A 144179-nucleotide genomic window follows, 5' to 3' on the forward strand; every position below is an offset into this window, starting at 1 on the left:
AATTTAGAATTAATGACTTTTTTTTAATAATGAGAAATCATTAAATCTGTTCATGCTAACTTATGTTTCTAGAAAATAATACTTTGATTTCCCTTTATAAACTTATATACACGTTCAGATTCAGCCAAGTCTGAGAGCTGGAGGCAGATCACATGGAACCTGAGGATTTAAAAGAGACAGGAATATATTTATCCTAACGCTTTGATTCAAACCCTGGTGTTAAGACTTTAAATATAAAGTAAACTGCTGCTAATCATCAATTACCATGAGTTATTATGGGGTGTTTACAAACGCTTCACTTGTTAAAGCAGCTACCTGTATCCTAATGAATGGCGGAGGATGAACCTGCTTGTAAACACACCAGCAGAGAGGGCGCGGCCGACAGAGCAGACAACCCGATGACAATAATAAGTCATCCACCTTTTCAGATCCATAAACAACTTCCCATTAATGACTGCCGTGATTCATCGTGGCTGTGGTCTGCAGCTCATCAAAGCCAAGTGCTCTACGCATGAGTTCTGCTGACATGTTGGTGTGTGGCAGAGTTTCCAGGGCACCAGGCCAAACATCTGTCAATTCTTCTGACACTTCCTAATGAGGCCTTGTCTGTTGCAGTATCAGGTGGTGGTGCCTCGAACACGCTGGTTCAATACCGGGCGAGGATCCTTCTGTCAGGACAGAACTCTGCTTTACATGATCCCTTCTTTACAGTCAATCATATCTGGATTCATCATTTACTCTAACATGTTTGGACTTTATAAGATAGCTACTAACCTTAACTTAAAAGGTCCAGTTGCTTTAAGCCGCTGTAGACGAGATATAGGATTGTAAAATCTTTCTTTCAGCTCTTCTGTTGATGCACGTTTTTGGTTCTAAGAAAGTTTGGGGCACTGGTCGCCGCCCCCTCCAACATCCTGAGTTCAACATCATTTATTAGATAATAATAATTTACTCGTACAATGCACCTGTGTACAGTAAGCTCCTGTGAGCATTCAGTAGAAATTGTTTTTTAAATTGTATTCGGTTCATTTCTGTCAAAACACATATACTTTCTGGTGTGGGTGTGGGTGTGTGTGTGAGGCGGGGGGGGGGGGGGTTACAGATGCAGCAGCCAGAAAGCTTACACTCTGCTTCTCCCACTCTCCTTATGAGAGAGTGGACTCACTGGATTTGGGGTCAGTAATGCATTCTATTGCTTCTCCTGTAGTTTCAAAGTGTCGGCACGGGGGTACTGTGGACAACGACGTGGGTTCGAGACCCAAAACATCTGGGCAACGGCTTGAAAGCTGCCGCAGTCACTTAGACACAGTGAGGCTACTTCTTTCAGGAAAGCTAAGCATTGCATGAAGGCGACTGGATTGGCACATTGTGTGTTGTGTTGTTTTTGGTGAGTCTGGTTTCAGTTTGTTTGTTATTCTATCTGTGATAATGAAAATCCTCTCACAAGGAAATAGTAACTTTAACCCAAACATCTTCCAAAGGCCAAGCAAACCATGACCTTTGGCCATCCCTACCAACCACGATGGAAAACATCAAGTACATTTACTCTATGCCCCAGTGGGTTTTATACAAGTGCAGCTACTATAGGAACATGTGGTTGTGAAGACTTTTTGTAGGTAACCCGTCATAGTCGGTCATTGCTTTGTGTGTGTGTGTGTATGTGTGTGTTGGTAGAGACGGTGGTTGGTGATGCTATTTGGTTGATTAATTAATTGATTGATTGATTGATTGGTTGAGTGACCACAAGAGTCGTTGAGCTTTCAAACAGTGCGTGAACCCGCCCTTTGTCTGGGCCACACTCAGACCGACAAGTGAGTGGTGCTTTTTGTCTCATTCTGCCTCGGAGGGGAAGTGATGCAACGTCGAGCCAAGAGATTTAAAATCAACACGGGGCTGAAAATCAAAGAGGCTGGGCCTTTGTTCAGGAGAGCTGTGCTGCCTCGCTGACAGACGAGGATGCTTCAGCGGTGGAGCCCTGAAAAAGTGTTTCTCAGGTTTTTGTCTCCTCTCTGCCGACGGTTACACACTTTCAGATAAACTGCAAGAAGTCTACCTAGTTGAGCCCGCTCCTGGCAAAGCGTGAACAAGCTTCCAGCTGCTTGCCTACGTTGGGCTGTGGTTCGTTTCCATTTTATCACTCAAACATAAATTATAGATCGTGATTACAAAACATCTCATCACTCAAGGTTCCCTGAGTAAAACAGAGCTGAGAACACGTGTTACCACAAGTTAACCCAACAACATTAAGTGCTAGAACAAGATTATATGAATATCTTCTCTCTCTGGAGGTCTGTTGTTGTTGCCCAGCTGGGACAAGACAGCTGGGCCCCGTGACATGCCATTACATCGGATCCCCTTATTACAGAGAATCCCTGCAGTAATGGAAATAACCTGTCGTCCCCGGCCAGGTAGCTCGACAGGCCCATAAATCACACCGGTGTTTGGGGGGGGGGGGCATGGGGAGAGTGGGTAGAAGAGAAAAGGTCGGATGAAGGGAGGGAGGAGTTTCCTGTGCTTGTTGACAGGCTCGAACAGGACTTGAGCAAACAGGCTCATGGAGGTGTGAGGACCTCAGACAGACAGAGAGGTAGACAGGTGAGTTGACAGACGGGTTAGAACCTGGGACACTGACGCAGAAAAGTAGTTTATTTGCAGCTTATGATAATTTAAACAAAATACTGTAGCAACAGCATGAAATCAATGAAGATGATTTTTTAATAAGATCAATAAGCAATGAAAACTTATTATTAAACTAACTACTTTCCTGAAGGAACACTCAAACTGTGATTAGAACTACCTAAAAACAACAGACACAATGTATTTGACATGTACTAACATTTAGTTTGGTCTTTTAGCATGGAGGAAGCGTGGTTTATGACCTGTCCTGCAGCCAGCCACCAGGAGGCAATAGAGACGCTTTGGCTTCACTGTTAATGAAGTCATGTCGTCCATCTTTATAAACAATATATGGTCATAGTCTAATATCCTTAGTAAGTTAAATATTTCTCAATGAAAACTAAAAATTAGCCACTGGTTGCTGATGCTAACTGTCTGCTAGCATCCGATTAGCATTCACACATTGCATATCATTTTGTCAAAGAGTCTGGTGACATCGTAGTAATCACAAGTCGTTCTCAGATTCGTTTTTACTCAGTTGGGATTCTGATGGTTTGTCTACATGAATGGTTTTAATACCTTGAGCTGCTGAACATACCTGCGTCTGCTTCTCACCCTGTCTGATTGGGTGTCTAATTATGACCTTGCAAAGTAACGTGGATGATTCCCTGTGATCTCTATGGTTCACGTTAAATAGTTTTTATCAGATCTCAATCGGAAAAGAAAAAGAAACCTGTCGTGAAATTAGCAACATCTTCTGAATATGGTGTTTTAATCATATATTTCATGGTCGAATTAAGAGCTACAAAGAATGAACACACAGTTATGATTCCTCCACTCCTGTAAGATTGTACAATCGTTCTGATTCTTATTCTTATTAAAATAAGAATAATATAAAATCACTTCAATTTCAGAACGATTGTTTTAGCCCAAAAAGTAGAGGACAAATTTTTTTTCCAGTCACCTAAGTTGCCCTGTGCTTTCACTTCCACTGCAGCAAAGAGGAAAACTATGAACAAGACTCCAACGCAAAACACAACATCAGGTGTGAAGAGTTCCTCAGACCTCGGTCGAGACCAAACGGACCCAAATTCATTTCGACCACAAAAGGAAGTCTGACTTTCAAACTGATTGTTAGAAGTAGAGAGAAGAAGAAAGAGAAGAGGAAGCAGCTTCAGTCTTCACCTCCGACGATACAACGTTTGAGCCACGAGGACGCTCATATGGTGCATTTGAACATGTGGGTATACTGTGGAGTACTGTAGAGTACTGAAGTACTGTGGAGTACGGTGGAGTACTGTGGAGTACGGTGGAGTACTGTGGTGTACTGTTGAGTACTGAAGCACTGTGGAGTACGGTGGAGTACTGTAGTACTGTGGAGTACGGTGGATTACTGTAGTACTGTGGAGTACTGCGCCTTAAGGTGCTCATGCTGCTAGTGTGAACTAGTGTGGAGTACTGTGGAGTACTGTGGAGTACTGTGGACTACTGTAGTTCTGTGGAGTACGGTAGAGTACTGTGGAGTACTGTAGCACTGTGGAGTACATTGGAGTACTGTAGTACTGTAGTACTATGGAGTACGGTGGAGTACTGTGGAGTACTGTGGAGTACTGTAGCACTGTGGAGTACGATGGAGTACTGTAGTACTGTGGAGTACTGCGCCTTAAGGTGCTCATGCTGATAGTGTGTACTAGTGTGGAGTACTGTGGAGTAGTGTGGAATACTGTGGAGTACTGTAGTACTGTGGATACTGTAGTACTGTGGAGTACTGTGGAGTACTGTGGAGTACTGTAGCACTGTGGAGTTAAGGTGGAGTACTGTAGTACTGTGGAGTACTGCGCCTTAAGGTGCTCATGCTGCTAGTATGTACTAGTATGTACTAGTGTGGAGTACTGTGGAGTACTGTGTAGTACTGTGGATTACTGTGGAGTACTGTGGAGTACTGTGGAGTACTTTGGAGTACTGTAGCACTGTGGAGTACGGTGGAGTACTGTAGTACTGTGGAGTACTGTAGCACTGTGGAGTACGGTGGAGTACTGTAGTACTGTGGAGTACTGCGCCTTAAGGTGCTCATGCTGCTAGTGTGAACTAGTGTGGAGTACTGTGGAGTACTGTGGAGTACTGTGGAGTACTGTAGTACTGTGGAGTACGGTAGAGTACTGTAGTACTGTGGAGTACTGCACCTTAAGGTGCTCATGCTGCTAGTGTGAACTAGTGTGGAGTACTGTGGAGTACTGTGGAGTACTGTAGCACTGTGGAGTACGTTGGAGTACTGTATTAGTGAAAATGCACTAAAACTACATTGTTTAGGTCAGTGAGAGTCGTGGTTCAAATAAATCCTATATTTCCCTTAACATTAACAGTAACTAGCATTAAAGCATCGCAGATATATTAACAGTGTGATCATGCACAGATTAATTTGATGGTGTTTTGTCTGAGAGGAATCTCGAGCCACTTTCAGGGCTGCATTTATCCCTAAGCCCTCTCTGAGGGAAACAGGCAGGTAGCGAGCACAATGGCACGATTGTTTTTCTGGGGGAGGATCCTATTAAGTGCTTTTGATATATTCACACACGTCTGTTACCAGTTTGTGTTTCAGGCTGCTCCCTCTTTCCAGCAGCGCTTGTTCACTGTGCGCCCTGCGGGGAACAGGTGGATTCTAGGTGCACCAGCCCACACACACCAGGAGGCCACACCACAGAATGGACGGCATAGTTCAAATGTTTGGAATCAGCCCGTGATTGCACCTTTGTGTCCTTGATCTGCATCATTTGCATACCTCATGATGAGCTGGAAGGGCGATTATGTTCCATCATGCAACCCAGTCGTGTTGTTCTGGGCATGCAGTGCTATGTGCGCTTGGCAGGGGAGCCAGTCTCGGCATTTCAACACAAAGCGTTTTGTTTTAGTGGTAATTACACGGCAGGCGAAGGCAGATGGGACCAGTTTCCTCCTCCTCTCTGTGGGTGACAGTTATTGACAATTGGCCCGTCTAGCCATAATATGCCAGAGGCAGAGGAACCAGCCAGTTCCAACACAAACACTGGAGGGAGAGGTGCTTCAGATCAGGCAGCTTTCACCTGGACTGTAACTATGTTCAACAAATTAGTCCCAGAATCCCCGGCTGTTTGCGCACGTTAGATTAAAAGAGTTTCTTCTGACTGACGGGCGGGATTCCTTCAGATTTGGCGTTTTTTGTTTTCTTTGCCGTGGTTGTGAACGTGCATGACGGATGACACCCACTCCAAGACGCCAGTTTGATGCCTGGAGGATTCAGATCGTATCTGAAAGGAATCCTTGTTTATATCACGCTCCAAATTTATAATGAAACAAATCAGAAAAAAAAATATTGACTGTTGTCAGTTTGGTTCTTGATTACAGAAAAACAGGCTTTAGTTTATTTAGTGAAACCTTTAATCTTCAGCCGTGCAAGATTCCCATTCTGCTTTAAAGTGTGTGTGTGTTTGTGTGTGTGTGTGTGTGTGTGTGTGTGTGTGTGTGTGTGTGTGTGTGTGTGTGTGTGTGTGTGTGTGTTACTTCTTTGGGACCTTTTTCAGCATTAACACCGACCTTGTCAGGACCAATTGACTGCACGGGGACCAAAGCCTGGTCCTAACGAGGCAAAACTTAATTACTGAGGTCTCTGGTTAGAGTTAGTTAAGATGTGACTTGTGGTTGGATAAGGGTTAAGGTTAGGGCTAAGGTTAAGGTTAAGGTTAAAGTTAAGGTTGAGCATGAATTGGTCACGGTCAAGGTTAGAGAGAGGGTTAGGGTTACAACTGGGATAAGGGTTAGGCTTTCGTGTCCTAACATGATCAATGTGCAAACTAATATCCAGTCAATGTAAGGTGTTCGTGTGTTTGTGCGTGTGTGTGTGTATGTGTGTGTGTGTGTGTGTGTGTGTGTGTGTTAATGCGTGTGTGTGAGATTTAGTCGGTGTCTCCGCCTGTTGAGTGACTCTCAATCTTGTGTGAAAACGGTTGGAAGGGTCAGCGCCTGTGAGCGACCCTCAGCCCCCCCGACACTTAGCCACACCAGCATCAAAGGGGACGGCTGCACATCAAAGACACTCTGTCACTCACACGTGAAGCACAAGCGGCAAGACGTCACCATCGATGCTCCATCCTGGTGGTGGGAAAGTGTAATGTTTGTTTTTCTTTACTATTGATCTGTATTTTAATACTGACAAGACTATGACTATGATTATTATTTCAAAATACTGGTAACGCATATTCTCAGCTAATGTCAGCTGCGTTGGCTCCAGTCGTCCATGACCCTCAAAGGATAGATAACATATGGACGAATATATATATGTGAGTGTGTGTGTGTGTGTGTGTGTCTTTTGTTTCGACATGGTGAAAATGTAACAATTGTCTCCATATTGTGTTAAAACTAAGTCGTTGTGTAACAGAGGCCATGTCAAGTCGTTCCAGGATATGAGAGGGTCCACAGAAGATTCACTATCAAGGTGAGATCCTCTGGTTTCTGTCGAGCTCGAGACTGTTTCCGGGTATAAGTGAGATGGAAACACGGAGTCGGAGGCTCGGTCTGCAGCTGCCTCACTGAGAGATCTGAATATAGATGCTTCAAACCTCCTAAATACCTCCTGGCTGACACACACACACACACACACACACACACACAGGCCGGAGGTGTCAGACTGTCAGAGCAGCACCGCGAGCTGCCATTGGCTCCCAGATCTCACACTTGAGTAAAACAACCGGTTTTCTGTCTTCACTCCGGTGAGTTTGGAAGTTGCAGGTGGTCCCGCGTCCTGCCAAAGTGATCTGATTCTGAATCTGCGTAAATTACAGCGTCTGAAAACCTCACTTTGACGACGTGTCGGGACGAGGCCTGTGGTCGCAGATCGTGCTCTCCCTCTCTCTCTCTCTCTCTCTCTCTCTCTCTCTCTCTCTCTCTCTCTCTCTCTCTCTGCTCGCTCATGTTTTCTTTGTTTGCTCCTTTTCTTTCTCTCTCGGTCTGTTTTTGTCCTTTTCCAGTTTCTCTCTCTCTCTCTCTCTCTCTCTCTCTCTCTCTCTCTCTCTCTTCTCTCTCTCTCTCTCCCCGTCTTCATATCCAACCCTTTACTTGTGGTTGTTCGTCATTATCTGTATTTTCCTTTTCTTTTTTCTTTGTCTTTGTCAAAGTAAAGTGCGACGGAACCGCTGAGCTGCTGCAGAACTCAGAGTTCAGCTTCAGATAAAATCATGTAACGTCCTTTATTCTTAATTCCCCACAACACTGGCACAAATAAAAACTTGTTGGTGGCTCCTTCACACAGACAAGTCACATATTTTCATTCTGAGCTGCAACTAAAATTATGAAACCAGTAAAATCCCTGTCAAACTTTCCCTAAAGACCCGGGGGACATATTTAAGTTGATTTTTTTCCAGAAAATAAGTTTATTAAGTTTTAATATCACCCAAGAAACTAGAGAAGCCTTCAGAGAGCTGCCCAACAGTCAACTTATGAAAACACATTTAAATTCACTGGATCCAAATCTTCATTTTTCTCCGATCCACATAACATCCTTCAACCAAGTTTCATGGTAAAGACAGACTAATAAAGTCCCATCAGACAAATCAATCTGCAACAAAGAGTAATTTTCATAATTGATTAATCTGCTGATCATTTCCTTCAATAATCAATTAACAGGAGAGTTTATTAAGAGTTAATTAAGAGTTTGTTATCATGTGAGAAATAAGGTGGAACAAATCCAACACTTGAGAAGTACAACTTGAAATGGCCTCATAATAAAAAACATTACAATCAATGCAATGATTTCATGTTTGACTTGAAAAACTCCCCTTTCGTCAGAACTGTTACCTTTAAACTTTTTTATTAGCTAAGTCTAAATCCTAGTTAAAGCACTTTCATTGCAGCGCTCACTATATTTTATATTTTCCCAGGTTGTGAGTCTCCTTTGGACCTTGAGACATTTCTCTCTGTTCCTGTTTGTTCAGGGATTATTCATTTCTCCCTGGAGGTAATTACGGATTCATCCTTTCTTGTTTTCTTTACATGTTTTCTGTCTTTGTGGGAACGCGAGCAGTCGGTTTTGAGGCTTGTGGGACTGTCGCACGTTCTCACCGCGCTCTCTGGATGTACAAACAAACCTGTGAGCACTGTGCACAGGCTGGGACAAAAGGCAGGCTTATGGGCGAGGCCAGGAGGAGTCAGGTGGATCAAGGAGCGATGTGGGAAAGGTGGAATCTCCCGAGGATCGTCCTGGGACCACCACCAGGAAGAGAGATGTCAGACTTACAGGATTCAAGCGTTCTCCTGGGAAACATGGAGGCCTCTGACGCACTGGAACAGCGGCACACACACTCTCATACGCACAGTTACAGGAGGAGATTGAACGTGTGATGCTCACTGTTTCATGATTTCCTGAGAACACGAGCTGATGGGTTTCACACACTCTCACAGGCAAATTCAAACTTGCAGAGTGGCACATGTTCTCAAAGAGGAGCTGACGTGCTGTTGGCGAACAACTGAAACACACATTAGCAGCACAGTAACACAAATGAATACACAATGTCAGATTACAGGATTCATATGTACATACACACAAACATGCACACGGCCCCCGGTGACATTTTGTTAAGTGCCCAGAATGTACTTTTAGAAAATCCCCTTGAAAACTGATGCATTCACAGATTCACATGTTGAATGTTTGAGTTAAGTTTTTAATAAAGTCCCAAACTAGCAGTTATAGAGATTTCAGTTTTAATGACTCACTCCCAGGTTTTTTTATCCTGAAGTTCAGATATGTTCACATCTATCATAAAATCACAAGGATATATATATATTTTCAGATTACACGCTTTAAATCATGAATCCATTTACTTTAAGAGAGATTATTTCTACTGCGATCTACTGTACGTGTGTATTGTTAATACACCAAGTTGTATTCTTTCAAAGAGAATACTTAGTACACAACTTTCATATGTAGTACTATGATATTAACATTATAACAAACAAAATACAACCATCTCTAATAAACTGATGAAAAGAAAGCCAAACGTAAGGAATAATAAAAAAGACTGAATGAACGATTCGCATCAGTTTTAAAATGTTTAATGTCTCTTGAACCTGAGACATTTGTTTTTGTTTATTGTTTATTGTTTATTTCTAGCTCCCATGAACCAATTAGTACTTCCAATGTGTACTTTTTAACTATATTTGTGCTTTTTCACATTTAAATATTAAATATTGTCAGGTTATGGAAAAAACTACAATCCCAGTCTCCGTTGTCTTTTATAAAATAATATAATATCTACTCATAATACTTAATGCAATATATTTTGTTTTAATATGTATAGACGTATATATTTGTATTTAAATAAAGCTTCATCGTTTTCTCCTGAAGTATTTGATATTTACCACATACATTAAAAGTGCCAAAATTACTTTCTTTGTATTCCTATTATGTCATAATACCAAATACATAAGCGAAATGTTAAAATACATACGGTAGAAACCATACCACATATATCATTAGAATAAAATTCAGAACATCCACAGCCCTGAGACTGTTTCCAAAGTGCCTCTGTTTTCCAAAGTGAGCATGTTTGTCCCATGTGAGCCTCAGAGGACGGCAGGTCTGTGGGACCCCGGCCGGCAGTAAGAGGAGAGATTAGAGAGATTACAGTTAAAGAGCATCTCGTCCTGTGGAGCCCCTTCTAAACACCAGCTCCCATCAGATGCTCCTGGCCTGCAGGAGGAAACAGCAGAGATTAGACCTGTTTAACTCTAATCCCCCCCTCATCTGGAGCAGAAGACCACCGCTCCACTGCTCGAGACAAAGAGACACACAGAGGGGACGGGTCTTTTACTCCCTCGGCTCTCAGACTGTCTTCCGTATCGATCGATAGAAACATTTGGACACATTATTTATTATTCATTAGTTATTTTGAAAGGTTTATAGAACAGAGACGGGATCAGGGAGCTTTGGACGTCAGCTCCTCCAGTTGTTTACTCATGTTCGATTTGTGGAACATGTTTGAATATCTGAATAAAGGACGTAAAGATAATAAAATGTTAGATAAAAACAGATGAAAGAGACTGTAAGGAGCCTGGTATTCTTTTTTTTAAATTGATTCCTAGCCTTGTTCATCAACTTGACACGAGCAGAGAAACTCAGAATTTCCCTCTGGCCAGTGTGAGCTCGTTAATTCTTTAACGTGTTCAGTTAGTCGGGTGAGAGGCTCGTCTCTGATGAATTGAAAACTTCAAACCTTGATGTATTTTTTTACATTTCATCATTAAAACTTACACTCGTGACAAAAACAGCTTCTGCAAAGTTTGAAACATCCTGGTGTCGCCGCCTCGATTCAAAGTCGACTTCTGTCATAGTTTTTAAATCCACTCAAATCGCTTTACAACACATTCATACACATACTTCACTAATACACACAGGGCCCCAGACAAAAGGGGCCCTTGGGGGGGGGGGGGGGGGGGGGGCGGGCCTTAGAAGGAAGCACATGATACAAAACCACATCATTCGAATCTTTAACCAATTCTTACAGGATCAACTAAACAAACTATATAGAATTCTTGCAGCTTGGAGAAATCTGGTATTGTGTGGTATTCATGTTGTTGCATCTCAAAGTGACGTCGTCACAATCATCCTTAGTGATGAGGAGGCTCCACTGTTTACTGTGCTGTAGCTGTAGCTGCGTCGCTATCAGCTCTCAGCATCTTTTCAAACTTTCCCCCCCAGCGCATCACACTGCACTTTGTGTACCTGCCGCACCAGTTGCTCAGTAACGTCGATAAATCACAGCCACACGTCAGGTTCCGTGAATGAGTCATAAAAAAAGCTCATTCTGTGTATTTCGTAAGGTTCCCAGATAAAATCAGTTCTTCAGTAAAACAGAGCAACACACTGATTTGTTTATCATCTCCAAACCATTTCCTTTCCTGCTCTAAAAGAGTTTAGAACTAATTAAAAAACACTTTCAATCAGGTTAATGCTGCAGCACAGGGGCACGTAACTGAGCTGCTCGTTAACAGGCTCCTCGTTAACAGGCTCCAGAGGTCGGGCCGGGAACTGTTCCAGAGTCCAGGTCAAACACTGATGACCACAACAACACAAAATTGACTGGAGAAAGTTCCAAGTTCCAAACTTTACTTGCAGAATGAGAAACAAAACCCCACAAAGAGTCAGAAGTCAGAGGAAAAGTCAACAAGCAGGAGCTAAAACTGTTGTCACACATGAGTTGGACTCCAGGGGCCCGTTTCACAAAGCAGGTTCAACAAACTCTGAGTTAAAACCTTAACTCTGGGTTGAGCAACTCTGAGCTGTCAAACTCTAAGTTTTCGGTTTCAGAACAGGTGATAACACTTAGTTCAATCAACTCAGAGTCAAGGTAACCCTGAGTGAAGCTTGTGCATGAGGATATAAAAAGCCTTCATCAATGGAACACAGATAACATGATTCACCATGGCAACAAGTGGTAAACAGCCTCGATCCTCCTACTTCTCCCCAGTGGAGTTGGAAATATTAATGACTGCGTATGCAGAAAGTGAGCATATATTTTTAAAAAGAAGCAATACTGTGGCAGCAGCAAAAGCGCGGGATCTTGCGTGGCAGGAAATTGCTGACCGAGTCAATGCGTCAGTATTAATTTGAGAAAAAAAAGAAATGTTTTGTCTTGAATGTTCCACTTATTCAACAATTATATTCCATATGTGTGTCTGTGAGCACAGGTGCAACCCAACAGGCACCAAACGGACTTGGCAGCAGCTAAAGATGAAATATAAAAATGTAGTTCAAACAGGTAAGGTATAATAAAGTACAAGCAATTGTGATGTTGTTTAGCCTGCCCTCATTAAACAGCATTTAGTGGCTACATTCAACATGTGATGGATATATTTAAGTAATTAGGGAAATCTGCAAAAAAAAGAGAAATCCCAACACTGCCAGTATTTAATATTGTCTCTATGAAAGCAACACCTAAATGCCTTTTATACATACAAGTCTCCAAAGTTGTGTTTTTGTATTTAAATTTGACCTCCATTATAGCCAACAGAAAAAAGGCTGAGGCCCGCAAAACAGGTGGCGGTCCACCACCACCACCTCTCACAGAGGCTGAAAAGATGGCCCTCAGTCAGAACAGTGGACGACCCATTGCTGAGGGCATCTCTGGGGGGAGTTCATCGGACCCACCCACGCCCCAGGTCACAGGGGCCTACATAAGAGGTAAGTTATTCAAATGAATGGCATGTACGTTAATCCTTTTTCTAGTGTTCGCTCAGTAATGGCCACCCATTCATCTTAGACACAACTTAGTTGGCACACTGATTTTTCTTGTAGCAGTAAGCTACAGTTCTTTGCAATTGTCTGCTTTTGCTTTCAGATATCAATCTATTTTAAGGTGACTCAGAGTTTGAAAAATTGTGTTTAAATTAGGTGGGGCACTTTTCTGGGTAATCATCAACTGTCTAATCTTCATTTTCTACCAGTTACTGATGGTGTAATCTGTCTCGTTGAGCCTTCTGCCATAACAGACCTCCATGCTGTTGTAAGTACTCTTAATATTCCACAGATTTTTCATAATTGGTAGAATATAACACACACATTCTGTTTCATTACAGGAGGATGATGAAGAAACCTTATCAGCTGCCACAGAGAGGGAAGATGCAGAGAGGCCTGCTGAAGTATACACCTTTTTTTTTTTAAATAACTTTGGCTCAGTTAATAGTGTTGTTCCACAATACAACTTGCAACTTCTTTCTCTCTAACAGAGCCATGCTGGAAATTACAATGGGGAAGAAGGTCCATCAACCTCCACAGCACAGCTTACCTCAGTAAGATGTTGTTCAGCATTGACCCACAACTTACAATGACACTAAATAGACATGGCACTGAAATTCAATGTCATTTATGTTCCTATAGCTCCCTGTGAAACAACTTTACAAGGTATATTTAGAATCTCAAATAAACAAATCACACCTAGAAATGGAGCACATAAGGCTGCAGATCACCAAAACAGAAAAGGAAATACAACTGCTGGACCATCAGTTAAAGGTGGGTGACGTGCCCACAGGTGGATGTTTTTTAATTGTTTCAACAACAAAGGATTAACAACTGTACAAAATTTGTCCTTCTAGGAAATAAAGAAGACCTCATAAAATGAGATGCATATTGTCGTTCTTGAACATTGGGGAGGTGATGGGTCAGTTAGAAATGATTGACACATATCATGTCTCTAACAGCTCTTCCATCTCGTGTATCAGCAGGGGGGGTATGATTAATACCTGGATCACAGGGGGAAAGAGTAGGACATTGTTCTCCTCTAATAGTGGCAATGTTGTGGAGAACCACACATGCCACTATAATGTCACAAGCTCTCTCTGGGGTGACCCTGAGCCTACGAAGGCACTGGAACCGGGCCTTGAGTATCCCGATGGTCATCTCCACTCTGGCTCGTGTCCTGCAGTGAGCCAAGTTGTAGTGTCGCTGTGGGCCAGGCTCAGGGTCAGGGTAAGGGGTCAGCAGATAGCGCTGGCAGGGGTACCCTCTGTCTCCGAGTAGGTAACCATCGAACTCTACTATGATAATACAAGATACAGTTTGTTTCAGTTGCAATAGGAGGAAACAAAATATTTGATCATAGGATATAACTATATACTGTATATAAATTATATATATAAACTCACCACCGGCAAATCTGGCACTCAGTGTCGACTCACGAAACATTCGTGAGTCATGCACAGACCGAGGCCACTTCGCTTCCACATTGTTAATCATGTGGGCTCCATCACATATGATCTTCACAGTGGAGAACAGTAATTAGCTGTATGGTGTAGTGTATTTAATTTGGAATGTTAAAGGCTACTATTTAGGCCTACCTGCACATTTATGCTGTGGACAGATTTCCTATTCACATAATCTCCTTCATTTATTGAAGGAGCGATGATAGGAATGTGAGTGCCATCTATGCAGCCAATCACACCTGGAAACCCTAAAATATATCAAATTGACTGATTAGTGCTTCAAGTCTCAAAGCTTTATGACATAAATGAATTACTGCTTAGACTGATACCTGCAATTCTGTGGAACTCTTCTTTGAGAAGTCTGGTGGGTCTGTGACTTGGGAACACTACAAACGTGCATAGTAGCCGTTTCAGTGCAAGTGTCACATTTCGGACAGCCCGACAGACAGTTGCCTTGGACACATGCTCTGCATCACCGACGTTATACAAAAAACTGCCGTTGGCAAAAAAACGAAGTGCAATACAAAGAATTTGCTCGGAACTGAGAGCATGTCCACGATGCGTCATGTGAGCGATGTGAGGGCTGAGAATATCGTTTATATAAATTATAGATGATGCAGAGAAACGGAAACGCTCAAACAGATACTCATCAGGGAATGATAAAACATCCAATCGGGGTCTAATAATCCTCTCCCGGTGGAGATGTCTGCGGAGTATCTGCGCCTCGACATCAACTGGCTCTTCAATAAAAGGACACGCCATGTCTGCCACTGCCTTCAGTCTGCAGGCTTCAACTTAAGAGCAGGAGAAACTCGGGGTTAGTTGAAGAAAACCTGCCAGCGAGCAGGTTAGGTTCACGGAGTATGTTGCCAGGGTAACTGACTCAGAGTAAAGCTGAACTGGCTTTGTGAAACTGAAAAACCAGAGTTTCCCTCATCTCAGGGTTAACTAACTCAGAGTTTTCACTAAACCTGCTTTGTGAAACGGGCCCCTGATGAAGAGCTAATGGATAAATAAAGGAGAACAGACGGTTAGATCAGCAACTTTTAAAAATCGTCTTAAAACTTACTTTTACTTCAGTTATCTGTGTTGTTTTCACTTCATGTGATTCCGTGTGTATGTACAAGGATAAACTGTTTGTTCATGTTTGTATTTCATTACTTACACCACGATGTTGTGATTGTTTTATGTGTATTTGCTTGAAAAGCGCTGAACAAATAAAATGATTATTATAAAACTTTAGGTATTTCTATGCAGCGTTTGTACATCATTGTTAAATCATTTCAAACCCTGCTTTCCTGTTGTGTTGGAAATGATATGAATTTTAACAGCACAACAAAACATCCATCGTGGACGTGTCAGCAGGTTCAAAGAAGCCAAATGTAAACTGCATTCTTCTGTGTGTGTCTGTGTGATGGACCTGGTCATCGGCTTTGAAATGAAACACGTTAATAGTTTAAGACCTAGAACAAACTCCAGGAATCTCTGATGAGCCGATGGCAACGAGCAATCAAAGTCGTAAACCTAAAAAGTAATTTAGTGAGTAATAAAAAGACAAATAGACGGAGTGAGTGATTGATTGATTGATGGATAGAAAACTCTGCCAGACAGACTCACATGCAGGCGCTGACGCAGCGTCTGAGAATGAGAGGCGGAGGTGGAGTGAGCGAGGGAGGGAGGGAGGGAGGACATGGAGAGAGAGAGAGAGAGAGAGAGAGAGAGAGAGAGAGAGAGAGAGAGAGAGAGAGTGAGCAAGGGAGGCAGGGAGGGGGGACATGGAGAGAGAGAGAGAGAGAGAGAGAGAGACAGAGAGAGAGAGAGAGAGAGAGAGATTGAGCAAGGGAGGCAGTGAGGGAGGACATGGGGAGAGAGAGAGAGAGAGAGAGAGAGAGAGAGAGAGAGAGAGAGAGAGAGAGAGAGAGAGACAGGGGGAAAGAGAGAGAGAGAGAGTGAACCAGGGGGGGAGGGAGGACATGGAGAGAGAAAGAGAGAGAGAAAGAGAGAGAGAGAGAGAGTAATGAAAAAAATTTAAAACAATAAAGTGGAAAATGACAGTTAACTTACCTGATAATTGGTTCAGTGCCAGACCACACACAGGGATGAGCACTCACACACACACAGACACACACACACACTCACTCACACACACACACACACACACACACACACACACACATTTTGCATACCTGGCTGGGTGGGCTCGGTTGCTCAATATTTAAAGTGTAGAAGAATTTGCTGTAAAAAGTTTTGAATCACTGAGAGATTGTTGATGTCCATATTTCCAGCAAATCTTCATCTTAATCATCATCATCATCATCATCTTCATCTTCATCATCATCATCATCATCGAGGTGGATACATGTGTCTTTACTTGGTTTAACCTATAATTTCTCAGCGTTGTGCTCTTCCTAACTTGTAATTGTGAGAATATGAGTCACGACTTAATTGTCTTATTTCCCCACTTTACACTAACACGACCACATGATCCCCCCCCCCCCTCCCCCCACCAAGACACGAGGCAAGGAGGCTCTGACTCAGCACCTGTGTGACTTCAATTATCATAATTGGTCAATTTTTGTTGGTTGCAGAACGAGCGTAATGACCTGAAAGTGACAAACACTTCAATCGATCGACACTTTGGGAAATTTGCTCATGATTGTAACTGTTTAACATTTGTTCACTTTAATGCGACTGCCTCAGGAGAATGTGTATTTCATAAATAGCCTATTTTTTGTCAAGTGGCGGTTGTTTGCAGCTCGTACCTGCAGGGGGCAGCGCAGGTTTACAAGTGAAGGTACCTGAGCTGGAGTCTGAGGCTGAGTCTCATAAACATCATAAACTTTAACACAGATGTTGCTGATGTTTGTGTTTTCACTTCATCCGTCACTTCTGCTGTTTGTGTGAAGAATTATTGTTGTAGTCAGTTTATGCTTTTGTTATGAAGGCACTGGGCCCCAGTTGATTTGACATGTGAGGGAAACCAGACACCAGAAGGGGTTGATGGTTTTTTACCAGAGAGAGAGAGAGAGAGAGACAGCTTTTGAAAGTTTGGTTGTTTGTTTGTTTGTTTGCAGAAAAGAGAATTAAACCATGTGATGCCTGCCTTGGACGGCTCTTCTGTTTCCACTGTGGGACTCAGACTCGTTTCTCCAGATGTTCCCGTCCAGTCGGCGTTTCCATGTGTCGACCTGCATCTCACACCATCCTCCTCTTCCTCGTCATCCTCATCATCATCATCAGGTTTCTTCTGCCCCATGTATTCACTACAGGTCGTCGCTCGGGGCCGTTTCCTCCTCTTTGTTCTTTCATCCTGGATCCGGGCTCTGACTCCCTCCTTCTGCTTCCTGTGCATCTCATGGGTCTGATGGAGGAGCAGGAACAATCTACGTCCTGGTCATTTACAAAACGCGTTATTGGACAGAGAGGGGGATTATAACTTGAAGCATCTCACACCGATCTCAAAAGCATGTGTAAATCAATCTGTTGGGTGATTTCTCAAACAGTTTAATAAGATGAACAAAGACCTAAATTATGAAAAGAACAAAAACAAGAAGAGGAATCAAAGCACATGAACTACAGCAGGTAAAGTTATATTTCAAATTTTAGTTTGATTATTTAGAACAAGGTTGAAAAAGACAAGGATGCTGCTTCTTCAGACATTTTCGGGCAGAAAATAAATATGAATCTATGTTCATTTATGTTTTTGAATATTCATGTTGTTGTGTTTTTCGTTTTTTTCCTACTACTTGTGATTTGCTGATATCTATTTTTCGATCTTCAAAATTGAAAGATTCTTCTCCTAACTAGTCTCTTAACTGATCATCAAGCTTAACTGTGTTTTGAAAGGTGAGATATGAGTAAAGTTCAGAGTTGTTATTCACATTGTTATGATTAATACATGAACTGGGAATGTGGAGTGAAACGTTATGTGGAGGAGATGAGGTTATTGGCACGGAAATCCAGTTATAATCAAATATACTGCATAGTGTGAATGTTTGTGCATTTTTTATTTATGTGTTTCCTTTAGAGCAAATAAATGCAGAACCTTTATTCAGACGTATTCTATTGAAAACCACAGGTAGAATCTGAACAATGTGGCGGCAGCAGGAAAATAAAATAAATCCAAGTTGACAGGACGTCCAGAGCAAATGAATCAGCAGCTACAGACGTGGAACAGAACAACATTGGTAAATTTCCCTGGATGGAATATTTGACCTGTTGATCTCTTGCCTCTCTTCCCAAAGCTCCTCCAGCTCAGATGTAATCAGCTCGACCGAGGCCCATATCTCTCTCCAGTGGGATTATTCTGTCCAAACAGCCGCCAACAGGAGTTTCAGTTGAACAAACATGTGTCAGAGCTGAACTGGACGCAGACATTAATGCAGGCGTGGAGGTCAGAGACTCGTGGAGACAACAGGGTGAAGGTGGAGGTAACGCTGCCCCAAGCTGCACCGCACCACACACACCGAGAGGTAGCATGTCCCGAAATGTACCCGAGTCTTCTCCTGGGGAAGCTGTCAAAGAAAACAGGTTGAAAATCACTTTGCAACGAAAAGAAAGCTCCTTAACACAGTAGAATCATACATGCTGAGATAGGTGTATGAATAATTCCTGTGTGTGTGTGTGCAGTAGGGATGTTTGTGCAGAACACAGAGTACATCTGACGGGTTGGGATCATATTTTGTGATTTATCGTAGCTGCAAAATTGTTTCACGTGTACTTTCTGCACATTGGCTGCGTTTGGTGTTTTCCTGTCACAGTTACAAGAAGCAGAAGAAGATAACGTCCTCTTCCATGAGGTCAGGTCGGGTTCGTCCAAATCTCAGTGTTGTGTAACTTTAAAATGTCAGATCAGGACATAATAATATAAATGAAACTGTCTTTTCTGCTGGAGTCGTGCTTTTAGTTCTGTTTATGATTTTTATTTATGATCTATACGTAAGATAAGAGATCAGACTTTCTTGTGCCGGCTTGCTCCAACATAACAACAATATATAATATAATAGGATAGAGTAAATAAAACAACGATAAGTGTAATGTAAATTAAATGAAAATATAAAGTGTATAAAGAGTCACACAGAATCAGATCCTGACAGAAATGAGAATAAAATAAGTCAGTTACATGAGACAGTGAAACTAATACTGAATAACAGTTGCAGTAAGTAATAATGATAAAGTAAAGTAAATAAAATATAATATTACACATACAACACTATACTCACACAACTTCACCCCAAATTTAGAGAGATGTGCTTGTTGTGAAAAATGAGAAGCTGAGACTGACCCACTGAAATGATCACAATGAATTCTGGGAAATTTTAAGTTTGGACGCAATGTGTTAAATAGAAATAAATATCTTTGAAAGTGAAAGATGTCAGAGAACAAGATTGATGCTTTCCTGTTTCCCACTCCAGGAAACTGGGACCAGCAGGACGGTCACACTCCCACTCGTGTCGTGCTCTTTATCTGCTTGATGGATGTTTCCTCTCTTTCACCAGGAAAACTTTAAAAACAGAGACTCGCTGTTTCTGCTTCAGTCAAACCAACATCATGGCGTCGGGCGGAGAACTGTTCGTTGCTGCTGCTGTTTTTGTTGCTTCCCTCATTTCACACAGTGAGTTTGAGATATTATTTCCTTATCTAATATTTCATCTATTGACTTGTGGGTAATCTACGTTTGAAATCTCTTTCTTTCTTATTCATTCTTTTTGCTCATCAAGAATTATATTTATATATTTTATATTTACTGACATTACTTCAGAGTCTGGAGCTTCTTTTATATCAAATCTCAAAACATATTTTTATTACACCAAATTGGCTGATTTAGCCTTATCACACTTTTTATTATTTCAAATGAGTGCCTCTTTGCTTTAATTTCTGTCACATGTGTTCAAGTTGTGGCATTTCTATCCTTTCTTCCTATTATGGCAATGTTTTCATTTGTTTTTAAGTATTACTTTGATATATAATATTATTATTGATATATTAAACCTGCTGCCATGGAGGTTGTTGCTAGTTGTTGTGGTTGGTTTCGTTTGTGGGTTTTTATTTGTTTGCAGGATTTTGTGAAAACCTGGTGAAGTGATGGGGCCTCGGTCGGAGGAGACCACTTTAAATGTTAATGCGAACGTAGATTTAAGAGCAGACGCATGAATATTATATGACTCTTTTACTGTGACTTATTACAAAGTAGGGTTTAGGTTTTCAGACAACTTCCTCATATCTTTATATTTTATATTTCTGCTATAAAAACGATAAAACCATGTGTGAGATCATCCTTGGTGGAGGAGTCTGCTGGGAGCCATCACAATGTGACTGAACCTTTCCACATGTGACACTCGTGCGCTGCTTGTTGAGAAAAGATAATTGTTCAGGTGTCTTTGACTTTATCTCCTGTGTTTGTGCGTCTTTGCTCATTTCAGGCGAGGGGATCATTGGGGGCAGAGAGGCACTGCCCCACTCTCGGCCTTACATGGCCTCCATCCAGGTGCCGGAGGGGGAGAACCTGACACATGAGTGTGGGGGGTTTGTGGTGGCAGATCAGTGGGTGATGACGGCAGCTCACTGTCTCTCCACCGGGTGAGGAACCTTCTCCCGAGCATTTGTGTAGTTATGTGAGAATAACTTTGTTTTGAGGATTGTTTTAAGCAGTAACATCACTGTGCCCTCTTCACAGTCCTAACGGGAGGAAGGTCGTGCTGGGTGTCCATTCTCTGAGTGAACCTGAGGAAACAAAGCAAACCTTTGACATTTTGGAGCATTACACCCACCCAGACTACAGCCAGTCAAATTACGATAACGATATCGCTCTAATAAAGGTAAGTTATATATTTTGTGTTGGTTGTGAAGTCGCCACCATGGAGAGTGAGTGGGAGAGGTCGATCTCATGCGTGGTTCCTGCAGCTGGATCGTACGGTCAATGTGACCGAGGCTGTTAAACCAGTGGCGTTCCTGCGAGTGGGGGGGACAAACCCCGGCACCGGTGCAGAGGTGGAAGCAGCAGGCTGGGGTTCCCTGGATGACCTGGGCTCCAGACCCGACAAGCTCAAAGAGGTGTCGGTGGACATGTTCAGCTCGAATCGCTGCAAACGCAGTGACTACTACGGCAGGAAGTTCACCAGCAACATGATGTGTGCGCACAGGGTTTGTCCAGATCCCTGTGATCAGCCGTTCAGGAAAGAAGACACTTGTGATGTAAGCTTTAGCTCCTCTGCACTCTGCCGCCATCTAGTGGTCAGAGTGTAAAATACATACTAGCCCCATGGGACTGTGTAGCAAAGTTATTTTGAGGTATTAAGCTGTATTTGAAATACTGTGATGATGGAAAAGCATTGATTGTACGGAAAACATATCTTGTTAGTCAATTTCAAGCAAAAGCAGCAGCAATATAATAATCTACATGCCAAAATTTGTTAAATTAAGGTTATGCCGCATTATGCCTGATGTCGCTAATTTGCCTCATACCTAAATTGATATCTATTGTTTAAACTATATTGAAATTTACAATCTCCACTTAATTTAGCATCTGTATGACAGGACAAAAACACCAAAATATTTTTTTTATATGATTGGAAATTAATTCAGGCAATAAGGGGTTAACTGATCTCAGTTCAGCTTCAATCTTTAACTGGAGTTGCATGTGACAGTTGAAGCTGAGACTCTCAGTCAGTTCTTCTCACAGGAAATCAAACCCACTCACCAGAAGTACAGAGGACAGCAACCCAGGGAGTGAATGTTCACACTCAGTTTAACAAATCTGCTGTTTAATGGTAAATAAAAGTTGCACTGAGCTGCTTTAAGGAACCTATGGTCACCTTCGTTCTGTCAGTGTAATGTTTGACCCTTAAAACGTCCTGATTGTCTCTGTCTCGTCCTCCAGGGAGACTCGGGGGGTCCTCTGCTCTACAATGGAGTTGTGGTCGGCGTCACTTCCAACGGGGGAAAGAAGTGTGGCCAAATTAGAAAGCCTGGAATTTACACCATCGTCTCCCACTACACTGCCTGGATCAACGACACCATGTCCCTGCAGCCGAGTGCAGCAACGGACCAGAGCAGCTAGACAGAGCACAGCCGAGACCTCATACACATGCTTTATATTGTTGAGCAGGTTTTATACAGGCTCAAGTAATTCAAAGTGTTTTACTATATGAAGCTGAAGTGTTCATATGTCATTTGTAAGTAGAATGTATGACTCCAGAGAAGTCATTCCCAGTATGGCAAACATTCACAAACATATTCACCTGAATAATATCTTGCTTACTAGATTTCACATTAGTATATTTTTTAAAACAAATATGTGTACGAAGGAATCAATAAAATACATACAAGAAAATAAATATCACTTATTTCATACTTTTCTGGTGTTTTATTTGAAGTTTTTTACAAATGTTTACTTTTACATCCCCTCTCTTAACCTTAAATCTGAAGCTCTTGCAAAAACAGGTCGTGTCAGCCAATCAGAAGAGGAGCTCACAGCATTTTCCCCTCCTTAATGAAGCCCCTGTAATAAAAGCACGTCCATGTAGCAGATCGTGATAATAGCACATTTAAAAGAAAAACTATTTTCTATGTAATTCAATACAATTCAAATGGAAAACTCACTTTAAAAGACCAAATCAAAAATGATCTTAGATATCAACCTCTAAAACACTTCACTGATCTTAAATCAGTGATTTAGCTGTTGGAATTAAAACTGAATGTTAGATAATAATGATGGATGTTCATATCAGTGTGTAACTGTATCTCCCCCTAGTGGGAGAAGCTGCAGCCAAATCCCCAAAAATATAATTGTACTCTTGCATCTCAGTACTCTCTTCACTTGTGTACTTCTTAACATGATCCCGTACTGTACGGCTGCTAACTGTGTTCACTTTAAATCAATAATATTATTCTTATAAATCCAGATTCTGTAGAAACTGTCAATGAAATTAAGTTGTTTGAATAAATTAGATGGATTTGCTTCTTATTCCCTGCAGACAAAGTATAATCTGATGGATTCTGAGCTACAATAAGGGATTATTCATATGGAGAAATAATCATTTAGAAATTATCCAGAATATTTGACCAACACTTTTGACCTCAACCCTTGTTATTAATACTTTACATTTATTTCAATGCAGGTACTTTCTTACTTTAGATAACATTGATGTGGTACTTTAACTTGAGAACATTTGTGTGTATTTATTTGTACTAATACTGAAGTACTACCTCCATTACTATGAAGTATTATTACTATTGAGTTATTGCTGAATCTTAGTGCATCACATGCAGAGATAAAATAAATGTGACACAACCTGCAAGTAAACAAAGAGAAAATCATTTCAAAGTGTCAAAAGAATCAGACATAAAAGAAAATGAACATTGATATCAGATGTAAGTAGTTTAGTGGGTCACACACACACATACACACACTCACCTACACACATACACACACTCACTCACATAGACACACACACACACACACATACACGTACACACACATACACACACATTCACCTACACGCACACTCACTCTCATACACGCACACACACACACACACACAGACAGACAGACACACTCACTCTCTCTCTTTCACACACAGACACACACACACAGACACACACACAAACCCACACTCCCACTCCAACAGTATCATACACACACACACACACACACACACAAACACACACACACACACACACACTCACACACACACACACACATACACACATTACAGGGGAATTGCACCATCACCCCCGAGCAGCTGCGCTACTGATGCTGTCAAAACAGGACTGTACCACTCAATATAACAGGGAGGGATGGGGGTGTCGTCCTCTCAGCTCTAGTTGGTAAATCCCCTGAATGACTCAATCGACCTGACACAGAATTAAATAATAAAAGGGATACAAAATAAACTCATAATTAAAGCTTCACAGTGTCGGTGTTTCCTCCGAGCTCATGTCAGTAGAGCCTGCCCCCCCCCCTCCCGGATGTGGATGTGTCCGCTGTGTTGTGTGTTCTCCAGGGTGATGGAGGAGAGGATGTAGCCGCTCGGGCCCGAACTCATCTTCTGATAAACACGCAACGTTCATTCGGTTTATAAAAAGCACCGCGACCTCGCGACACGATGTCCGGTATCAGGTCCGTGAACGGGAGACTGTCCGGGATCAACCCCGCTGTCAGGTGACGTGACGGGGGTCCGTGCGGGGCTGTGATGGGCGAAGCTAACCGGGCTAATGCTAACCGGGGCTGCTAGCCCAGACGGTTTAACGTCCGTTAACCGGGAGCTCGGTTGAGTTACCGTTAAAAATACGATGCTAACGCTTAGACACACGTTCAGTAGTTTTATTTGTATTTGTTTTAATCTGCTGCTGAAGCGACGTTCATGTGTCTGTTTGATTTTAATGGAGCGTCCTGTTTGTCTGAGGCTGTAATAAAAACCCAGCAGTGGTTTGAAATCACATGATATGGAAGATATTCAAATAAATGTGATTTTTTAAAATATATTAATATTCAGAGAGGCATACAAATACAATATAAAGAGGTGTGCAACCTTTATTTAGGTTAACAGTACAGTTCAGCGTTGATTTACAGTCAATGGGACACATGACATTATAATAAGCTGTTATAATAAATATATGAAGACATTTTAATGGTAATAATAGATTCATATGAAATAGAAGCAGCAGTAAAATCTACTAGAAAGAAGTGAGACCTGTTAATATATTGTAATTATACAGTTTGGTGTTTGTTTGGAGTCAATTGGTCACATGACATAAAAATACGATTAAAAAAGTCATCTAATATGAAGAATATGATAAAACTCAATGAAAGGATGTGTGTTTAACTAGTCTAGGGTATTAATATCTGATATTATTTATAGTCAGTGGATCATATTAAAAACAATGGAGGTGTTTTCTCTTATTCAAATGTGAATTTACATATGGTTCCTATGTGGAAGCTCCATGATCTGGAATGAATATCAAACATTCAGCTTAACACTGACATTACATGTTTCTAATACAACATTCCTGCAATAAATCCTCCTGTTGTGGTGATTGATGATGTGGGTTTGTGTTGTCGTTGATTTGTATTGCATTAAACACAGAAGTTTCTCTATAACAGCTTTGGTGATTGTCTTTTGTCTCATAATCTGACAATTGTGTGACTTGAGATCATTGTCGCACCTCATGTGATATACTAAACGTCACCTGAAGTTTGAGAGATCAAATTAAACTACATTTAAGGTCCAATGTGTTGGTAATTTTTTCCCCCAGTAAATTACTGCTGGTTCTAAAGTATTTGTTATATTTTCCAGTTGCTGTCGCATGCGTCAGGTCCAGTCTCTTCTCTGCGAGGGAGGTGCCACCGCTCCTGATGGCGTCCTGTGCTCTCTCGGTACGTTTGTGGTTTTCCTTTCACCTTTTGTGTCTTTACTGGACCTGGTTAATAACTGCACTGGGATCTGTTGTGTCCTGAGGAAACTATTTATAACAGATGGGCGAATACAGGAAGTTATGAGGGGACAAAACAAAAACTGCCGCTTATGAACATCAGTGCAACGTTTCTGTGTGTTTCAGGAATTGACAGCAGATATAATGGGGGGTGCACTGAGCTGGCGAAATACCTTTTCTACGGACTCTATGAAAGAAATCCGCTGAATCTGGATCACGCCCTTGAGGAGTTTCCAGAAGAAATGCTCGATGGTAAGTTCGATTGGATTGTCAATCATTTAATTGTGCTTATTTTTGTGTTTATTCACTCAGACTCACAAAACTGCTCCCCTGACAGATGTGATCCTGCTGATCAAGGCCGAGTGTGTTCATCTGTACTGCAACCCACTGAACTACAGTTACCTGTTGCCCTACGTGTCCCACTGGAGGAACCTGCATCTGTACTGCATGACAGAGGCAGAGGTAATACACCTTCTCCCTTCATCTTGCTGTTAATTATACTCCCTGTGTGCTTAATCTACGAGTAGGAACCTTATTAAGGGTATTCAGGCTTGTTGATACTTCCACTTGGCTGAAGTTTTAACCCTTGCAGATTAATATCCAGCTTTTGCCAGCATTTGTTTACGAGTCAAGTCAGTTTAGGTTGTATTCTAGCAAATAGAATATAGAAATACACCAGATATTTCCTGAGCACATGGCTGGATCTCTGTAGAGTACTCATATCGCTTTGAAAACTCACATAGATCAAGTAGTTTGTAGTTTGGATTGTTATTCCTTTACTGAGTTGCACACCCCTGTACTTTCCCCACCTCTGTTCCCAGTATGAAGATGAGGAAGCTGCAGAGGAATTCAAAATCTCCAGCTTTGTCAGGATGGTACAGGACTGCCATCGCATCGGAGTTCCGTTCAGCTCCCAGGGTACCTTTCATCACCTTTTAATCACCACAGTGTTTCCACAGCTAACACATTTAAGGGATAATTAAAAGTGTTCAAACAGTAATTGCATGACACTACATATGAGTGTCAGTGTCTTAATAGCTTGTACTTACTGTGTAATTACACCAACAGCCCATGTAATTACGCTTTATTTACTGTTTTTAGGACACATCCAGAAGTTTGATATGTTTATGGTGGAACAGTGGCCCCTGATTCAAGCATTTGCCTTGGAAGGCATCGGTGGAGGAAGCTTCTTTACCATCAAATACAAGGTTCGTTTAAACATGTGACAAATATGATTTCTTGGCTCCGAGCTTCTTCTGTGTGCTTGTTTTATTCACATTGTTTATTTCAATTTTTCTTCCAGCTTATAGATATAAGTGAGAAACTTTGGCAGGTGTACACCAGACTGGACCCAGTGTCTCTGGCTAGTCTACTCGCTGAGGTATTGATGACTTAGTTGATTCATCAGCTGTTTTAACCTTCCTAGTATTCTGTTGTATTAATACATGAGACTTAAATCATCTGATAAATAAACATAATTCCATTGTCAATAAATGATTATTCAGTCAGTCAGTTGAAAGAAATTTAACTTATTGCCTTTTAATGATTCATTATTTTTATATTAGTAAAGCATAAACATTTTAAGACATCAGTTGAGACAGAAACAACCACAACCAACGATAGTTTGATTATTTTTGGCCTTGCATGGATCATCCACCACCAGTAATGATACTTACAATGCAAAGTTGAACACAACCATATATGTTATTCATTCTAATGTTGTTGTTATTTTAATCTTAGGACTTGATTAACTTTGAGAAGCAGTGGAGTGGCTTTTTCTCCAGCATGGACCTGGAGAGTCATCTGTCCATCCTGGAACTGTCTGAAGCTCAGGCAGGGGAGGTGAGGTTATACCCCTCGGAATCCTACGTGATAGTTATATACCTTTATTCTAAAATTACTAATAAACATCAGGAGAGAATATAGTACCTAAATTAGATATTAAGTGTTGTAATGTGTTTTCTCATGAATCTACAGTCATTCCGTTCGTATTACTCTCACGGACTGATCTCCAGCAACATCACAGATAAAAGGTATTCAACATATTGAACGAACTACAGTTTTATTGTCTTGTAGTTTGTGTGAAGCTAAATCCTATGGCTCAATCAAATGTTTCTTTGTTTCAGGAAAAGCCAGCAGCCCTTTGTGATGTTTGGGAAGCACTCGTCGTCAGAGGACCTGGAGAACGATTCCTTCAACTTCCCTTCAGAGAGTCATCAGGTCCGCAACACGGGGCCTCAGGGTTCTACAGCCACACACATGGTGAGAAGCACGGAGAGGAGAGCCACTGCAGGCTGGTACTGGGGTGGTGTATGAAACAGGAGTGTGTGAAACACTGAGCAAGCTAACACTGTGAAATCTAGAATGAGGAAAGAAGCTGATTAAATGAACCTGAATACAAACACAACATGTCTCCTTTAAAGACAGACGCAAGCCTGCAGCACCACCTGGTGAAGTGTTTTATTACAACCATCAGACTGTGTTCTGACAAATCCTCTTGAACCCGTCAGGCCTGGAAACATGTGTTTAATGATCATATGTCTCCTGTGAATAGAGTCTTTTAAAGACACATGTTTCTTGTTCATCAGGTTCTGCAGTGTGTGGCGCCTAAAGGACCCTTAGCCTGCTCCAGAACCTACTTCTTTGGGACGACCCACTCTCCATACCTGGGTGAGGTTTTACTGCATTAATTTACTGTGTTTTTCAACTGTGTATTTGTAAAATGGTGATAGTCACTAGAGTACATTTCATTTATATAGGATTGTTAGTAAGAAGTAAGAAGCACGAACTAATGCCATAATTTGCATTGCTCTGTATTTCACCCATAGGAAATCAAACTAAGGAGCCGAAGAAAATGGAAGTCTTGTAAGTGATTTATATTTTTGATAGATAACATTTATAGAGATTAAATGTTTGAGAATATTGGAATGAGAGAGTTTTTCTATTTTTCAGACTTTTATCACAGATTTATTCAGCTGCCGTCCAAGCCGTCCTTTCAGGAATCAAGTGCTACTCCTGCACCTCGAGTGCCACCAAAGTAAGAAACAAACCAAAACACCCATTTTAGCATTTGTCTCACAGCAAGTACAATCCCTCATAGAGACGTGTTTATTATTCCAGGCCAAGGACGTAGCAGAGACCATGTTCCTCGTGGCTTTGGACTCGATGAGTTTAAGCCAGTACCGCAGTGTTCTCAGGTACAGATTGATTTTCGTGGTTTCACTGTTGTTCTCTGTGTGAGACGTTTAGCCAAGCGTGGAATGAGATGTGTTGTTTGAATCGCCTTTGATTGTGTGTTTTCTCTCCTCAGGTCCAAATGTGAATTCAGCATTCAAGCCGTGAACAAGGAAGGGAGGTGTGTGTGTGTGTTGACGTGTCGTGTTAGGTCATCTGTTAAGCCTCTGTGTTGTCTGCACGTCTCCTTCACGTGTTATTTAAAAGAGAATCACAGTCTTTTATCCTTTTTGTTGCAGGATCATTCCTCTGACTGACAAGCAAAGCCGTTATGTATTAAAAACAGTAAGTTAGAAGCATTGAAAATACTTATGTAGAATTTTGTACATCTTCATCCTCACTAATTTAATTATTTTCGAAGGCCTCCATGACCGTCCACGACATCCCCGACCTGCAGAGCAACGGAGGCGACCTGGGCTCTGTCGTCTTCTCCGAATCCTTCTTAGAATCCAGCATCAATATCCAGCAGAAAGGTAAAAATATGGATTCAACTCAGTGCAACTAGAATACTTGACTGTTAACAGGAGGCTTTTTGAAAACAACAGCGGAGTCGTCTAAAAATAGACTTCTTCCTGCCCTGAGGATCATGATTGTGATTCATCTTCCACGTTTGTCCTTCTGTGGCGCGTGTCGTCTGTTTCCTCTCCTGCAGATGGCACTGTGTCCTCAGACAGCTGCTACACCATCCTGACTACCACCGTGCCTCGCTATGCCTGCTGGCCGGTACGTGCACGGCTGAAAATGAGATGTTTATTATAATATTGTCAAGAACACGACCATGTTTTTGATTTGGAATAATTACTTTGTCTACATTACAAATACACAGTGTTAGGGTTTTTCCTCCAACGTTGTTTGTTTCTGTTTTCTTCAGATGGAAGCGGATGTGAAGCAATCTGAGCAAGCGCAGCTTCTTACGAAGGTAGATTCAGAGGCTTTATTTGCTCCCTCCACACATGCCTGTCTGCCCCCGAGTGTTGATGTATGAGTGTGGTGTGTAACGACCCACAATATGTGTTTTAATAGAAGGAGGAAGGCACTTGTTTGGGAACTGCTCTGACTGTGGCAGATGCTGCATATGCTTTCTCCAGCAGCGAGCTCTCCACGCCTGAAGAAGGTAACACTCTCACTTGACTCATTTTTCATACTTCCCACTCATCTTATCGTACAATACGTGACAAAGAGTTGTGATTCCGTGTAATTTGTTTTTTATTGCTTGTCTAAATTTAAATTATAGGAAAGATCATCTTCTTCTCTGAGGGAATCCTGTTTGTCCATTCTCAGTATGGGAGCATTACTCTGTCCAAGGATCACATCAACACCATCAAGTTCTATGACCCGGTATGTGTGTGTTAATAATGTGACTGGATTCGTTTTCACATTATATCTTCAGTTGTTTTTCTTGCACATGAACCCATCTGTTCATTAACTCTTTGTTTTATGGTTCCTCTTATCACCAGGACTCCAGTGCGGTGGCTTCTCTCTTTGTAGAGTACGACAGCAGCTTCCTCCCACACCTCCCATTCCCTCTCCACAGCCCGGACCAGTGTCTGGTCTTTGCCCTTCAGCCGAGGTCAAAGAGCCACAGGGCCTTTTATTCCAAGGTGAGACCTTCAACCAGTGACAGGGGTCGTCTGAGTGGAGCTGATTCAGAACCTCATCACGACCATGTAACATGAATCAAAGGATTTCTTGATAGGAGTGTTGAACACAGTAAATAGTGGAATAGTTATTATAGCATCACTGTGTCTAAAATGATACGTTAACAGCATTAACCCCCGTTTATCAAATATACTTTGTCAAGTACTTCACTCCGACTATGACCGAAAATATTTTATTCTATGTGTGAGTTATTGATACGATAAAATATATATGTTTTGGTTTTCCTACTTGATTCTTTATTCCACATCTCCAGTGGATTGACCCTTGTCTCTATTGTTGTGTGCAGGTTTTTTCCGTTTGGCAAAGCTCTGAATCTGGACTCACTCTGCAGCTGCTGGACCAGGATCGACTGAGCTGGACCCAGAAAAACATGTAAGGCTGCACATTTATATTTCAAGCTGTATACTAAGATCTTCTAAGCTGTCTTATCATCAATCAATCCCTTTAATAATTAAACAATTGCATTTGATCTCTTTTTAATGTCAGGCACGCCCGACTCCAGAAGCTGCACAACAGTCAGGAGCCTCCAGTGGCCAAACGCAGAGGCAGCCTGAAGACTTCCTACTCTCAGCTGCCAGAGCAGGACATGTTAGTACACAGAGCAGTCTCACACTGAAGTCCCTCAGGGTTGCACTGAGAAATAATAAAACCTGATGCTGCCACAGGTATTGCTTATTCATCAGTATGTATTCCCAATATAGTATTTAAGCCTGTGTTTCTTGACGCAGAGTTTTTATCAGTGCTGACCAGCCACTCTTGGAAGGTGTATAGAAGATAATGTAGCCTCATTATCTGGCCGAAAATACGCAGCGCACACACTCTATGACTATGATCAGTAAAGCTGAAACAAGGGAGCATGGGAAGGCTCTTCTTGGCAACTTTTTAGTCCTCCCAAATCGCTCCTAAATCTGTCACCGGGTATAATTAGACCACCAACTGTTTTATGTACTCGTACCCAGAATTAACATACTGTACAGTGCTTATGAATTATAGCTGCTCCCCTTTGCACAGCCTTGCATTTTCCGTGTCACATCTAACGGCTTTCCCTCCATCAGAGATTACAAATTTATTTTTAAATTTTAGTGCTAAAACTCCAGCAAATGCAAGTGAAGAGAAATCAAAACAGTGTTCGTGGAATGAAGGAAGAAGTCTCAGCTGTTATATTGCTGCAAAGTCCATAACACAGGGCCTTAAAGTGCCCTAAATACACCTTAAAGATATTTCATACTTTAGATAGGTCTTTATTTTATTAACGTTCATTTAACACATCACGTGGGGAAGTGCAAGTATTTCTTGGACTCTGATATTCCTTCATATCGGTCCTACACAGACGAGGTTTTAAATCTGTTCTCACTGATCGCTGCCTTCTGTCCTTCATCAGGTTCCTTCAGCACTTTGCTCTGAGCAGCATCGGCCAGGAGCCCATTCTGTACGACCACCTGGGAGTGCTCTTCCCCTCCGCCGAGCTGAAGAACCCAGTCGCTGGGCAGGGAGACAAGGTGAGCAGGGGGAAATAACAACTCTGTATGGTAGAGCTGATGAAGTAAATATCTGAAGTGGACTTTTTAATGTGTGATAGGTGGTCGTTACCATCGTCACTGGACTAACTGGAAGCCACAAGAAAAGACTCTGTGACTTCCTGGTCCAGCTGAACAAGGAACGTGGACGGTAAGAGCAACAACTTCCAACAATATGCTCTTTGTTATGGTTTTGTGATGTGTTCATCTTTTCTGCTCATACTTCTATCCTAATAATAATGAATGCAAGAGAACAGAAAGGATTGAAATTAACTTTTCCTTCCATCTGTAGGTGGGTGGTGTACGAACCTGGTACCGACAGTTTCTCAGCCTCTCACCTCCAGCAGTATCTGTCCAGCTTCCTGGAGAGCCAGCGAGGCCGAGGAGGGAAACCCCGTCTGTTGGTGCTGTCCCCTGGGTAAGTCCACTGCTCAGAATTTAAAAAGACCTGCCCAAAAAATCAGAGCTCAGCAGAATTAAAATGTTACCACATAGAACGTGTTTTGTCTTAACCTTTGTTTGTCAGTGTCTTTAAAATGGACAAATGTTCTTCTTGTGCAGTTACACAGATGTTCTAGATGTGGTCCAGGCTGTGCTTTTCCACCCTGACCCGGTGATACAGGCGTGTTTCTCCATCGGGGCTGTCACTGCCTGTGTGGACCCGTCTGCTTCCTGTTTGGAGCACAGGTGAGATTTCTCTTGACGTAAACACTGAATAAATATGGATTGGATTGATTAAGTTGGCAGGTGAGCCTGATGGATGATGATGATACGAACAAACAAATGTGCCAGTGTACATTTCAAGACATCTCACTTTGTACATGAAGAAGAAATGGTTCCTGAATTATCTTTGTTTGCTGTGAAAGTTCAAATCCAATTGGGTTTAGTTTACATCCAATATCCTGAGCGTCCGTGTAGGATAATATCAATATCAGTGTTTCCCACAGAATTAGATTCAATCTGTGGCGGCTAACAAACTCAGATTTTGTGCAGAGGAGCTCAAGTGACACGTACAGTGCAGAGAGTGCAAGTAATACACAGAGGTCTCCATGCCTGCTGAGAGAGAGACAATAAACAACACTCTGCCACTGTTTAGGTAATTAATGGAAACACTGAATTCATTAATGGATTTAATTATATCCTGCTCTGATCAGAAAACAATCAATATAATGATCAACCTGCACCAAAGAGTTGGATCCTTCGGTTTATGTCATCGTCCAGCTGTTGCTTCACAGTTGATACCCTCAAGAGGAACCTCCTGCTTCATGCCCATGTTTTTTATCAGATTCACAAAACGTGGAAGCAAAAAAATGCATCTGTGTTTTCAGCTGTTAATATTTGTTATTACCGTAAGCTGCATGTTCATCCACACCAGACGCTGACAGACAGCGGCGGATGTTGATACATTTTTGAAGCGATGGACGTTTCCAGGACGAGGTCACATGACACTTTTAGCTATTAAAACTCAAGGCTGGTTCCCTTTTGCAGAGCGGATCAGTCCTACATTTAATCTCACTCTCCTTTTGTTACAGGCTTTAGATGAAGCTTACAGAGCTTCTCACTATCATAGATTGACTGAGCCGCTCCGCACAATATGACATACCACTCAAGTTAATGGGCTGTGTGCAGCCGAGCTGGGCTGCCCAGTGATACTCACAAACAGATGAAGTCACACCGTGGTCCTGGAACCCGGAGAAATGTATCTCAAGATGTGCCAATGAAAAGTATAATAATTCAAACTTGCACTCAAACAACAGGAAGAACTAAATCTGGTTGCAAAACTCCTGCAGTCTCTTAGATGAGATGATTTCCCATCAAGCCTAACTTTAATAATAAATCTGAAGGGTGTTTGGATCCTGTGCTATAAACAAGCTGTGATGTCTCTCCTTGGCTCAGCAGTGGAAAAATGTGTAATGAGAGGTTTAGCAATGTGGTGATCGCTGACTTTTCCATTTGAGGCATCTTCAGCAAGGCCCCTCTCACTGTCTGTTGCTATAGATTGTCTGGAGGTCTGTGGAGCCGTGCTATGGCGCTAATTGGGTGTGGTCAGCTCAGTTTAGGCCTGACCTGCCAATCACCCCCCCCCCCCCTCTGCATAGCCCCCTAATCCCCCAGATCCACATGTGCGACCAACACACCCTCCTCAGTGAAGCTCATCAGTCAGTCATGATCCATTCTTTGAGATGGATGTAGACAGTTCATTACATCAGGACAGGAAAGATAAATGCCTTTCAAATTACTGCCCCCCCCCCCCCCCCCCCTCCCCCTCCTTCAGGCTGACTGAGTGCTGGGGGGGGGTCAGCAGTGGCTGGAGGGGGACCAGCCTCACCACGGCTACTCAGAAAGCACAGTGTCTAACTCTGATCGATTTGAAAACTCTGGATACATTTTGTTAAGATTAAATGAGATTACAGAAAGCTTTCCCATTGGTCAGTTGCCAGTCATAGTCGTGATGTCGTCCTGTGAAAAATGCCTTATGATGGATAACTGGCTTGTTAGCCGAGGGCCATAACATGGAATTAGTCTGTTTATGGCTGCACAGCCTTGGCTAGCGCCCATTAGTCATAAATAGAGCGATTGTTAGTGATGATATTGTGGAACAAGTCGCAGGTTAAAGGTCCAGCGTGGAGGATTTAGGAGGATCTATCTGCAGAAATAGAATTGTAATATTCATAATTATTTTTTCATTAGTGTATAATCACATGAAACTAAAGATTGCTGTGTTTTTGTCACCTTCGAATGAGTCCTGTATATCTAAACTGGGAGCGGGTCATCAAACGTGGAGTCCACTATTCTTTTCCATTATAAATATTAAAGCATGATTGATATTTAGTTAACGACCATTTTAAACACAGATCTTTGTCCGTACCTCAGGATCATAAACCTTAGTTTCAACAGAATCTCTATTATTATTGTAGCAGGGACAAGTTCAGTCCAAATACATGTCCAATTGATGCATGGACAGCAGTTTTAATACACAGTACATTTAGCAGTTTTAATCCACAGTAAACCTTGTATATTTAACAAAAGTTTTACTTGTATCTTTGCTGTTAGGTTTGCTTTTCCCAAGCTGTTGGAGCAGTGCAGCCAAGGTAAGTCGTGTTCTGCTTTACAACAAAACACATAGAATTGAAATCCCCTGTAAGAAGTCGTTTTCACCACAGCCATGTTACCAGGTTGTAATATAAAACTTTTAAAGGTTAGGAAATGTATGAATTTTGTCAAATGAAGTCAGAGGAGAGGTTACAAGATAACAACATCATGATTTCAGCTTCTCACAGTAAAGCAGCAAGTTGGACACCATTGAGGAAGTGATGTGTTAGTGTGACGGGGGTTTGTTGTTAGATGGAACTTACTACACCTACACATATTTTTTAATAGAAAAGTAAATCCTCTCTTATCCCTCTTACAGCTTTCCTCCAACGCCACGATGAAAGCATGATGGACTTTTTTTTGTTCTTAAAGATTTTATACAAAGTTAAATAAGGACACTGTGACGTTAAAATGTTCAGAAAGCGAAAGGTTGTTCAGCAACACATCGCCCAAACAACTAAAGTATACACAATCCATATTCATTTCCTCTGAAGACGCCAGCTTGCAGCCTTGATACAGCAGCAGTCATGCCAGTAAACAGACTGGTAGTGTGAAATAGGGTGTTTCACCAGTGGCTACTGTATTTTCAGTAAAGTGAGTTTCTCCAGGAAATTCATATCCCCTTTTTGTGCCTTGTTGCATGTCAGGTATTGTGAGTACAGTGGTGTTCACGGGGCTGACAGCGGAGCAGAAGCACCCTCTCATGCAGCATGTTCAGCAGCTGGTACGCTCTGCCAACCCCACTGCAGCCTTCATACTCGCAGAGAGAGGAGCTGTCACCAGGTAGAAACCCACAGGATCACCATCAATGCAGCAGGCAGTCATTTAACTGCTTCTCTCTTCTCATCCAAAATATTCATATTCATCTTATTCTACTTTCTGTGTCTTTGTTTAAAACTGTAGGGTCAGTGTTGTGCTCAGGGACGTGTCATGCACATTTCCCTTTGCTTTCCCTGCTTAAAGAATATTTCAGTGTTTGGGTTAAAAGCCTATTATAGATAGAAGACTAATAAAAGACTTCAGCTCAACCGATTTGGACGTTTGTATGATGTCAATACAGATTTTAAGAAGTAAAATTGATCATTGCACCTTTAAGAGTTAAGTATTCACTGTTTGTTGTATTTTCTGTGTTTATTAGGAATGAGGACGTGAATCTGATACTGTCTGAGACCAGCTTCCACGAGCCACAGATGCTCAGAGCACGTTATGTCCTCTACCCTGGATGGTAAGACCCTCGGCCTGTGTTCCCCTCTTCTCCCCCTGACCTCCACGTGTCCTCCCGTGTCAACACTCAAACTTTTGACCGCTGAGCTACAGATTGCCGTTGATTCCTGCCTCAGTGTTCCTCGGCCCTGCCTCCCTGCGGTTTAATTGCCACTCGGCCACAGCGGTGGGGGTATCGGCTGCTGATTGCTGCAAAGCCCCCCAGGACATCTTGTGTTCTATCACCAGATGCCTCTGGGCTGCACAGTAACAAGCTGTTGGCCATGCAGTTGCCATGTACACAGAGGGGGTCTGCTTCCCTTTGGAGCCGCTCCATTCAGCCTTCATGCCTCAGTGGTCAGCCTAATATGAACCTCTGCTAAATCCTCCCCACAGATCATACTCTGGATATCTGACCAGTGTCTGGCACTGTTGATTTACTCATCCTCGAGCTTTAGTTTGTTCTGTATGTGTGTGTGAGCGAGTTCCAGCTGCTTCTTCCCACACGTCCTTAACGCCAAACTTTCTTAAACCTGCTGATAAGAGAGGTTACATTTACAAACTCATCAACCCCTTCCACACTTTGAACAGTTATCACACTCGCTGGCCTCCTTCCTGTGAGCAGCTGGTAGAGTAAACAACTTTACAGCCAAAGGAAAAAACTGCAGCACAGACACTTGGCTCGCTTTAGACTTAACTTTGTCACCATTTGTGTCACGTGTTCGGTCTTTCAGGTGCAAAGGGCGCTTCTGCTCCGGTTCTGGGTCTCTGGTCCTCACCCAGCAGCGCGTGGCTTTTAACCGGCCCCTGGAGAGGCCTCTATTTGTTACCCGGTGTAAAGGTGAGATGGAAAGAAAGCCCCCCCCCCTCCTCCTCTTCCCTCTTCTCCTTTTTTTGACTCCTACACGTGACAGAGGCTCCAGATATGAGCTGGCAGGGTTTGATGATGATTACATAAGCTGCCTCTCCTCCAAATATGGAGATAAGTGAAGTCTCAGAGTAATTGTCAGCCAACGCTGGGAAATAATCTGTATTCCCAAAAGATGCACGTCTTACTGCCAGATTGTCTTTTCAGGGATATTGTTGATTGTATTTTTATCATCCTTATTTGTTTTTATTTTGTTTTAGCTATTTCAATTTTTCACTTATTTACTTTTAATTTGATGTTTTTATATCTATGATATCCTCTGAGTTAATATATATATATATATCTTATAAGTTATGAAAACCTGTATTTGTCTTATTGAAATATGCCATATATATATATATAAACTTAATTATTATTATTTAATCCATATTACTCACTTCTATTACTGCTCATGTTTCTGTAGCACTCAAGTCATCACTGAAGTCCAGCCCCTTCCGTGGAAACGTGTACAACGTTAAGGGAAAAGTCAAATTCTCTGGTAAGGAATTTAATATTTTTTATTCTATTTTTTATTTCCTCTTAAAATAAAAAATATTATGGCTTGTGCTAACTATTAAAATTTTCAGATCAGATTTTCGACTTGCCGGTGTCTTGGTTTTGTTTAGCATCGATAAACAAATGTGATTTCTGTCCTTGGTAAATATTTGACCTGCATTTGCGTTTCCCAACCTTTTGGGAGTGATTAGAGAAAGGCTGCCCTCGGGGGCAGAGAGGAAGCTTCGGACGGTAGGAAATCTGCTCAGTTGTTGCTCTGGTGTCTGGTGTTTAGACTTCAGCTCATAGTCCACTCGTTTGCTTTCCTCCCCATAGTTCTCTCACTCCTATTTTTCATCTGAAAGAGCTGTGTAGAGCTGTTGCATGAGGAGAAAGTGCAGGTGCCTGTGAGGAGATGTGCAGAGAGTGTGCAGAGAGTTTTGTACAGAGTCGAGAAGATGGAGGATGGAGGAGTGAGTGTGGAGACTGTTTGATCCTCTGAGAAATACTCACATTCCCTTTAGTGTGAAGTGTGCATCTCAGTCACTGTGTGTAGGGTAGTGTATCATTTACATCACCGTATATTCAGTTATTTTACTTTGTTGTATTTAGCCGTCCTACATCCAGGACATATTTTTTACGTTGGGTGAGGGCTTACTTGATGTGTTTATTTATCTTGTTTTGTTCTCACGTGACTTGTGTGAGCCATTTTGGGATCAGAGGGGCTGTATGGATGTTTCAGCATTAACACCCCACAAACAGCATGCTGTTGCCACATGAAGCTGCCACAGCAGGTGTTGCTCTAGGTGTGAACTGTGTGTGCGATGTTGGATGTAAGCTGCTTTTGTCTCTGGAACATTCAGACTCGGACCAAGTGATGGAAGTGAGCTATAACACGGTGAGCGGGAGACTGAGCGTTGTCTCCGAGCAGAGCGCTGACCCGCTCCCCCCGGGCCCCAGGGAGACCGGCTCCTCCTGCTTCCTGGTCTTTGATGGCGTCGGCCTGACGGAGGACGGACTGAAGGACTGGATCAGACTGTGCACCAAGCAGGTAGACGTTCACACAGCCCACTGTCTGTGCTGGAAATACACTCTGAGACCTGTGCATAGGTATTTGATCATCAGTAGGATCAAGATGTAAGAGAAGAAACTAACTGTTTCTGTTTTTTACAGAGACAAACAAAGAAGCCGAAGAAAACTAAAAACAGTCTTTCACCACATGAAATCAAGATTATACATGTAAGTGTGATATATTTATAATCGTACATCTTTATATAATATAGCAGTGGCTTGGTTCTGGGTGGGATGAGCTGCATTGACTCCACTTCTTCTCTACTTGGCTACAAGAAGAATACTAGTAGCTCCAGGAAAAGATCCCTTGTCAACTCAAATGTATTTATTTACATGGAAACCGGAACATGGAAGAGGAACAAGTGCAGCAGCTTTAGAAAGTTGGAAAGAAACTAATTAAAATAGCACTGTAGTATTCAGACTGTTTGCTGTGGCGCTGCAGTTCTGTTCCCCTGCTTCCTCTTTGCTTTAAATATCCTTTGGGTTTGTCCCCCGTGTGGCAAATGGAATTGACTGTATATGGCTTGCAAAGGCTCACACCTGCGTATATAAGGTCCAACACTTCACACGGTCAGGACACAACCCAAGTCTCTGTAGACCTCCTCTATAAAACTGTGACGAGGCATAGATCAGGGCGAGGACATAAAACCATTTCTAAAGCTCCAAGTGTTCCCAGGAGCTCAGTGGCCTCAATAGTTGTGAAATAGAAAAAAGTTTGGAACCAGCAGGAATCCAGCGGTCACTCAAAAGTCCTCTAGAGGGACGGGGGGGGGGGGGGGGGTGAACCTGCTGAAAGGACGGCCGCCGCAGCAGCACTTCATCAATCAGGCCTTTTTGAAAGAGAAACTTTGAGTAACAGGCAGGTTGTAGCTGAATGGGAGTTTTTTAAAGGACATTCAAGACACTTTGAGGACATAAAGAAAAAGATTCTCTGGTCTGACGGGTCAAATATTGATCTCTTGTGGTAGAACCCCAAAACCAGCTGTCTAATATCATCCTTATTTTGATTAGGGTATCGAGGGGTCTCAAATAATGCGTACTAGGTCTTAAATATGTAAGGTAGGTCTTATTTTTATTAAAGTATATAATATTATGTTATTAGTTCTTTAAGATAAATGTTTTGTCTGCATGCTAATAGGTGAATTCATCTGTGTCATACTTTTTTATTCATTACGGTTTAAAAAGCTCCTAAAAAATCTTAAATTAAACTTTTTGAAACCTGCAGAAAAACCAAGTATAACCTGCAAACAGCAGCTTTGTATTATGATGGTGCTTCTCACTGCCAGAATCCAGATGTGCACAGCTTGTAGACTCTCATCCGGGAAGACTTGAACCTAAAGGGTCTTTCTCACTCGACTGAATGAAGGGTCTATTAGATGTTAAGACGTTTTACAACTGGAACTGGTGTCTAAATGTTTATCTGTGGAAGATTCTCCTACATTGATGTCGGCCTGTAACTAAACCTGATATGACATGTTTCTATTCAGATGACCAGACACCTGGACCCACTGCCAGCGGGGTACTTCTACAACGGTTATCAATATGTGGACATCTTTGGAGAAAAACGGACCTTCCATCCCAGTATCCTTTTCATCGTGTTCACCTTCGGTTGTTTAACTAAACCTGATCCGTCTCCCAGGCCTGGAAACAGATCCTCATATATTTTAAATGCTAAAAACGAAAACCCAGTCAGTTGGAGTCAGTGTAGGTTTAAAAAGCTCTGTGCTTGCCTCTGTGTTTGCTGTGTGTGTGGTGATTGGTTGTGCCGCTGTTTCCCTACATTGCTAACACCGCAGACATGGAGGAGTTCGAGAAGGAGTACATTGCCGAGGCCAACAAGGAGATCGAGCTGTTCAACCATCAGCTGGAGCTGCTGGGCCAGCCCGACCTGTTTGGTCCATGATGGAGTCTGTGTGTGTACGTCCACTGCCTCCATCGGTCATAACTCCAAGGCAACCACTGTGGGAGGGGTAGGGAGGGTTACTGGGTTTATATACCGAACACATGTATCTGCAGGAAGCGCTGCTGCTACAGGTCCATTCATTATCTGTGTCCCATGTCACACTGTCTCCTAATGTGGTGGCACCAAATGACATCACCACCCGCGGCTGGTTGTGTCACATCGTGGCTGCTCGCCTCTCTGTCGTCTGCAGCACCGCTAACCGAGCAGTCAGGTGCCGCTTATCAAATGAAAAGTGTCAAACGGATGTGGTCACTCGTATTAGTTCAAATCGAGACACGTTTGTCAAGAGAAGAGACTTGTTCACAGCTGCAGGCAAACCTGAAACCAGAGCCAGCACAAGACTCCATCTTTAAACCGATGTGATTGCACCGCTAAGCCCGCCAGCTAAGAGACTTTCACAATTGAAGGGAATTTCCAGCCACTCGCTCCTACAGCTTGTGCCTCTCTGTTTATCACAGTTGGCAAATTAAAACCTCTATTTCTGGACAGGCATGGATAGCCGTGTGATTCTGGTGAGCTCCCTGGTGGGGTTTCTCAAGAATCGCTCCTCCTCTGTTGTCACCCAATCCACGGCCCACCTGTTAGCTTGTCTGGTGCCGTGCTGCGGCAGAGGGAGCGCTTGGCCGTGGAGCTGTAAACATTGGCCAGCCTGTTGGCTGCAGACAGCTGATGGATGATGCCATTAATCACATAGCTCTACGCCACCCAGTGCTTTATTTTAAGACTCCTAAAGTGAATCTAATGAAAGTTCAGAAAAAGCAGACTTCAGTCCCCACAGCAGTCGTATTAAAGAACAGCTGAGGCTCAGACTGCGGTCACATGAGCATCAGAAACCTTAAAGCACTGTTTTCTGTGAGTTCAAATATTCCAGTTAACAGTGAGAATCCAGATAGACACATACAGGTAAACTAAACGTCCCTGCAGCCCGGTGTGGGACACATTTCACTGTGTCCATCAAAATGGTTTATATCTTATTCACGTGTGAACATTCCCATTTTGAATTATATAGATGGGGTTTCTACGTTAGGGTCAGACAAAGGGAAAATTACATAATCTTGGGAAGCGTTGGGTCGGTCTGGGTAAACATGAGTAGAGCCTCTAGTTACAGGTTCTGTATCAGTGATGTGATGTTCCAGAGGATCAGAGTTTAGGATCTGATCAAATCAGTAGTTATGCTCTGCGATGGTGTGTCACGATGATGTTCCGCTCTGCAGGGTTCCTCCACAGGTTTGAAATTCTGCCACTTTGTAGGAAAATATCTGAAGTTTCTGTGTTGTCATTTTGACAGCAGCATGTTTTGGTATAAAACCCAGATTCCTAATCAAATGAGCTTTTCAAGATAAAAGTCTGATGAATAATTAGAGATTTAAAGTTGAAAGACGTGTAGGAACCCTGTTGCAGTGTCCGGAGATTGGCTGTCATTCATTACGGGGGTCAGCAGTGTAACATGAATACTAATTAACAGTTAACAATAACATTAACATTGATGCAGACTGTAAATAAAGATGGACGACACATCTCCACTTCCTCCCATTATACAGAAAAGAAGCCAGAATATCCCGGATATGAACTCGGCCATCTTAGAGTCAGAGTCTGTAGAGGAGTGATTGAGGGTGGATCCATTTTTATAAAATCAAATAACTAATTAAAACATCAGAGTGGTTAGAACTACCTGAAATGACAGAAGACATCTTTCAGGTGGAGGTCAACACGCTTGAGCTTCACTTTTTGAGGAGCTGCCATGTCGTCCATCTTTATTTACAGTCTAAGGTTCTGACAGAAGAACATTTGAATGCACTTAGAAACGTGCAGCTGCTGATTTGATGGTACGATGTTTTACATTGGCCTGAATGCAGCATCAGAACAACGTGAACAGAGAGACAGAAATGTTTGCTAGCACAGATATTATTTAAATCAGTGATGATGTCAGAGTTCACATCGCTGGATCTTTACATGTCTGTGATATCCAGTGAAATTAAAACACTCAATAGTTTTGTTTTCAGCCGGAACACAAACAGACGAATGATAACATCATTAGCAAATTATTCCCCCCCCCCCCCCCCCACCCCCATATGACCTGTGTGCATCTGATCAGAGTCAGATAATCCTGAACTCAGCCTGACACTGCTGCCCCCCCCCCCCCTCCCCTCAGCAGAGTCCCCTGGGACCTGAACAAGCCATACCCCCCCCCGATGCTAGATGTGCCACTGTCTCTTAGAAGAACCGTGCATTGTGTAGAATATAACAAGCGGTGCCGTACGCCTCTTTGCCTCATGTGTTACTTTGGCATGTTCCACAGGAAGTTAACACGGAGCCAAGTCACTTATTCCGTGAACTTCTCTCTCTCCGTCCCCTTCTCCTTCACACTATGAAAGAAGTGCAATTGTACCTTGTGCTTTTTATATATTCTACTTAGAGCGCTCCTCAAATAGCTCTTTAAGGACAAAGCCCAGCAAACAAGTGAGCTGCTGAATCCTCCGTCTCTCTCGCAGCTTGGGTTCCGTGGTCGGCTGCTTGTTCCTCAAATAACAACATTAAGGGTCTTAACAGCAGGTGAAGGGTTCTGCTGCAGATTGAGATGCTGCTGGGTGGGGGGGGGCAGAAAAAATACACATTCCCTCCACTTGTGAATGACTGATGGACCAGAAAGCAAACAGCTTACTGTGCTTGTTCCTGAGAGCAGGATAACATGTAGCATAAATCCTTTGTTGACAAAATGATAACTCTTGTTGAAGCTGGATCCCTGGTTTAGTGATTCCGAGATGCCCTCTGCAAAGCCCCCCCGCTCTGAGCAACAGTTGCTGTCAGTCCGTAGTTATATAATACTACAGGGGCTTAGGCTGAGTGACAGGGAGATGGCTGTGAGGCTGATGTATGGAAGAGTGAAGCTGCCACCACATCAGAACCAGCTGCACATGAATGAGAGCGGAGCAGCGGCAGCGGCAAATATTTCTAATTGGACAAGAGACCAAAAGAATTGTCCTTAAAGAGTCGAGGGTTATGTGAGATGTTTGTAAAGTTTAAATCAAATGACCACTAACACACACACACACACACAAACACTACTACTACTACTACTACAAGTATTTCTATACTACTTTGCATGTGTTGCGATGTCATGTGAACATGATACCACGTATACTCTGAGAGAATTGCCTTTCACCAAACTGGTACAACAAAGAGAAAACTGTCACATTTATTTTACATATCTGCTGCGAAAAATTTGAATTACCTCAAAACGACAAAGAGTATTTTTGTAAGACTGTGAATTGAGCCGCGAGCAAAACGTCTCTTCTCGCTACAGGCTACAAGCTACAGGCTACAAGCTAAAGGCTACAAGCTACAGGCTACAAGCTAAAGCAACAAAAGGCAAAAGCAGATGCAATTTCTTTTTTGTAAGAAGAGAATCTGATCGTTTGTGAGATGTCAGGTTTCTCGGATCCAGCAGTGCCTCGGCTACGGCTAAGAAAAAAGAAAACAGAGATTCAAAGCTGCATTCGGAGCTCCATCCTTCTCCCTGTCCCAGGAGCAGGAGGACGAGTGGTCAGGCATCCGTCCCTCAACAGTGTTGGTGAAAGGAATCCGTGGAGTGGTTCTCTAAAGCAATGTGTGTGTTTTTTAAACTAAGCCAGAGGGTAAAGCAGACGAGGCCACGTGGGGGATCGGCCACTGGAGGGCTCGGGACCATTCAGGTTTCAACAGACCAAACGGAGTGAGGGAGTAACGAACCCAGTGTAGGGCTGGTATTTAACAAGGATTTATGTTTTTGCACTGGTGCATTTCTTAGTGATTTATTTGGACCAAATAGTTTATTTAGTACGACTTAAAGGGAAGTTGCGCTTTTGTCTGTTTGCTTTAAAGTCAATAACAGGAACTTACTTCTAGTTGGGATGAGAATCCTCCGTGTTTATCAGAGTTCAGACGATAGACGGTGAATCAAGATGGACGACTCCTCTTCCTCACGTTCTACAAGAAGGAAGCTCAAATACCCAAAGGCGGCCATCTTGTGCTTTTGATGTCATTTGAGGTATCGAGGTCCCGTCACCCTCAGCTGTCAATCAAGATCAAAACCAACTGTAAAGCTCGGGTTGGTAATCCTGGATAAATGTGTCCAGATGAGCTGTTCTGCATCCAGCCACCAGGGGGCTCGTTCATCTTTATTTAAAAGTCTATGATACAGACAAATACAAAAAAACGGGAGGATTGAGTTTGAGACTAAAGTTGGGTGACCCCCTACTCATTGCACAGCGGGGCCCCGCCGAGCCCTCCACAGGCCCCCCCACTGTGACTGCTGCCCCGCCCTCTGGCCGACCGAGCACCGTGTGTCTTCATCCCGTGTGGAGGCGAACGAGTTTGTAGCTGAAGTTATAGGACAAAAACAAAGTTTGGTGTTAATTGGTTTTTATGTGGAGTTCAGGAGACTTCATGTTCTTGTACTGCGATGTGGGTGTGGGGTGGGGGGTGGGGGGGGGGGGGGGGGTCTTATCCGGGGCCAACAACGTGGAATGTACGAGCTTCTGGAAGACGTTGGTATTCTTATGGTTTTTTGTGTTCTTATTGGCGAAAGGCGGCTTGGAAATGGATTTTTAACTGACCAAATGTTTCTCAGCCTCCAGGCGACTGTTGGTACTAATTGTTCGGGCCGTTACGTCCCAACGAGGTTAAAAGGGAATCACAGGCTCGTCACCCGAGCGTCCTCACAGACAGCGAGAGGAGGCTTATTATTGCCCCTACCTGAAATGACACACTTGCCCCAATTGACCCGAGTGTTGTAGACGGAGATGGGGGTGAAATTGTGTTTAATATCTCGTGTCTGTAGCCACACACCGGCTGTCCGCACTGCCGCGTGTAAAAATAGGACGTTATTCGTGTCAAGGAACACTAACGACTGAAGTTGGGACGTGTTTGATGTCACGATGACAGAATTAGATCTGGGGGGGGGGGGAAGTGCTAATTTCTTCATCTGCAGGCCGTCCAAAGTAAAACGTCAAACTTCTCGTGGTTCATTGTGATGAGAAGCAAAAATAAACTTCTGAAGTGCCAAAATTCCACATGTTCACAGAAAAGGAGCAAAACTGAACTGAATTGCATTTGCACTAAACTACTGTAACTTCTGTTTTTTTCCTGTGACTGATGCTTTTATAATCTCATTGTATTTATTGCACCTCGTAATCCATTAAATATTTATATGGTTGATCTGTATGATGTTTCTGATCTTTAATCGATTAATGGAATGAGTTTAAAGAAACACATTCTGTCTCTGGACTCTGGTTTTGTTTGTGTGTGTGTTGTGTTTGTGAAAGTGTGTGTGTGTGTGTGTGTGTGTGTGTGTTTGTGTGTGTGTGTGTGTGTGTGGTTCAGTCATTCACAAACTTTGTTACATTGAAATGTTGAGATTGTGCTGAGGAATCCTGCTCTGCATACATGTGGCTCAGTTTCAGCATTTCCTCATGCTGAGTGTTTCTCTCCCGCCCTGTGTGTGTGTGTGTGTGTGATTGTCTGTGTGTGTGTGTGTGTGCGTTTGATTCTCTGTTTGTGTGTGTGTGTGTCTGTGTATGTCCTCATATTGTTGCCAGGCAGATCCTGTCCCCCACATGGCTGACCTCTGACATCAGCGTTTCCTTGCCTCTCTCCTGCCATCACCCCTGCGCCGCCAGTTTCTCCCCAGCGACTCAAGACAGGACACCCCCTCCCCACCCCACCCTCCCCCCAGCCCCCCCGCCCAGACACACTCTTACCGTTTCTCCTCCACCGCCCTGTTTCTCCTTTACCGCCAAACGATTGTTGTATTTTTACTGAGGCAGTGAGCCGGAGCTATTTGTGGGCTATTATGACAGCCTCATGTAAACACTCATCACGCTCACCGGCGTGTGCCAAAGCCGGAGTGGACCAGGGTCACGGCAACAATACTCCAGTGTGCGCTGCTGGATTTGTTCACTTTCACTCAGTGGAGCTGAGGCCCGGTTTCATTCTTTCCCCGGCCTTGACCACAACTTAAGCCGTCCTCCGGGTCCGACTGTTTCCAGCTGCGTGAGACAATGACTTGATTCTGTAACCGATGTAAAGAAAGTTGTGTTTTCATCCCAGTCCGATGGTTTGTCCGTCGGTTGGTTTGTTTATAATCGGAGTTACGCAAAAACTACCGAATGGAACGCAACAAAACTTGTTGGACGGATGAGACGGGTCCACAAAAGACGGTTTGGTTGAATAATGTTATTCTTATAGTATTTCTTTAATAGCATGCTGACAAACTGAACATCATGATGCATATTTACTTGCTTATAACGTGAAAAACCACAAATACACTGATCAGTCTGATATTTAGCACCACAGCTGAGCACCTCTGTCAATCTTAATAAATCCTGGATCAGATCACCGCTCTCTAAAGATCCAGAGACAGAAAAGTTTAGTGTCACATTCCTACAAAATTACACACATTCAAAGAATCAGAGATAATATCCATACACCTCAGTGAGTGGCAGTAAAACCTGAGAGATTGTGTCTCAGTGCGATTCATTTTTCCGTCTGATTTGCATTAGTCCATATGAGAGTCTCCATAAGGCAGTGAACAGCTATATTCACAAACGTGTCCATCTGGTTTCCTCCGGCCTTTTCATTCACGCCTCTCTCTCCAGCTGCTTGATGTCAAAGGACATCAGGACGGCCATGTCGCTGGACTCCCCCGTGGACGCCGCCAGCTTCAGTTGCTGGAGACCGTTTCCACTGGAGACTTCCCCCTCCCAGACTCTGCTCTTGTTCAGCTTGAGATCAGTTCTGGTCTCTCCCACCACGCTCACCCTCTGGGCCCCGGGGACCCTCACCCTGAAGCGCACCCAGGAGAGGGGCTCCAGCAGGCCCACGCGGGGCTCAAAGAGCACGCAGCCTTTCCTCCAGGCGGAGTAGACGCAGGGGAACGGAGGCCCCGGCTGATCGCAGCTGTTCCTCAGAACAAAGTCACACATGGGGTTGAAGTCTCCACCGGGGGCGGTCCTGGCGTACAGGCCCAGCCGATACACCCCGGCTTCAGGGAGGCTGGCGCTCACCGTCACCTTGCTGTCTGTGTACGTGCAGAACAGGTGGCGTGAAAGTGGAATAGCTGCTGTTTGCTTCTCTTCTCTGCTGAGCACAGTGTGAAGCTCCAGGTCCCGCTGGTTGTGGAAGGTGACGTTACACTTGCCTTGCTGGGTGCTCACCAGCGCCGTGGTATGGCTGAACTTGGACAGCCCCGCCTCCGTGGTGCGGGTCCCGGGGCCACACGCCGAGCCGAGGTTCGGAGGGAAGAGCTCATCAGGTCCGACCGCCTTCCCTTTGCAGTGTAACAGGATGTTGGCAGCGTTCTGGAACTTGACCTCTGTTTTCTCGTAGTCCCGCACAAACACCGACAGGCGGTAGAAGCCACGTAACGAGCACAGGACGTGGCAGGTCAGGGCATCCGGCTGGATCTGAGTGGCCAGGCAGCGCTTGGCTACAGCAGCTTCCAGCTCCGGATGAACCAGTTCACACAGCAGCATCAGAGGCCTGGATGTCTTCAGCACCAGCTCAAAGACCCCGTCCTCCACCTCAGCCACCTCGCTGCCCTGACTGCTGCCGGTGATGCCCAGGGACCCGGCGACAGGCTGCAGGCCCCAGGACAAGAAGGGATTCTCTGGGATCTCCTCCCTGGCCCGGGGGGTCCGACACTCCACCGTGAAGGAGCACACCCACGTCAGAGCTGTGACGGCTGCTTCAGGTCTGGCAAACACCTTCAGGTCATATGTGCCGCTGGCAGGAGGCAGGAGCTGCAGCTTCATGTTTCGATGGGAGACGGTCAGGAGGCCGAAGGACGAGTTGCCGGAGTCCTTCTGCTCCGACGCTCCACAGTGGAGGAGGTCCCGGTGCTGAGTGATCTCATAGGTGAAGGTAGCAGGTCTGGAGAAGCCGAGGGACACGTTCGCCTCACCTCCGTCTGCAGAGGAAGTCAAAAGGATAAGATGATTCAAATCTTTTCACTGGAAAGACAGAAAAAGAGGATTGGTTTTGGAAACCTCGACAGAACTGAGGCCGACCTGTGACCACGTGGAAGTGATGAGGCTGAATCAGCCTGAGCCCCATGGTGAAGAAGGCCGAGGTCTTGAAGACCCTCCTCTCAAACTCCTCCAGGGGTATGGGCGTCTCCAGGAGCTGCCACTTCTCCTCATCGGGGAAGTGCGACTCGATGAACTCCTCTGGGTCCGTGAGGAAATAGAACTCGTCGAACCTTGGGGGGAACAGATGGAGAGAGAAGCTGGTTTGAGACTCAACTCACTGCAGGTTTCAGGAGCATGAAAATAAACAAAAGGTCGAGCTGACAAACTTTTGCATCGATGTGACGCTTCTAACTTTGCAAGAAGAGGAAGGTACGGTCAGGCTGGGAAATCTCAGTTTAGATTTAATAAGATACAGGAATGTTGTAGTGATGAAGATGGTTTGAATCCCTCTTCCTCTTTCCAAACCTTTTGACGAAGCTCTCATGTTCCATATCCACCCGTCCTGCTCCCCAACAGGCGTCCAGCAGGAACCACTGTCCTCCGAGGAGCACGGCGTTCCACAGGTGATCCGATTTCACATTGTTGAGGCTCTGGCCCTGACGGTACCCGATGCCCTTGCTGTGGCCGGGCACTTCTTGGCACTCGATGCCCACCTCTCTGGAAACACAACCACAACAGAGCAATCACCATCCAGTGAATGTTATTTGTACGGTAGTTTGGGCTGATGAATGGTCCGCAGTGATATGATCTGTGGAAAGTTGATTTATCTAAAGACGTTTTGAGTTCTGCTGTGTTTACCTGCACATCTCTGTGCAGAGGCTGGAGTAGCCGCAGCAGACGCCCCGCCCGGCCGCGATCACCTCCTCCGGGGAGCTCAACTTCTCCGAGCGGCCGAGGTACCCGCTCACGTCGTACTCTGCGAACACACAATGTTCATAAATCTGCTCTGACACAGAAAGGACGACCATTACGGAAGGATGGGATTCATATCCATATTTACGAAGCTCAGTAAACGCACCAATGTTGTGGCACAGCCAGACCCAGATGGCACGGAGCCTCTCCAGCTCAGTTCTGACTCCCTGTGTGATGCTCTGCACGATTGTCTTCACATCAAACACACACTTATCCTTCAGCTGCAACACACACAAAAGATATTCTGTTAGATAACATGTTGTTTTTTTATTCCGCTCATCAACCTATTTCCCAGAGTTCCTCAGTGTCAGTCGCTGCATTGATCGACCCCTCCAAGGATGTGAGCTGTGCTGTTTGTTGTGGTTTTATTTATTTATCCTGCAGAGCTGAGCACAAAGAAGTGAGTCTGTTGTGGTTTTGTGGTTTTGTGTTCGGCTCATGAGGCTTTGTGTCTTGAGGAGTGCTTGGGCCAAACATGAGGAACAAATGAACGGAGGAAGATTTTCTTTTACTTTGGCGTTTAGAGCATTAGGTGAAAATGTTGAGAACTATGTGAGATTAGATTTGTTTCTTAGCTTCTGTGGTTTCTCCCTCACAACAGTCAACACAAGACCCACCACAGATACAACCCTGTTCACTAAAAGAGAAACATTTCATCTATATTCCTTAAAATTTCAAGGTTATTTTGAATTTGTTCTCGACGTTTAAAGTTAAATAAAATAAATATCTTTCTCTATCTTTTGTAGTTTTACTCTGCTCCAGATATTCTCTTATTTAGGTCACCTGGCCCTTTTCTTCACTGTCTTCTTACATTGAAATCTAAAGTGTGGACTAAGAGAGAATTGACCGTAACACATGTTAGTCCTTGTTTGAGTGAAGATGTAGTTTTGATAATAAGCAGTACATAGCAGGTGAATGTTGAGTTGAAGCGTCCTCACCTCTGCTCCTGCTCTGATAACATGAGCATCAACCCTGTGGAAAGCCTCTGTGTTGGTGAAGAGGTCTTTCCGACGCCTCCTCCTCCCCGGCGCTGCAACGTGCGGCGTCGCCTTCTGTCCCAGGTGTGTTTTCAGCTTCAGGTGTCTCTGCTCCTCGGCCTCCTTCCTCACCGCGCTCTTCTTCACCACACTGATGGTCTTGGCCGCGCTCTCACACGACAGTTGTCTCTTGGCCGCAGGACGTTGATCCTCATTCTCCACAGTCAGTTTCTCAAAGACGCTTCGCCCGGAGAGCAAAGCACTCTGGGAAGCTTTGGTGCAGACCAGGACCTGGGCAGCGGCCACGTCTCCTCCAGGAGCAGCCGCTGGACGCTCCTGATGCTTCTTGTGCACCGGAGCTACTATAACTGTACCCGAGCTTGGTTTGCTTAACGCTGGACTCTCCTGGAGGTCATGCAGCTCCAGGGCCTTCACCCGCACACATCCCTTCTGGGTCACCCCATCTTGCTGAGAAAGACGCGCAGCACAGGAGAAGGGGAAGGAGAACTTCTGAATCGCGACTTCCGCCGACATTATGCTGGAAGCATGGCGTCCTATAGCCGGAGGAGAGACAAACTATTCAAAACACAGTATCCACTTTCTCTCTGCTATTTTTAGCTTAATCCTGTGAGCAGGTACGGCTTCGGTGCTTTGTTCAGTAGCTTAACATGAGACACGTGGCTGCTGCGCCAACCCATCACACAAGAACCATGGCCCCGATGCACAGGCTGCACTGAGGGAGGCAGAGAGGATATTCCATACAGTACGTTCAGTGTAAGACAGTGATGAAGAGGCAATTAGATCATTTCTATTCATGACCCTAATGAACGCAAAGGTTGGACTCGTTAGTCACTGTCTCAGCACAAAGAGAGTCAGAGCCTCCACTGCATTCATTTGACCTTATGGCTTCCTGTGTGTGATGAAGTTGTGTATTGATGATCATATTCAACACTTCTCAGAACTAAGCAACACGTGTAAACACATACTCTGAACTGAAACTTAGTAACCTGTTGAAAAATCAGAGCGGAGACACGAACCGTCCTTCCACCACATGACCCATGGCCGCTGACAAGCAGTCACCCAGCTCAAGTGTCCTTCAGCAGACCACTAAGTGCTATCAGCTGACCCTGACCCCTGACCTTCCTAGAGTGCAACTCGAGTGACGGCCACGAAGGCGACTCGAAGGTATGATGGAGCACGTCCAAGACAAACAACAAAGTATCAGAATAATACTTGTTTCCCTTAAAACGTCACTTGTAATTCCTGCCGTTTTGCATCACGAATTCTTCCTCCAGTGTTTGTAATAAGCTAACGCACTTCTAAATGCTGATTTATCAGATTTAAACTGTGAGGAAAAAGACGGGTAAAGCCTGCGGAGGTCGCTTGAGCCGTCTCCACATCCCGGAGAGTCGCTGAGGCTTCACTTACCCTGAGAGGATTGGAAATGCCTGCTGGATGTTTGCTGGAGTGTCGGGCAGTGATGTTTCCACTGTGTGTTCTCAGTGGTCCCCACATGCAGGGGGAGCTTATATACTCTCCTAGTGGCCTGCCAGGACAGGCCCCAGAATATCAGACCTAAAAATACTACAAAGCAGTTAAGACCAGCCAATAGAGTAAGCCCCAACTGAGGAGCGTGACGTCTCTGTGTGTGTGTGTGTGTGTGCGTGTGTGTGTTGCTCACTGATGTATGGTCTGATGTTTATTCTCTACATGCATTTGCTAATCAGTGCCGCGGCATATCGGGGCACAAGAGTGAGTGTGAACGTGTCATGTGGTGTGTGCGGCGCTGCTGGGCGGGCGGAGGGGGGGGGGGGGGGGGGGGGCTGGTTTGTGCACGTGTCGGCTGCGACGGAGGGGACGGATTCAGCGAAGAGTTGTTGGTCATTCGAAGAAAGCGACAGAAGGGTTTATGAAGAGACTGGCAGAGGATAACGTGCACGCTCACGTCCAACACACACTTCACCTTTGGCCCTGTCTCTCACACACACAGACACACGCACACACAAAGATATAATTTACTCTACTTTAGTGGATCAATATTTATTAGATCACAGACACATGAAGGTGAGCACGTGACAATAGTATTTGCACCTTTGAAGTCAAAGTTAAACCAAGTGTGAAGAGGCCAGAATCTCCTGCAGTTATAGATCCCAAACCCTGCCTCCACCATGTTAGTGGACGGGACATGGATGGGACCTGAATACCACGGAGAGAAGTGAGCGTACCAGTCTGTGACGAGCGGCTCCAGATCCTAACCAATACTCAAATAAAGAAAAACACACAATGAATGTTCCATTACTGGCGATGTCATCCACAAGGTTTAGACAAGGTATTTGATCATGTGAAATACAACATGTAACGATATCTGTGCCGAACTGTTATTGATACTTTTTAAGCTGCTAAATGTTGCATTGCAAACCATCTAAACTACCTCTGATTTAAAACTCTAGATCTCATTTTGTTTTAACAAGTAAATATTAATTAGTTCAATTGAGTAAAACCAAGAAAGACGTGAGTAGAGACATTGAACTAGTCATAAATGTGCACTTTAACTTTAAGAATGATCTCCTCTACTCTCCTCTGCCCACATTCACCACAGGTGCTTTGAACTTTAAGCATGAACCTGTTCCGTTGCCTTTCAAGTTATTTCTTGAGGCTGTTTCCATCCAGCGGGAGCCGAGAGCATCAAGGCCTTCTCACTGTTAAGTCGACTCAACACTGGATCTGTCAGCTCCGCTCTGTTCGTACACACACCACATAAATACTGCAGGAAGCAGAGCAGCCTGAACCCAGCGTTTGTCAAAGGGCATCACCATAAAAAGCTGAGGCGAGAGGAGAAGAAGTTGTTGTTGGATGATCACTGCAGCATATCAGCCAACAGATTCCCCATTACATAACACTGTCATCTGCTGGAGTTGATATTGAAGCATGGGCATGGCGAGGGGCAGCCTCCTCCGCTGGTGGTGGGTCCTCAGCCCAGTGCCAGGGAGAGCGTGGAGTAATAATGCCATCTGGAACAGCTGTCGGCAAAGGGAACTGGCCCCGGCTTATTAGGGAGAGCAGAGGGGGGGATTCTCTCCAAAGAGAGGTGAGACACATGGAGGAAGAGAGATGTGCAGCTCTGATGGCTGAGAGTGAAATGGAAATCACTTGAGGCTGAGGGGGGAGGATGTTCATCCGCTGCCAGGAGCCAGTGAGAAGATTGAAAGGGAGAAAATATAGGTTTTTTGATTTTTCTATTATATTTAGAAAACAATATAACTGTAGAGGAAACATCAACACACTACGTAGTTTATTTTCACCACATATTCAGATCCAACAGCTACGTCCCAATTCAGGAGCTGCATCCTTCATCCATCATGTCTCCCTGTACCGAGCTGAGACCGTCTGGTTTACACAAGTGTCAATCAACCGTGATGCCACCCACTGGTTTGCGAGCTGCTGTTTTGAAGCCTTGACTTTGTCGTTTGTTCAGAGCAGTTCAAACTCTTTGTTAAAGCCCTGTTTGCAAGGCCAAATAGGAACCTTCAGTCTGAGCTTACACTGTATTATTAAAGTGTTTCCAATAAAAAATTAATAAAAATGAGGCTTGAAAGTGGCTAAAGTTTGGATGAATCACCAGGTTGTCCTTGGTGTTTGTAGCATTTAAGGTAAATAAACCTTTACGGTGTTTATTTGCGATTGGAGGCATGAGAAACTGTTTCCTCGAGATCTGAGGAACCCACTGGGTTTAGATTCTACAAGCATTTCAAACATGTTTTGGCCTTTGGCTGTTATGCGATTTATAAACCCGGTAGAAGCACTTTAAAAAATCTAATTTTATAACTATACCTCGGAGCTGGTGTGATGTGCTCCGTCTCCTGCTCATTACCGCAGCTTCACAGTTGTCACAGTGCAGTTGTCTTTTGGGGAAGATGAAGAAGAGGAGAGCATTGCACCCTGCTGGAGATGAGACATGAATAAGTTTCCTTTAAATCTCATGTGGACACCACACCTCTGATTCTAGATATTTTTAGACCATGAAAAGCTGGTAGTCTCTCGCTGTGGCAGATACAGTCTGAGAGTCCATTAAAACGAAAACATTTCTAGCCTGAGCCTTATAGCAGAGGTAAGAAGGAATGAGAAAGTTTCAGAGTACAGTTCGACTGATTTGATCAAAGGTTTGACTCCCACTTACAGATACCAAGAAAAACTTTGGGGGTCTCTGACATACAGCCTCTGTAATCGTGTGCTAACAAGGGTGTGCTGTATAAATCTGAGCTACCTGCAGGTTCGCAGCAGGAAATAATGAAAGAACGCCTGAGAACTCCATCTACACCAACTTCCAGCTCTCAGATGAAGGCAGCTTTGTTCTCCTTCTAAAATCTGCTCAATGCAGCTTTAAAAAAATAGCATAATCTGGACAGCTGGAGTCTAAAAATAACTCTAATAAAGGGTTATGCATTTTAATTTGCACAGTTAATAATCCATTCTAAAAAACGCCCTGTGGTGATAATGAGCTACTGGTTATTTCTCATTCTGAAACCTGGAGAATCACAATTCTGTAATAAAGAACTTATTCATGTATGAAAGTTTGGTTACCTCTCCAAAGCTGTAGTTTTAACAGTTGGCAATATAAAATGATTTCTGACATAATAATAATGATAAAGACACTACTACTACTACAACTACTACTATTAATAATAATGATACCACTGCTACTACCATCACTGCTACTACTACTGCTACTACTAATAATAGCCGTAGTATATAATATAATAATTATTCTACTAATACTACTACTACTATTACTTACTGCTACGCTACTACTATTACTACTACTAATAATAAATTGATAGATGTACACATCTTGTAAATAATATCCTTGAACTAAACTAATATCACTAACTTATGTTGGATCCAGTTCCTATTGGTTGTTCACTTCTCAGCAGGTGATTCTTCATCCAATGACAGCGCAGCATCCAGCCGGCTCGTGCTCGACCTGCCGGCTCGTGCTCGTGGCGGTCAGTTGGAGGTTAGAATCGGTTAGAATCAGCGGACTCGTGCTCGCGGCGGGCGCGTGCCCTCATGAACACCTGTGATTTGTTCTAATCGACTCGTCGCTTCCCGCCCTGTGGAACTTTCTGGAAACTGGTGAAGAGATGGAGGAGGTGAATTTAAATCAACTCACTGCAGGTAAGAGTCATTTAACTTTCTTTTTTTTTAAAACATGTCTGTTCACAGTTTCTTCCAAAGCTGGTAACTGTCCTGACTTTTAATCACTAACTACTGAGCTAGCTTGTGCTAAACGGCTAAGTTAGCTAGTTGGCTCGTTAGCTCGAGGGTGGTGCTAGCTAGTTGCTGCTGGTTCAACCTAAACTGGGTGAAAGATGGAGACTGAGGGCGAGTCTGAAACTAAACGAGACACAAGCTGCTCCAGAGCTGAAGTAAAGTGTGGAAACAGATTTCATCTTTGACGAAACAGCCTCACTTATCTAATTTAGCTTAGCATAAATTAGCTCTGTGTTTGTTTAACGGGTTTAAAAACAGTGGCTCTCAAACTTTAGCCCCTCAAGGACCCAGGTACTGACACAAACTAGACCCTGGTCCTCCTTCAGGGAGGATGTTAGGCTTTATATTAACTGTAGGAAATCCAGGACCATAGATGTCACACATGAAATTATAGGATTTCCCATTTTTTGTATTGCTGGGGGCGACCTGGAACCCCTCAAGGATCCTCAGGTTGCGAGAGGTGCAACGCACGGCAAACTAAGAAAACATATGCAAATTGATCAAACACGTGCAAATCAAGAAAACAACTTAAAGTCACAACACATGCAAATACAGAAACATGCTGCAAATTGCGAAAACCACAATGGGAATTTTTCTAGGGGAGCCAGAAAGGGGATGAACCAGCTGTAGTTCAATGCTTTGTGAAATTATGAAAGTCTGCTGCTCATCAGTGGTGATGGAACTTCACAAAGCATCGAACTACAGCCCGGTTCATCACTTGTTTCAAGTCCCCTTGAAATATTTCCTTTGTCGTTTAAAACACATCTCGAGAAACATCATCTTAGCATTCGGAAAAATTTGGTGATTCATTCGTAAAATGACTTTATCAGTCTTTATGACAAATTAACATAATTTAGGCTATATCATTTACAGTTTTAGCATTTACTCTATTTACAAATCGCTATAAATAAAAACAAAAAACAAAACAACCTAATGGTGTACATGTAGAATTTAAAAAAATAGATAATAAACGTAGATTTTCTAAAACTAGTAGCACATCTTAAATAAATCCGTGTGGGTTCTAATTGTTAATTGACATCCTCACATTTTAACTCAAACACATGTCGTGACAGCAGAACTCATGAACACATGGATTGAGGAAATGTCGAACACATAAGCAGAGTAAACAGTGTCATCTCTGCCAAAACACGTGTCAACAAGCAGCTTTAAATCCAACAAACAGTGAAATGTGACGTCCTGAAAACATCCGTCCCTGCCTGCAGCCTCACTTTTACATTCGAGGCAACAAGGGCATGGCACATGCAATTGTAGAATAAGTGTGACCTGCTAGACCATCAATATTTTATAGTGCGCTGACCAAAGCGGAAGGTGGCAAAAAAAATGAATTCCCATAACCCCATTACAATTTATAAGAGAAATACAATGCTGCATAAAAGAGGAAATGGCTGAATTCTGGAAAGACGTTCAACAGCATCACAGGAACAAACAGTGGGTCATCTATCTATACATGTAACCTATACAATAATACGATTTTATAATTACAATACATTAATAATAAGTAAAAAGAATTAGGTCAATAATGCAGCTCTGTTTGTGCAGCATCTTGTATATCATCAAATAGAAAAACTGTTTATTATTTGGTCAGTTGCTCATATACAAAATTGATCGGCAACATATCCAATGTATAATAAAACATTTAAGCCATTTATTGAGTAGAAAGTGTCAATACTTGCTGCCTCCACCCTTTTAAATGTAGCTCAGCTTTAATAAATTACAAGAATTCACACTGTTATTATATAAAAAATAGTATAAAATTAAGTGAAATTATTTTTTAATGTCTTCTTCTACTGCTCAATGTCTTCTTCAGAAAATTAAGGCACTTGTAATTGGAACCGTTCACAGAAAGACACTATTAGCCTTTTGAACCTCCCTTTGCCTTATCTTGTATTTTTAATTGGACCTGGTGGAGCAGAAGCTTTATAGTCCTGAATCCTTGCAAAGTTCAGAGCCTTGGTTTTAAAAGAAGCCTGTATTCCTGTGACCTTGGAATTTCCTCAACAAGCATCCCCCCCCCCCCCCCCCCCCCCCATCATCCAGTATGTATTGTGTAACAATCCGTCTTAACCAGGATTACCTCTTTTTTTAAATATATATATATATGCCATTTGGCTGGCACTTTCATCCCGAGCCCCTGGTGGACTTGAGAGTGCCTACATGTTGTTAGTTACCGGTGGGAGTGGAGCCTCTATATCTGATGCTGTTAACGCCATGCTCTACATGTGGACGTGCCCAGGAGGATACACCCATGACCCTGATAATACTCTACACTTCACTTGAAGAAAAAACATTGCAAGGCTCATACCACATGGGTTTTTAATGGTTGATTTCATTTCGAATGAGACTCACTGTTACCATGATTTTTATTCTGTACATGGTGCACTACACTAACTTAAATATCTGCAACTATAATTGAAATACTGTCTTTAACTGTCTTTCCTCCAGTCAGGAAATTTATAGAAATATTAAGACTATGATTAGCATAACAACCCCTTGGTGACTGCAGGGATGTAATGATAAAGTCTTTTTAATACAGTCCATTTGGATTGAAACCTTCCTTCAGTTCTGAATTCCTCACGAAGCCACTGAATGACCTCTGACAGACCTTTGTCACAGCTCATCCTCACAGGAAATGTGAAAGTGTAATTGATAGTGTTTAAAACTAGAAGGTTGCTCGGATCGTGCATCCCTTCTCCGGGGCTAACGCCATACCTCGCCATTGTTAAAGAGAGTGGGAAAAACAAATACTGGATCTGCCTGTACATTCGGATTCGATCCTAAGTTTAAAGGGTTCTTCTTTCCCACCCCTCGACATAATGAGCATCTTCATGACAAGTCAAAATGTATATCTGTGTCCTTGCAGGTAAGAGATAACAGTGTGTGCAGAACCATGTTAGCCTCGTTAGTCTCTAAATGTGTGTTCTTCCTGATATGGCTGGTGTCGTCCATATAGTGAATGCAAACGAGGAACCAGGTTTTTTAGATCGGTTGTTTGGGAGCCTCACGGTTTTAGTCGTAAGTTACAGCAGCACTGGACAGAGAGAAGGACTGGACATGTCGTGTCTCCGTAACACAATAAAACATGCTAAACCATTCACAACAGTTTTATTGATCACACAACAATGAATTTACGGAAGGCGGATATTTGCCAATTCAGTAAAATAATTGTTGCAGTAATCCTTTCGTGCCATAAAGTTATTCTGCTAATTAATTTAGACCAATTCACCTTTTCCTTCAACAGGTTTTGCAATTTAACATAATTCACTTTCACAAAATGTTGCAACTACATTGAAAAAATGTTTATTAATCAAAAAATCCAATTGACAAGAACATTAGTCAACTCTAACTCAAGGTCTTGAATATATTCAGTATTATAATATTTTCTCTCTCACCGATATAAAGCACATAGATTACGTAAGAATGTTCATCTTTAGTTCACCTGCTCTACCTTCAGTATCAGCCTGAAAGAACAGTATCAGTGGTGTATTCATGGCCGGATGGGAAGTTGGAAAACAGTGTTAATTATTTGAGTGTCTTTAATTGAGTGCTGTCTTGTGGGACTGCAGTGGACTCCAGTCACTACTGGTGAAGCCATTAATCAATCAGCTCAGACACAGCAACTCTGGACAGTTAGAGCTCCCAGCGACCTGAGCCACTTCTGAGAACACTTCATTATACAGGATATTTAAGGCTTTATTCAAATAGGGGGATATTGAATATTTATTGTTTAAATATCCAACCTATAATATCTCAAAAGATTGATCCGTTTAATATTCTGTGGTGACGAAAAGGGAGCCCGTTACTGGGAAGCTAACTATAGTATTATATTGGATATTTGATGTGAGTGGTGTGACCCAACCATACAGTCTACCGTGTGTGTGTCTTTCCAATGTCCATAAATGAAGCCTAAATTTCCAGGATTTGGTGCCGCCATCTTGTTTTGGTGACGTCACCTGGAGCCAGAGTCTGCAGTAGTGATTGTGAAGTGGACACTCGGCCAATCACCTGTCAATCGCTACGTTTAATCAAATAACTAACCGAAACCAAACTTACCAGAAACATGAACACACTCGAGTGTGATAAAATCAAACAAAAATGACAGTAAGCATCTTTTGGAAAATTGATTTGTCATTTTTACTTTGGTCCATGTCCCTTCTGTTAACGCAGTCTTTTTTGGGAGCTGTCATGTCATCCATCTTTACAGTATATATACAGTCTATAGCGTGAATAGAGAACAGTAAAACTGAGCTGCAGAAAATTTGAGACGTTTCTCACTTCCTTTGATTCTAAACTAGACTTTTGACATTATTCTGAATAATTTCTTTATGTGTTAACTTTACGTCATGCAGCTTCAATAACAAATTAATGACTGTTAAGTGCGGGATTCCATGACGGACGTGTTTTTGTTTAATCTCCTTGGCGAGCCAAACTTGGCCAAGATCTGAAACGGACAATATCAGGCAGGAGCCAGTCAGGAGCAGAGGAAACCCCACCCTGTGTTTGTCCACTGTGTCGCTGTGTCTTCCTGCTCGCAGCACAATACAACAAGGTGCCCTTTGCAGTTTTATTGCAGTGTTTTTAATGTGCTCTGTAGGTGCACAGAATTTTAACGCTCTCTGCAGCATGACGTTTTTTTCTCCAGGAGCCGTTCGCTCAAAGCAAAGGGGACGCGCTCCTTTTCAAAACCAGGCAGCTTAATCTATTTCAGTAATAGTGACATGCACTCCATGCACTCTTGGAAAAATATTAATATCACAAAGTAGGAGCCTGCAGTCCTCTCTGATTAAATGAAACACTTCTGCAGGAGGGATCCTGAATGATGAGCATCAGGAAATTGTAAATTTCTCCAAAAGAGATGGGTAGTGATTTCAAAATTAAATCCTTAAACTCACATCAGATAAAGTGAGTAGCACATGCAGTAATATTGGATTCACCATGAGTATTAATCTACAATCACTTTGTTAAGGGTGGAGTGAAATATGACACACACACATACACACACAAACGAACCACTTGATGTCTTTAGTGTCTGTCATAAGCCATCAGTGCAGTATTTGTTGATTATTCTGCTTTATAAAGAGGCGTCAGCTCTACTCTTCTTTTCTTAGAGACACTTTACGAGGAGTTTAAAGTCGTAAACCGGATTTCGCCATCATGAAGTGTTCGTCATGTTTTGTCCAGGTTGTTGTTGTGCGAGTGATTTACAGCGTTTCACTCGGTCACTTGAAAGGCAAAAGTGTCCGTGTCAGCATTGCTTCCCATAAGGGCTTTTGGAAATGTAAAGACAAACAAACATTTCCTGAGCTGTGGGTCTTTGTGTGTTTGTGTGTGTGTGTAGAGCATCACAGGGAAAACATGTAGGGGAAGCTGGGGGTCAAAGGGTACAGCTGCTGTTTTTACTCGCTGCACTATTGTGTATCTGAGCAATTCAAGATCAGACGAGCCTCTCTGAGATACACATCTTGTCTTTCTATGAGGTTTTCTTACTTTACTTTTACTTTGATTGTGTAGAAATGGATAGAGATTTAAATCATCTACTTATTTTAACAAAATTTTTGCTCTCAACAGACCTCCAGTGATTAGAGTCTCTGAGGTTTCCAGCAGAGGGCAGTGTGTATGTGTCTCACTGGACAACATCATTTCTCCTGTTGAATGTGCAAACGATGCTCAGAAATCCTCAGCCACTGGGGCTGACTGGGAGTCCCTCATCATTATTCTTTGATTATTTATGATGCACAGGATTACTATCAGAATTATATAGAGTACAAAAAGACCATATATAAATCTATATGTATTTATCATTGCACTTGCATTAGCGGATCTGCATTTAGAATTACTGATCACATCTGTTGGCTGTATTTTAGTCTGTGGCCTCTAATATTCTGCTGAAGCCAATGTGGAGAAGCCCTCACAATAAATAAACTATAATTGTGTATTATTGTTCCAGTGTAAGGCTTTTCCCCTTGAGGATAAATGAATTCCACCTTTGTCCTGTTTTTATTTAAATATTATTTATCTCGCTTGCCAACTGAAGGCGTTTGCGAAAGTGCTGCTGGTTCAAAACTAATTAGCCTCTGGGAAGAGCAAGGCAGGGAAAGTCAATAGCGTCCTTGAGCAAGTGAGGCCGTTGCCTGTACCAGCTCCAGTGTTGTGGGCGCGGAGGTGCAGAGAAATGAACGTGCTCAGTCGACCTTCCTCATTTAAATGAGCGTTGAAACTTCCACACTGCTCTTGTTGCACTCAACTTCTCTCGTTGTAATTCGGGCACTTTCCTCCTGCTTGTGTCTCCAGGTGAGCTTACTTCAGGCGAGCAGTGGGATTTAGTGCTGCACCTCCCTGGGGCACGTGGTTGTTATTGGACATGTGAGGATTGATTCTGTCAGGCTGCACGCCCGCCTGGTATCCATCCTGGTATTACATTAACAAAGTCAACCACTGCTAGCACGTTTATTAACTGTTCAAATCAGTGGTTGTACTCGTGACTGAGTTGTCGTCGTAGGTCAAGTTAAATAATACTTCAATATATAATTATCCTTTCTGGTTTGTCCTGCTATTAAGTTAATGTTTAATACAGAAAAAGCCCTTTGATACAGTCCTGTTTACCAGTCAGAATTAGTACTGGACACCCAGTGATAATTGAGTGAGCGATTACCAGTAGATCAGTCAAGCTGCAGGCTACTCAGATACATTGTTTTAGTGTGGAGGAGGTGGATCAGTCTGAGCCTGACTGATTGATCGGTTAGACGATAAAAAATTCGCCGATCTAAGACTTTCACATAAGTATTGGTATCTGCATGTGATGCTGATATGTGCCAATGCATCAAGATTGAAATATAAAATATACAAATTTAAATAAACCTTGTAAGATTATAGTTTTCAAAATATATGTCAAGGTCATTGTTTTGTACCACGTTTAATGCACCGTGTAATGTACTATATCAATATAATATGACAGGCACAGCTCGAGGCCGACCTGTGTGAATACAATATGTAAATAATACAGTGCAGCATTGTGTGTAAAGCAGGTTTGTCATGAGATCATATGATCCAGTAGTTCTGGTCACCTTTGTTTGTTCGTCTGTGAGGCGACAGATAAGCCTCACGACCAAAGTGATGAGAGTTAACTGTCTGAGCGAGTGATTTGCTGAGGCAGCCAACTTGTAAAATTATAAAACAGAAATGTTCCTTCAGAGATTCGGACATCCTCTGATATGACTGAGGAGGTTTTCAATATATTCAAATTGAAGAAGATCATATTTACCCATACAACAGGTCTGAGGTTTGAGAAAAACATCAATTTCTTAGCTCCACCCAGATTGTTTGGAAACAAGCTGGTGATTGGACTTTAATCGGATAATTTAATTTAACAGGACAAAGTTAGAGCCTGAATTCTCACTAGTTTTTTGGTGTTTGTTTGTTCTCTACTTCCTCTAACTCAGCTGGTTCACTTCAAATCTGTGGTCCCTGTCAGCTGTCAAAAAAAATCTCCATCACAATATTTTCATTTTTATCATCGTACACACGAGTTGTTTGTGGTTTTTCACAACACACTCGGACTCACTGATGACATAAGCGCTTTTTGCTGATGTAATCCCTCACGTGTGTGAGTGATTGCACTGTGGTCCGTACAAAATAACATTAGTAAACAATACCCATAGTGAGTGGATTTGAACGTCCATTATCTTTCTCTCTCATAGTCATCGGATAATGAAACAGCGTTTGGCAGCTTCCATCCATTTTCTGTTCAGTTGTACAACTGGAGACGGCTCAATGTGGCCACTAGTCACTGCGTCAAGTCAATTCATGTCTCACTCGCTTTCCAACACACAATTATTTTCTCTGACATTTATCATATTTCATGTTTTCTAGAAACTCTCTTTGAGCTCGTCCTTTGTGACAGGAACAGTTCTTGGCTGTTTGACAGCTTGTCTATTTCATTTCTGCAGTAAAGACGTCAGGAGGACTTGTTTATTCACTCGCCGTGAATTTGTTTCCTCTCTGGCAGCAGCACATGTTACACCAGCCCTCAGAGAGGCTGCAGCTTAAACTGGACAAACCCAAAAAACTCTTAGGACTTAATTAACTGATAGACTCATTATAGACACACTTGAAAAACACTTGCTAGCCTACAGCTATATTAAGGCTACAAACAACCCATAATGCATTATGTTATTATGTTTTAATATTTGGACACTGAAATATGAGACAACTCATATTGTTTTAATCCTAAATTTCAGAAAGATTATTTTAAGTCATTACTCCCAATATGATGTTTACATGACTCGCTCACAGAATATATCATTCATATTCCTGTTGACATGTCACCATCTATCCTCTTTGTCATACGTGCAACATTCCTGCCACAATCCTGCTATAGAACCTATTCAAAATCTTCAATATCTATATATATTTTCTTGTTTACACTCGAACCAAGGACATTCATCATCACACAATAAGTGACCGTCGTATGTTGATGTCGCAAAATGCTGCCACGACTCCAAAAGGACTTAAAATAAGGAATATTATAATGAGCATGACGTGAGCATGTGCTTATAATTGGACAGTGACTGTACGACAAAACTAATGTTACCACTGCCTCATTCGGGTGCACAAAATATTCACACAACAAACAAACTACCAGTGCTAAAGTGTCCAACCACCCCTCGTGCACACAGTATGTCTGATTGCATGTGCAGCTCCATGCCTGCACTGACGTGTGTGTTCACCTGTGTCGTCTCTGTTATATTTCCCTGAGCCAATTTTTTTGCTGGAGAGAACATAATCAAGTTGTTCTTCTCCAAATTAAATCTGTAGCTAGTTTGTGACCTGAAATATGCCCTCATCCCCTCGGCAATACTTACAGCTCAGAACTGAATATACACACACACACACACACACACACACATCGGTACCCCTACAGAGGGAATTGCGGGAGGCTGTACTCTGATAGCTCCTGCAGTGATGTGTGCGGGCAGCAGCGTAACAAGAACCAGCTGCTCCCCCCTCATCTTCCTCCTCCTCTTCGTCTTCGTCCCCCTGTTTCCTTAATTTCTCTTCGGTCCTTTATTCCCCAGTATTATTATGATTAACACTGTGCCCCTCTCTCCTCCTGTGCTGGCATAAACAACAACAACAACAAAGATGATGCTGAAGGAAAAATGAAGAGACAATGCTCCCTTATTGCATGCAAACACACGCACGCACACACACACACACACACACAAACAGACACACATAGACTAAAGCTGGCAGCTACACACGCTTATAATCAAAGATGACGCCTACACAAAGTCACCAAGACGCCTACGCGTGCAGACTACGAGGTGTAGTCAATGCCCATGCACACACAGACATACACACACACACACACACTGACACACACAGCAGCTAATGAAGGTTATTCCCAGTCAAAAGGAAAGAGCAGGATTCCCTCAGTGATTGATGACTCATTGAGGCGATGGCTGTGGCTGTTTGTGCATCATTACTTGCTGTGGCGTATCACCATTATTGCTCCGCTACTGCAGACACACCTCAGGAGCCCCACGGATTCTCGACATAGGGTCGACAGGCTTTAAAATCACCACGTGAAAAGTCTAAAGTCTGGTTGCAGAGGCACGTTGGCATCCTGATGAGTTGTTCACCACATCCTGACATCTGGCACAAGGACAAAAGGACGCTACATAGACTGCAGCAACAGGGTCCTGTACAATACCTGACTGCAAATCAGTTAAATCTCATCATTTGTGCAGGTCTCATCATGGCTCTGTTAGAAGAACCACCACAGGGATCAGGTTGGCAAGAAGGACCATGCTCCAACGACTCGTACTGTGTTAAAGATGTGTTGAAGGTGCAGAACAACTAGGGACGGGAATCGTCAGGGACCTCCCGATACGATACTATCACGATACTTAGGTTGGGATACGATATGTATTGCGATTCTGTGGGTATTGCGATTCGATATTACGATTTCTTTTGGTTAACATTAACTTAATGACTGCTGGGCAGCCAATAGAGAATATAATACAAAATGTGCCCTATTATTGTATAATCCCTGTCAACTGCACACAAACTGACAGATTAAGAAATGTATACCACTTAGGCTACTTAAGCTAAAGCGAGCTAACGCGAACTAACGCGCTCCTCCGTCTCCCCGGGTAGAGGCGGTGGAGCCCGGGCTCTCTGCTCGGCTCCCCAGCTAGCGTTAGCTCACCGTTAGCTCCGGCGGGGGGCCCAGCTCCGGGCTAACGCTTGCGCCGGAGTTTCAAGGAACCATATCAACTGTGGTTAAATGGGCATACGATGGGTCCTTAAAAAAATAAATAATTCGATTTGAGAGGCAGCCTGGCAATTTAAAATCGTCATTCACAAGAATCGCGATTCATAACTGAATCGATTTCCCCCCCATCCCTAAGAACAACAGGAAACAACATCAGAATTCAGTGCAAATCGTGCAAATTTATTGAATTAATTGAGTAGAACTATGGATTGATAATGAGAAATCATCTGCAACTGTTTTAATAATGGATTAATCTAGTTTTGCTTTATTTTTCAAGGAACAATTACCAACATCTGGATGGTTCTATAGGCTCTGAAATGTGAAGAGCTTGTTCTTGTCCTGCTTGATGGTACATTGAATATCTTTGTCGGTCAGACCAAACATTAGATCCCGCCTCTTCTAGGTCTTCTAGGATCTAGGTCGTTAGGTTTAGGTTTAGGGTTATGTTTAGGGTTAGGGTTAGGGTTAGGGTCATTGTTCTCAAACTCATTAAATACTAACAAGTAAGTGTTGGCTGCAGCATTGCTTTTTGGTGTCTATTTCATTTAGATAGATATTTATATTACGTAATGACAGTAATAATAATCATGACAACGGAAAAATTGACAGAACAATATGTTGTACAGCACTGATCCTCCAGTTTGCTTTGTTCCTCAAATCATTCACTTCACATTGAACGTTTCCCTCTAGAACACTTCACACACTCAGTATGTTGACTTACTGTGCAGCTTTGTTTGCACTGTGGGACTTGCTTTGAAATAAAGAGACTGTCAGGTCCGGCTTAGTTGTTTAGAAAAGGTGTTACACAGAAGATACCTGGCCCATCTTAGTTTCACTGCAAACTACTTGGTATTCATCAATCCACAGAATAGAATCTTCTCTGAATGTTCCAAGTGAGAATGATTTATATAACTTGACCTCTGTCTGTTTGTTTAACGTGTTAGACGCCGGTTTGTGACAAAGGGTTGATCAGGAAGTTCTCACTCAGCACATTCTCTGTGTGTTTCTTCAAGACCTGCTGAATCTTTCATGTGCAACCACCCCATCAGTGAGTGTTACTCCTATTGAACACAAACCCTCTTATTTTTTTGTATGCTTTGCTTTCTTCTTCTTCTTCTTTTTTTTTTATTGAAACAGCAGGAGGGCGGACAGAGGGACAGTATGGACGGTTCTGGCAGGATTCAATCTCAGGCCAGTAGGGGGGTCTATTTGGTTCCCGAGGTGGGGGTCCCAATTGCTAAACTTTCTCTGTGCACTTTATTGCTTTTTAGTGGTTAAGGCAATTCACTAGTGGTGATTCATCACTCACTAACATACACACAGACACACACACACCCAGCTGTGAGGCTCCCGGAGGCCATTCCCACCTCCAGCCTCATAACACCCGCTGATGACTAGTCACAGAGTAGCTTCAGGGTCATTCCAGATGCCTCCCTGCGCACTCAGTATCATCTCAACCTGAAATTTGATCTCTTGCTTTTACACATACACAGACCCCCCCCCACCCAGACACACACTCCATACGTGTGGTGGAACTACCTTGTTTATGGCAATTGCTCTAAGCAGAAAACTGGGGACAAACTGGGCTAAAGACCTCAGCCGAGGCACAATGGGATTTTTTATTTATGTTCTAGTGCAGGTAAAGCATTCAACCAAACCAAGAATCAGAAACTCAACTCTGAAAAATGTGTTCCTGCCGAAGCACTCACTGTTTTCTGAAGTGACAGGGGACACTTGAACACAACATATGGCTCTGGCACGTTATGTGATGCCACATGTTGTGGCACTCCTCTGGTGCAACTGAACTACAGCACATGAGTCTAGAACTTCTACAGAAGTATATTCCAAGGTCTGAGGGGAAAGTTGGTGTGGAATAAAGGGATAGTTCACCCCCCAAAAAATCGACTCACCACCCTGCCGATGAAGGGTTTGAGTCCAGAAAACACTTTTGGAGGTTCAGGGCTGAACAGTGTTGGAGCCAAACCCAAAACAATTCAAGTAAATAGCAACCACTTCTTCAAACATATCATAAAATGCCTCACATAGGGTTTGACTTGGAAATGGTCATTAATACCAACATCTAGTTTACATTTCTGACTTTCAGAGAGAAAGAGAGAGAGAGAGAGCGAGCCCGCTGCCCATCACCTGAAGTTCATTACGTGAACTTTTAATATATTCGACTCACAACTCAACCGCTCTTTCATTCTCAGTGCTTTCAAATCCTCATTTCTGGCCAAAGCAGACACGCCTCTAAATACCCACAGAACATTACCTATGCACCAATCAGTAGACGGAGCATTTAGTAGCAAAACAGCCCAAATTTCCCCACAGGAGTTGACGGGAAAACAAAAGCAGTGAGTCACATTCATGAGGTGGCTTCAGATAATGATAATGGTGATCTGTAATTTAACTTCCCAGCATCTGTACAAGTGAACTGACGGTGGCTGTGCCTGCCAGCTGCCTCTGGCTCCAGGCTCGTTCCGACAGTTGACGTCAAACAGGACCTGCGTTTGCATTTTCTTTATTTAATAGGCTGATTCCTGCACATTAGTTTTTGTTTAAATGCGATGGGATTGGCTCGTGCAACAGAACCACAATGCAGCGTGTCTGTTGAAGAGTCAAGGTCACTGCCAATTGCAGGCACACAACCGTGAGGCAGTAAATCTAGTTTCTTTACATTACCACACTATGGAGCTTAATTTGACACCAAACTCAAACCACCTCAGCTTCCCCCAGGAGCCACCATGTTAATCATATTTGGATTTTCAGGCTTCGGTGAATGACAGAGATCAAGGCACGTGTTAATCAACCTCAAGGCTTCAACACGTCCCTTCAAATACCCGTAAGACACCAGCGTGCTCTTCAAATTGTCAGCTCACTTGCTTTTGTTGTCAGGACATTAGTTGTAGCGTTGCGATGCCGTTTAGTGTTTAACTAGAGCGCCGCCATCATGACACCTGGGTTTGTGGTGGATGAGAAGAATTATCCTCCAGGGAGAATGCGCCCTGGCTCAGTGAGTGACGCACTTGCTCTCTCAGTGTGCAACAGTTCTTATGCAAAGCAGACCCACTGGCCATACCACACACAGTGATGTTATATATGCAGGCGTATGCAAATGAGTGACCTTTCGCAGAGCATTTTCATCAGGTTGGGAAATTAATTTTGGGGGGATCAAGTCCCTGTCTGGTGGATTCATAAAGTCAGTATCAAGAGAATACAGAATATATTCAGGAGTAAATATGATCGTCATTCAGGGAAATTTGATAGGATCGTAGGAACGTTGGATTTAAAGATGCAAATTTGAAGGAATGTTAAATATTTGTTAATGACAAAGGCAATGATGGGTTGATGGTATTATTTACATTTTTTCCCCATTCATTTAAATTAGTAAATTTAATTGTATCGCTGTTCTCGTTTGCTTTGTGTTTGCCATAATTTATCAAATGGTCCACAAAATGTAAAAATTCATTCATGTGCAGTGCAAAAACTTTATGGTGCAACTATATATAGTGAACAGAACTTCAGCCATTATTGTATGTACAGAAAGGTTATAGAAAAGTGAACTGGCAGACAGGTCTCCTGACAGCAGTGATTTTTATTTGTATGTCGGAAATACACTTTTAGAGCCTGATCGATTTAGCTGTTTGCCAATAATATGAGCGGATATGAGCCTTTCACAGACATATTGCTGTCAGCATTTGCTGATATGAAAACATTCCGTATAAAGTCTAAGTTTAATAAAAGAGGGTTTCTTACCTTGTACAGATTGTTCAGCCCCATGAGGCAAATTGTGATATGGGCTATGCATACAAATTAATTGATTGATTGATCATATTGGATATTGGCATCAGCCTTGAAGATCCATATTATAAAAGCTCTAATGAATATTGTAAAAGGGGATTTAAAAAAGAGGCAGAAACACTGGACTGTTATTTCAGTATTATTTCTGGTTTTAGTTATTATCGGCATGATATTAATCAAGAAAATAAGATGCTTATTCATCACAGCAGCAAATGTTTAGTGAAAACAGCGACGGTATTGTTCGCGAGAGCTGCAGTCAAAGTGTCTGGGATGAGTTGTGCTTTGCTGTGGCACAGTTTGTGGGTTGAGAGTGAACACGCGTTGTTTTCGAAATAACTGGGTCATTCTGTGTCAAGACAGAGAGAATCCAGGAGAGTGGTTACAGCACCGTCTCAAGATGTTCGATTGAAGTTTGTTCTCAAAATGTTCGGATGCCAAATCTGAAGCCTCTATTCTTTTATTACACACTTTAAAACACCACATCTTGAAAAGTAGGATTATATGGCTATATTCCATCCATCCATCTATTGTTGCACTTACCCACGGTATTCCAGACGTCCCATTCCTTAGCTCTGCTTATCAGCTCGTCCTGGATGACCCAAGTCCTCACTCGATATCTAAGGCTGAGTCCAGACATCCAACAATCATAGAGATACTGAGGCTAAAATCCTGAAAGTGAAGTTTTTCTGACCCAAAATATATCTCAAATCGGTCTATTTTTGGAATCAATAGAAGCACATTAGCTCATTTAAACTGTCAATAACTGTACACCAAACAGTTTCTATGTACAGTTTTATGTTGCTCCTCGTACTATTGTGTGACCTCATACGTTGGCATACTTGCAGCAAACAAAGTTTCATGAGGGTAGAAATAAATCATCCAAGATAAAACATGTTGAGGCAATAAAAGCGAAATCAAGTCAAGGGCTGAATGAATAAGAAAACAGTAATTAGTGTTGTGTTGTTTCTGGTGCTATTTCCCTATAGATGCGTTGGTGAGGGTTGGAAGTGGGGCTCGAGTCAGGTTTTCTGGGCAATTGAATTTTAATGCAAGAATAAGATCACATTTGTGTTTTGCAGTTGTTGTTGTAGTACAAACCTCAGGCAGACACTTGCAGCTGCAACTCGCTCCTGTGAAGAGAGCTGCGGTTACTTGTTAACATGCAACACGGGAGATTTTGTCAACTGAACACTGAAGTGCCAACACAGACCTAATCCCAGTCCCTGTCACTTCAGCTTGGCATGATTGACTCGTCTGTGCTCTCGGACATAATTTTCCCTCTTTGGTGTCAGTTGGGGGAATGTAGATTTGTTAGAATTAGCACCAGTGTTGACTGTGCTTTACTTTTCAGTTATTTTGTTATGCTTTGCTTTCTCTTACTGTCTAAAAGTTATATTTTAGCAAAAGAATTATAGATTCATGAAGTCAAATAGATCATAAATAACTATTACTAGCCAATGGGTGCAGGTCTCAGGTGTATGTGGGCGTGCAGTAGGGCTGAACGATTAATTGCATTTGCGATAAAATCGCGATATGATAAAACGAGATTTTCTAATCGCAACGTGCGCGATTAAAACGTGCGAAAGAAGGTAGGGCACTGGGCTGGTGTCCTCACCCGCAGCAAGAATGCCGCGGAACAACAAAACTCCTCTGATCAAGAAGATAGCGAAGCAAGCCTGCATCATCTACACAGGGACCTAAATTCTTCGTCCGACGTGGCGGACTCACAGAGCGAGTTCATCCTGCTGCTGACCGCGTTGCGGGCGGCGGAACTGAAAATCGCTCCCCGGAAAAGCAAGCCGTGCTCCGGGGCGGCGGGGCTCCAGAGCCCCCCGGTCACCTACATGCACATCTGCGAGACGGAGGTGTTCAGCATGGGGTTGTTCCTGCTGAGGCCCGGCGCCTCCATGCCGCTGCACGACCACCCGGACATGAACGGGAATCTACGGAGCTGCTGATCCGCACGCTGCCCTTCCAGCGCATCCAGCTGGCCCGCCGCATCCGCGGAGAGAGAGCTTAAACTGCTGCTGCTCCACTTACTATAACAACGCCGCATTCCAACACTTATAAAATGCAATTCAATGTGGAAGTAATCCAAGTATTCAGAATACGTATATAGAATATAGTATCCTTAACCAACACTGGAAATGTTACTGACTTGGGAGCAGTAAGACTATAATTTAAAAAATGTTTTTCTCAGGACGGTAACTTTTGCACACAGGTTATAAAAAGTGCATGCCTTGTGTTTATACTTACAATGACTTTGATTAAATTACTTAAATGCACACTGATTTGTTGTTCTTGTTTCTGTAATGAGCCGTTAAATTAAAATGTCGGAAAGAATATTGTACAGTAAATGTATCTAATATTGTGTCATATTTAAATCATTCATTATGGTTTTTTTGGGGGGGAAAAGAAGATAAAATAAAAAAATCGCATATTAAATCGCAATCGCAATATTTGGGGAAAAAATCGCAATTAGATTATTTTCCCAAATCGTTCAGCCCTAGCGTGCAGTGTCCATAAGCTCTCAGTCAGAATCCACCGCTGCTCCTCCAGATATAGTCACATACATATGGCTTCAAAACAGCTCATAAACCATTGGGTGATGTCACAGTGGGTTGCCTCTTGCATGCGACAAAGGCCGGCATTGAAGCCAAGTGGTCCTGTACGGTCCAACCTCTCGTCCTCTGGCCACGATCATAAGATCTATCAGAACAGAAACAACGAAATGTCACATTTGAGGAGTTGGAACGAGACCAAGATCAGAGCAAGACTATAGTTTGTTTATAGGTTGTTTGTCTGTTTTCAGACTTGAACTCTGAACATCTCGGAAAGGAGTAGGAGGACACCTGAGTTGGCCCTTATCACCAAAAGCTCTAGAATGTCATTGTCTTCCGTTGCGTGTTAGAAATATCTTCAACATGCCTACTCAGAAAATAGCTGGAGCAACTGACTCAGACTTTTCTCCGAGACAGTCCAATTTTGTAAAAATAGACAAAGCAATACATCCAAGATAATTGAGCATGAATAGATGCATTGTGACACGAGTGCACGACAACAACACGTGACGCCCTCGCCTTCACGCCATTCATCGTTTCCCTGCTTCCTAACACAAGCACGACGAGGGATTCAGCATAGAGATGTTCCTCAGGCCAACATAAGTCACGCTGAGCTTTGAGAAAGTGTAATGGTGACTAGTTGGTTCAGTATGGCTGACAACAACGTAACATGTTGCAGGGCGGCTGGGATGTGCTCAGAGGAGGCTGATAGAGGGGGTGTGTCCTGACGTGAGGTTTCGCCCTGCTGCACGCCGGCCTGCCATAGGCTGCTGTCTGGTAGGCTGGAGCAAAGGAATGGATGGAGAGGCACGAAGGCACTAGGACCCAGCGGCGAGGCAGCGTGCTGGCAGGCAGAGTGGGGCTGAGTCACTGCATGTGTCTGAGCGGCAGTCAGAAACAAGAGAGAGCCAGAGAGCAGAGGTGATCTCACTCTCATCAGCACAGGATAACACAACCATGATGGGTTGACTTGGGGGGGGGGGAAGCGGTCGGAGAGAGGAAGTGTGCATTCGCCCACCACTTGCGCAGCCATGGAGACCAACAAAGTTCTTCATTTCGTGCCCTCGGGTAAGTGAAGCAGCAAAGCTCTCCAGAGCTGCTCCTCAGCTGTGCACGACCCAGCGTTCACTGGGAGAACCTTGGGGTTCCCTGCCCATAGTGAAACCTGAGAACCTCCCCGTGCAAAGCATGTGCAGCCCACCTCCACCTCCACTTGGAGGGAAGGGCAGATGTTTGGGTGTGCATGTGTTCTACTGTATAGATGTTTTTTTTACATTTTTTTTAATGTTTGCTCTTTCTGCATACTTAGGAATGTGACTGCTTGTGACAGAAATCCTGTTTTGGTGTTCCTTCTCAGGGGAGGTGCGTTTGTAGAAGCGATGGTTTGCTCACAGAAATAAAACCTCTCTTTTCTTTTTTTGCATTTTAGACTGAGCACGCTTTTGCCGTTTCTCTTTTCTCTCTCTCTCTCTCTCTCTCTCTCTCTCTCTCTACCTCTCTCTCCCTCTCTCTACCTCTCTCTCTCTCTCTCTCTCTCTCTCTCTCTCTCTCTCTCTCTCTCTCCTCCTCCTTCTTGTTTATGTCTGGTATGCGACACAAGAGGTTCCTGCGTCGTCAGTTTTCACAATCTGAACCTTGAGAAAAGATTGCATTGGAAACCTTTCAGGATAAACAGCCCGTATACCTGTCGAGCAGAGCACAGCTGGAATGCAGAGAACGCCCGGGCTCATAATGCACTTTCTCATGTGTTGCACTGGCGCGGCTCGTGCATGTGCGCCTGCTAGACAGAGCGGGATCGACACAAGAAACACTGTGTGTGTGACTGTGTACAGCAACATGTGCGTGTGTCAGTGTGTGTACAGTTGTGTGTATGTGTGAATGTGTTTCTGTTCATGAGAAATTGAAGGAAAAACCCAACAATCAGCTTTTGTGTTTGTGTGTCTGTGTGCATGAGAGGGAGAAAGACGGACAGATTAGTGTTGGTGACAGCCACAGGGGAGCAGCGAGTTCTCCCCTCACTCAAAGTCCTGAGAGCCTGCAGCCCATTCGGAGGTGTGATGCGGCTGCCTTCTCACTTTCATTTGTCTGGAAAGGCAGAGCAGGATGCTGCGTCTTGGTGTGTGTGTGCATGCATGTGTATGTGTGTGTGTGTGAGGGGACATTATATGGAAAAATGCAAATGACGGAATATTATGTGAGACTGTGTGTATGTGCATGAGGGTGTTTTGTTTGAGAGTAAATCCCCCTGTGTGTGTGTGTGTGTGTATGGCTTAATATGCTCAAATATCCGTGTGTGTATTTGTGCGTATGTGTTTGTCAGAGTTCAGTCGTGCTCTGGTGAGAGATGTGAGAGTGTGTGTGTGTCTGTGTGTGTGTATGCATTTGTGCACCAGCGTCATACACTGTGCACACTAACTACATTTCCGAGTGTGTGTCGGGGCGTAATGGACACTGCTGTGGCTCGTCCTCTGAAGAGTAATTTGCATTCATTTGCTTAGAAGCTGATCAGAGGCGCAGAGAGGGCAGGTTTGATATTCACAGCAGAACAATTGTGTTCTGTGAACAGAAAGGTATTCCAATGGATTTCCATTGAGGAAGGTTGAGATTTGGGTTGTTGGTGACAGCAGGAAATGTCTAATTCCGTTGATTCAGTCATATCTAATCATTTTAATCCCATTCATTCTGTAGATTTCTCCGTCTCGTAACTTAACCTTGGACTTAAATGCACATGTGAAGGTTTAAATGCCCTGTAGAGCAAGATAAAAAAAAAGACAGTCTACCTGCAGGACTATGATTGAGATATTGATCCTCGCCAGCAGGGGTTGGTGATCTGAAGATTATATATAGTGATCGCTTTTTAAGTCGTCCACAATCTTCTTTTCCCAAGTGAAACGTAGAGGTCGTGACATTTTATTACATTTACAGTCGGTCCACCCCGATAACATGAATCTGCGTTACATAACTACGTAGGTGGCTGCGCGGGTTGGTCCAATTATATCATTTGTCTCTTTCATGTGTGACATATGTGAAAAACAATTCAACTTGAGCCAGCAGCATGACTATATGTACAAAGTTGGAAAGATACAATTAACTGTAAACATTCAAGAATAACACAATGTGGGAATTACACCACATCAACCACCCACAAAGGAAGTGTCTGAGGGAATCTGTCAGTGTGTCCTATAGACTGCGCATGAAGGTGGACGACATGAAAGCTCCTCAACAGGGAAGCCGAAACCATCTGGAGCGCCCTCTGGTGGCTTGCTCCTGTATAGGTCATAACCTCTGCCTCCTCCATGTTAGCAGTTGGGACATGGACCAGAATTTCAAAGTACAGGTCAAATGCAATGATTTGGCAGGAGATGACAGCGTTTGTATCGCAGACACTTTGGCTTAATTTCTGGATAGTGGAGTCCATCTTTGTTTTTTACTCCATTGCGTGTCCTGGGTGTTTCACTGGGGTCAGGAACAACCCCACTCATCTGTGTCACAAACGGTTATCACTGATCTGGAGGTTTCTTTAATGTAACATTGTGTTGAGATGGAGCCACTAGATTGTGGGCTGGTGGGAGTCTGGATATTCTCACTGGTACATTTAAAATATGGGGAAAGGGTCACAATACGAATCGTGATTAAATGTGATTCGTTTGTTTTTTCGCAAGAGAGATCCCCCACGTCCCAAATTCTCTTTACTATGGATTTCATATTGTTCTGATCCCACTGTACATAACAGAGCTGAATCTCAATGAACACACACAGGCCAGAGAAACTGTCTCTCACTGGTGTTTACGTCTCTGAGCATGAGCGATGCCTTATTGCAGCATATTGTGAGTAATCCTCCAGATTGTGTCATTATCGGTGGCAAGCTGTCGACAGGTGAAGGAGCAGCCGATGCCGTGGGAGGAGGTCAGGTGATCTGGGATTCGTTTCATGGACTTGTAAATTACAACAGAGCTTCCTCGTATAATTACTCAACGTGATAATCCCCCATTTAGTTTTTTTAATATTCAAACCTGAGGCGTTGATGGTTTTAACGTCCTGGACAACCCAACGCCTGCAGTGTGTTAACCCACTTACAGAACATTGTTCATTAGTGAAAATGGGTAAAGCAAATAATTGGCTTCATAGTTAATTGACGTTTAGTTGATTCATAGTTCGATCACATTTTCCTCTCAACATCTCTGTGATCAGTTTTTATTATTCAGGTGACATTTAAATCCCAGTTACTTAAATTTCTTGTTTAATTGTTTTACACATTTAATTGTTATAAAGTTATAAATAATCAAAGTAACATCAAGTTGTATGCATTTTTGCCATAATATGATAGTATGATAATATATATTCATCTCAGAAGATCAACTCAATTTAACTGCAATTAAATGAATAGATAAAAAAATAAAATTAAAACGCACGATTCACAGATGCAATAACAATTATTTCTTTATCAGAGAATTTTTCTCAATAAATAAATCTCTTCAGTAAAATGTCTGTGAACATAAGCAGTTTATTATCACTTTTTAGTTTATCACCTAACAAAGAGCAAATTCTTAGAATCTGAAACTAGGCAATGTTCTGCAATTTTTCCTTGAAATACAGCTTTAAATTCAATAACCCCATTTATTGTCCATATACTGCCAGTAAATATTTTTAATTTCTTTGTAAGAGCTACTAAGAGAGTACAGAGCCAGTTCTGGAGACAAAATACTAACACTGTGTGTGTGTGGTCGTTGTTTTAAAGTGTCCTGATTAACTAAGGTCATTATGACATGAAGCTGAGATCTCCAGCAGGGCGTCGAACCTCATGTGTGACGGACGGCCTCATAACCAGCGTCACCGCGGTGACCCGCGGAGCCAGAAAAGATCAGCATGGCGGACACATAGTGGCTGTGTGAATTAGTAGTTTGACCGTGTGGAAGTGGAGGTGTGTGTGAAAGATGGATGACGTGTGGCGGTGTGTGTGTGTGTGTGTGCTGTAGATGTGACAGTGATCTCTGATCAGTATTCACCACTGGCAACAGATCTCAGAAGCTCCAGCCTCTGAGCACAGCCATCTGGGTAGAGGAGAAACACACATCGACACATACACATATACAAATTATTATACAGTAACACACTGAGATATCACAAAACCGCGTCTATGCCAGATACGACACGACGGACACACACGTCCATTTTATTCACACAGAGAAATGCACACTCACACCAACTGTCACAGATATTGTCCGTATACTGCACGTAATTACCTACACAACTCACTCTATCTCCATAATTTGTTGGTTCACATGCAAAACAAATTATGTAGATGTGTCAAGACAGACACCTATCATGCACAGTTCAAGGAACACAGAACGATGACCACACATTCATTACAATCAAAACAAAACACACACACACACACACACACACACACACACACAGACACGTTTGTCTTTATGTCTCTGCCTTGCTCCATCTCTTTTTTATCTCAGGTTGTGTTTTCTGTCTTCTCATATTTATTTTTCAAGACGATATTTATCACAAATGCGGAGAAATTTGTGAAAATATTAAAAGTCAGGTCCCGGTCAGATGCAATGTGACCTCGCTGCTGTTAATTTACTGTGTCGGGAGTTTTGGAACAAACACCTCTTCTGTGACCGGTGTTTGTTTTGCGCTGTGATTTGAATCACTTAGTGTGTCAGTGATAAAGGATTTTATCACTCTGACTTCAATGAGGTGCAATTACAAAAACAACAACAACTGCTGCTACAAATAGAAGTACAAGTCAAGCTAAAAGGATTTCAGCAGCAGGGGTACCGTGTGGATTATTTTGAGAATTATCTTCTCAACTGAAGTAGAAAACCACTCGTGTGGAAAACCACATTTATGTTATTAAAGTCCGAATACAAGAAAGCCTTTGAGCTTTAGCTTTATGAGTTCATTTCACAAAACATGAATTCAAAATACATAAATGAAATGTAAAAGTTTGTTGTGGGAGATTTGGTAGAAACCAAATTTCATCGCTAAGCTTAAAAGCTTCGGAGTATTTGGCCCAAGTTTCCATCCTTTCAGGAGACACATCTATGATTCTGCATGTTCTTAATGAGAATTTGAATTTCCCTTTATAAAAATGGACTGTATTTATGAATGGGGTTTATCTAATCCAAAAGCCGGGGATCGAACCCTTTACCTTCTGGTCAATGACCCGCTCTACCTCCTGAGCCACAGTCTGTCCTTCATTTGCACTCTGTCAGTACATTGAAATAATCTCCAATGTTCAGTTTTTTCATTTCTTGTCTCACCAAGTTTCTACATTCGGCAGAAAAAAACCATCCATGTCCCAATAAGCATGAATCTTGTTTTAAATGTGCTTCACACCACACACCTTGATACACAGACATTTTGATTAAGGTTACGAGAGCGTAAAAATAAGCTTTTTACAAAACAAACAGTGTGTTTTTTATCAGAGCAGTTGTTTGATAAATGTATTTGTTCTTCCTCACCGCTGGGTTTCCTCAATTCTGCAGCAATTTTCTGGTTCCTAAGTAGCTATTTCGTTCGATGTGTCTCGCTCGTCTTGTCTCGAGCAAACATTAGATTTTTTATTTAAATCGACGTCCGTGCTCCGCTCTTTCCGTGCACATTTTGTGATCTGAAGTTACAGACACTCGTCTTTGGTTAATTCAGTTTCGGGGGGGCAGTTGGGAGTGCTTGATTAGATGCACTGGATCTCCCTGCAAAACGGAAACTTGGCAGAATCTATTGTCACATTAAGAAATCGCACAGAGGCATAAATCAAGATCTTAATACGATCAATCAAGCCACCCTAGAATTGATCACTTAGGTCAAAACCAGTCCAGCTTAATGTGATGGCTCGATTGATTAAGAACAATGGTCAGATTCCTTTTTTTAGTAATAAATGACAGAAAGCAGTGAAAACGTCTAGAACAAAGTAAAATCCAATAAAAAACAGTTGAGATAAATGCTAATCAAACTCACCAAAAGAGGTTTTGAGACAAGATTTTAAAATAATCTCTTTTAGTGTACAAGAAAGTCTAAACTTACATGTGTCAAAGTAAAAGTACTAAGTGGGTGATTAAGACCAGGCACACGAACGTCAGTAGGTAAAAGCCCGGAGATATAAACGTAGCCACGCGTTTATGCACCAGATGCATCATGAGTGTAATTGTTCACGACACTCGAGGAGGTTAGCCTCCAGTTACTTCTGAAATCACCACAGAAAGAGGGATTGTGGTTTCATCGTAAACGGTATGAGAGGATCTTTAAATCAACAACGGCCCCTACCTTCATGTAGTTATTGTGTTATTGCGTTCATTTCCGAGGACGTGCACAACGGACACACCAAACAGATGCGTGATCCGTTGGCAAGGATTCGTGAACACGTGGTCATAAGTACATTTCTCTCCAGCAGAAGAAGGATGTGAACTCAGCTTAAATCAGAAATGAACTTTGTTGATGTCAAGAAACGAGCCAAACATCAGTTCACTTGGTTGTGTTATTAATAATAGTTTGTATAAGTACTGTATTGTTGTACAGTAGTATTTTCAGCACAATGCTGACTCTATACTGCTCTGTAACATCACAGTATTCTAGTCTTCACAGTCAGCAGAACATACAATGTGAAGAGTTTTAATCACTTCTCTCTCCCTCTCAAAAAAATCTATTCTGAATTCCAGACTAATGTCGATTTTACAAGCTAATTAAACGGCCAATATTTAGCAGAACCAAGTACAAAAAAAGCCTTTTAGTTCCAACATGGTCTTTAGCATGTGACTCTCACAAACCTCTTAATTCCACATGTCAGTGCCTCATACCCTCCAGATGGGGATGTATAAAAAACATCTATTGTTGTAGGGATGAAAGCTTCTTCAATGGTCAGATAAAAGGGGGTTTTGGGGTTTAAAGACCAGCTTGCTGCCTCCTGGAAAAACAACCAGTGTTCACAAATGGAGTTACAACACTGCAGTTATTTTAAACCCCTGATTATAAAGGCAGAAAGTGTCAGAAGCTATTAGAGTTCTGTTTTATTCACAAAATCATATGGAAACACTTGTTTGTCCACAGTATTTAGTTGAGTTTCCTTTGTTTTGAGGAGCAGATGTGTTTGGATCTCAGTAGTTTAGAGTTTCCCCCACTGTGAACGATGAGAGATTGATGTCGCTGCAGATTTGATCCACTTTCATTTGACTTCTCACAGAGTTTGTGTCTTGTCTCATTCAAAATACAAGAGATGCTTTTCACTCGGTAATAAAACACATTGTCTCTTTGAATTTAAATAAGATCGCGAGGCACATAATCACTTCGACAGCACATACACACAAAGAGATGAAGGCGGGGTAAATGAAGCTACTTTTACACACACAAATGCATGTTTCGAAAATAACTGCTGTTGTGTAATCAGGCTGCAGTTAAACAGCTCGTGCACACCCATCCACTGCACATGGAGGCGTCCCCCACAGGTTACAGTACAGGAAGCAGTGCCGTGCACAGGCTAGGTGCTTGTTTCACTTCCTTCTCGATGTCGCTCTGCACAGAGATGTGTGCTGTGCAGTTTACTCTCTCCCCCTTTGCAGTGAATTTAATTTAAAAACCAACAAACAGAACACAACAGAGCGGTAGAGATGGCACTCGGCTGCTCGGCTCCTCAATATATACCCCCACTACACACACACACACACACACACACACACACACACACACACACACACACACACACACACACACACACACACACACACACACACACAACACACACTCACACATTACAAAAGTAATTATTCCAGGATGTCAGAGAATGTCGATGAAATTCCAAATCTTGATTGGAAAGCTGTCTCCTAGTGTGTGAGAAGAAATATCAATGTGCTAAGTAGAGTGTGGCAATATGTATTAGAGGTGTGTGACACTTTCACACACACACACACACACACACAGGCATGCAGACACACACACACACACACACACACACACACACAGGAGCATGCAGAGACGCACTCATGTCCTATCATGTATGACCCACCCAATTCAGGCAAGACGCATTCTGAGCTGCAGAAACAAGTAGCTTCATGTTGGACGAGTCCTGCAGACATTTTCTCATTCGCGCTCACACCATGGTTTTTTCATGCCGTCCTGCTATTTTCAAACAGATGTTGAATGCCGACTTTGCACAGACACACAAAGGCACACTCACAGACACACACAAGCACACACTAACATGTATGGTTTTTATCCACGAGCACTGTTCCGCTCGTGTGTTCTTTCACACTAAGTCGGATGTCCTCTTTGTCCTTGCCACATGTCATACCAGTGTAATTTACATCCTCCATATGCTGCAGTGCCAGAATTGAATTCGTATTCCAGCTCACGTTCTGTAGTTGATGTTACATCTGTAGTTAAGGTCTGTGTGAGTAACTTTGTGTTGTAGAATAAATGTAGAACAACAGTCCAGACTGAGAGAAGTGCGAGGGCGAAAGGATCTCAGCTCCGGTGTAAGAGGAAGACTCACAACGTCAAACAGACAAAAGAAGACACAAACCCCTCCACCCCCAGTGACAGGTGGAGAATTAAACAAAGAGTAGCAGTGAGACATAGATCTGTAATCTGGAGAACAGTAGGAAGCCACGGTTCCTTAATTTAAATTCTGTCAGTGGCGGAGTGGGAAACAACCGAGCCAATCAAAGAGACAGCTCCTGCACAGGGCAGGGCTCTTACACTGCTGAGGTTAGGGGTTTGATTCTCACCAGGGCCACTGCATACTAACAAGGTACAAATACTCAACGTCTATTTGATTACATTTTTACCTCTTTTTAAAATGAGCCGTCCTCTCTCTGCTACCGTGGGTGAAAGTCAATTATTTCCACATGAAACAGGCAGGAACGGGCACATTTTAATCGAGAACCTCACAGATGGTGGAGACTGACAGCACGTCACATTTACATTAGAGTCTTCTCCGCGGCCGCCTCACATCGATCCAGTGAGAACTGTGCCTGTGTAGTTTCAGTGGGGGAACACCACAAAATGAAAAGCAGTGAGACGGGCTGTCGGGTAGCGGGCGGGGGGGAGCGGCGTACAGTAGAGAGCCGTGTGGAGAGAACAGCCGACTTTAAAAAAAAGAGATGGTGGCCTGGCTTTAATCGAGCCGGAGGAAGATGGGAATGTGCAAGTAATTAGCAGGAATCCCCCCGCACCGACTTTCTTATTTCTCTCCCCCCCCCCCCCCCCTCCTATGAAAAACAAGACAGCCAATTGCTGCAGCCAGCGGTTGGCTTGTGTGCGTGCATGTGTGTGTGTGTGTGTGTGTGTGTGTAGTGGAACAACCCTCTCAGTCACTTGCACACTGAACACACACACACACACACACACACACACACACACACACACACACACACACACACACACACACACACACACTGTGAGCGTCCCTGCTGCAGCACCTGAGCAGAATCCTATACCTGTGTGTGACTGTGTGGGAATGAGAGGATGGGAAATGAGAAACACAAGCAAAAGATGTAAACATGTTAAATATCTCCAAAATAAAGCCCAGAAATGGAGACAGGATGGAAAAGGGAAAACAGAGGAGGTGGGGGTTTGAATTGGGGCACGTTCCTCCGCTAACCTCCGTCACGATGCCTCGTCTCGCCACGCCGCAGACGAGCCAGATTTATCTGTGAACTGGCAGCAGCCAGCTCACTATAACTATCAATCCCTCTCAGGTGAAAGGAGCAGAGGATTACTGCAGAGCTGCTCAGTGCACAGACCAGACACCAAAAGACACTTAAATCCACAGAGAGAGAAAACAGACAGGCTGGAAAAACAGACGTGTTGCGGGACCGATTTTGTTCCTTTTGCTCACATGTAGATTTTTGATTAGAAAATAAATGAATTACATCGAGGGCACACTGGAGAGTTGTGTTTTGTTCTGTGGCTGAGGCCTGCTGCCCATCCAGCTGTCAATCACAGTATGAAATATTCTCCTATAGTTCTAGTTCCTGAAAAATAATGAAATCAATCTTCTGTGTTGTTGAACTTGTTTGTTCTGCGCCGCCTGTGGCTCTCTTCCTTTAATAGCTCTGTCGTGGCTCCACCTCGACCTCCAGCTAATTTAGTTTTTTCGGATGGAATCTTTGACACATTTACGAAAACATACATGTACCAGTAGCACATACATGTAAATAAATATGTTTGATTGCACACCCTCCCACTGCCGTCCAGCATCACTCTCGCTCTTGGCCAGCTCTGTGGTCAAGGCTCTGCCGTGACATCATCAGCGTCAGACACCAGCCTCGGGACACAGCTGTCATCATATTAATCAAACCGTGTCCAAGTTTAGTTTTTCCTCTAAAATAATTCTTACTGGTACCTCCGGTGCTAATTTTAAACTCTGGGGCAATTGCCACTGAGTAAACATTTTCTACATCAGTGCTAAAATGACAAAGTGTCAAGTATTAAAGAAAACGGGACGATGCGAGTGTTAGCAGAGTGAATCCTGAAGAAGGAGATTTTTATAATTATTCTTTTTTTGCCAGTCACTTGTCACAACGGGGCATAATATTTCTTTAGATTTCCTTGTTAACAGAGAAGGCGTCCCTCAACGAAAACACAGGGGGGCGGGGGAGAAGATGCGTGGTTCATTATACCCTTGAGTTTGAATAAGGACTTCTAGCAATCTTTTTTCAAGGAGACACAGGGACGGACAAAAGTAGATTTTCCTTTACTGCGAATGCGAGTCATTGTATTTCAAGGCTCTTCGGATAAAAGCCTCCATCAAACAATCCTCCCCCGACTGGAGGACAGTACAATAAAAGCATGTTTACTCTAATGGAAGAAAATTCTCCCTCGGAAAATCAATGAATTGATCATCGAATTAGTTGCTTATTTTGTGTCAATCGACAAAACAATTAATTAGACATCATGGTTGTAAGATGGATTAGTTGATCAACCTTTAAATGTGTTCACTGTGTCCTATTAATACAGATTTTATGTGATAATAATAAAATTCAGTCTCATAATCTCCAGTAAATAAATGTGTCATCACAAGAAAGGCGAGATCTAATTGAAATTGAAGGGTTAAGTCTCAATTTGTGGCTGTTGTTAAAGATTCCACATGAATAAACCTCCAGAAGCTTGTTACCTGCAGAAGGCTTTTCGTTGACAGCTCTGATTAAACCGATCGTGGTTTCCTCCAGACGTGGTGGAAACCACTCACTGGTGTGGTTGTGTTCGGCTCAGTGAGCACAGCATGCTACAGAAACTCTCAGAATGTCAGGGTGGCTCCTCACCTTACATTTGATATTTAATTATAACAGAGCAGCCTCTTCTCCACCAGACTCCCCCAGGTCAGCGTGACTTGGATTTGACTTCAGCAGCTTGTACAGCTTGCAGTTTGGGCTTGTAGGAGCGAACTGAGATATAAGATGATGAGCGAGATGTCGGGAGGAGCACAGTCGTGTAACAACTGCAGCATCTCTGTCACATGTAGAGTTATTGTTTGACATGCTGTAACTGAAACACTTGGTTTTAGCTCCTGTTGGGATTTGTCATCCACTTCCAGTTCATACAGATTCAGCTTTACTTGTCAATTCCAAAATACACAGATCAGGTTGCAGGTCACATTTAACATTAAAACACGTTATCCACATTACATAAAAAAGAGAGCAGCCTTAAAAGCATCATGTATTGGTGATATTTCAGAGAATGCCACCAGATTGGGAAATGCCATGTGAACACATATTGCAAATTTACAACATGTGTGTAATAAGCGTGCTAACTGAAGTTTCTTAAAGATTTAAGAAACGGATGAAGGCCAAATGCCGACGTGCTGTTTAAAAAGTGTACGCGTGCAAAGAGCTCGTCCAGAGCCGAGCATTGGGAGGAATTCCCTTTCTGCCTGGGATCTCTCAACGACCACAGCGCCATAGACGTCGGGTGCCAAGAGAGCCTGTGGGCACAATTAGCCAACAAAAGGCCCAGCCTCCTCCTTGGTGCTGTCCCAGCCCTCGTAGATTCCCCTACAAACACAGCAGGGACGCCTTTTAATCTCTTGCCCACTTCACTTTAGACTTTCAGCCTCACCTCCACTGTAAATTCCACGGTTTGTCCCTCCTGGGGCGTCAGGCATCTGTTTTGCATGTACCTGCAGTGCACTGGGCTGCGATCGAGAAGAAGGTTGGAGCGGTTTCAGCCTGGCTGGTTTACGCACACACCCAGGGTCGTAAGAGTTGACTTCCTGTTGTCTTGGGGTATTTAAATAACATCAAAATGCTTTATTTGTTGCTGTTAAAGCCGAGTCTGCACTGGGTTATAGTAATGAGTGATTTTTACCTTTAAAGTCATTCCCAGCGGTTTATAGAATGTACGAGGTCCCTCCCTGTGCGTTGATTAAATACCTGCAGCCATCAAACAGCAGCGGGGATGTTTAGGTGTATTACATCTGCAGTGTTTCAGCAACACACTAATTAAATGCAGGTCACAGACCGTGGGTGCCTGCGTTTAGAAATGAAAGCTTTCTCAATACCAATACTATAAGCAAGTATTCTCAGGATGGTGAAATGATATGGAATTATTTTATTTCTCAGCTGAATATAGTCCCTAACAAATTCACCATTTGCAAAAAATAAAGACACCCAGTTTATTCAGGTCCTGTTTTGAAAGCTTTACATTTTAATGCCATAGACAGACTGAAAGCATAAAGGGACGGACACTCGTGTTCTTGACAATAACAAATATTACATTTCGCCAGTCTCGTTCTTTATGCCAAGACAACGCATTTCCCGTTGGGTCAGTAATATCTCAGTTTCTGCCTCTGAATCTTCTCACAGTATTTGCCAAAACTATTCTACTTGTGTTAAATATGTCTGGATAAGAACTGAGATTGTTTTAATCTCTCTCACTTAACAGCACAGACTGCAAAGTGTTGTAGCCAAAATAATTTATGTTGAGCTGCTTTCAGGCAGCAGCTGAAGTCCTAAGGTTGTCCTGAAACTTTCCACAGAGCCTGCATGCGTGAGGCAAACTCCGGAAAATGTCCGGAGTGTTTTTATGGATCGCTCTGTACCAGTATTTGGTGAAATTGTATGTTTGTTTCTTGCCACTCTCTAAAGAACTAAATCATCTGCTGTTTTTAAAAGGGGATTAGAGGTGATGGCAGTTATTAAAGCTCCCTCCCAACTCTCTCTCTCTCTCCCCCCGCCCCCCCCCCCCCCCCCCCCCCCCGCTGCAGACTTTCTCTCATATTTCTCATTAAATTTTTCAGTAAATTGGAAACTGGACCTTCAGCCTGCATTTATGATATTTTCTTCTCTCACTGAGAATCCTCTCTCTCGGCTTCACTCGCTGAAACAACCTGCCAGTTTTTCCTTCCTGTATGAATGTGTCGTGTTTTGGGGGGAGAGAGAGAGTCTGGGTTTCCTGCAGTGTTTTGCTGTAATGATGCTGTGGCTTAGTAAGAGAGGTGGTAAATCAGATTAAATGGGAGCACGTACAAACACCTACAGGTCGTCAGCGCAGTTTTTGCCTCTGGCGTCTAAATCATTAACACTATCCCTGGATGTATTTCATCAGGACTGTGGGAAGTCACATTCCCCTGACTTTCTTTTTCTCCTTTGAGTACACAGAGATCAAAAAGGTGAATTCAGAGCAGAAGCCAGGGGTCGGCCGCTCTTTGATTTGTAGCCCACGTGGGTGTTTGTGTTTCTAGATTCAGAAACGTTAGGAAACATCTCAGGTAACATTTTCCTCTCGCTGCCTGTCTCTGTCAAGAAGCTGTTGACTCGCTCGTGTCACATCACGAGTCCTGAAACTGATGCAAAAACCGCAATCGCTGCAACGGCAACAAGCAGTCGCCTGCCATCTCTTCTGCAGATAGCTCGTATCAGACGACAGTTCTGGTTTATCAGGAAGAAAGAGTTTGTCGTGTGGCGTGTTCTGACACCATATCAAGAGAAGAACGGAGCAGCTGCCTTGCTTGTGGGTTTGGGACATGGGAACTCGACTGACTGACACATATTCCCCTCGTGTTTATGATGAAAGGCCTGACTCTAAGTAAGAAGCTCGCACACAAACACAGACACACCCACACAAACACACACACACACACACACAGCGGATCAGTCAACGCAATGACACATGTGTGCGATACTATTCAAACCGACTTCCTGCTTACAAGAAGACAGCTTCCTCTTTCCTGCAGAGTTATCATATATAACATCTTTCTCTCCTACTAGTGTCATACAGTTTCATTCACACAATCCTAAAATCAATAATCACACTAATGCAATTTCTCTTTTTTCTTTCATGTTATTTATTTCCATCCGACATAATTCACAATTGGCTCTAGAAAAATTTGGATGGATGATCTGAAGCATTTCACTCATTTTTTTATAAATCCCTGTTTATGTGTTAGAAAACAATTAAGAAGTCTGTGTTCATCATTTTTACATCTTGCTCCAGGTTTGGGAAGTGAGTGATAAAGGCCATAATAATCACAAATAAATTACAATACAAGTTGCCATTAAAAACGTTTGCCCTCGTTTTATGGAACACCTTTTGCAAATGGTTATAAAACAGCTCACTAATTCATATTTAATTTGACAATGAAATGAGGGATAATTAAAGGACCCTGCAGCATTCACAAACGTGTGTGAAGAACTGGGTGATGTAAAAATGGAAGCGTGTGGAGTGGAGGACAGTAATTGTTTCCAGAAGGAAAACATCTAGAGAACAGTGATGAAACAGGAGCTTGAGCACAGATCTGGATCAGATCTTTCTCAGAATTTGAAACACTGCGGTTGCATCGTCTGCACTGACAGTGATCGGCATACAGTGTTTATCTGGAATGCAACAAAAAATGACACACAAACACAAACACACAACTCTCTCTAGATGCAGCAAACAGTCAGGTTTTCATCCAAATGTATCTGGAATTTAACCAATTTTTTTGAAGATTTGCAAAAGAAAATGAGAAATAATGCATTTTTCACTTATGCTCAACTGCAAATATGTATTAAGTTACTTAATGAGGATAAGCTGCAGGTGACACAACATGTAAGGAACGAATACAAGCAAAGCCCAAGTGTCCTCACACCTCGTTGTTTTCATAGTTCACCTTTTCAGTTTGTTTCAATTCACACAATACAAGTGACTGTTACTTGCACAACAGAATAACCCTGAAGACTGCTAATGAACCTTCTGGAAAAGACCATCGGAGCATGAAGTATGTAACGCATCCTTAATCAGCTCTGTCTTCCAATTATCTGCTTGTGCGATAATAACTCACAACCAAAACAAATTGTGTGGTCACAATGTGCAGCCCGTTTAACTTCTGCAGCACGACCACTTCTACACTGAGGATGAAGCGGCTCCCTGTCATGCAGGAGTAAAGTTTCATTCTCTACATTCTCACTTGTAGAAAGCCGAGCTCTTGATTTGGTGGTGAGTTTAAGCCTAGTGTATTTCCATTGATCTGGTAAAGCTGGTAACATGGATCAGGTGCATTCCCCCCCAATCCCTCTAAATCTGTCTCCTGCGCCTGTCGTTGACAAACAGCTCGGTGTGACGCCGCCGCTGGTCACAGCTCTCGGAGTAACACCCAGTTCAGAGAAACAGCTTTAACAGGAAGCTGCCACATTAATATACGAGCAGGAGCCCATACAGGATGTTTACATAAAAATATTTGTTTACTGGTTTCTTCACATCATTGTGTACTGACAATCTTTTTTTGTCGTACAGTCTCAGACATTACTAGATAATTATGACGGAAAAAACACAGAATTCATTTTATTTGGCATTTAGAAAGAATGTCACCACTGAAACGTAATGCTACCCTATCCCCTCCACTAACATGGAAGAGATGGGGTTTGAGACCTGTACTGCAGCCAGCCACCAGGGGTCGATAAAGATGAGTTCTTCATTATTAACATCTTTAACTCTGGTCTAAGTCAGATGTGATTGTTCCCATGCAAAAAGTTGTGACATGCAAATTTCACATCATCTTTGTATTTTAGCTTGAATGTGCAGTAAAAATATTATTGGCTTTATCATAACATAGATTTGTAAGCAGCTGTGAAAGATACTGTGAGTTCAGTGCAGTAGCTGCAGGTCAGCAGACTGCATAACAGAGACGTGATCGACCTGTGTGTCTGTTTGTGTGTTGTGTAGGAAAGTGAAGGGAAAATTGATGTTTATGTGACTGACATCACAATCAAACACACTTTGTAGCACAGAGACAGCAGAGAAATCTCCCCCCCCCATGTTTGTGTTAACATGGCAGCTCAAATGAGGAAATTGATTTGAGGAACGTGGATGGAGAACACAATACTTCCAGAAATGTGTATTTTTCTAACGTTGTCATCGTTGTAAATCCTCGTGAAAACAAAACGACATCAACTTCCAATGGTTGCATTTCTTTTTTCTTTTGTCTCAACAAATGGCCGCAGTGTAAACCAGCAATCTCAAGGTAACTGGGACTATGCATTCACTCGTGAGAGGCTCAACACTTTGTGAAGGTCTCTCTCTCTGCGAGTCGTCAGTCAGACTGAAGCTGAAGGTCACTCCATCCATCTAATAATTCAATTCATTCAATTTCAACTTAATTAGATTTTTAAAAAGACGTCAAAGGTGTTTTTTTTCTTCTTCTTAGAACGATTCTGTGATGTGGAAAAGCTCCATCATATAACCAATGATATAGCAGCAATAATACAGTACTGTGCAAGTACATCAGGTCTAATAGTCATATTAAATTTAAAGTAATAGTCAATCATTATGGGATGCCTATGTGCTTTTGTGCTGGGAGTCAGATGACAAGGTCAAAACAACTTTTAATGTCTGTTAGCTCAGTATGAAGGTGGAGCCAGAGGACAATTAGCCTAGCTTAGCACTGAGGGTAAAAAAAAAAAACTGTTTAAATCTCGCTGGTTTTATTCTCGCAAAACCAAAGTGTAAAAACTAAGAGGTTTTCGGTTTTGAGAGAGGTTAGATAACTGACTGTTTCTTGGCCGGTGAGGGAATGACTCAGGCAATCAGTGCCAAGAGATATTCAGGCACATGACCCCATTAAAACCACCCCCTGCTTTTACAGTCAGGTGTATGTACATATTAAATAAATAAGATTGAACGTGTTCATTAATGGGCTTTTTAAGAGCAGTTGAACGCAGCCTGGCTCCCTGCCCCCAGGCTTCCTGCCCCCAGTCCCATCTTTGTGCTACGCTAAGCTAACGCCTCAAGGTTGTTTCGTCACATGCTTTTTTACTGTACAGTCATAATAATCTTCTCACCAAAAGAAATATGCACGTTAAACTTTCCCCATGCATTCTTCTGTTTTGGAATTTTGTGTGTGGTTTGGACACGTGACTTATTCCTTGAACACGATTTTAACGAAAAGGTGACAAGCGCTCTATTGTAACAGCCACTGGAGCTGTTCAACGTTAGTGGTGTTGTCGATCGAGAAACAGGCGCATTGTTGGTCACTTTTACAGTTTCAGAGAGAAAAGTGCGATTTATTACTGTATTATTTGTACTTATACTTGGCTTTATCATGAATGTCCTTAAGAGGGGGGACTTCTTCATGCTGACATCTCTCCTCTTTATCAGGGTTCCACAGTTTCAGAGGATAGTCGGCTAAGATTCAACGTATTAAAGAAATGGATTTTTCAATTCTGACATCTAACATAAAGCGCTTGTGTTTCTTTTCCTTATTCTGGACGACTGCGGGAAATACGCACAAGACATGTTGTCGATCTTTTGTTATAGGACGAATATGCAAACATATTGGCTTAATGCTGAAGAAAGAGCCCCCCCCCCCCCCCCCGCCCCCCCATCCTCCATCATCCCTCTTTTCTTCCAGCGTGAGCCCACAATGTCTCAGTAACCTTCAAAGTATCCCCGCTCCATATCTGCCTCGTCTTTGTGTGTCATCCGAATGCCGCGCACATCCACGACAAACACTCTACAAAATATTGTACTGGAGAAGTCTCTGTCTGTGCTCTTTGGAGTAGAACTGCTCACCAGATTAAGTGTAAATCCAAAAGGAGATATCCTCCATTTAGGGGAAAATGCTGTATACCCCACCTTTGGCTGGAAGCAGAACTCACTATGGATTATCGCTGAATGTATTAGCACAGATGAAAACAGTATGCATAGTTTCTAATCATTGCCTGATAGCATTTTTTCCACCTAATGAGCATGTTATTTTTCTGATAACACTTCTCACCGCTCTGAAGGGAATTATTCTGTTTGCCCTCTGGTTAAACTACAGTATTGCACAGTGTATTATAAATTTTTTTGCTACATTTCACAGCTTTGGCCCAATAAGAAGAAAAAGTTTCACTTCCCAAACCTGTATTACACCGTTTAAATAGTCTGTTCACTGTTACCACTCTGTTTTTTTTTTTTCTTTCATTGAGGTTCTCGAGGGCGTCACCGTGTCACGTTGTTTTAATTGTCGGTTCAGTCGCAGCAACGAGTAGAACAATAAACACACATCATTGTTTGGTCAAGAGGATAAAAGCATGAAACAGCAGTGGTTTTAAACCCTTTAAAGACGTGAGCCACCATCACAGTCAGATTGGTGGAACTGAACAACCTGAGGATGCCTCCTGTTGGTCTGAGTCTTGAGCTGAGATATCGCTTCCCCCCCCCTTGCATAGCTAGCAGGTCATGACTCAAACTGGCCATTTCCTGCGAGATGTTTTCAAACACATGACATCAGCCCTCGAGTTACGCTTGAACAGAAGTGTCGCCCCAAATACGTACGACTTCTAACACCTCGGTGTCCCTCCACTGACAATCTGCATCACTGCCGTCTCCGATGTATTTGTATTGACTGAGTGACTCGCACCTGATCAGTATTGTGACGAATGTTTGCCCTGGAGTGATGTCAAGGTCACATTCGTCTTAACCTTCAGTCCAAATTAGAATTGGCAAAGATAAGATTCTTGTGACTTGTGCTGTTCACACTGTCGTGAAGACAAAAAAAGGTTTGGGAACCTTGAGCCTCGCTGGCGAATGAATTCACAAAATACAACTTTTTCCTTTGACTCAACCAAAGTTTAAACCTGAACATCAGCCACATTCATTTGGTGCTGAAAAGATTGATAAGCAACCATTTCAATTCAAGTCAATTTGTCAAAGATTTCCCTGAAATTTGAGGATTTAGGTTTTAGAATTTTGCTCAGACGAAGCAAGAAATCGAAAAAATATCACTTTGGTTTTTTGGGGGGGAAACTTCTACAAGTTCCTTGTTTAGACGACACTTTGTTTAGACTGAAGAAACGCAGTCTAAATAAATGTTGGAAAAATGCTGAAACACTGAAATCCAAATGATATGCTGATTGGATGTTTCATTTCTGATGTGTGAGGAATCCACAGGAAGTTAAAAGACCTTGGGGGAGCTTTGTTTCACTCACTCTCTCCAGCAGACTAGTTTTTTCAGTTTAGCCAAAATTTCCAATGTTTGCATTCTTTAACAAAACTCAGCCATCTGAAGCCGAACTGATATCATTTCCTCTTGTTTTCCATAACAACAGCACTGGAAACCATTCATTAGCAATTGGAAGATATAACCTTGAGCTGTGGGGATAAAACTCTCACGAGCATTTTCTGTATTTTCCTACATTTTCGTTGACAATTAGAAAATAATGAACATATAATTTCCACTGACATGTCCACTGCCCCCGGTAACACGTCTACGTCTCCTCTGCATCACATCGTTCTCTCGTGATAGTCTCATCCCATCAGGCACAAAAAACCTGTGACCTGTATTTATTCCTGCCAGTATAACAGCTTTGGATTTTCATCACACTGCCTCTGACCTGCGGCACTTGTTTTGCTTCGTGGGGTTAAACACAGCGTCCTAATGTGAGTCGGCTCCTAATCAGAGGGATTCAAAATGTAAATGTACCATCGGTCTATCACCATCATTACAAACACAGCTCCCCCCCCCCATCGGATACAAGACCCAGAAAATACCGATGTGATTTTTGCTGGAAAATTAAATTCATCCGTCAGAAGATGAGAGGGTAAAGCTGCCGAACAAGCCTTTTTATTGTCAACGAAAACCATTTCAAGACAACAGGGACATGCGATCACTGGCCTTTCATCACCATAATACAAGATAAAATATGTTGTTATGTTAAAAAAATAATATCCCACCTTCCACCACGTTACAAAAAAGTGTGCTGGAGTTTGTTTTTGTGTAATTCTGCTGAAATATAGACAAGCTACCGTGACCAGTAAATCACGTGAACATAACTCTCTAGGTTTTCCTCATTCCTCAACGCAAACGTTGGCTTTTGAAAAAGTCTATTTTTATTTCTAGAGAATGTTCCTCATATAGGACTAAGTATAAACACCTTTAAAGGACTATTTTCAGCTGTGGATTGATTTACTTGCCGGTCGAGTTACTCCAGCAGCAGGACCGCGTATGTGGGCTCGACACAGAATAAACTACCCAGTGTGTGTTCATTGTAATAAAGGAGCACGTCTCCCAGTGCAACCGTGTGAGTCACTGATGTGTTTGTAATAGTTTCTGTGGCTCAGAGGAATAATCTAATAATCTCAAGCTTCAGATACTCGGAGAATAACGAGATCAATTCACAGTTGGATTTGGTCTTTTCGTGGAATTTTTATTGACGAGAAGTAAAAAAGAAAAATTCACCGCACATCAAACACATCTGCAGGGGCTGTTTTCAGTGTGTCATGACCCGACTCCTCATTGTCACGCCCCCTTACGGCCTTTAGGGGGCAGATACTCTCGTGAGAATTAACAATTCATTCTGTATCTACACCGTCCTTTTACGTTTTAATCCACTTTAACTCTCATTTCTATTCATAACCATCTCTCATTCCAATAATGAAACACTTACAATAAAGAATAAAGTAATTATAACAAATAATGGGTATGGAGTTTCAAAATGCAAATGGCTCCCTGCAGGGCCTGATGTCCATCCCCACCCCCCCACCCTCACTAATGACTCTCTCTCTCTGTGTTTTGCTCTCTCCTGCAGAGGCGCCTCCCTCTGGGATGTCCAAGAATGGATACTTCTTTCAAGAAATGGGTGAGTCTGAGTCACCAGCCGGATGAATGCACTTTTCAACATGAGCCAGTTTTCCTCAACATAAAAAAAAAACATAGCAAAGCAATAATCAGGATTAGTTGTGTTGTGATAAAACACTGAGATGAACTCACCATGATGGGAAAGGAGGATATCTTGTTTTTTAGTTGAATGCTGCCAGTAATGTGCGTTACAGTAGATCCATAGTAGAAGATGTGCCTAAAAGATTGCGGCTGCAGCACGGATCAGAAACACTCTCCCAGCTCTCACACGCTGCTGCATTTGGATATAAATAATGAACTTTGCCCGGGTTGTTGTGATAACAGCGGCTTCATTACCTTCAAGCCAAGGAGAGGAACCCAATTAGTATGTGCAGCACAAGCAGTCAGGACAGAATATGCTTGCATTGGATCTCCCTGTCTCCCCCAGCCAATTATTCCCCTCCCTGTAACACACCAATTCATAGAAGGCCCCCCCGCTGCACCTGAACATAACCATCTTTATTAGGCAACCCTCTATCACGACATAAATCCAATTACATTACTCCAGGCAAGAAGGCATCATCCACCATCTTAGAGGTCCATTAATGAATCTTGCCGGACGACCAAAGGTTGTGAGCAGGGTGACGTGGACAAAATATTACTGTTGTTGGTCTTGAACTGCAGGAAGTGATCCGGTGGTGCCTGTGTCATCTGTTTCATAATGTTCTTTGTGACCATTAACGTGCTCATTTTCTGTGCTTGGCGACCAAATCTGATTACAGCTGCACATGTCAGGATTAAATGGTGAATAGAGGACAAACTAGAATGAAAGTCAGTAGAGCACAAACCTCCATCAAGGCTCAACAGTCCCCTGAATCCGAAATTTCGCACACTCACAGAAAGCAGGAGAAGGGGTTATCGTTAATTGATGGAAGCTCAAAAAACACCCATCTAGCTTAGATAATGTAAATTAAGTTTAGTGGAAATCTGTAGTTGTTGTGTAATCCTGTCGACAAAGAAACAGACAGACAGACCTGAGTTGATGGATGGGAATTAAAATGGGAGAGATACAAGAAGTGAAAAACCAGGCTTTGAATCCACCTTCAGAAACCTTAACAAATGAAAACTCACATTATGATGAACATACAAAGCCATGCCAACTATTCCCATTATGGTCAGGAACGGTTTGACAGATCATTTAGTTGACAAGTCCTGCAGCAGAGAAGCAACAACACAAATCAGTGCTAAACAGACACAGGGCTCATAGAGTAACAAGTGTGCGATACAGAAATAACAGCATTCATAATAACCGACTGTGGACTGAGCCACAGAGAGAAGGAAGCAAAGAGAAAAAGAGCCTGAAGCTGAGTTCTGCGTTCGCTATCTTAAAAAGTGAAAAAAAGAAATTCCCTGATCTGGATATGCAACAGAAAGTGAATTTTTACTGACCGACACCATATCCTTCCACTAATTTTCATAGCAATCCCTCCAGTAGTTCTTGTTTACAGTGGTTTCCTGTTTGATGGAGCAGAGATGCATCATGGGGGTTGCAGGGTATCTCTTTGACTTTGAAGTTCCTCGTCACGTTCTCAGTCGACCGTAAATCTTGTTTTATGGTTAAATCTGTTGATTTTATGGACGGATTCAGGGTGAAACTGTGACACAGCTCATCATGTGATTTTTTTTTATTTATTATTAAATTAAAGAAGAAGTCTAAATGCTAGACACACTCATTAAACATGAAATAGTAACTCAGCTGTTTTCCTTGAAACTTAATGTCTCGCTTTATGACCTTAATTTAAAATACTGTGGGAAAACCTGTAATTTAGTTGTTATCCTCTTTCAAACCTGAATGAGTCCACACAGTATAAGAAGAGCCCTGTTTGCTATAGAGAGGGTTCGATCATCATGACAGTGCACTAATGCCCGGAATCACAGCTTTTAGTGTCTGCTGAAATTCAAGCTGAAACAATCATTGCAAACAGGTTTTTGGCTTGTATCTTAAGTTTTGTTCAGGTAAAGTGCCGCTGTTTAATTTCCTTAAGTTGTCGTGCATGTCGTGCGACTGCTTGTTGTGTCCGACAGCAGAGGAAGTCACAGAGGAGCAGTAAATCCTCACGAGGGAGAAGCTGGAACTCGCAAATACTCCTCAGTGTAGCTGCAAAGCGACTTAAATCATTAATCTACAATCAGAAGAGGAGCCAGTTTCATTCAATCCATTAATTGTCTTTTGTTTGTTATCTGACCCTCTTGAATTTAGAGACAGATGAATCAGAGCAATAATCTGCAGACAGTGTTGAGAGGTTCAGATTGAACAATATGTGCCATTAAATTCGATTGTTCAGCCACAGTGAGTTCTGAGTATTTACATACAGAAGTGTGCTGCTTCCCAAACACTGAACCCAGGAGCCGCTCTGATGGCAAAAAGGATTCAGACCCAATTTTTTCCCCCCGGCTTTTATTTTCCACAGCATCACGTAAGAGTGAAAACATGTAAACAAGCGAGAATAAAACTGTTTTCACTTTGTTGCCTCGCAACTAATCCTCTTAGAATAAAAATAGCAGCAGATACAGGCAGATTTTACCCTCAGCTTCAATCGGGAGAGAAAGAGACATAGATAATAAAAATCTATTATCCTCAACATTGTCTGAATATTAAAATATCTATGAAGTCTTTGGTTTGTTGCAGCCTGGGATGATTTTAAATCAGTAAGAGAAGGTGAATGTAGAACTTTGATGAATTCTCACAGAAAACATCTTTAATGATGAGACCGAGCACGTGTAGTGTTTCTGTCTCCAAGCACCTCTCAGAGGCTGCTGCAGAACACCGGGCCGTGTTTTACAGAAGCACATCCATCATTCAGTGTTTTCATATCAAACAGCCTCGTCCTTCGTCCCTCTTTACTTCTACATGTTGCTGGTTTTGTTTTTTAGATCCGTTTTTGGAGCTCGGCTTCATTTGTTCCATTTATTGCTCCAATGACGCTGGAAAAACAAAAATATTATACAATCCTGATTCAGAGGTATATATATATATGAATTAATAGCCCACAATAAGTAAAGAAATGTAATTTTCCTAAATGAATATCGATTTGCTTCTCCTGCTCGGCAGCCGCTGCTCTCTCTCTGTCCCAAGGTGATTTGAAAGTCAGAGCCCAGCCGGTGAGTCTGTGGCGCAGAGGGACACCGGCACAGGGACGACACGGAAAGGTTCAAATAATGTCAAGCGCAAAGGGATGATCCCGACGCAAGACAAACTGAACGAACTGAAATTGGGGCCCTCCTCGTGGATAAGGTCAGCCGATAAAGAGCACAAGTAGGAGATATTGTCCCGGTTGCTTCAAGCCGATCGCTGGATGATATTTGGGAGCCCACTAGCGACGGCACGATTGGATTTAAGGTGCTGCTGTGTCAGGAGCAGAGACTGGGATGAGTCATACAAACAGGCCCCAGGCTGAGTCCTGTGATGCTTTCTACCAGAACAAAATCCAGACCAAAGGAAAAACACCTTGGTCTCGCTCTGATTCATGAACAACTTCATATGAAAACATCCCTTGACAAACGTCTGTCGGGATTATACGTATTTAAACATTATTAGTTCGTCTCGGCAGAACGTCTCTTTGCTTTCAGTGACATCGAGGTGATATTTATTTTGACAGCAACAGTGATAATTGATCAGCAAAGGAAAAACTGTATTAATCTACTTTTTCAGATGACATACATCCATCAATGAATAATGCCACAGTAAAACACATGGTTGTTAAAATTTCGCCAAAATAAGGAGCAATAAAGAAACAGGTAGAGGAATATATTTTATTCTATCCTGTTATCTGTCACACTTTCAAAACATAGTAAGTTTCATCTTTTCTTATTGATTAACTAACTAAATCTATTAAATCTACTGAATCAGCAACAATAAATAACTAAATCTAGATCATTGATCAACACATTTAGAAATCTGCAAACTAACCTGCGTCTGAGTCAGCAGAGTTTCAGAAATGGAAATAAACAAACAAATAATCACGTAGGTCATTTAAAAATAATGATTTTGTAAATGTGGTCAGACAAACCCTTTTTTAAATGTCACTAACTTACAATGTTCATTTTTGCTATATAATGATATTCAATAGACCAAGTGACTTAATAAATTAAAGTAAAAATTTGTAGAGTTTTCAATTATTAAAATAATTCTTGCCTTAAAACCCAAATACATAATACAGCATCTCACAGACGTTTATACATCTTTAGCAGACTACATTGTTTCACCATTAACAGAAGGGTTTTGTGAAAGGACATGAAAGGGAGCAGCGAGTGAAACCTGAGCTGACAATTAGCTCCTGTGTAAAATCTTCGGGTGACACTAAACACAATATTTGCTCATAATTCTCCAGCTTAATTTGTTTTGTTTTTTTTGCGTTGAGCACCAGGCTGCGCTGTCAGGACGGTTCACTGACTGTCGACTAAAAAAAATGTAAAGCGTGTCACTTTGGGGGTTCTGTAATTGTAGTTTCTACTCATGAAGTTTTTAAATATTTAAAATATGTATTTCATGTGTTCAATTGGGGCAATTATATTTGTGGACCTCAAATTGCCTCCTGGTATTTTTGACTTTGGTATTTTAATCAGCTACTGGGGCCGAGGATAATGATTGTGAAGCCAGCGAGGATCAGGAGTGACCCTGTGCTGTTGTGTCCCCAGAGCAGCGGGAGGCGGAGCCCGAGGAGGGCAGCGAGGGCCCAGAGGAGGCACAGGACTCGCCGATCGCCTGCGGAGATGACATCCACCTCTATGACAACCAGATCAGCCCCGGACCAGGTCAGTACCCAAGAGGGAGTGAGCGGGAGAAAAAGGGATGGAGAGCGGCCTGGGGAATAGGGCGTGTGTTGGTGGGGGGGAGAGAATAGAGGGAGTCGGAGAAGGCGAAAGATGTAAAGAGAAAGGAGAGAAGAGAGGGCGTTGTTTACAAGAAGGAAATAAGGAATTATGCAAACGTTCTAATCTTTAAAATACTGATTCGTCTCAAGATTGTTAGAATTCAAACGGAGGAATCCTTTGAGAATCCAATATTTTTTACAAATGTTAATTTGGACTCACAAGGCAACAGAATAGAATAACGTGGTGAAAAGTCATCTTCACTTTATACGTGTTTTCACTCCTGTGAACGCAACATCTCAGGTACTTGAGGGAATGGCTTAAAATGTTGGTACTAACGTTCACTAACCTTGACTCAAATATGAACTGATAAGATTCTGGTGTTCAAAGGTCAAGGTCACAGTGACCTCATGTTCCTGTGAATGTGATATATCAGGGACAACCACAGAGAATTTAATAACAGGCACAAACATTCACTGGGACTCAAGGATGAGCTGATTAGAATTTGGAAGTCAAGGTCACTGTGACCTTGTGATTCTTTCAAATTTGGCACAAATGTTCAGTTAGACTCACGGATTACCTGGTGAGATTTGGCTGGTTATAGGTTAAAGGTCACTATGGCGTCTCAAAACAACATATCTCAAATCTGACTTAAGTGAATTCCTTTCAAAAAGTTGACCAGTTTTCACTTTGACTCAAATAAGAACTGATTCGATTACAGTGGTCAAACGTCTCAGTGACCTTGCATGAGTCAGACTGAAAGTTGGATTGGCGGAGTCGTACAATTTAAGTTTTTGCAGCAGATTTGATTAAATTTCTTTTGAGTCCAGAATGATCAATTTTGATTAAATTCTTAATGATTCAGTGACATCGCACACACATTCCAGTGCTGCTGAACGTGTTCTCAGAATTTATCCTGGGAACTTAAATCTGTTTCTACAATTACCAATTGAGCAACTCGGTCATTTCCTTGAATATAAAATAGTGTGACAGGATTATTATCAGCTGTAAACCCAGGTTTTATTGTCTTTGAGATATCTACGTGTTCAAAAAGAGTTGATCCAGAGTAAGAAGAAGCTGCACCACTTACAAAGGGCATCATCATTATCCTTATTTAAAAAAAAAAAATGCTTTCTCGTAGAGCCGAGCACGAGGGTGTCAGGATGGAGGCTTCAACAAAGTTCAGACTTTGACTCTAACGATCACTTTGAACCCAGACAGGACAGAAACAGAAAGTCTGCTCTCTAATTTATCTGCTCTGTTTGTGTTGACAAGACATCGCGCTGATGTCTGCAGACAGCTGGTTATCTGCTCCCCGACAAGGACAGACAGACTGAAGCAGGATCCACACTCTGCTCATTCCACCTCCACGGCTTCAGTGCTCCCAACCAGAGATAATTAACACAAACCTTGAGCTCAGATCGGTTTGTGGAATCACTTTTCAGTGTTTACCTGCTTTCATGGATGTGGAAAATTCAGTCACAGCAAGTGGCGTAAACTGCAGGAGATACACGTCGACTGTAATTGTTTACATTGCATCACCAAAAGCTCTTGAATCTCGTCGTCCTTCCTCCTCTTTTTCATCCTGGAGGTGTTTGTGTTCTTCCAGTTTCACGACTGTCACGTCCCTGGAAGTCGTCCTGCTCTATTTCCACACGGATTAACATTGTCATGACATTTTACCAGAGGTCTGGCAAAACAAGTTCCAGAAAATGTGCGAAGCAAATGACTCAGGCGTTTGCGTTCTCACATACAGCCCCTCTGGATAATTTCAGGCAGGTAGTGCTTGTCTGAAAGCGGCTTTCGCTCACCATGACCCCCTCGATTCACCAGTGAACTTCACCGAACCGCTAAACGTCTGAGGCTCATGGGGAATATTGTTCCTTGAAGATGCACTAAAGAAAGAAATATTAGTTAAACAATAAAATGCACCTGCTCTCCCACTCAGGTGACAGGAAATTATTTTTTTTCAAGGCTGCAGCTTTTGTTAGTCGTCAATGTTTTTCGGATTTTGAATGAGGTTTTCTTACTGAAAATTCTCTCTACAGGAATAAACATCTATTCTTTCTCTCACTGACTGGAGGTGTGTCTGTGTAGAACCAAACACGCAAGAAGCTGATTAATTAGAATTGCTGATGCATATAGAATATAGATGTCCCTCTGCAACCTTTAACTCCTCCTCATTACAAGTGGGAATGTGTGTCACACTCAGTTTGCAGAGATATCTTTCTGAATGTGCCTGTTGCTGCTTTCGCCGCTGCTCTGTGATCAATATCCCAATTCACTTATCTTGTTCCTTGCACTTTCAGCCGAGTGCTTCATTTTTTTATATTTTTTATATCATAACACGAGGCTTCTTCAGTCAGGGCAGATTTGTACGGCTTCAGTCACGAGGAGAAAACGAAAGAGGGGGGAGAGAGAGAGAGAGAGAGAGAGAGAGAGAGAAAATCCTCACACAACTTTAAACTAATTTCAGTGGAGGTCTGCGGCAGCCGGAGTCCAGCCGGAGCCCGATGGCAGGTGTTGACTTGACGGACAGCTTGTCGGCTGCAGCTGCAGATGATTTTGACCCCATTACCAGAAACCCGCGGGTCAACAGGTTACCATCGCCATGGCAACAGTCACAGGTGCACCATGGGGGGGGGAGAGGCAGAGAGAGAGAGAGAGGGAGATTGAGTCTGAATGTGACAGGTGAGCATGTCACTCAGGCTGATTCTCCGTACATAGTAACACTTAAGGCGTCTGACAAGAGCCGGGAACGAGTCAGAGGAAGAAAACAACAGCAGGAACTCCCCTTCCAGAGTAAAACACCCAGTGGAAGGTGTCAGATCACAGTGGGTGCTCAATGCGATCAAAGAATGATCTCTTTGACACGGATAAGGACATTATTTTTAAAATAATTTAGGATATAAATAGTAATTGAACGGCACCACTTTTTCATATGTTTGACCATAAAGTTTGAATATATAACAAAGCAACAGATAAGTTATTTATTCAAACTTTATGGTATCAGTTTAAAAGTGCAGCACAGCCGCTCTGTCTTTAATCTCTCATCTCCCAATCTTTCAGGGAAATCTGTTAATAATAATTGAACATAGTTCGGTTATTTTCATCATGTAGGAGCAAAGAGTTTTGTCTCATAAAAAAATTGGTATTTTAATGAATTCAAATTTACAATATACAAATCAATTCGAGAGGTGGAATCCCAAACTTCATCACTTCAGAATTAGGAAGGGGTGGTATGGGTGACGTTTGGGAATTTGTAATTTTTACATAATCCTTATACAGTGAATAATGTCAAAAGTAAAGCATGTTAATTTCTGACAGTAGCTAGATTAATATAATCTCAGAATATAATCATCAGTTGATATCTAATAACAATCCATTGATACACACCTCTTGGTATATCTACCATATTTCAGTAGTACCCCCCCCCCCCAGCGTCAATCCCCAGATTGTTAGCTCTGAATGTTGAATCCTGTTTTTTGTTTTCTTTTCAGTCTTCACATACATTTGACGCCAGCCTCTTTGGCTCTTTCGGCCGTTTCAGCCGTTTTTAATTCACGTGACAAATGATCATGTTGCTTTGTTATTCCACATCAACAGGCTGCTGCTGCTGCTGCTGCTGTGGAATACGTCCGCCATTTCAAATCACTGCAGGACTCTGAACTTTTAATCACGTCCTTTCTGCCTAAATCAGCGGCGGTTTGGAAAAACAAAGCCCTTCGTGATAACATCAGACTCAGAGACAGGAAGCTTCTATCGTAATGTAATTTCAATAACATCTGTCCGTTATAATTAATACATTTTTCCTTCACCTTTATTTAACGGTGACCTCTTCCATGAGAAATATACAGTCCCGGCTGTGGATGCTTTAATAATTCTTCGCTGTTGACCTTTGTGATATTGTGCCTGTTGGATATTTAGCTGGGCCATTCTAACGATATGTCTTTTAATGGCTTCCGGCGTCGGAGTCATTTAAACAGCATTTTTAGATTCAATGTCCCAAACACGAGCTCCGTCGAGAGCTTTTATTTTTTATTTTAACCAGAATGTCCTCATTATCCTCTGGGTGATGATTTAGAACACAGAATAATTCTATCTCCTGAGTCCACAGAACCTGAACCTACAACCTTCATGAAGCTGTGACCTAGGACAGGACTGTTTTACTTGACTGCGTTAGTACAAGCTATAGACTATATTTAAAGGCAGAGGATATATTTAAAGTAAAGCCAAGATGTCTCAATCGCCCCCTGGTGGCTGGCTGCAGTATCAGTCATAAACCCTGTCTCATCCATGTAGCGGATTGTATGTGGAAACAAGTGAAAAGGTCAATGTCCCTGTTAAATAATGAAGATAGTTCTGACCTGTTCTCAAACACTGACTATTGACCTCATTCTGAATAAAACATTATTTTGACAATGATGCTCCGATGAGAACATTCCATTCATATTCCTATCTGTGCCCAGGAAGTGAAGATGCGTCGTCCATCTTTATTTGCAGTCTAAGGAATCACAGCCTCCTCGCGTGCTCAGCATCGTTGTCAAAGTGTTATCAGACAAAGTGAATCCACGGCCGCTCAATCCGAGCGAGTGCTGACGATGAGAAATGAGAAGAGTTTAGCAAAAATGTCGTTAGCCGGTAATTTGAGGGATTGTTTGTGATCTTCCTCAGTTTTCTGAATCACTTTGACACGATCTCGTCCATTTTCCTCTCGTCAGAGAACTTTGTCAGGAAACTGTCGAAACGCTCTCCATAAATAGAATTGATTCCACGATTATATTTCTGTCGGCGCTCGGCCCACTCTCACTCCGGTTCAATCAATGTGGCTGAATGCTCAAGTGGGGGAGTCAAGAGGAAGGACAGCCGTCTCTCACACGGGAAAACTTCAGGACTTAGACTCTGACCAAGGTCACGACTTGACCTTGACAACCGCGAGTGTAGGACTTGCTTTATGAATTCACACAGTAAAGAAATTACTTAGGGCATATTTCTTTGTTTCATAGCCCATCAGGAAGGCAGAGTTCTGTTAAGCAGACCGATTCTTCTACATTTCAGAGAAGCATCAAAATGTAGTTTCATACAAAACACTTTCTTTGGGTCGATAAACAGACCGACAGTAAAAAGCTGTTAGAGTCAACTTCTGAAATATTCACATTTTTGCCATGAAAGGTCAAGGTTTCTTTTATCAGGGCATTTTGAAGTATTCTACCTGTTTTTCCGTTTTGAGGGAAATATTGCAGTCGTCTTAAGTTATTCTGCAACTGCTGTTTATGGTTACGATTCCCGTAAGATTGCCTCAGGGGCTTTTAACCCTCAAGAATAGGTAGAGTTATTAATATGTACATTTTACCCTGAATTAGATGAGATAAATACAGGCGTAACACGAAAGGCAGGGCTTGGGAGATGGCTGAAATCTAGTTGGCTATTCTGACAGTGAAAAAACACGAACCTGTGGTATTTTTACACCACACAGGTTCACGGTCTTTCCTTGTTTCCACACCGCCGAACCAATTATTTTTGATTTCAATCACATATTTGAAATGCAAACAGGCCGTGCAGCTTCCGCTCCAAGGGCACTCCAGCCCGTTCGCATACAAGATCTCTCCCCATCACATAGTAATTCAGCCATCCAGTATCACCACCCTGCAACTCTTAATAAGTAAAACAATACAACACTCCACTCTGACATTACATAACACTTGTGTCTGGCTGAATGTAATCAACAGTTAAAGTAGCACATTGATCAGATAAGGAGCCGAGAGTGGAAACAAGCCCGTGTCACATTCTGACACTTCCTCTGCCTAATCCTAAAGCCTGAAATTCCCCCCCTGGATTATTTTAAATCGCCGTACAGAGGCCATTAGAAAGAGGTGATCATTGGGGACAAGGTAATCTTATATGAATATATGAATATCTCCTCACGGCTGCAGCCTGGCAGCTATTAGAGCCGCAGCTCCCTCTCCCCTGTGGGAGCGGATCAGCCCGGCCGTGTGCTTTTTTGATTGTGAGGCTTTGATGATCCAAATCCAGTGCACACGACACGTGCCCCCTGCCATAGTCTTCATCACGGCGAGGCAGGGGTTGGGACTCTCCTCCTCTCTCAGCCGCCTGCGGGGTTTTATGATGGCAAGGTGTTTGGTGTTGAGATCAAAGCCCACGCTCCCTCATCCCCCCCTTTTCTTTTTTCTGCAGACTCACACATGTTCACTTGTGGCTGGATTATTGATATTACGATATCCTGTCGCTTTCCTCGGGGTGGCTATATTGTTAAAATGTGTGTGTTTGGTGGGGGGTGGGGGGTGGGGTTCTTGCATTTCCGTAGCTGGAGGGTGGAGTTAAGCACCGATTGATTTCCAGACGGAGCCGACACAGTGCATCATGCGGATCAGAGGAGGAAAGCCCATGGTAACCTAATAACGTCCTCCCCACAGTAAACTGCGATAGCGGGGCGTTATGTAACGGTTTGTTTTATGAGAGTCAGCAGGGCGCTGACAGCCCGGTAGTTATGGCACTGAAGTGTGTTGCAAACCTCTTTCCCGTGGTTTGTCCCGATATTGTTCCCCTCACATAAAAGGTTTTTTCCTTTTTTCTCTCCTCGCAGGGAGAATCCAGACCTTTGTACTTTATCTGAGCGCCGGCGCTCCACAGACGTGTGTATTAACGCCTTATCAGCGGAGAACTTCCAATCCCTGTTCAACGGGAGCGTTTAGAGACTCGCCTCTTGACATTTTCCTGACTATTAGAAAAAAGGGTCTCGTGGCTTCTTTTTCTTTGCAGGCTGAGCGGTTTGTTGCTTGTGATCTTTGTGTTGGAATTTTTTTCACCAGCGCTAATGAATGTTCTGTCGCTGAGAAAAAAAATGCTTTTAAATGCAAATGCAGAACATTATAATTACAATGCTAGCACAGATTAGCATAAAAAATGAAGCGTTTTGACTTGTAATAATTTAATTTTGCAGAAGTAAATGACTGTATTGTTTTAAGACGGAAGTCATGTGGAGAACTCGTGGCCCCCGGGGCACTGGCGATACGCAACCTCGCTGGTTTGAGTCATTTTCTGTCTGTTGCTCCCTTGTTTCCTGTCAACTCTTCACACTCTGTTATAAAGGCATTAAATACACAACTATAAAAAAAACTGTCTACCAGACTCATAATTAGGTATCATGCTGTGGTGATGATAAAGCTGATAAAGCTGATAATTACACAAATTGTATTGAGTGTTAAATTCAAGTTGTGTAGGTCAAAAGGTTAAAGAAATAGACTTGTCACAAAACGAGATTCACCATCAATGCAAAATAGAAAACGGGGTAAAGACGACTATCTCAGGCCGCATCAGAACTGCAGTTTGTTTTTTTTGAAAAATAAATAATAGATTTAGCTTCAGACTTTGCTTCAGACTATTGTTATATTGTATATCGAAAAACTCGCTTTTTGTTTGTGTATCTGTCATTTCACACAACTGTGGGTATATTTTCGATGACGGTAGATTACACATTGACTTTTTCCATTTTCAAGGCAGCACCACTCATTTACTACAACAGAAGATTCGACACCATCTGTCAGGGATACATGATAGAAAGAAGGGGGTGGTTGGGGGGGATGATGATAATAGTAATAAACTATCATTAAAATCTATACAGCACCTTGCAAAGCTGTGATTACAAGTAGGACAAATAACAACACAACCAAACACAAAGACAAACAATACAACATCATTTAAAGTCAAGTAATATCTAAAAAAGCGACAGTGACTTTCCAAGTCTGACCTCTTCAGATGACTGTGTCATTTACTCAGACACATGACAGATAACATGACAGAGGTATAACATCTACAAAACAATACACAAATAACAAAACACTTTGAAAGTCTAACTCTATCTCTTGTTGTGTTTCTCCTCAGATACCGACGACTCCGGTTGTGTGTTGCTGAACACTTCGAGGAAGGCGAGTATCCACATTCACTGAATTTCAATTGAATTCGTTATCCCAGTGTTTTTATCCCCAGTTACCTGTTAACGAGCACAGAAAGTCTCTTAAACTGAATCCAGAGCCTAATGGCTGTGTACAGGATTTCTGATTCAAATCGTACAACTGAAGTCTGGTTTGGAAACATCCCATAAAAACAACTGCAATGCACCAAATGCTGAAATGGAGGGAAAATGTGGTGTTGAACTTCTCCTGAACTTGAAGCCGGTGCATGAGAGACACTACTCCACTGGCGTCCGAATGGAGCCTCGGCACTAATCAGCATCAGACTCAACTTCCACCAACTGAACAAGAAGTTGACTCCTCAGATCAGAGAGGGCAGCGTGGAGCCCCCCGTGTTTATCCTGTGTTCCACAGTGATAAACCCCTGTGAACTCGATGCAGTGGAAATGGTCAGCTAGTGCCGATCGGTATTTTATCATTGTCTGATGAAGCTCCGTGCCTCTAAACTCTGTACAGTGTACAACCCAAGCTAAATGATCACTGCTGAATTTAAGTCACTTTAACAATAATTTAAATGATTAAATTAGTCGTAGAGATACAAAAATAGATTTTTGGGTTTAAACCAGATTTGGATAAATTAACTCATTAAACACGTTGATTCAAAACATTTCTAAAAATAGAAACATAAACAAAATATTCCTCTACACATTCCAAAAGGGATTTAAACAACTATTTTTTAGTTTATGTTAGAAATTAACATTTCTTTACCTTGTATTAATCTGGGGGGGAAAACGTGTATGTAGACTGAAACTGCACTGATTGGCTGAGCCTTACAACCGGGGTGTGGCCGTTCTAGTCCTCAGGTTCCTGACCTACTCTTCCTTATCCAAAGCTTTATTACAACAGGGGTTTTCCTAATCAAGACTTTTTTAATTTAATACCACAGGGCATTCAATACACTGATGTTTGTAAAACCAATCTGATTCGTGTGAGATATGCCTGACAGCTGAATGGCTCTGCTGTCATTGTATATATTCTCTGTGAAAGTGCTGTCTGCTGCTGTTTATGTTTTCATGCCGCTCTGCTGGCAGCCGGCTCATATTTTAGGTTTTAGTGTTTTAGCCGTGGCGCTGGCTCGTCCACGCTGCAGCAGGTCGGAGCGAGAAATCTCTTTATGACAGTGCGTTGTAAATCTGACAATTTTAAAATATGCTTGGAAAATCGGAAATCCCAGTCACATCATTATTGCCGCTGATGCCATTTTTAGCATTTTAGGATATAAAGAGTGGCTCTGGGGCTGTAGAGCCACATGTCTCTATAAACCATCTGCCTGTTTGATGGCCCTGTGGATTCTGATGGTCGCCCTGAGGTATGAAGTGTTTACCACGTCTGCATCGCTGCGTCATTCTTTTTCCATCCTAATCTACTTTATGAATGAGCACACCTCATCACAGGCAGGAGGTCCGGGCATGGAGAGACTCGATTTTCAGACCAAACAAACACAAGGGCAGCTAATTGTTTCATGCTCACCCAGAGAGGAGCTATAACCTTCATGTTCATGACCTGTGGATTCAATTCTCACCTAAAAATCGTAATGTTTTATTTCACTGTTGGTCTCTCATGTGCTTTTGGTCCAGATTTAATAGGCGACGTCTCCGTTAGTAATAGAACTGAAGTGGAGACCAGAATGCCGTCAGAAGAATGGAGGAGTATTCTGTTCTATCAAACACTGAAGAGGAATTTGATGAAACCATAATCTCTTTGACAGAGGAAGTAATATTACCATCATCAAACCTTTTGCAGGGCTACTCCTTATAAACTCCTGATATCCTGCACAAACAAGCCGCTTCTTGCTCGTCAGGACAAATGGATTTCGCAGCAGCACCCAGAGGCCAATGGTTTAAAACTGGTGGCCGAGGCTGTCGAGAAGGTTTGACTTCCTCTGTACGATGCCTGTCAGAGATTTCAGTTTGTCAACAGCTTGCCCTGGTTCCTCTCGCTAAATCTCCCTGTTCTGTATCTCAGTTCTCTTTTACTTTTTATCAATTTCACATGCTTCTCCGCCAAGAGTTTTGTTGTGGATCTGTTTTTCTTTGCAGTGCCCTATATTTAGATTTAATTTGGAAATGAGTATGTTTCTGCTGCAACAGCTGCGTTCTTTGCATGTTTCCTTATTTAGAACCAAAAGAAAATCTTCTTCGAACTGAAAGTCGTCCCAGTGCTGCGGCCTTCAAGAGACCACACTTGGAAATTCTAAAACAAAGCGAAATGAGCTCAGTTTAATATTAAACCTTTTAATCCCTCAAAAACTCCCAGACCGGAGGATTGACAGCTTCATTCAAACAAAACTAAATCAAATTTATTTATACACCCTCTATACACAAATAGCTCCAAAGACTCCAGACCCTCTCCCTGGTGTTTTATTTTGAAAAGAACAGCAGGGAATCCACTTGTCTTTAGAATTTCTGTCAGTCACACAATCAATTAAATCAAGGGCTGGTGGGAGTCCGCTACTCCTGATCGAGTTCATGTCTCTGTCCATTCTTTCAGTCTGGGTTTCTGGTGATTGTTAGACACCACTGGTCCGAATTGGATTAACTCTGAAGGGATAAAGCGTGTTTTCCATGTTCATTCATCTTTAAAAACCACATTAGTTGATTTAGTGGAGGGGAGCAAGATAAAGGTTAAAGCATTAATCAGTTTACGTGGTGTAAACACAAACTCTGAGTGGTTGACATACACGTTTGTTTCCTCTCTGTAAGATTAAGTTGCACTCAGCCCAAAATGTTTTGCCTGCGTTGATCTGTTCTCGTAATTTGTTCAACAACTCATATTATAACATCTGTTTCCACCGGCTGGAGCTCAGGAGGTAGAGAGAAGGTAGAAAAGCACCGTGGGAAGGATTGAGTGCAACTTGTACTGTGAACCTGGTGGTTGAGAAGACTGGAAACACACAAGATAAATACAGCCCAGTTACAGTAAAACCACAGCCTTCACTCAACAGCAAAAAAGAGTCTTTAGACTTGAAAGAAATTGATAAATATGAAGATATAATTGAAAATACAAATGTGTCACTTACGAAACCTTAGATTGGATCAATGAACGACCCATTCATGGATCCATATCTGCAGAACCTCTGGTGGATGGATTTTGATGATGTGTTTCTCTGATCAACCTGTTCAGCACTGACATGTGAAGTGAATCTAGTTCAGCCTTTAAAGGGATTCAATCTCCTCCGCAGTATGTGACGCTGATGAACTTCGAGGAGGAGATTCGGGCGCACCGGGACCTGGATGGCTTCTTGGCGAGGGCCAGCATCCTGCTGGACGAGACGGCCGCCTCGCTGGACGACGTTCTGAAGCGGATGTTGCACCACGTGGGTCAGGACAGCCACACGTCCGAGCCCGGTTGCAACTTCGAGGAGGTGATGAGCCTGCTTTTCACCGATGCAGGCGCTCAGGAAGTCAACGGTAAGCAAGCAACCCGCCGATGTGCTTTTTTTCTTTTCAACCAGCATGAGAGTAATGTGTGAAAAATACAGCAAACACAGAATGTGTAGCATCTGTGCCTGTCCACAATCAGACCAAGACCCCTTAACACCTGACACCCACCATAAAACATTTGACGTCTGCACATGTCAACCCCGATCTGAAGAAGAGCCTCTGCCTTTCTCAGGAGATGAATCGTCAGATAGACGTGAGACTCAAGGAGCTTTTAAGACTCAAGGAAAAGTGCTATTTTTTAAGTGGACGATAATGGAGCTCGATATGTGTGATTTGCATGTGCAGGCGACAAACATATGGCACAAACACAAACATTCTGATGCAACGATCTGTAAATAACAACCAAGCTGGTGGTCAAAACTAACACAATCCTGGTTTTCCAGTCAAGTCCGAGCTGTTGTTCATATTTTACTGAAAACAGAAAATGTTTGTGAGATGTTTTGGTTTGTTATTTTCACAGCTGAAACCTCGTTTGACTGTTTTTTACAAACAATGTAAAAATCATTCCAAGACGTGTATTGAATTTTTTTATTTTTTATTCCAGATTGCAGACTTTAAATGGCCAATTGTATTAATTTTGATTTAAGTGATTTTGCTGGTACACAGGAATCGTTCTATGTGGATCTGATCCCTGTCACATTGGTTCAGGTCTCGGGCTCAGATCGCTGTGGCTGAGCAGTAAAGCCTCTCGGTTAATGTGAATCTCCTCAGGCCCGTTAGAACAGGAGAAATCCGTCTCCTTACATAACAGCGTGGATCCACTGTTGAAGCCTCGCTCTGCTTTTACAAAAGAAATCGTTTGGCAAATTGTTTGCTTTCCTTCCAGTTGATGTCACAAAGATTATTTTTGTTTTCCGATACATTAATCTTTATATTTTTGTGGATATGAAACGCTGGCTGCTGGTTGGAGGACGTCGTGCAGATGCAGGGATAGAAAAACAAGTAAGAGGGGGTTTTCTTTCCACTGTGAGTCCACGTGAGGTAACGCAGTGTAAGCTCTGCCTGTCTCGTACATCTGTGTGCAGTGTTTTCCTGTCACTGTCCAGAGCTGTTGATGGTTAGTCAGAGGTGGGCGGTGTGCGAGCTCGCCCTGCACAGCCGCCTCTGACAGATCGGCGAGGTGATAATTGACTTCTGTCATCGATCACTCACTTAGCTTTTCAAATGGCTCTCCAAGACTCTCGAGCTGCGGCGGCCGAAAGCTCCTGGACCGCTTCTCTTCCCACGAAGAGGCAAAGGGAGAGAGAGTTTTTTCTTTCCGTCTCTTTGTGGCCGCCGTCTAAACAAAAAGGCTTCCCGCGCAGTTCTGGGCTGTTTTTAAAATCAATGCGCTTTCAGGGCTTTCACTGAATTTTGAAATCGCACAAAGCATGAACATATTTTTGTATCAGCAATGGCTTTAAAAAGAAAACAACTACGAATTGATAGTCACAGTTTGTGTAGAAGTCTTTCTGAAATGTCTTCAAATATTTACTGCGTCTTTAGACCAACTAGTTAAAAAGGGATCATAACTTGTTTTTAAAAATATTAAATATTAAAAATATATCGTGCAACAACAAGAGGAGCTTTGAATCATCTGAAAGTCGAGTTATCACTCTTGGGAAATTAATTAGTTGCAGCAGAAGCAGCAGGATAACGGTAAATGAGAATTGGGTGATGGTTGATTGTACGGAGGATAAATGATGTAACGATGGTAAAATTATGCAACTTATTATCAGTTAGATTTACAGTTTGAAACATGCAAATGAGCGGCGCTACTTTACTGTAGCTGCTCAATTATATTTACAGATCGAGCACAAAAAGAAATCATCTTAGACGTTCACAAATCATCACAGACAATCTAGAACTAGCATCAGGACTTTCTGATATGCAGGTGTTACAATGCGGATCCCTCCGATGTGTTGTCTTGGTGTGAACTCAGCAGCGAGGGGATTCTTCCTCCGACAGGTTCCCTGAATTAAAAACCTTGAAACATTCACACTCGTGTCAGTTCCGAGGGGAGAGGGAACGTCTCTAGGGGAGGAACAAAGGCTCTTCCTGGGGGAATACATTCATATTTTGCACGTAAGTATGTTATCATCGGGACATATCTCTTCAGGTATTAATTTCTCCCGTATCTGCGCTGGCTCTGCCGCAGCAGGGCGACGCGCCTGGCAAGCGGACCAGCTCATTTGGAGTGTAATACTGTACAGCTGCAAGATAAAGAGAACAGGGCCAGATTATAATGGGCACGGAAAGAACTGAGAATTACAGAAATGAAAAAGATGAAAGCCCACGGAGATAATTAGTCTTGCGCCAACTTATGCTGTGTGTGTTTTTTTTTTACTCACTCGTGTCTTTGAGTGTCTTGGGATTCTGTGATGGAGCACGATACACACACACACTGTGCCGAGCAATAATGAACTGCATTATGCTGATGATGCAATGCATTGATAATAATATTACTCCACTCACTATAATATGAGTATTGCTTTGCGTTAATCCTTCATTTGAACATATAAGTGATTGCAGGACGCTGGAGATGACGACGCTGCTTCCACAGTGACGAGCAGCTGCCACGCCAATGACTCACTGTCAGTGTTTTGAGTAATGATGTTCTGTTTAATTGTATTTTCCTCTCTTCCTCTGCGATGCTGTTTGCAGCCACGGCGCTCGGGGGCCGTGCACGCTGCTGATTGTGTGCCCTGTTTGTGATTGTACTGTAATCTCTCCCTAAATTGCTGTCACCTTTGATCGATCTCGACGGCTCTTCACTCTGCTGCATTTGCATAATTCCCCTTGTTTTTTGTTATTTTCAAATCAAACTGAAAAAACAGTCACATGTGTATAATTTTAATGGAGCAAAGGTGAGACTTGTTCTGAAACCAGGTATGTGTGTAGCCAAAACGTCTTATTAGACCTCAGTAAGGCCTCAGTAATTCCCCTTAAATTCAATTAGGCTGCACCAAATTGCTCAGTCCTCTAAATATGCTTGATTTCCTTCATCTAGATCGATTCATAATTGTTTGAGAAATTCACAAAAATGTCAAAATCTTACAATATTGAAGAAAGTGAATAATAAGCCCTGGAACCACCCTCTTAATCGAATCTGCTCCAACAGTTTAAGTGTCCTTCCTTGTCCCATCCTCCACCCTTCCACCAAATTTAAATAAAATCATTTCAGTGGTAATCCTGCTAAAAGAACCTTCTTGGCAGAGGTAAAAAAAACTACACAGAGATTTCTACTGTCTGAGTTTTGATACCCTTTGAGTTCTCCGATAAAGTGCTTAAGGACCTGTAACTATTACTAATGTGCATTCTCCTTTTTCTTAAGAACACATCCTTCCGGGTTCTGTAAATATTCGGGGAAATCATAAGCTCCGTTCAACGGGAAAAGGTGCTGTGTATTTTTTGAATCAGCCAACTCTGTCTCTCAATTATAATAATATATCTCCTCCAGGCCGGCGGCGCGACTCCTCACTGTGGAAATCTCTCCGTAACATTCTGCGGGAATGATCAGAATACTAAATGGAAGCCATTAATTCAAGCTCTTTACCAGATGAAAAATAGACGCCATACGTGTCATCTTTCCCTCGTCGTGATGTCTTCATTGACATCGCTGGGTTTCTCTGCACCGGCTGAACACATAACCGCTATCAGTGATAAAATCCAATCTCTGGTAATAGCCTGTAGACGGTAATCAAGATAAGATCTCTCCGCGGCCGACAAAGACGAGACATTGAGGGATTTTCTCTGGAAAATGATATTTAATATGCATGAGGTAAAGGAAGGCAGGAAATGAAGCTTCTGTTCAGCAGAGATATTTATGTGTGTGCCTGTCAACCAGGGAGTGTGTCTTTCTGTGTGTGTGTGTTGGGGGAGGGTTGCATAGTGTGTATCTGAGTGTCCTTTTCTCTGCGTATGTTTGTGTGAAGTCTTGAGAAAGTGCTCGCCCTGTTGATCAGAAGGCGACTGAACTGACTCTCTGGTCTCTCCTCTTGGTTCTTCTCTCTCCTCCCTTCTCCCCATGCAGACAAGTCTCAAAGTTTCGTTTTCTTTGATGACGGTAAGCTGTGCTAATTGGATGAAAATGTCAGCATCAGCCGCCGTGAGGCTGCAATCAGTGGTTTGCTTCTGTACCAATCACCATCAGTATGCCGTTTGTGCTCCTCTCCCCACACTCGGGACTGGGTCGATGCATCGAGTCATCAAATGATTACAGACGCCAGCAATCCCTCCCCGGTCACAGATATCAATGCCTCTTCAGCCGGCCCTCCAATCAACCGCCTCCCCCTCCAGCGGACCCATTGTCCAGTTCCCTCTCAAAAAGCCCCACGGACAAAAAAAAAACACTGCTGGTATTGTGTGAATACTTTGAGCTGGAAGTGACTTAAATTACTTCTTCAATTTGATTAAGATTGAAGTGATAAGATTCAAATTAACAAAGTGATTTGGCTTTAAAACGATGTCCTTGGCGGGAAGGAAAAAACAATCCTCCTGTGTTTTAAACAACTTACACTCAGGTAATTAGTTTTTTGAAATACACCTCGTCATATAGAAAGCACTTTACTTTGATGGTGCACTAAATGCCTGCAGGACACTGGTTTATTTAGCTGTGATGTAATTTGTTTTAATGCAGGCGAGTGGGAGATTAGAATTGACAACCTCCCTCGATAACAAGGTTTTCACCGTTGACCCAGTCCTAGTGGCCCCCCCTCATCATCATGTGACAACCTCGCATGTGTGTTATTGGCTATGATGGATACCTCATATACAGTAAGTGTGTCATCTGCCAGTGCTGTATGAAGCCCTCCGAGGTTTTAATCACCTCCTTCAAAGCTCCCTCCGCAGCTCGTGCTTTGAAGGCAACCCTTCATTTTACTTCCTGTGTGTGTCTGTGTGTGTGTGTGTGTGTGTGTGTGTGTTGCTGGCACGTAAAGCAACGGTTGCTCAGTTAATCTCGTAGGCAGCACGAGATCAGGAGGTTTTTTATTGAGGTCACCTCTGAGCATAATATAAGGAGTCTCTCGTCGCTGAAGGGACTCGTTGCCCGTTCACACACAGACGGAGAGAAACCATGAATCCCTGTGGTTTCACCTCCACTGCTTTACTGCCGCTCTTTAAACTCCCACATCAACCAGATACAATATTAACATCCCCGTTACTTAAAGCATATTTATTGATTTGTGTCTTCTCGGTGGGGACAGACTGCATTATCCTCATGTGATTCACAGAAATTTGCAATCTGTGTCTCCCCTCCACAAACCAAATCGCGTGGATAATGCGGTTAAAGAAATTCACCAACAATCCCCGAAGATCAAAGGGCCGATGCAGCCAGCCGGTCTCGCCCCTCGTCACATTTCTCATCAGTTTCCATTGAAGTTTGTCACATTTGATATGCTACGTGTGAGCGTCTGTGGGTTTTTTGTCTGTGGAAAAAGCCGTGTTTGCATAAAAAAGCTGACGAAACTTTGCAGAAATCTTCACATAACTGACAAGTATCATGTGTGTGTGTGTGTGTGTGTGTGTGTGTGTGTGTGTGTGTGTCTTCCAGCCGTCTCCCACTTAATTGCATTGATCACACCAGCGGCCTCTCAGCAGCAGCTTGTGTCCGCTCACATTCACTTCAGGTTTATTCACCTTAGCTGGTGATTTGATGTAAAATCTCATATGTGATCAATCAGATTCAGATCAAATCGGTGTAGGACAGGGTCAGGTAGTGACCTCTCGTGAGATCAATGTGAAGTTCAGGTAGAATCAGCCCACGTAGCTGATGACCACAGGATGTGTGTAGAACAGAATTCTTCAGTGTGCTTCCTGAGTTACCAGATCAGATGTAAACAATGCAACAAACACAGGACTCACAGGTTAGAAACATTGTTTTATTGTGAAGGTTGATTCCTCCTGGTGGGACGTGGACCTCCCCACGCACACCTTCTCTCTTTCTATGTTTCTGATCTTCCCTCTCCTCTCGTGTCACCTCCTGTCTCCCTCCTTTTCATCCCCTCTTTATCTTTTAATCTTCTTTTTGTCTGTTTGCATCTCTCACTCTTTCTGTGTCTCTCTGCCCCCCACATCAATGAGAAATTGGATGTTTTTTGATTATTACATGGCTGTCAGGCTCACTGCTATTAATTGAATTGAATCCCAGTCCATCTCCTTCACCTCTCTGTCTCCCCCTCGCTCTCCTTTTCATCTTGTCTCTCTCTCATTTTCTATCTTGTCCTTCGTAGCTCCTGTCTGTCTTTCTCGAACATTTGTCCTTTCTCTGTTTGGTTCTCTCTCTCTCTCTCTCTCTCTTCTCTCTCTCTCTCTCTCTCTCTCTCTCTCTCTCTGAATTTCTCCCCCTTCTTCGTCTCTCTCCTTGTCACCCTATTCTCTCCTTTTCTTCCTGCCTCTCTCGGTCTTCCACCCCCTTTCATTCTCCCTCTCTATAGGCTTCTTTTCATCCTTTCTTCGCCTCTCTCTATCCTCATGCCCTCTCTCTCTCTCTCTCTCTCTCTCACTTATTCCTCTGTCTCTCTTGTTTGCCCTCCCCCCCCTCTCGCTCATTCTCCGTTCCGGGCTCTCTCACTCCTTGAGCACTGTGATACTGTTGTCATGGTGACGCCCATCATTTTCTGGCATGAATGGAGGATACTTTATTGATGAGATGGCAGAGGGAGAGAAAGGGAGAGTGATAGAGCTAGAGAGAGCGAGAGAGAGAGAGAGAGAGAGAGAGAGAGAGACCACCGGCAGGGAAAATCTGAATGATACGGAAATGATCGTCCCCGCTGCTTAAGATACAACTCTGTAATTTGTGGAGCACTAATGAGTCAAAGAGGACATTACAAGCCAAAGCACGCTGAATCCTCTCTGGGGGTTTGGGACAGTCACCGCTGCTGAAGAATCCCCCCCCCCCATACCACTGTTATTCGTCTCTGTCAACGTGAGAAGTCTGAGGGGAAATTCCTCTTATTAGGAAGCAGCAAGCTGGCTTCAGCCGTGCCGCTGGTTTCCCACGTTTAATGATTTGTGCTGCGTAAACATGGCAGCATAATGAAATGTGTTTTTTTACTCCGCTAACATGAGCGTTGGCGTTTTCCGGGGTTGGATGGACATTTGTTATTAGCGTGTGGTGGAGCGGTGTTTGCACCACCACACCGTCTGAAGCAGAAGGCGAGCTCGTTAGACACTTGTGATGTAGACGTCACATTGAGTCGCTTGGCACAGCAGACCAAGCCCTAAATTTGGCTGACACCATTAAACTAAAATAAAGAAATCAGAGTCAGATATTATTTTCAAATGCATGAATACTCCAGATTTAAACAATAGAGGCTGTCAAACCTACATTGCTGGGATCATTAAGTCTTTCTCCTCTGATTATAAAGCACATTATAGCTTTTTTAACACTACAGACGTGGGATGACATGCACTGCTGGTGCTATCAAGGCCTGCACAGACAAGAAGGCGTTCATCATGGTGTGTGTGTGTGTGTGTGTGTGTGAAGATCAAACTGGACGTGAGGTCGATCCAACATGTGTTTGATCTCTGTCCTTTGCTCCACAGTTCACCTGCTGTCCGAGACGATCCAGGGGGTGACGGCCACGGCCACCGGGATCCAGTACCAGCAGTCCTGGCTCTGCATCCTGTAAGCTGAGGTGTATGCGCATGTTGCATGTTGGATCTGAAGATGAGCGGATTTAGTCAATAACAGATCAGCCAGTCGAGAGGAGATTTATGGAATTAAATATGTATTGCAAGAAATACCTACTAATACATAACTGCACTCACCCAAATGAGTAATGAAGTATATTATTAGATAAAGTAAAAAACTATATCTAAGGAAAATGTATTTAATGATTATTTAGATCTTTAGCTTAGTCAGTGTCCCTTTCACTAACATGGAGTAGGCAGGGTTTATGACTTCAAGTACAGGCAGCAGCTAGTAGGCGGTGCTTTTTGGAAACATTTAACTAAAAAATACAGAATGTAAAATCATCCATGTAGAATGTGTGAATGTGTTACTTTACGTTTTTATTAATTTAATATTTAACGCCTGTGTGAAGTATATTTTGCTTTTTGTTTTCCTTCGCTGTACAACTAAGTATGTGCATGTATTAACATATTCAGAGATGTATGTCCGTCTGTCTGTGTGTGTGTGTGTGTGTGTGTGTCTGTGTGTGTATGTGTACAAGTAATTGCAGGCTTGCCCATGAATACTGTTTAACTGTTGCTGGAGAGAAAGCGGTTAATCTATGGAAATGAAGGGCGATGCCGGCAAGGTGAGGTGTTGACATTTATAAAACCTCCTCCTCCTCCTCCTCCTCCTCCTCCTCCTCCTCCTCCTCCTCCTCCTCCTCCTCCTCTTCCTCCTCCTCCTCTCTCTCTCTGCTCCAGATGCAACGTGAAGCATCTCCAGAGGCGTCATGTGTGCATCTCCCGCCTGGAGAGGCCTCAGAACTGGGGAGAGAACTGCTGCGAGGTCCGCTATGTCATCTTGATACTGTCCCCAAACAAAATGGTAACTGCCGCCCCCCCCACTGGGATTTATCTGTCTTTGGTGTTTTTTTTGTATATCAGCTAGTTCAATTAATTCATTATATTCTAGATCATTTGTTGTATATACTCTGGCTTCTATCTAAAAGTTAAGTTCCCACTATATTCCTCTTTATTCTTTTATTAATTAGTTCCTTAGTATATTTTTTCCAGACGTCATGTACGGTGCTTTAGCTGCAGGTGCAAGGATGGATCGATGGAAGCATCCCGCTGCTACAGCATGAGTAATTGACCATTTGCATTTCCTCCTCTTCTGCTTTCAGCGACTCTATTTCAAACCAAATGTAGTTAAAACCTGCGTCTGCAGTTAGGGAGTCTTAAAAGCAAACTGAGCCAAGTGACTAAATGTGATGTTTTTAATCAACCCACTCAGATCGCCACGTTACAAAATAAAATAAAAAACTGATCCCATTGCGACAAAGACATTTAAAAGCCACTGATTATGTGCCACGGTAATTATAGTAATAAAAACATAAAAAAATCTGATCTACAATTATTTAATTTAAGTCATTTAACTCTAATTACGTCTGACGAAGCGTCCAAGCGGCCAAATGGCTGCTGAACACATTTCAATCCGAGAGCCTCTCCGTGTCTCGCGTGGGAGCGAGTGCTCTGCCAGCTGAACCTGTCGGGTCACTGTCATGAGCAGCTCTTTGCTGTTTTCTCCGTTTTCTGAAGAGCTTCGCTGCTGCCGATGGAAAGTGACACAGATCCTGTAATACCCTTCCATCCCATCATAACACCAACTCTGACCACTTCCCATCGAAGCACTCAACCCTCCTGTCCATCTCCGCTGCCTCATCAGCACACACTCACCTGTACACACACACACACACACACAAAACAACACAAGTCCAATCCCTGCTGCCTAAGTTGCGCCTGCCGTCCAAACCACACGAGAGTTTTACGAATCCCTGAATCTGAGAAGTTAGAAAACGCCACTGGCCTTGTTTAATTTATTTTTAAAAAACTCTGAGGCTTCGTTTTTTTGTCTGGACGAGCAAAGATGTTCACGTTTGGAAATGATGACCAGACGACCGCCACTGCCTCCTGATTGGTTCTCACGCGGTAATCGTCCCCTCCCCCCTCTGCCAGTCTCACAGGCAGCAATCACCACCACTAATGACATTCTCAGACATTACTCTCGTCCCAAATAAACATAAAACACTATCGTCGCTCAATTGTTCTCGATGTGACTGCGTTCTGCGAGAGGAAAAGGAAATTCCTTGAAGGGGCATGATGATGATGATGATGGTGATGATGATAGGAATTCCTCTGGGTTGGTAAATGTATGTTATCGAGCATAAGTGTGGGGGGAGCGGTTCCATCGCCCACCATTTACAGAGCTTCAAAGCATTTATTGTTGTTTTTGTTGCTCTTTCTTCGCTCACAGTGAATGTGCTGCAAAGACGTGACTCGGACGGAAAACCTCGGTTTCAAGTTCAGTCCGTCAAACAAACACTCACCTGAAAGTTCACATCAACACATCCGTCCTCAAAGAAACTCGTTTGGTAGTTTGAGAAGCTGCCCTCGGTGTTATTATTGTCTTACTTATCTGGTTGGATTAGGGTTAGGGTTAGCCCTCCAAAAAACACATGGTACATGATAAACATTCTTGTCTTCAACCAAAACTGACAGAAATCATGGGGGCGTCTTCCTTACAGAGATGATCATGTATTTAAGAGGGTTATTCTTTGCTCTGGATCAGCTACTCTCAGGGGCCCCTTCTTATCTTAAGGCCCCCAGGGAATTGCCTGCTTTGCCTCGATGTTGCAGCGCCCCTGGTGTGAGGAAAGTGATGTGAACCTGTGTATGAGAATAACACGTCTCCTCTGCCTCTGAAATCGTATCTGACTGAAGGTGGGGTATCCCGTGCCTTCACACGGAGTTAAATCCTCCAGATTAATCAAGATGAAATCTCCCAGCTCTTCCAGCTCCGGTTAAAAATTCAGTTACCACTTTGAACGAGCTTAAAGGCTTTAGTTCCTCTGTTTGCCGCAGCTGCTTCTGTGTGCGCGCTGAGCCGGCTACGTTGGTATCAACACCACCTGGCTAACAAGGCTTCCCTGGCACCACAGGCACTCGCAGGCTGCCAGCACCGTATTACCGTCACTCTGTTGCACTTTGTGACTCGGGGCGCCATCATTTCTAACAGATGTGGGATTATTGACAGGAAGCCAGCTCCAAAACTGCCGACATAACCTGTCACACTTTCCATCGAAGGTAGCGGTAATTAAATGAAAACCGGATTGATGTCTCTAAGTAACGGTGAGGGCCTTTTCTGCCATGGATACATTTCAATTTATAAAGACACAGTTTGTTTTATAATAAGCAGAGAATTATTCTCTGAATCTGCTCTGACGTTTTCCGTGTCCTTCAGAACCTTGTTTTGGTTTCACAATAAACTGTTTGGATTCTCTCTAGTTGCATCTTCTGCAGCTGCACAAGGTTTGAGGACGATATTCATGAATGTGTAACTGTTTGCTATCGCGGTGGAAACTTCATTTACTCCTGTTTGCTCTTTTTTCCAGAAAAGCACCAAGACGGCGATGGAGCTGGGCCGGACGTTTGCCACCCTCTTCTCCGACATCTCCTTCAGGCAGAAGCTGCTCGAGACCAAGACGCAGGAGGAGTTCAAGGAGGCGCTGGTGTTCCAGAGGCACCAGCTGACGGCGGTCAACCAGCCGCCCACCGCTCTGGGGAAGGAGGAGACTGACCCCCACAGTCACAAACCCCTCAAGGTGGAGCTGCACGACCTTTCACTGTCGGGCGATTAGGCCCATTTCCAAACCATGTATTCATATGACAGCTTCGTGAGTCATCCCCAGCGGCCGGAGATCTCGGCCCTCACCAGTTTTCCTCTAGATCTTCAAATTTTTACTTTCAAATGCGTCTCATCCTCATGTTCCTCCCTCACCTTTCACTCTCTTTGAATCATCTCATCTATTAAATGCATTTACACACGTAGATTTCAGCTATATTACAATTTTGCAATAATAATAATGATAAACTTTTATTTATACATCACAATTACTGCATATAATTAAATTTAAAAGCAGTTAAAACATTTCTGATAAAACAATAACAGAAACTATGTGGAATAAATGAGACTAAATTAAATGATTTTAGTAAAAAACACTTCAGGAGAAGGTGACGCTTAAACGATGTGTCTCAGGGTTTCTTTGGAGATTTTGAAATCAGCCTCAGCTTCCTTGCTACTGGTTGTTTAGTTGACGTAGCAGCAGTCACATGATGAGGTTGTCCTCCTGAATGTTTGACCTTCCTCACAGTCCGACACCTGAACGACCACGGGCAAAGACATCGCCCCAATTTCCCTCAGCGTGATCTCGTCTTTTCAGGACTCTGTAGAGAAATGAGACTATGCACATACTTTTACATTTTTTATTCTCCTCCATCTCGTTCTCCGCTCTTAACCACCCTCCTCTTCCTCCTCCTCCCTCTCCTCCTCCTCCTCTTCCTCGCTCGACTGGCTTGACTCGTCCATCTTTTCTCTCCCCTTAATCAATCAGCATCAACTCCTGCCAGGCCTCCTCAGTGGGTAAATGACCTTACATCTCTCACAGCCCTGTCAGAACTCGCCAGCTCTTGCTACACATGCATGTACACACACACACACACACACACACACACACACACACACACACACACACACACACACACACACAAGTTAACACACACACACCTCCAGAGGGGCTCTGCTCGATGCCGCGGACCCACATCTCCTCCTAATGTTGCTGCTGACAGACCGGGGCTCCCAGACATTTCCAGTTGTGTGTGTTTTTTATTATTATTTCTTGTTAGGTGTTTATCCCACGGCTTGAAAGGCTCAGTGCCACTCAGTGAAAGAGGGATATATAGAAAAAGACAGATGGGGGGAGAGGGGAGGGGGGAAGAGGAGTGGAGAGAGAGCAGGTGAAATCAGGAGGAAACAGAAAAATGATAAAAATGAGGGGAGAGAGGCAGAAAAGGAGAAACCACCCACTTTTCGCCGCCTCCTTCCACATCCGAAATTGACATGAGACCAGCCGCGGCAGTGCACCACTTTACTGTACTTACAGCAACGAGGCCAAATTATTGCGTTTTTATGTTTTTTTATGTTTTTTTCTGCGTCCGTCGATTCCTGCAGAACGAAAACCCGGCAAACAGGTGGAGAGTAATTCCTCTCGAGACTTTTGTTTATCGATCCTGAGCCAAAAGCTGGTGATCAGGCTGCACGCACACACAGAGAACACACACAGACACACACACACACACACACACACACACACTCTGTTGTAATAATGCGTTATGCCGTGATGTAAAGGGATTTAATGGATGAACAGTCCTTGTTGAACATGCATGTGTAGCTAAGTGAAACTAGCCAGGCTGCTCAGGCTGTTGTTTGTTTTTATGTCGTTTGTGTTGAGATGAATTACTTTGTTCTGCCAAAAGCTGCCAGAACTTTTTACGATGACAAACGAGGCAGAAAATATTTTTCCCCGAGAGCTATACGTACTCAAATTCCCCTCGTCGTCGCCCGATCCACTTAATTGTATAATGCTGTGTTCAACAAGACATGGGTAAGTGGATAATTTACTTAATAAGCTCAGTCAGGGCTGCACATTTGTTCCCAATCTTCTGTAACCTGAAAGCTCATCTTTTTAAGAAGCCCTTCATGTCCCCTCTTGAGTCACGTGGCCCTTTCCCACTCGTCCTCCTCCAGACTTCTCTAAAAATGACTCCAAATCGTTCGTCAGGGATGTTTAATAAATGCACTTTTAAATCCGGCCGCGCTGCTCTGCTTACTTTGTTTTTTGCGTATTATGCAATTACAGATTTCCTTGGATTTGATTGTCCAAGTCATCTTTGGGACAGAGAGCACCCTGTGGCATCACCAGTGTCTTAGCGCAATCATCTAAGGGGCAATTTTGTAATCTAAATGTGTCATTGTCCACGATGCAGAGTGCAGAAGAAATGAACACTTGGTCGGTTGAGCCTCTTGATATAAATGCTGTTTTGTGGAGCTCACTATAGCTAAATTAGCAAGATGGCTAAAAGCAAAATATTGCAAAATGTTATGTAAACTAGAATATCGCCTACGTCCGCCGAGGCCCAGCATTCCTCTTACCAAACCACATTTATATTCAGTCAATCCAGGGGTTTTATTGTGGATCTGCATCAACTGCACACAGATCCATGAATCACTGTCTGAGAAATCAATGAAAATATTGAAAAACGCTCTTTCTCAGTGGACAAGATCAAATTTAATCAGGATCAAACTCCTTTTTCTGCAACTACAGCAGAAGAAAACACTGCAGTCGTGCCACTTCTGGCTGCAGGTGGCACATGTGGCTGTTTCTTCCTTTACCTGTAGATGGCGCTCACTGGCATGTCCCCCCTCGTCCCTTCTCTCGCCTCTAGGTGACGGATGTTTGACTGATCCTGTTTTCAGTCACCTGGCATCAAGAAGAAACTCTGTGTCCTTGTTGAAACTCTGACCGTCTTCCTTCTGTCCGCAGTGTCAGGACTTCTTCAAACCCGGCCGGGGGATTTACGAGGACCTGTGCCGCAGACTTCCTTTCTACCCCTCTGACTTCACAGATGGTAGGTTGGACCTGGACTTGTAGTGAAAGTGAATCATCTTCCTTATTATGCCACAACAGGGCGCCGCTGGAAGCTCCTCTATATATCTGTGTCACGTCCAGGATCTTCCCCCTGCTAAAAACAACCGTCTCAGATGTTTGGCTGCTGCCATATGTTCACGTGTCCAAGAGTAAGAAGAAGGAGATGAAGGGGTTTTCTCTCTGGATTCTCCTCCTCAGCCCTGCTCTCATTTCATGAAATCCAAACACATTCATTGGGCTGTAACAAAATCAAGATATTTCTGTCTTGTGAGTGTCATCGGATAATGATCATCTGATGAAGGTCACAGGACCAGAATCCCTGTGATCGCATTAGAGCCCAATTAAAGTGTTTTATTTCAAAAAGGAGTTATCCATCATTTGGATGGACGATTACTGCTCTTACAAAATGATGGATGGCACAAAACCGAAACAAATTACTCTTATTATTCCTTTTTTTTTTTTTTTTTTAAAGGGCCGACGGGCAGTGAAAGCCTTTTGTTAAATAGTTTTACAGTAACTGACTGGATGTTGACCGGCACTGAATGATGAAGTGCGCTAATGTTTCTGTCAGATTTGAAATTAGAGTGTTGAGCCCCCCCCCCCTCCTGCTCCGTGATGAGATGGATATGACTCATGTGTTTGTGTTTGTCTCCCCTCAGGTATACTTGGCAGTAACAAAACCCTGCTGAAGTACATGACCACGGCCATCTTCCTCTACATCGCCATCCTCCTGCCCGCCATCGCGTTCGGCTCGCTGAACGACGAGAGCACACGTGGCGAGATCGGTGAGAGCGCGTCCTCACATGTGGACGCATGAGAGGAGACTCTACACTTCCTGTTTCACAGTTTGGTCCATTGTTTTAAAACAGAAAATGAATATTGAAGCAAAAGCACCAGTGTTCAGATGCTTTTCAAAGATGTTTAATGTTTTTTGGTCAATGGATTTGATGACGTCCCAAAGTGAATTATTTAATTAACAGCAATAAGCACAAGTTCCTTTAGTTTTTGACTTTAACTTTGACCTTGACCTCAGAGCATTAGATATGATATGATATTATAATAATGTGCAGGTACTGATGCACATTAATCCTCCTGTGTTCTCTCTGTGTGTCTCGTCTCTGCACAGATGTTCGGAAGACCATCATCGGCCAGAGCATCGGGGGGGTCATCTACTCGCTGTTCGCCGGCTCTCCCCTCGTCATCCCTCTGACCACGGCTCCCCTCGCCATCTTCATCAGCGGTAGGCTTCCCCTGTCATTCAGCTCCGCCAAAATAAAGTTTGGTTTTAAAGAGTAGGGCTGAGTTCCTAAAGTGTCCCTGCTGCAGTTAAGTAAAAAGCATGAGTCTCTGAACCTTTTAAGGAATAAGGAAACAACTCTCCCTGTCACTGACATTATTTCTTTTAGAGTAAAGTGCCTTGAGAAAATGTATATTTCGATTCGGTGCTATAGTAATCAAATTGAGTGGGATTATGTAATGTTTGGTTTCGGGGGTGTTCACATCAGGAAACTCGCTCGTTGGATGCAAGAACATGCAAACCTAATATTCAGCTGCACATTAACTAGTACATGGTTTTCTCCCAATAGCGTAATTTTGTTTGTTGGAATCTGAACGATGTTGAAAGCTGGAAGCTGCTGAATCGGGCAGTGAAGAGGAAAAGCAGCGACTCTGCTGCCAAGATGTACTTTTTATACCGAAGTTAGTTGGTTGGGTTTTGTGATGTGAGGAAGTTTGAAGTAATTGGGTTAGAAGTGTGTAAAGTTCATCCTCATGGGGATGATTAGAGTCGATTTCCAGGAGCCGGTCTGAGCAGAACAATGACTGGTTTGTGAAGATGTAATTTATATTTTGCACAAACATGCTCAAGGTTACAACTAAATGTTTATAACTTAATAAATACATAGAAATCCTTTTGTCTGTTACGTTTGAATGAAATTTGGTTTTCCCGTGTGTGTATGTGTGTGTGTGTGTGTGTGTGTGTGTGTGTATGTATGTGTGTGTGTGTGTGTGTTTAGCTGAAATCGTTATGCCTCTGCGTCTTTCTGTCTCATTTCTGTGAACCTGGTTTCTCAACGCCTTGAGGCAACACACTCACATTGACTAAATTATGAACTGGCTACGCTGGTGGTTGAAGGTCAAAGGTCAATGTCTTGCAGACCACAGTTTCTTCACCATGATTTAATTACCTCAGGAACACCTTCACGGAATTTCTTTTAATTTTGCACATAAGTCTAGTTGGACTCAAAGATTAACTAATATAATTTTGGGGGTCAAAGTAAAATAAATATCTGGCGCAAGCACAGATAATTTGATTCAATCTGACAGAAACAGTTGCCTGAACTCAAGGATGAAGGTGAAATTACCTCTGTGACCTTAAAAAACATGTTTTCTTCAAGTTTTAAGATCAAGGTCACATCGAGCAAATGTATGAAGAATGAACCTATTCTGGTTATTAGAGGCAAACAACTGCAGGGCTGGAAATTAATTCAATGAATTAGAATACATAATTTGCTCATTTTATTATTTTCAAGGCAATACTTAGTACAAACAGGTGATTAATGCTGTTCCTTGTTAACCTAGTTTCTTTAATTGATCATTTCAACATCAGTTTGTCTTCTTCTCTTTGTTTGTCATTAATATTTCTTTTCATTTTGAGAGAAGGAGCTCATCATCACATAGTTTCTGTATTTTTTCGACTTCAACAGCAGCCACAACATGAGGCGACGACTTGTTTACTGCTGCCTCGTTAGCAAGAGGAGCTAAAGAATCTGTCAATCAGCAACAGTTGCACAAAGTCCTGAGGATGTGGGAAAACGTTGGTCATGATTAGACGTTTCATGATTTTGTGTTTGTATTTTTTGTCTCCCCGTATGTGTGTGTTTGTGTTCTCATGCCTCACAGTGATCCGAGGAATCTGTGACGACTACAACCTGGACTTCCCGGCGTTCTACGCCTGCATCGGTCTGTGGAATTGCCTCTTCCTCATCCTGGGAGGAATATTTAACGTCAGCCTGCTCATGAAGCTCTTCAAAAGGTGTCTCTCACGTTGGACTCACTTTAATTGTTTTCATTTCAGTGCCGTCCAATTTATCCAATCAATTCGTACACTTTCTTTCATCTGTCGGCGTGCCTCTTCCTCTGTCAAACAGAAAAATGTTTTAAATTGGGCGGTCACGACAGCGTCTGCTGCAAAATCACCGGCACTCAGCAGGAAAATCTGTTTTGTGTAAGAAACCACTTTTAAAGAAAGACGTCTGTTTCCTGTGACAACCACAGACACAGAGATATTCTACCAATCTACACGGCTTAGCTAGCAGAACGTTAAATTAGCACGATTTGAATCTTTTAGTTTATTATTCCTTACTGACTGACTGAGTAATTGACTATAACTAATTAACCTAACTGTGGCTTCTGTTGTTCTCCAGGTCGACGGAGGAAGTCATCGCTCTGTTCATTTCCATTGCGTTTGTGGTGGATGCAGTGAAAGGCACCGTGAAGAGTAAGTTCCTGATGTTCCTCTTCATCTTTCGTTCTTCTCTGTTCCTACAGCTTGTTTACGTCCCTGTTGTCACTGGGTCATGTGAGTGTATGTTGTCTCAACTTCCTGTGATCGGTCCGAAAGTCCAAACTATCCCAAAAAACATCCCTAACTATCGTTGGCTTTTGAGATTATAATTTCCTTGCACATCTCAGTAATTACTCCGTCTTTTGCTGACACGTGAGTCTTGAATAGTTGAACAGTCTAATGAAACTCTCCATCCTCCTCTCGCCGTTTGGTCGGTGGAACGACAGCAAACATGCATCACTTCCTCTGTCACTCTGTCGTGTCAGCAGAGCCTGAGTTAATCAATCCAGATTCTGAACCCCAGCCTGCAGCCACATTACACCGGGCCCTGCACTCACCGCACCTCATCTTAGTACATCATAAATATTTTACACAATTTAATTTCCACAAAATGAGATGACGATAGCAGGATGTAATTTGTTTTGAATGCACCTGCTCTGGAGATTGCCGGTGCAGTAGTTCAATTTTCCAGGAACTATTTGTAAAATATGCTCCGAGCTCATATGCCATTACCATAACATTAGCCTGTGACATTTTGTCGACACTTTGGCTCCAAAATATTTTCTGGCAACAGGAATGAAAACATTTTGTGTTCAGTCTCTTTTTATGAATTTCACTGCTCTACAACGTTCGCCTGGTTTGATCCATTTTTAAAAAGCCGGCAGTGAGAGCTGCATCCGAGACGTGTCACACTCGGTATTGAAAGTGATGATAGAAGTGATGATCTACTCGTGTTGGACCCTCATAGGAGAAAGGTTGTGCCCTTCGTCTTATTTAAAATAGTTGGAGTAGTTCTGGAAAGAGTCTCGTGTCCCAGGAGGAGAAACTGATTATGATTGGTGGGTGGGTCTTTCTGATCCGGTCTGATCTGGGTGTCGGGACTGGTTTCAGAGTCCAGTGTCTAATGATTCTCCCTGTTTGACCTCTGATCCTGTTGCAGACTCTTCTCTTCTGGATTCTTTTTAATCATGTTCGATATTTATTACTGTAATTAGAAACACTAGATGAAGCAAAACAAGGCGATTTGCCTGCAGTGATTATTTTTGAGTTGATCAGGTTTTTTCTTGCAGAACCGCAGCTCTGCAGGTTCATCAGATTTTTATGAAGTGAAGACTTTTCACGTAAATCTAGTATTTTTCCTGTTTTTCTGTTTCGAATGCAGCATAAACAACACAAACTCTTTGAGGCTGATTGCTTTTTGCTCTACGGTGAAGATTTCTTGCAGGATTTCTGGGGCTTACCAGGCAACAAGGCCATAATGGTCGTGGAACCCATCGTTCAGTGCGTCATCCTCTGTATTTACTCAGTTGTTTAATTCCGGCTTCTCTCTGACTGAGAGTCTGCTGCCACATTAGTGGCTCCGTGAGGCTGTACTTAGGCGCAGCGGTGCTTTAAGTTAAAAGCACGTCTGGCTCGTGTAATGTTTACCACATCCACGGTCTTTAGTTTAGCATTTGCTACTGAGCACAACACACGCATGCTGAGGCTCGGTGCATCTGGAATATGGAACAAGATAAAGGGATTCGTCATTTAAAAAACCACATTGAATCTCAGACAATAATTAATCGGGAAGATATTTAGTTTCTGTCTTTGGTTATTATTATTTTTTATTCAAATTTTGAAGATGTACAAGATACAAGTCAAAGCTCAGAGCCCAACCGGCCTGGAGCTTTGTGATTTAAGAGGTTTGGTTGAAGAACATATTGAATGTGTGTGTGATGAGCCTGAGATGGTGGTGGACGTTTGTTCTTTAATATTTTACTTTTATTTATGTGTATTCACAGTCTGCCCTCATACGACCCTTTATAGATCTGATAATGAAAGATTAATTTTAAGACTGTAGTGATTTGTCTTAAATCTTTGTCGGTTAACGTTCTGCTCAGTCTTTTCCCCGCTTGACTGAAAACTTTCCTGTGACTCAGTCTTTCACAGATATTACCACGCCCCCACGCTGTCCAACAGAAGCGTGGAGGCCAACAGAAGCATCGAGATCTTCCCGCTGGCCGGAGCCCTGTTGGGAGGAAACCGGAGCGAGGTGGCGGCGGGGCTGTCGCTCAACACCCTCCCTGAAACCATCATCCACTGCAGTCGGGAGAGACCTCTCCTCTGCCTCCTGCTGATGCTCGGGACCTTATGGATGGGTTACACCCTCTACCAGTTCAAACGGAGGTATGTGCTCCTCCAGATAAATCACTGGAGAAGTCTGCGGCGTGTCTCCGGCCAGGATGAATGCAGCTGAGTGGGGGCTTGACTCTAAACGCTGTCAGTAGTAGACGGAGCTTGTAGCAACTTTCCAGACAGGCTTTTACAAAACCTCCTTTTCTCTCAAAGGGTTTTGTTCCAGCCTGTGATTCGATAAGCATTAATATTCTACTTCTGATTGCTCCCGGTAATCAAATCAAGCTCAAAGCCGGATTGAATTGTGTAAGCAAGAGGCAGACCTGGGTACTTAAACAGTGTCAGGATTGCAGCCATTGTCCTTGTCTTGTCCATAGTAATTGTATTCCTTCATTATTCTCTCTCTCTCTCTCTCTCTCTCTCTCTCTCTCTCTCTCTCTCTCTCTCTCTCTCTCCCCCCCCCCCTCTCAGTCCGTTCCTGCATGCCAAGATGAGGGAGGTGCTGTCGGACTGCGCCCTGCCGATCTCCGTGCTCATGTTCTCCTTCATCGGCTCCTACGTGTTCAGTGACATTGAGCGTGAGTATCATTTGTGGCTTCACTGAACAGTTTGCACCTCACTTTTTTCCCTCCTGAGCAGAACCCACAGAGGAGCGGGCCGCCAGCGACACCACTCGTTTAACTTATTTACTCTTTCTTCACCTGAGAGTTTATAATTCACACATTAAAGTCGGGTTCTTCTTCATTCTATCAGTACAACAGTGAGGCTGTTATTAAACCTGTATGTGCATTAAACACTTTATTTTGAGGTTTAAAATACAATAATTTAGATTAATACATTTACTCTACAAATTGTGTATATAAATGTAAATATTTAGAAAGAATACAGTTTATTGTCTAACACACCAATTACAGTGATTGAGTTATAAAGTAATCAACTTTTATAGGTGAATAGACAACGATATATAATCTGTTTTATTATCAACCTCTGAAAAACATCTTTACTTTCAGCTCACTGTTACTGACGCACGCAACAGAATTTAAAACTTAATGTCTGGAGGATTATTAACTGAAGTGCACATGTTGGAGTTTTGTGATTTTCAGACGGTTGTTGAAAAACAAGATCACATTCAAAATGTCCGACCTGAAGAGTCTCCTGCTGTGTTTGTTTTTCACATCCACACCAGTTTGTCTGTTTTAAGGTTTTATATCATCAGCATCAATGTTAAAAACATTTGTTAAAGTACAAATGTGTTAGTGTTTGGATCCAGACTAATGGTCCGTTCACCTCCTGCTCAGGTTTTGCTGCCGCGAGGTCTCCATTATTTCTCCATGTGTTGTTCCTTAATCAAGACACAGGCTAGAACACATTGGAGATTCCCAGTTCTCTATTGTTTAGCATCGTCTCCACTCTCCATTCAATGTTGCCAAGGCAGTAGCTGTTCTCCAGGGGTCGACGCACAAACACAGAGACGAGCGCCAGACCCTCAAGTGAATTTAGAATTTAAGTGCCTGGGCCAATTTTTCTGTTCTTTTACCTCCTGAGACAATAAGTCATACAATAATAGACCCATTACTGTATTGTCCTAAATTTAACCAACGGCACTTAATTCAGCCGAACTGGAGGAGACGCAGTTTTAGATAAGATATCAGGCATTTAAAGAGAGAGAGAGAGAGAGAGAGAGAGAGAGAGAGAGAGAGAGAGAGAGAGGAGAGAGAGAGAGGAGAGAGAGAGAGAGAGAGAGAGAGAGAGAGAGAGAGAGAGAATATCCAGCCGCTGCTGCTCTGAGAACATGAGTCATCACCACATTTTCATACGCAGTTAAAATCTGATGAGCTTTAGAAGTGGTTGTGAATTTTAAACGGTTCATTCTAGTGGATTTAGTTTCCTCCAAAATCCCTCCACAGGACGTCTGAACGTTAAATTAGTGTGTCATGAGCAGATAACAGATTCTGACAGAGTTACAATCAATTAACTCATTAATTAAGAAAACGTTATTTAAAAGAAGAGTGAGGAGACATTGACCTCCAGTCCTCTACCTGTAGTTCCATGTGCAGTCACTAGGGGGGAGTGAATGAGTGACTTCATTAATTTCTTCCCGTTTGAACAGTTCCCGTGTTTAAAGTTTACGACCGGCCCGTTTTCAAGGTGGCTCCGTTTGAGCGTCTGTCGCCCATGAACGTTTTGAGCGCCATGGGCCTCGGCTTCCTGCTCGCCCTCCTCATCTTCATCGACCAGAACATCGTCGTCTCGCTGACCAACGCACCGGAGAACAGGTAGCGGACAAGTTCCAGTATCCACTTCATCTTGTTTCTATATCACTGTGTACAGAATTATCAAACTGTATATATGGCTATATCTGGGGTTCTGGTGCGTTTTCGTAGAATCTGTTTTGGTTTGTCTGTGACCCTTTGGAAAGCCATCAGGGATCTTCACCCACTGGTCCCGCTCTCCGATCCACTGTGTGTGAGCGAGAGCAGACGAGCCGAGCCAGAAACTTGACATCTGAGACCAATCGTCTCAGTGAGGGAGCTCAGAAGACGCCTTAGAGCCACAGCAGTGAGGAGCTTCTCCCCCGTTCTTCTTAATTTCCACCAGACAAGCCAATTTAGACTTTATCCGAGTCCCACAGACGGACTCAACTCCAACCAGCCTGCAGTGAAAATCTATGACGGTGGAACTTCAACCCTTATCTTGTACATTTGTTGGGGAGAAATTAATTGGATGTAAATGTCTGTTCTGCTCCGGAACAAGGAGGAATTCACCTCAAGGCTAAACAAACGGCTGCAGCAGCTGAAGAAGAAACTGAGCTTCCTCAGAGCATCGATCCGTTCAACACTGTTTTCATATCGTTTTATAAAATGACTCAAACACCAATAAGAAGGTCGGTGAACACGTTTCTCTCCGTTTGACCTTCACTGCATTAGTCAAGTGGAACAAACAGTCGGACAGAAGCTGAACAAACTTTCCATTTCTTTCTTATTATAGAAATAAGATATTTATTATTTATTATTATTATTTGGAAGTTTGTCTACTTTCACAGGACGTTCTCACATTTCATTCTCTTTTGTTTTGTTTCATTTATTTAAAACATCGTCCGTCATCTTGAATAAATGGAGGAAAAATTAAATAAAACTACGAATAGATAAATACATGAATATAAAGTGCGTGATTTTACCATCAAAACCTGATTTTCACTTCATAGTGAAGCTACTTAATGAATTCAAGTTGTTATCCAGAGGGATTTAAAGCATGCAGTGTCAATGTCATGCTCAAGGGCACATCAGCAGGATTCATGGATAGTGTTTACAGAACAGTTACTCCAGACGTTTGCCCACAGCTACACAACCTATTCACACACACCAGACACACACACACACTGCTCTCTTAGCGCTGGAGAAGCAGGGACGATGCTCAGCCGTGATCCTGAACGAACACGAGAATCAGAAAGGTCACAGTCTTCCTCTGAATATGTAAAGTTATGATGATGTCATCATTAGAGACGTCATGATTCTCTTTGTATGAAAACACGAATTCTCTCGTATGTTGATTTGAGAGAATTTGTGAAACCCAGTGAGTTTATTCAGGTTGTGTTGAAGGGCGTTGATAACCTCAGGAGAACGATGCTCTTTGTGTGTGTGTGTGTGTGTGTGTCTGTGTGTGTCTGTGTGCATGTGTGTGTGCGTGCACGTTGACCACTGTCACGTCTGCTCACTTTCAGACTTTACAGTATGTAAATGTCCTCCCTGTGCCTCCGTTGTCTGTAAATGAACTTGTGTGTGTGTGTTGTTCTGTTGATGCGGTGTGTTGTCGCCTGTGTGCCGCAGTGTGTAACCGTTGCGTTGCTCCCCAGGTTGCTGAAGGGCACGGCGTATCACTGGGACCTGATGCTCTCCGGGCTCATTAACGTTCTGATGTCGGTGCTGGGGTTGCCCTGGATGCACGCCGCCTTCCCCCACTCCACCCTCCATGTGCGCCAGCTGGCGTTCGTGGAGCAGCGCGTGGAGGGGGGGCACCTCTACGAGACGTGAGTTACCCGCCCTCTCGCCGCCGGCGCTAATCAGACGCCCAATTAAAGGTCTACTTCAGAGCGTGCGGTGCCTGTAATTTTGTGTCGCAGGCTACTGTATCCTCTGATTGCATGATTACTGTGTAACTATTCATTTTCTCAGCGGGGGGGGGGTGAAGGACTTTTTAAAGAGATTAGATGATGAACTTCGCTCTGTCCACACAGAAATGTGCCAGATTACCGTTTGCATTCATTCAGGATTCCATAAGTTGTCAAGTGGGATGAAAACAACCTCCTGTAAGGGGAGGAGATCTAATTAGAGATTCAGAGATCGTATTCTGAGTATGTTCATGATATGAATAATGAATGTTCAAGATTTACATTTCTGATTGTGTCATAAAGTTTGCAAGTGGTTTTATTGGAAGCAGCAATTTCCAGTGTTTTAATGTTTGAGCCCTTCTTCTTTTTTGGGGAGATTTCAGAAGAACACATCACAAAGGATTTCAAAATTTGTTACATAAGCAGCAGACAAACCAGATTTATACAGAAGAGTTTTAAATTTATAGAGATGAGCTTTGATAAATTAAAACGTACTTTGAACATTTTACCACTAATCTGCTTGCGACCTCTCAGATTCATCTCGTGACGTCTTTGTGGGTCGCGACCACATGTTGATACACACACATTAAAACACAGACAACAATGAAAGGCCTGTTCCTCGTGTATTTAATAGTTTAGACAATAACATGAATTTCATCTAACCTCAGTTTGTTTACGAAGGAGGATTGAAGCTCTTCATCACTTTTCATTCTATCTTCAACTTTAACTTTTGTATCTATTTAGTTATTTGAGATTCAAGCCTCTGGCCTCTTGTTATTTTATTGAACTTGTGTTTGTTTTGAGACGGTTCAGGTCTCTGGATATATTTGTCAGTATTTGTCAGTTGGGAAATGTGTGAGAACCCTGATAAGAAAAACATTTGTCTGCTGCATTGTATAAATACAATTGTGTGCTTTCCAGTAACCCATCATTGTGTGTGTGTGTGTTATTGTGCGTCAGTATTGTCCAGGTGAAGGAGACCCGGCTGACGTCTCTGGCTGCCAACATCTTCATCGGCATGTCGGTGCTGATGCTGCCCATCCCGCTGCAGTGGATCCCCAAACCCGTCCTGTACGGCCTCTTCCTGTACATCGCCCTCACCTCCATCGACGGGAACCAGATGTGTGACCGCATGGCGCTACTCCTCAAGGAGCAGGTGAGAGCGTGTGTATGTGTGTGTATATGTGTGTGTGTGTGTGTGTGTGTGTGTGTGTGTGTGTGTGTGTGTGTGTGTCTGTGTGAGTGTGTATGTGTATGTGTGAGACCATATGTCCGGTGCTCTGTAGATCAAACACTTGACTGGATGCCGGGCACTGAAGGACCAGACCCGAGTCAAATAATACTTGCAAATATAATTTCTGGTGTTTGTTTTAATCACCTGCGAGCCCCAGGTGGGTGGGGTTTGGTGAATTAAGGCAGCTCAGTTCGATAATTTACATTTTTATTACAGTTTCTGACACTCGTCTTTTATTCATGGTCTCCTGAACTCGACGTTATCAAATTAGCAATCAAATCAAATATTGGGAAACTATTCGATTTTTTTTATTTCTCTCTGTTTCTCCACTCGTCCGATTTAACCTTCGCTCTGTCTCAGTAAAGCAACAGAGCCTTTTCCCTCTGCACTGTATTCTGTAACTTCACACGCTAGCGCCTCCAAATGGCAGAGGGAGGTAACGACATGAAGACGTCAGTCACACTGTTCAACACAAACAATCTCTGCATCTCCGTCTGTGGCTGATTGAAGGTTAAATGAAACATTTATAATATATCTGCTCCCACAAAAAGCTTTTTGATGTTTGATTTCCAGCCCTCAGTTGTGAACAGACAAGTTTTATTGAGTCTTGTTTTGGTATTTTCTCTTCATACGTCATGTTTAAGGTATTTAACAGGATTGTTGAGCAGTTTTGATGCAGAGGAAATCAAACGAGAAGATTCTGGTTCAAATACTCAAATCAAGTTTCTGCTGCAGCCACGTTCAGACTGGAAACACCCCAGAGTGCAGCTTCAAATCCCTGGGCTATAAAAGCACTTATTGTTTTTACTTTCTGTTCTTTCTATTAACGATCTAAAACTCAGCCTGCATTTTTAGACGTGCGTTTGTGTGTGTGTGTGTGTCTGTGTGTCTGTGTGTGAGACGTCCTCTTCCCTTCATCAGTCCTCTAATGCTGCAGCAGACCTGAGAACAGCGAGGAGGAGATTGTGTTTTTAATCTGTCCTGATCCTCTCACCTCCCGCAGACGTCTTACCCGCCCACCCACTACATCCGCAAAGTGCCCCAGAGGAAGATCCACTTCTTCACCTTCCTGCAGATGATGCAGCTGCTGGTGCTGTGCTCGTTTGGCATGTACCCGATGCCCTACATGAAGATGATCTTCCCCCTGCTCATGATCATGCTAATCCCAATCAGGTACCAGTTTGTCCCAGTACATGATTTCCTCGAGATGACTCTCAGTGTCTGACCTGAATCTGCCTGATGACGTTTCTATTGTTAACTACAAATCTCTCTGAAGCCTCCTGCGAGTGGAGAATTACATTTTAAGTGTCGGTGACTTCAAACATCTGGCAGTTCGATGGAGATACACTCCCTCGGTCCCGACTCAGTGTGAGACCAGTGGCAGCAGATGTGCCTGGTGCATTATAAATATATACGTGGTGTTTGTAAATTCACCGAATAATTCACCACATTCTCCTCCACTTTCTTTTCTGGCATCAAACCGGTGGAATGTCTGAGATAAATAATGTAGGTTTCTCCTTTGAAAAGCCGATCAACTTTATTTATTATAAGACTCGTGCTCGTCAAAGTTTAATCAGCGGGATTTTCATGTTTCTGCGAAGATTTGGTTTCAACTTTTTCTTCACCGAACATCGATCGGTGTTATTGAAGTTAAGGCCTCATACCAATGTTTTCTGGTGCGGCTATATATGAGAACACAGAGTCAGTGCCTCGGGACACGTTCCAGAACTTTTGGATTAAAGGTAAAATGTCCAAAACGTGGGCGTTTTCATGTCTGAGAACAGTTTTACTTAACTTCTACTCTTCATGAAGATGTGATTGACATCAGGGCTGTGAGACGTCTGTAGTGACATGTAGCTAATAAAGCCCCCCCCACTCAGTCTGATACAGAGCAGCACCGTTGATTTACTCTCTCGTTCTCGACTGAGGAGGACACAAGGAGTCTTCTGTGATGTGATGTTGTGATGTTTATCAACTGACACGGATTCTCTCCGCTCTGTTTAGGAACAACGTGCTTCCTCGTATCATTGAGGCAAAGTACCTGGACATAATGGACGCCCAACACATGTAGCGGCCGACGGGAACACGCTCCGACGCCAACAACGGACATCGGGGAAATTAAAGGCTCATAGTAGTGTTTAAAAAAAAGAGAGATTTAAGGATTTAAAAAAAGAAAAAGCATATTTTTCAATGCAAAACTGTACGGCAGCAAAAAGGAGATAAAAAAAAAAGACTGTTTAGATTTTTGTATCTGATAAGAACAGGTGAAGCACTGGAAACGTGGGAAGTCGTGTGAGAGAGAGAGAGAGAGAGGGAGCGAGAGAGAGAGAGAGAGCCGTGGACAGACAGAATCTCTCTTAGGGGTAAAGCTCCTGCTGTCAGAACCAGGACTGTCCAGAGTTCACCTGCGTTTGACCCGGTCAGACATACCTCCGTGTTCTCCTCCTCCTCACACTCCTTTGCTTTCCAACACTTCACATTCTCCTCACTGCAGCGTGTGTTACTGTGTTTGAACCTGTGGGTAAGTGCTTCGAGTACTTACTAATGCTGTGTAAGTTATCCAGCCTCTGCCGGTCGTGTAGGACGTAGAAATGTGTGACGGCACGATGTAAGAAGGAAAGATCTCTCCCTCGACACTTCGCCCTCGCACCGTGGTTTTAACAAACCTTTTACTCACTTACACTGTGTTGATAAGTATTTAAACACTTTTCCATGTGGGAAATAACTGGTAGGAACTCTGCGTTTAGGTCGATGTGAAGTAAATCTTTACCCTTCTTTTGTATTTCTGTCATTGTGCGACGTTCAGACCTTTGTTCGGTGTAGTTTTCCCATTTGTTCCGGACGTGTTTAGTTTTTAAGTCATTCCAACAAATGCCAGTGTTCATTAAGCAGAGGAGAAAGGTGTGTGTGTGCGTGTGTTTGTGTGTGTGTGTATGTGTGTTGTGTGTGTGTCACAATCCGTCTCTAACCTCGCTTCCTGCCAGCTCTTTAGAAAACCTCATTTTTAAGTGCTTAGCTGACTAGAATATACATTCCACAGAGATAGATATATATATATATATATAAATATATATAAAATATATATAATAAATGTCATTATATAGAACGACAGCACAAGCCAAAACATATAGTGAAATCTTTATCAAATTATTAAAGTATTAGAATATATTAAGACAATATACAAAAAATATTTTATGTTAAATTGAAATAGAATATTTATTTATCATAAAGACAGTTTTATCTTTTAAGTACAAAATGATCATTTGTGTGTGTTGACCCTGAAGCGTGATCTGTCATTGTGTGTCTCCTCCTTTACATTCCACAGTCAGTGTGTTTTATGTGTTTCATGTCTTTGCTGCAGTGTTTACATATCAAAGTCCAGCTCCACTTCTGGTGCATCGCTCGTAAAGAGTCGGGTCAAAGGTTAAAAAAAGAAAAGAAAAACGTTTTGCGGGTTTTGGATCCAACGAACTGCATCCCAGGGTTTTTCCTTTTTCTTTTAGTGACGAGTTTTAGAATAATCCGGGTCTCGTTTTCTGTTTAGATGTTATGATTAGATCGATGCTTGCGAAACATTGTTATGTAATAATCCAGACGTCTGGACCTTGTTATCTACAGAACAAAAATATAAATACAAAAAAAAAAAAAAAATTACCTTTTCTAAGCGGCGGTTTGCTTACAGCATGTCTTATCTGGGTTGTTTTGATACGATGTGACGCCAACGGACATGTTACCGACACAAGAAGAAGAACAAAAGAGTCAAACCGTAACTTCTCAATAAACTGAATGCAACGCTCAATATTCAGCAATACTGTGTATAAAACAGAGCTTCAGCGGGAAGCAGCAACAGGCCGGCTGTGTTTTTAACCACAGACACTTTTCAGTCCATCCTCGCCAACTCTGTGCATCGTTCAGTTACTGCACAGAGGAGCTAAAAAAGAAAAAGAAAAAGTGTTTGCCCGTCGCATCCACGGATTCTCCTGCGGTTTCGTTGCTTTTCCCAATAATCCAAATGGCAGCTCCCTCACGCAGCTCTGTTCAACTTTGTCTTACAGATGTGAGAAAGATGTCCGATTTAAGCAGATGTCTCGCGCCGAGATAGCGTGAAAAGGAAAAGCTTCGGCGGCATTTGCATAATCCGTGGCCTAAGCCTTAAGACAGCACTGGGTGAGGGAAGAGAGAGAGAGAGAGATTGTGAGTTATGAAGTAATATGTACAGTTTGCAATGCAAAGTTTAGTTTTTATCAACTATCCATTATAATCCCAGGCAAAGTGTTGGTTTCTGGCTTCGGGGGCCGAGCGGTGAAACCGTCCTTCGTTACGTGACAGTATTGATGTTGTTCCTTGATATCTTCTCTGTACTGATGAGTTTTGGAATAGCAGCACATTTCTCTCAGAGGTCCTAACGTTGGGTTCAGAGTGAACTCCTCTGTTCTTCTCCTCCTCCTCCTCCTCCTCCTCCTCCTCCTGCTCCTCCTCCTCCCGATTGGATCTGTTTAAAAATTGCGTAACGTGGTGTTTATTTTATTCTCTTTCTCCCTGATTTCATATAGCCTACTTTTTCTATTCATGAATGTAAGATGTGTGGATTTTTATATAGCATAACTAATTTAGGTGTCAAACAGAATCTGTAATTTTGTCAAAAAGATCAGCTATATTTGTAAGCTGTAATATGTAAAAAGGAGAAAAAAATGGTTATCAAACAAAATGTGCTGGTTTACTATAGTATATATATATACTGTACACTGAAAAGAGAAACTATCTCAAGCTGTTTGCCAAATAAAAAAGTAGTAGTGATGTAAAGATCCTGGTTTGTTGTTGTTATTGTGGATCCTTATGTTCATAAACATGTTTCTAAAAGGTGGACGACGTCACAGCTCCTTAAAGTGAGGCCAAAAGCAGCTTGATCGCCCCCTGGTGGATGGCAGCTGTACAGGTCATTAACCCTGCCTCCTCCACGTCCATATAAGATGGATGGTACATGGATTAATACATTTAATTAAGTACACGTTAAATTATTTGAATATTTGTTTTGGTTTATTTCATTTTGTTACATGTGATACACATACGGTGCATTAATTATACACACATGGGCAATAACTACATGTTCACACGTGCAATAACTATACAAACACACTCCATACAGTTAAAGTTACACTGCAACTTTGAACATGTATAGTTTTACTTTTGTAGTTTATTTGAATTGTTATATTAAGTTATTAAGCTGTTTTTTCTTCATCTTTGACCAATAAAACTAGAAACTTGAAATATGGACAAAACAAACACAACCATGTGAGTGTAACTCCTCGTCTGTCCACGCGGGGGCGCTGTTGTCGCGTGCTGTGGCAGCAGACCCACAACAGCTGATCGTCATGTTTTCTTCAGGAATCAAACCCACGGTTTAACCCGCAGCTCCACAGCAGCTGATCCTCGTCCTGCAGCGGGCCTCTGCTCCCCGTTTCCCGGTGTGTGTGAGTCTGTGGGCCGGGTCATGAGGCTCCGGGGCTGGGTCTCCTCCTCCTGTCACCTCGCTACAGGTCTCCGCTCCGCCCGGAGGAAACAGGCGGGGTCTCTGTTTTCCTTCAGCCAGAAACACGTGTGTGTCCCCGGTCACTCTGCAGCCGACAGCATCGACAACACCACTGACAACACCACCACCGACACTAACCACAACTTTAACCACAACATGGCGGAGGAGGCGAAGAAACTGGCCGCTCACGCCGCAGTAAACAACCACGTCCAGGTACCGAATGTAGCCACATGTGCTAACTGTATATAGCATCGTATGCTAACACGCTGCTAGCCTGTACCTCGTAGTTTTCACTTGTTTTAGATAGTTAGCTTCATGCTAGCTGGGTTAGCTCTTGTTCAAACCCTGTTGCATTAGCCACAGTTAGCTCGTTAGTTATTACCGTTATCTCACCTGCACGGTTTGAATTAGCCCCGGGTCCTCAGCGTCTGTCCCGGGTCAGTGACTCTCTGTGGGGTCGGTGTTATATAAATAAACATAATATACAATATTCAGCAGGTGTTAGCTTCTGATTTAGCTTTAGCATGAGCTAACAGCAGACAGGAAACATCACACAACCTTTCAACTCTTCATATGTCGGATTTTTAATAAGATGTTTAGTTCATCTGCTCTTTAGCTCAAGTGTTTTTATAAAAGCAATGATGCAATCATACGTTTACAGAAGAACATGGATAATAATTTCAAAATAAAGTCCATAAAAAAGTTTAATAAAGACAGAAACTCGTTCAGTAAATGTCTTCAATAGAAAACTTCTGTCTTGTTTGACTTCTTCTCCGTCTGTTGCAGAACAACCAGGTGGTCGGGGTGGGCAGCGGGTCGACCATCGTCTACGCTGTGGACCGACTGGGTGAGTTCCACCACAGTGAAGCTGGAGTCAGGTCTCAAACATGTGGTTTCATTTTGAGACTATTTATTGTCACTGGTATATCCCCCAGACATCAGATATAAACTCTCATCTTCCTGCTGTTGTGTGTTTTTGTTGTTGCAGCGGAGCGAGTGCGTCAGGAGAAACTCAACATTGTGTGTGTGCCCACGTCCTTCCAGGTCCGTGTGAAGGCTGGAGACACTTCAGTCCAACTCATAGTCTGATGTTGTTTAAATAGAAGAGAATAAATCATAAATCCTACTTTCCCCCCCACAGGCTCGTCAGCTGATCCTGCAGCACGGCCTCACGCTGTCGGACCTGGACAGACACCCAGAGGTATGATGACACAGCTGTGGAAAAGGGGACGGGCCACAATACACATGTTTGAACCCTGTCCTCTGGCTGTGGCGGTGCACATGTGAACGTGGAGACTGTCTCTGTGTCTTCACAGTTGGACGTAGCGATCGACGGAGCGGACGAAGTGGACGCAGACCTGACGCTGATCAAAGGTGGAGGGTGAGGACAGGACAAACTTCAGCTTCTGTCTCTGTCTCACAGCGGCTGTCTCTGTCTCACACCTTCTGTCTCTGTCTCACACCTTCTGTCTCTGTCTCACAGTCTCTTTCTCTGTCTCACAGCGTCTGTCTCTGTCTCACAGCCTCTGTCTCACAACCTCTGTCTCTGTCTCACAGCGTCTGTCTCTGTCTCACAGTCTCTGTCTCTGTCTCACAGTCTCTGTCTCTGTCTCACAGTGTCTGTCTCTGTCTCACAGTCTCTGTCTCTGTCTCACAGCCTCTGTCTCTGTCTCACAGCCTCTGTCTCTGTCTCACAGTCTCTGTCTCACAGCCTCTGTCTCTGTCTCACAGTCTCTGTCTCTGTCTCACAGTGTCTGTCTCTGTCTCACAGTCTCTGTCTCTGTCTCACAGCGGCTGTCTGACTCAGGAGAAGATCGTCGCCGGCTGTGCTAAACATTTCGTCGTCATCGCCGACTACAGGTTTGTATTTTTCCTCATTTAGCTGAAGACGAGTTCACACTGAGGACAGACGTGTCCCTCTGAGATTGAGTCCCTCACTAGATTCATATAGAAACTCAGCTGCTGGTAGAGGAGCTGCTGTCCTCTGTCTCGTTCAGGAGACTTGTTGCATTCGACTGAAGAGACTCAGTCCTTGTCTCTCATGGTGTCTCCCCTCAGGAAGGACTCCCGGGCTCTGGGCCAGCAGTGGAAGAAGGGCGTTCCCATTGAAGTGATCCCGATGGCCTACGTCCCCGTCTCCAGGACCATCGCCAGACGCTTCGGGGGGGAGGCCACTCTGAGGATGGCCGTCAGCAAAGCAGTAAGTGGACGATGGGCTCCGGTTGTGTTTGCTCTCTCTCTCTCTCTCTCTCTCTCTCTCTTTTTGTTGCACCATCACAACTCTTTCCTCTGTGTTGCTCCTGGTTGTATTTCAGATGTGTAGTTTTAATCCTGGACTATGTTGTTAACAGTCTGTGTGACCTCAGTCTGTTGTCGTCAGTAGTGAAGCTACCAAGCGGCCTTTTTGTGACTGACTGTG

General features: G+C 42.9%; 6 protein-coding genes and 1 long non-coding RNA gene across 13 annotated transcripts in view; 5 read left to right on the forward strand and 2 right to left on the reverse strand.

Annotated features, from left to right (window-relative positions):
* The first annotated feature begins 11858 nt into the window (after positions 1-11858).
* Positions 11859-13760, forward strand: LOC128450337 (uncharacterized). Of its 3 annotated transcripts, XM_053433745.1 has the most exons (8): positions 11859-12237; positions 12331-12401; positions 12647-12823; positions 13087-13145; positions 13219-13281; positions 13369-13431; positions 13520-13651; positions 13735-13760. In XM_053433745.1, the coding sequence occupies exons 1-8, from the start codon at positions 12065-12067 to the stop codon at positions 13753-13755; spliced, it is 759 nt and encodes a 252-aa protein (XP_053289720.1). In that variant the 5' UTR covers positions 11859-12064; the 3' UTR covers positions 13756-13760. The 3 variants fall into 3 exon arrangements, with proteins under 3 accessions (XP_053289720.1, XP_053289719.1, XP_053289721.1); XM_053433744.1 differs by having other exon boundaries at positions 13520-13760; XM_053433746.1 differs by having other exon boundaries at positions 11859-12077; positions 13520-13760.
* Positions 13646-14343, reverse strand: LOC128450342 (uncharacterized). Its single transcript, XR_008339984.1, has 2 exons — positions 14284-14343; positions 13646-14175 (listed from the first exon to the last, which is right to left on the reverse strand). It is a non-coding gene; the product is annotated as an uncharacterized LOC128450342 (long non-coding RNA).
* Positions 14344-14451: 108 nt separating this feature from the next.
* Positions 14452-15325, reverse strand: LOC128451002 (putative nuclease HARBI1). The gene is made up of 2 exons (XM_053434771.1): positions 14670-15325; positions 14452-14588 (listed from the first exon to the last, which is right to left on the reverse strand). The coding sequence occupies exons 1-2, from the start codon at positions 15100-15102 to the stop codon at positions 14452-14454; spliced, it is 570 nt and encodes a 189-aa protein (XP_053290746.1). The 5' UTR covers positions 15103-15325.
* A 2568-nt stretch (positions 15326-17893) lies between these two features.
* On the forward strand, positions 17894-22692 carry cfd (complement factor D (adipsin)). Of its 2 annotated transcripts, none has more exons than XM_053433741.1 (6): positions 17894-17922; positions 19839-19954; positions 20763-20919; positions 21017-21158; positions 21244-21534; positions 22220-22692. In XM_053433741.1, the coding sequence occupies exons 1-6, from the start codon at positions 17909-17911 to the stop codon at positions 22397-22399; spliced, it is 900 nt and encodes a 299-aa protein (XP_053289716.1). In that variant the 5' UTR covers positions 17894-17908; the 3' UTR covers positions 22400-22692. The 2 variants fall into 2 exon arrangements, with proteins under 2 accessions (XP_053289716.1, XP_053289715.1); XM_053433740.1 differs by lacking the exon at positions 17894-17922 and adding an exon at positions 18803-18870.
* A 1645-nt stretch (positions 22693-24337) lies between these two features.
* Positions 24338-42788, forward strand: dnaaf9 (dynein axonemal assembly factor 9). Its single transcript, XM_053433725.1, has 37 exons — positions 24338-24502; positions 25638-25717; positions 25900-26025; positions 26111-26235; positions 26595-26691; positions 26875-26981; positions 27077-27154; positions 27514-27615; positions 27751-27806; positions 27900-28035; positions 28362-28443; positions 28602-28638; positions 28726-28810; positions 28894-28970; positions 29084-29128; positions 29247-29292; positions 29369-29480; positions 29660-29730; positions 29879-29926; positions 30031-30121; positions 30242-30345; positions 30465-30608; positions 30953-31038; positions 31153-31254; positions 32048-32165; positions 32246-32334; positions 32476-32601; positions 32745-32870; positions 35238-35275; positions 35924-36059; positions 36415-36501; positions 37214-37320; positions 37811-37885; positions 38745-38932; positions 39055-39120; positions 40440-40533; positions 40749-42788. The coding sequence occupies exons 1-37, from the start codon at positions 24447-24449 to the stop codon at positions 40853-40855; spliced, it is 3450 nt and encodes a 1149-aa protein (XP_053289700.1). The 5' UTR covers positions 24338-24446; the 3' UTR covers positions 40856-42788.
* Positions 42789-73612: 30824 nt separating this feature from the next.
* slc4a11 (solute carrier family 4 member 11) lies at positions 73613-141033 on the forward strand. Of its 4 annotated transcripts, none has more exons than XM_053433727.1 (20): positions 73613-73805; positions 94730-94780; positions 99457-99573; positions 107533-107576; positions 110803-111031; positions 118592-118673; positions 119423-119546; positions 122113-122322; positions 125101-125185; positions 125865-125990; positions 126332-126445; positions 128107-128239; positions 128631-128704; positions 130693-130939; positions 131360-131466; positions 132999-133164; positions 134742-134915; positions 135957-136152; positions 137234-137403; positions 138235-141033. In XM_053433727.1, the coding sequence occupies exons 1-20, from the start codon at positions 73769-73771 to the stop codon at positions 138299-138301; spliced, it is 2553 nt and encodes an 850-aa protein (XP_053289702.1). In that variant the 5' UTR covers positions 73613-73768; the 3' UTR covers positions 138302-141033. The 4 variants fall into 4 exon arrangements, with proteins under 4 accessions (XP_053289702.1, XP_053289705.1, XP_053289703.1 ...); XM_053433730.1 differs by having other exon boundaries at positions 73644-73805; positions 99462-99573; XM_053433728.1 differs by lacking the exon at positions 73613-73805 and adding an exon at positions 87552-87770.
* Positions 141034-141630: 597 nt separating this feature from the next.
* Positions 141631-144179, forward strand: part of rpia (ribose 5-phosphate isomerase A (ribose 5-phosphate epimerase)) — a 3935-nt gene continuing 1386 nt past the window's right edge. The window contains exons 1-7 of the mRNA XM_053433742.1: positions 141631-141973; positions 142547-142607; positions 142749-142804; positions 142902-142961; positions 143077-143141; positions 143552-143620; positions 143819-143960. Of these exons, the coding sequence (XP_053289717.1) occupies positions 141722-141973; positions 142547-142607; positions 142749-142804; positions 142902-142961; positions 143077-143141; positions 143552-143620; positions 143819-143960 (705 nt within the window). The 5' untranslated portion in view covers positions 141631-141721. The remainder of the gene's footprint in view (positions 141974-142546; positions 142608-142748; positions 142805-142901; positions 142962-143076; positions 143142-143551; positions 143621-143818; positions 143961-144179) is intronic.

The sequence above is a fragment of the Pleuronectes platessa genome, chromosome 11 (genome assembly GCF_947347685.1).
Source record: "Pleuronectes platessa chromosome 11, fPlePla1.1, whole genome shotgun sequence".
Classification (NCBI taxonomy): Eukaryota; Metazoa; Chordata; class Actinopteri; order Pleuronectiformes; family Pleuronectidae; genus Pleuronectes; species Pleuronectes platessa.

Bases quoted from the DNA above. Each gene is read 5' to 3' on its own strand.
- LOC128450337 (XM_053433744.1), top strand. From the start codon at position 12,065: ATGGCAACAAGTGGTAAACAGCCTCGATCCTCCTACTTCTCCCCAGTG. The intron at 12,238-12,330 runs GTCAGTATTAAT...CTGTGAGCACAG, and splicing joins ATTGCTGACCGAGTCAATGC to GTGCAACCCAACAGGCACCA. The intron at 12,402-12,646 runs GTAAGGTATAAT...CCTCCATTATAG, and splicing joins TAAAAATGTAGTTCAAACAG to CCAACAGAAAAAAGGCTGAG.
- LOC128451002 (XM_053434771.1), bottom strand. From the start codon at position 15,102: ATGGCGTGTCCTTTTATTGAAGAGCCAGTTGATGTCGAGGCGCAGATA. The intron at 14,589-14,669 runs GTATCAGTCTAA...GATATATTTTAG, and splicing joins AGAGTTCCACAGAATTGCAG to GGTTTCCAGGTGTGATTGGC.
- cfd (XM_053433740.1), top strand. From the start codon at position 18,818: ATGTCCCGAAATGTACCCGAGTCTTCTCCTGGGGAAGCTGTCAAAGAA. The intron at 21,159-21,243 runs GTAAGTTATATA...TGGTTCCTGCAG, and splicing joins ACGATATCGCTCTAATAAAG to CTGGATCGTACGGTCAATGT. The intron at 21,535-22,219 runs GTAAGCTTTAGC...CTCGTCCTCCAG, and splicing joins GGAAAGAAGACACTTGTGAT to GGAGACTCGGGGGGTCCTCT.
- dnaaf9 (XM_053433725.1), top strand. From the start codon at position 24,447: ATGTCCGGTATCAGGTCCGTGAACGGGAGACTGTCCGGGATCAACCCC. The intron at 26,236-26,594 runs GTAATACACCTT...CTCTGTTCCCAG, and splicing joins ACTGCATGACAGAGGCAGAG to TATGAAGATGAGGAAGCTGC. The intron at 32,335-32,475 runs GTAAGAGCAACA...TTCCATCTGTAG, and splicing joins CTGAACAAGGAACGTGGACG to GTGGGTGGTGTACGAACCTG.
- slc4a11 (XM_053433727.1), top strand. From the start codon at position 73,769: ATGGAGACCAACAAAGTTCTTCATTTCGTGCCCTCGG. The intron at 111,032-118,591 runs GTAAGCAAGCAA...TTTGCTCCACAG, and splicing joins AGGCGCTCAGGAAGTCAACG to TTCACCTGCTGTCCGAGACG. The intron at 125,186-125,864 runs GTAGGTTGGACC...GTCTCCCCTCAG, and splicing joins CCCCTCTGACTTCACAGATG to GTATACTTGGCAGTAACAAA.